We start from the raw sequence: 116210 nt of genomic DNA, 5'->3' as shown, positions 1-116210 counted from the left end.
CTGAGTTTGAAGGTAAGCCTTAAAATACATCCACATGTACATCTCCAATTCAGTACAACAATTGACTAATGGCTTGACAAAATATTCTGGAATTTTACAAGATGCTTAAATGCACAGTGTAGGAAATTTGGTTGATGTAGATGTACACGGTACAGATTAAAGTGCCTACGTACCTCCACCATTATATGTAGGAACAGTATGTGTAATAAGCAAGCATTTACATACTAAATATGACATTCTTTCATAAATATTATACATTTAAGTAACAAAACATGAAAATCCCTGGTTACAAATCATACTGGTCAATTCATTAGTTTTACAACATGGATAATACATTACACGTTATGAGAAACCTGATTGTCGGGGTATGATATCCAGTTGAACCGTGAAGTTACCATACAAGATTAAAGATTATAATAATTGATTTGTTAGTTAGAAGTGATTACAAATCACTACATATATTTTAAAAAGGTACATCAGGCTATAATCATTAATTTGTCAGTTATAAAATTGATCACAGGCCATATAGTCATTTTCAGAATAATCTAGCAAGGCTAGATATGGTATATATTCTGTGGGTCCATGTGGTCTCTGCTGAGCTAAAAGAGAATGTCCTTGGAATGTGCAGAGGGGGAGAAACATATGTCCTTGTTTTAGGTCCATGTTGATTTCGGGCTTTGGGTCTTTCTTCACTAGTCTCCGTTTCTTGATATGGCTGCAAATGTATGCATTTAAGGTCACAAAGTGTTCCTTGGCCATTCAGTCTTACTGAGGGTTTAAGTTTGTGGAACAAAGAAGGATCTACTTTATTGGTCAGCTCTGTCATTACAAACCCTAATTTAAAATTAAACAGGCATGGGAGAGACGGTCTCCTTCAGAAATTTAGGCATGGTAGATTTGTTTTTATGACTGTCTAATGGCTCGGTGGGGGACCCCTCTGATCTGTGGAATGTGATATTTTCCTTTGATGGCTTTGTTCATGGATAATCCTACAACAGTTAACTTAGTGTATGTAAACTTCTGACCCACTGGAATTGTGATATAGTCCATTAAAAGTGAAACAATCTGTCAGTAAACAATTGTTTGAAAAATGACTCATGTCATGCACAAAGTAGTTCTCCTAAATGACTTGGCAAAACTATAGTTTGCTAATATGAAATCGGTGGAGTGGTTAAAAAAATGAATTTGAAAGACTTCAACCCAAGTGTGTGTAAACTTCTGACTTCAACTGTATATCTGAACAGTAATGAGGTGAAGGACTAAACAGAAATAAATGTATTCAGATTGTATGTTTATCTCACTAATTCTCATCCAGCATGACATTTACATAACAAACAATGAACTATAATGAACGACAATGAACTTACCTTGAGGGTAAGTGATTTTGAGGGTGATTTTGAGGGTAAGAGGCAGATGGCTTGCAGTTATACCGAAACCGAATGTCTTCCACTGGTAAACTATTCTAAAAATGAGAGGACAATGACACAACTTGGCGAATAACACAAAAACTATTGCTAAATGTTATATAAAATGCCCTTATACTGTAGATAAATGAGTCTCAAATATCAGTATCAAAGTCACTGTCAATTTAGCAATAATCCTACTGAAAACAAATAACACAGTACAAGTTACTCATATGAAGTCATTCTTAACTGAATTCTTCTTGTCATCTTTGAGCCACCATAAAGCCACAGTTATAGCCAAGTCATAATGGGCCTATATGAATGTGCAAAGATGCATTTATAACATTGTAATCAAATACAAACTAATAACAATAATAATAGCAACAAATAACTATTAATGGTTCTTTCCATCTCAACAAGACAAATCTCACCCTCATCATTACACTGTCACTCTTCTAATGATCACTTACAAGATCATCTAACATTGTAGAGGGGCCTTTCCCCTTTGGAACAAAGAGTCTTTGTCAAATATATTCACCCCTTTAAACATATGATATATAAAAGATAGATTTTTATTTTACAGCAAAGTAAGATTTTACAAAGTTGTTCAAACCTCACAGATGAATAATTGATTTAATTGAATTATTATCTTTATACCAGATACTGCAAAAAAGAAACTTATATTGCATTTTGCAATTTATTCAACAGTGATTAATCGACCAATTCATTTAAAATGGTGACAATCATATAATCATGTAGGTAGACAGACTGTACAAAGCTTTTTGTCTACTCTATGATCTCACCTTTAACCTAATGCAGTTCAGAGAATTATATCACAGTGATTTAAAATCCCTCCTTACTTGCTCAGCCTCCATGTTTCAGGCACTCAGCTAAACAAGCCTTTATTCCAAAATTCTGAAAACATAGCTGAAATCCCATTAAAAGCAGCAATGTAGGAAAAATGAAATTAACACTACCAGTGAAAACAGCATGAGTTTAGCTTTTGGCAGTAGTTAATCCTCTAAACACAGGATGCAAATCATAAACCCCATATTTTCTTATCATGAACAGGAAAAGTGAGATGAACATTTGACATTGTAACTAACTGACAAGTGTTAGTTTACCAGAAGCATCTGATAAGATTAACACTTGCAAGAATTTACAATTTGGGATGCTCTACAAATAATACAAATTAAAACTTTAGTTAATGGCTATAAGTGAACATTAAATATCTGCCTATAGTGTTTGAATGTAATACAACGATTTCTGCTTCGATGCAAAAAGACTTGCCACTTTAACCAGAAAAGCAACCTTCCTCATAAAAATGCATACAAAATGCTGACAACAAAAATGATGCACTGAAACTTACCTAAACCTCTGACAGAAGCACTTAATGAACGATATTAACAATAGTAAATATCAGAAGTTCTGGTTCGCTTTCAGACTGCAGTATAAAGTGGTTGAACAGACAATCCTACAGCTGATCTTAGAATAGTAGTCATCTCTGGTGAACAGTATACTCTAAATGATTAATTCAGTCAGTCAATCACTTAAACATTGTTAGCTAGTGCCAAGTTATATAACAAACAGGTGCATCTTGCCATCTTAATCTTGATCAGAGAATAGCAGAGGTCATGAACATCGCTCTTACATGAGATCGCAGTAGAATAACTACAATATGGTTGGCAAGCAGAAGCAAATTTAAAACTAAATTACAAAAAGAGCAGTTTCTATTTATTAATCGTTGAAATAAATATAAACATCTAAAATTCAAAAAACAACATTTTCTCACACTAAGTGTATGAGATTGAAACTAAAATGTGCAGCCAAATAAAGTTAAAACGGTTTATCTTAAGACCAATCTATTAAGCATGTGTATTATATCAAAATAAATGACAAAACGTGAATAAAAGCAGACACAAAATTAATGCAAAATAAAAAAACTATTGTAAATGTAAATAAGTCATTGGGAGATCCCTCCTTTTCCTTGAGTTCGTTTCTTTTTCTTTTTGTCTTTGAACACAGGAGAATTCAAGAATTTTGTATCAGTGTATTTGTCCCCACGCCTCATTTTGCTGTCAAAAAAGAAACAAAATTGAAAAGTGTATAAAAAGGAGCAACATACACATACACACACTGGTGGCCAAAAGTTTGGAATTATGTACAGATTTTGCTCTTATGGAAAGAAATTGGTACTTTTATTCAACAAAGTATCATTCTTACTGATTACAGTGTATAGTCAGGATATTAATAACATGAAAAATTACTTTTTCAATTTGAAAAAACTACTTCAAAGAGTTTTCATCAATAAATTCTCCACGTGCAGCACTGACAGCTTTGCAGATCCTTGGCATTCTATCTGTCAGTTTGTTCAAATACTCAGGTGACATTTCACCCCACACTTCCTGTAGCACTTGCCATAGATGTGTCTGTCTTGTTGGGCAATTCTCAATTCTCAGCTACAGTCTAGCTGATCCCACAAATGCTCAATGGGGTTAAGATCCATCCATCCATTTCTTTTCTATACGTCTGTGTTTCTTTGCTCACTCTAAACTTTTCCTTTTGTTTTTCTGTTCCAAAATTGTATTTTTCTTTGCAATTCTTCCCATAAGGCCTGCACCCCTTCAGTAAATAGTCTTCTCTTTACTGTTGTACATGAATCTGGTGTTGAGCAGGTAGAATTCAATGAAACCGTCAGCTGAGGACATGTGAGGTGTCTATTTCTCAAACTAGAGGCTCTGATGTACTTATTCTCTTGTTTAGTTGTACATCTGGCCTTTAACATCTCTTTCTGTCCTTGTTAGAGCCAGTTTTCCTTTGTCTTTGAAGACTGTAGTGTACATCTTTGTAAAACCTTCAGTTTTTTGGCAATTTCAAGTATTGTATAGCCTTCATTCCTCAAAACAATGATTGATTGTTGAGTTTGTAGAGAAATGTTTCTTTTTTGCCATTTTTTACCTAATATTAACCTTAAGACATGCCAGTCTATTGCACACTGTGGCATCTCAAACACAATGACAATGTTAAGCTTCATTTAACGAACCAAGTATCTTTCAGCGGGGTTTGAAATAATGACAAGTGAATTTCTATTACCAAATTAGTAATTTAGCATGATTACTCAAAGATAAGGCGTTGGAGTGATTGCTGCTGGAAATGGGGGCTGTCTAGGTTTGATCAAATATTACTTTTTCAAATAGTGATGGTGCTGTTCAGTGTTCAGTAATATCCTGACTGTGCTTTGTGATCAGTTAAATGCCACTTTGGTGAATTAAAGTACCAATTCCATTGCAAAACAGCAAAATCTGTACTTATTCCATACATACATGCGAGTCACAAGTTACAGTAAGGTACTTTCAATGAAAGTAAATGGTGCCAATTTTTGGAGGGTTTAAAAGGCAGAAATGTAAAGCTTATACATTATACAAAAGCACTTAATTCATTAATTCTGTATTCTTAAGTTAATACATTCCTCTGGTATTCTTTGAGCTGTAAAGTTGGTTAAATCATAGTTTTTACAGTCGTTTTAGTGTTTATGACATTATGACGTCATGGCAACTAAGTTGTTAAATTGGATATAACTTTACACAGAAATGGTTTACAAGCAATTTTATGACACTAAAACCATGTTATTGTGCATATTGTTTACATCTTGTGGCTTTACTTTTGAAACAGGGAGTATTTTAACTTTTACGGTTTAGCCCCATTTACTTCATCCTCACTGTAACCCATATTTAAGCTTTTTTTTTTTTTTTTTTTTTAAGAAAAGGAGGAACAAAATTAAATACAATTTTGTGGTAATCAACTTTATGCCACAAATGCTGTCAATTAAGCTCAACTTGTATTGAACCAGTAAAATGACTTTAATTTACTATAAACAGTGCCACTCACCAGTTGAGTGTAGGTTCTTTGTAGGAGACTGGTGCTGCTCTTCTTCGCATTCTGCCAAAATCAGAGCCAACTTTCGAGTCTTTATTTGTTAGACTCTTCATAACCATGTCTTCTACTGTTTCAGAAACAATGTTTACAAGACATATAGTATATAAGACATCAAATACAAGTAAAATACATGGCAATAGCATAGTTTAAAAATGATATATCTGTAATAAAATTTATTTCTCCTTTACAGAATGCAATCATTTGTAAAGCTTTTTATATTCTACTGTATATTAGATGATTTATTTTCATTAATCACTCATTTCATTCTAAATTTCATATAGAAAGGCTACCTGGAGGTTGGTGCTTCAAGTTCAACTCCTGGTCTTGACAAATGTTCATGGTTTGAGAGTGGGCCTTTTGTTGAGGGCTGTGAGCAGAGCTCTCATCCGAGAGCATTTCAGGGTACCCACCAAGAGACTCCCAGGGAGGCCTCTCCTTTGTGAACTGAAGGCTGTGGTCCTTCATGTGCCCATTAAAACTATCTGAAGCCATTACAGGTAAAACTTCATATGATCCATTTGAGCGTAAATGATCTTCAGAAAAGCAGCTGGAAGCCCCACTGCCACTCGACTGTTTACCAGGTGAATTATGACAAGATGAAATTATAGATGTTCTCCTGCACCTTCTATCATGTCCCTGGTCAGTTTGATCCAGATACATGCAAAGATCATCCATGTTGATATGGTTAGCCTGATCAGCCTTTTCAACAGAGGATGGGGTGCTTGCACTCATGTCAATGTTTCTTTTATGGGTTTTAGAATTATGTTTATTCCTGAGGTCCTCCTCTGAGGCAGAACAATGAGACATCCCTGTTAGTTGCAAGGTATTAGAGAAATAACTGCATTCTCCTCTATTCTGAAGATCAACCACATCTTGCCTTTCAGTTGCTAAATTTCCATAACTACTTATTGTACAATTATTCCACTGTTTCTTTGTTCCTGTTTTAGATTTGGCTCTTCCTGCAGCATTCCTCTTTGTTATTTTATCTTTCACCTCTTTTCTGTGTTTTTTATCTTTACTGGACACTAATGATGGAAATTCAGATGATTCTTTTAAAAGGTTATGAACATACTGCGAACGTTCTGAACAGATGTTTTCACCTGATATCTTGTAAGGAACAGTCTCTGGCTCGATTTGCTGTTCTGCAATGTCATCTAAACAGATAATTTGAGGGATCATTTGGATTTCTGATGCTACTTCCTCTGAATCTCCTGGTCTGTTGGCATCCTCTAATATATTGTCGTTCAAAATGTCTGTTGAATTCCTGGTGACAAATGATTTACTGGCTTGTATAACAAATGTTCCTCTGCTTTTCCGTGTGTTGCATTCTTCATACTGAGGAAGTGGATGTGCTAGTGTTTTGTTTGCGTGTTTTTTAACTTTGACTGTGGTCTCATGGACATGCACATCTGTAGCAGCAGCCTCTGGGCACACAGTACTGGTGGATTCAACATCTTCCTGTGCATTCGATAAACCATGATTCATAGTAAAGGACGAGATTTGAGTCTTCTTTCTCTTCTGAGGTCTTAGTTCATCTTGAACTATATAAGTTCTCCTGATATTTTCATTTTGACTCTTGGGTTCCTGGGTAGCATGAGCTTCCTCTGCATTATTTGTAGCAGCTTTGCTTGAAAGATTTCCATCCCAAGGAATTGCCTTACTTCTTTGAGAATTCTGAACCTCAAGATCACTAAAACAATCACTTAAAATGTCATCTGGGGAATCTTGGGAGATTAGGTAAGTTGTCCTTGGATCTGGATTTGTCCGTTTAAATGTGTGCCGTCTACTTTTACTATGACGAGAGGTGACATGAGTTTTCCTGTGTGCCGTTACGGATTCATTATCTCCAATCCAACACTTTTCTCTTTCCTGACAATGCTCTTCCTCATTCTGGAAAGCAAGAGAGCAATGCGGTGTTGCATTGGTTATTGCTTGTGGAACAGCTGCAGAATTTGATCGACCAAATTCAACTGGTGCTTCTTCCTCTGCAGATCTACTCTCGCTACTCTTTTCCGATAGACACAAATCCTTCTTTTCCTGATGTTTTTCCATAACTCTAGAGTTTCTTCTCATGTTTGTTTCAGCTGTCACTATTTCAGCACCACTTTCAGTAATGGTCATCTCCATTTCATCATCATATAGGGTATTTTGCTGCATTGGATTGTCCCTCTCTGGGGTGAGAGGCCTCTCTTTACCTTTTTTAGAACAATGGAAAAGTAGATGTGCATTGACCACAGCTGTATTCACAGGTTCAGGTGCAAAATGGTCCTGTTGTGGACACAATGCTGGATTGTCTTTTTTAGGTACTTCTTGCAAACTTCCAACTTCTGCCTCAGTTTCACACATTTGTTCTAAAATGAAAAAGAAAAGAAAATAATAATAATTAAAAGAAAATAAATAAACAATAAATAATAAAAAAAATTATTAGGAAATCATTGTATCAAATACAAAAAACATTGCTGCAAGCAGCACTTATCGGGGTTCAAGTGACATAGGGCCTTTAAGTGCATGTGCTATAAGATATTAAGCATTATTCAGGTAGCACGTAAGCAACTAAAATGAAGATAAAGCAATACAATTTTCAGCACTATCTGGTAAATGACCGTAGAAATATTGTTTTTAACATTTATGACTAATAGCGCCACATACTGTCCGATCCCCTGCCAATTTTGCATGCTTCTTCAGAACCATGAGTTGAAATATAAATTACCAAGCCAAATAAAAAGTTATTTGTTTATATATAATTATTGATCTAGGCTGTCCACAGAATCTTCCTGTACATGTACTGTTGATGTCAAATGAAAAACTAAGGACTAGTTTGCAAAAGTTGGTGTTTTTAAATAATCTCACATATTTAACGAACAATTTAATTGACACCAATGGTTCTTGAGGGAAAATTGTTAAGAATAAGGAGAGCTATCATGTGATATGAATAATATGTCTCTATGAAACAAAGCAGAAAATACAAGGATTTACACACGTGTAAAACACAATAGTGCATCCCGGGGGCCAATTGTTTTCATATTTTGCACAGACATCTTTGTCCAAGAATAAAATAGGCCCACCAAGTTTTGTTCCAATCGGCCTTGTTAACCTTATTAAATAGCTGCTGAAAGTTGATTCGGCGATGGTGGCCATGTTTTTCAAAATATGCAAATATCCTCAAAGACCTTGATGGCACCTTGGACAAAGACACCGCATGCCAAATTTTAAGTTGATCGGACCAATGTTCCATAGTTATTGCTATTTTTTCATTTGTCATTGTGGTATCGTGCAAACAAGTGCCCGATGTGCACAATTTTTTTCAGGTATCCTCAGAAGGACCCGAGTTTTGTGAAAATATCTCATACCGGTCAAGAGTTGCGTAAAAGTGACCATGCGTACTTCTTGCGTTTTTGGGCGCTGTCATGAATTTATTCATAGTAAACAAAATTAAAGATGGCTTTACATTCTTAAAGGGATAGTTCGTCCAAAAAATGTAATTCTCTCATCATTTACTCACATTCATGCCATCCCAGATGCGTATGACTTTTTGTCTTCTGCAGAACACAAAGATTTTAAGAAGAATAGAACCCCAATTACCAAACAGTTGCCAACGTATAAAAAATGCTAATAAAAACAAAAAGAAGTGATTTGTAAATTATATTCACCCTTTGCTAGATTGAAAGCAGTACAACACATGATGTTTTACCTTGTGAATTTCATTTTAGTTTTTGTTTTTTTTAAATGTACAGTAATTTCAAATCAGATGATTGCAACACACTCCAAAAATGTTGGGATAGTCGAGTGTTTACCACTGTGAAACATCACCATTTCTTCTAATAACACTTATTAAGCATTTAGGAACAGAAGACACAAGTCTGTCAAGTTTAAAAAGTGGAATTTTCCCCCATTCATCCATTGTGCATGTCTTTAGCTGCACAATTGTACGGGGTCTTCACTGCCGTATTGTGCGCTTCATATTGCACCATTTAATCTCAATTGGAGATGTTCAGAACTGCAGGCAGGCCAATCTAGCATATACTCTCTGCTAATTCGGCCAGTATGTGTTTGAAGTTGTCCTTCTGAAATTCCGGGAGGTCCCTGAAAAAGACGGGGCTGGATGGCAGTATATGCTGCACCAAAATTATTACATATCTGTCTGCATTAATGGTGCCCTCACAGATAAGTGAGACTGCAAGTTACCCATGCCATGGGCACTGACACACCCCTGGCCCATACAGACACTGGCTTTTGGACCTGACGCTGATAAAAGCTTGAATGGTCCTTTTCCTCTTTGGCCCGGAGAATACAATGGCTGTGTTTTTCAAAAACTATTTGAAATGTGGACTCATCAGACCAAAAAACACAGACCAGAGAAGTCAGCAGCGCTTCTGAACAGTGTTGATGTAGGGCTTCTGCTTTGCAAAGTAAAGTCTTAACTTGCATCTGGGGATGAAGCAGTGAGTGGTGTTGACAAACAAAGGTTTACTAAATAAAACCAAGCCCATGTTCATGATCCATTACATATGATATAAGACAGTGATGTCTGAGGGATCAGAGCTCACGCGCATTCAGAAGTGGTTTTCGTCTTGCTCTTTACGCACCAGGATTTGACCGGATTCCTTGCATCTTTTAACTATATTGTGCACTGTAAAGGGTGAAATGCCCAGAATCCTTCCAATTTGTCTTTGGGGAACATTTTTCTCAACGTGCTTGATTATTTGCTGAAGCATCTGTAGGCAATGTGACAAGTCTTGAACAATCCTTGGTCTTGAAGGTCTAGGATGTTTTTGGAGGCACCTTATAAAGTATACAGTACTATGACACAATTGCCTTACCTGTTTAACATCTCATTTCACATCACCATGTCATTTTAATTTGTCAAATTGTTATTAGTCTTAAACTGCACGTCTCAACTTTAATTGAAATAACTGTACATTTAAAAAAAAAAAACACAAAGTAAAACCTCATATAATGTGTAGTTGTAGTAATTTAGCAAAGGATGAATATTCATTTACAAATCGCTACTTTTTGTTTTATTAGCATTTTTCAAACTGTCCCGACTTTTTAGTAATTGGGGTTGTATTTCAGCTCTGTAGGTCCATACAATGCAAGTGAATGGTCACCAGAAATTTGAAGCTCCAAAAAGATAAAGGCACCATAAAAGTAATCCATATGACTCATGATTAATTCCATGTTTTCCGTGTAAGAACAGACAACATGCAACTGCTTTTTCATTGTAAATCTTGCCATTGCAGTCCCTAGGCACCATCATAATTTCAAGCTTGATTACACTTCCATGTGCTTGATGCAAGTGCAAAGCGTTAGATGGTGCTTTGAAGTGTAATCGAGGTACATTTTGGTTTGTTCTCATCCAAAATGAGTGGACTGCATTCAGAAGACATGAATTAAAACACTGAAGTCGTATGGATTACTTTATGCTGCCATTACATGCTTCAAAGATTTGGATTCTGTTGACTTGCATTGTGAGGACCAGCAGAGCTGAAATATTCTTCTAAAAATCTTAAAGAGGCCCTATTATGCTTTTTGGGATTTTACCTTTCCTTTAGTGTGTAACATTTTTATTTGTATAGCGCATTTCACAACACACATCGTTTCAAAGCAGCTTTACAGAAGATCAGGCATTAACAGAAGATATAACTGTAATGTCTATAATGTCTATGAGTCATCATTGTGTAATTAGTTAAAATATGATTGTGAATTGTGTTTAAAAATAATTAAATAATAATTGTATTTATAACCCCAGTGAGCAAGCCGAAGGCGACTTTAACAAGGAACACAAAACTTCATAAGATGTTGGTTAATGGGAGAAAAATAACATTGGGAGAAACTAGACTCACTGTGGGGGCCAGTTCCCCTCTGGCTAACATCATGAATATAATGCCATTATTACTTATGTATAGTGCAAGTCATGGTTTAAAATTATTAAACTAAGTAAGTGTTAAGAGACAGTGTTTTAAACATAGATTATGTATGAACTGTAAGATTAATGACCAATTAGGGCTGGGCAATATGGCCAAAATTGTTATCACGATAATCTTTTGCATATTGTTCGATATCGATATTTATCATGATATACATTTCCACATTGCACTTTTTTTTAGGGATGTCCCGATACCACTTTTTCCACTTCCGATCCGATTCCGATAACGGAAATCTCAGTATTGGCCGATATCGATCCCGATCCGATACCAGTGTTGTTTTTTTGCATAATCAGTTTATAATATCTTTACATTATTGTGTGGAAATAATTGGGTGTACTCTTTAATATGTAAAGAAACACAAACCTTTAACTTCACATTATTTCAATATAAATGTATAGCTTATTAAGAAACACTTTATTATTAACTAGCATAGCCTACTGTATACTGGCACTCCCCGAGTTCTGATTACACGCACCTGCATATCATTAGTGGCTAATCAATGACTGCATAAATACCCCGCTTTCTCGCGCGCGCACGCACGCACGCACGCACGCTCTCTCGCTCTCTCTCTCTCTCTCACTTTCACACTCTGTGCCTGTTCTCATCGATAGTAGAAAGTTCTGGAGTCTCAGAAATATTATGTCAAACATGTGTCTTCATTATTGCCTGCAAGTATCATAAAATTGTTGTAAGTTATCTCTTTCATTGTGTCTATACACTGTCTGGATATTACTTACCTGCTGTTTGCCACTCTGCTTAACTGGATTTACTCACAATGTTTACATCACCGTTTCAATCCTCTGCTCAATAAACCCTGCAGAGTTCATATCTCTGTTGTGAGTCTCTCCATGACAGCTTTAACTTTTAAACCCTCACACTTTTTATTCACAGTTTAATTCGGTTCTTATTTAAATTCTGGTTAAATGCACCTCCAGTGCCGTTCTAAGTCCATATTATAAGTGAACCGAACTGCTGAGCATCTACATCCGAGATGTTCGTTTGTAGCGGTCAAATATTGTGCACGTGTGAAGGCTATAAATAGCCACACGTGTGTGTGTAAACCGAAGCACCATTCACTAACGGGCTGAAGCTGCGTGTGCATTTATATGTTTACTTATTAAACACAGCCTATTGCAATTCACTGAGCTATCACGTGTCTTCAAGTGGCTTTGAATAAAATGCACGAGTCATATGAACCGCTTTAATGGTGTTTTAACAGTTCTTTTATGTCATTTTTTAAGCTTGACAGTAACGAACATGACTAACACAGAGTATCGGATTTGGGTCGGGCTCGTCAGACCGATACCCGATCCGTCTAAAAACGTCAGTATCGAAGCCGATACCGATCTAGGTATCGGATCGGGACATCCCTACTTTTTTTTATTTCAAAAGTTGACTGCAGAAAAAATAAATTCTAAATAGTCAAAATAGACTCTACAAAACGGCACAGGGGGTCCAGAGACGGCCAAAGCAGTGGGGTCTGTGGGATCTTTTACCACAATATAAAAATATTTTAAAGTTTATCAATTGAAAATGAATTTTAAAAGATCATCTGTTTGTTCTGAAGTATAGTGACAGCAGTCTAGTATTTGTTGGAATATTTTTACATTAAAATTAAATATTTTTTATATTTCTTTAGATTCAGATACCCAAGTATGGGGCATAGAAGCCCCTGTGACTGTGCAATGATGCTGAATGTGGGTTCAGGGGGTGTCCTGAGAGAAAATTTAGAAAACTTTTTTTTATTTTTTATTTAATTTAATTAGCATTAATCACATGGTCTGACGTAATCTAATTGTTATCATGGCAGCTAGCATTAGCAAGTTCATCCAGTCTGACCCTACATTACCACTGGCGGGTTGTGAGCAAAGCTGAGAGCGTTTTCAATTCCTTGCAATGAAAGCTGAACGCCATGCTCGCAAGGTGGATCGTAGGATTGGCAGCGGTGTGGAGCAAGCTCTCTCCTAGTGCCTTTGAGTAGATTTCATCCACCCCAGTGGAAATGCAGCCTGAGAAAGCCGAACTGCTTGTGTTTTAGCGACACGCAGTAAATATCGAAAATTCCTCAAAAGCTTATCGTGGATTTTCTTTATCGCGGTAAATATCGATATCGTTTTATCGCCCAGCCCTATGACCAAAGTCTTTGAAGACCATCATGTATTAACTGCAGAAGTTCATATAGATGCAATTGTCCTTGTTAATTGGCTCATCAATTTTGTTGGCAATTGATAGTCTATGTATTCCATTTCAAGAATGTAGTCCATCAATATCACGTTCTGATTAACCAGTTTGTCTGCTTCCTGACCTGGTTCCCAGTTAGTCAAATACTATCATTATTAAGACTATGAGCCAAATTACATGTGAGGAGAGCGGCACCTTCCCTGGTCAGGTCAGGTCTACCCCAAAAACTCCAAGAACAATTATCTATAACTCCTATGCTATTCTCCAAACACCACTCAGACATCCAGCCATTCAGTGACACTAATCTACTATAAACCTCGTCACCATGACGAGCAGGGAGGGGACCAGAGCATATTTCAGTGTCTGACAGAGCATATTTCACCTCTTTAACATTATCTTTAGTGATCTCCGACTGGCGAAGCCAGACATCGTTAATGCCGTCACGAATAACAATTTTAGAAAATCTACGTTTAGCATTAGCCAGCACTTATAAATTTGATTTGATGTCAGACGATCTGGCAGTCGAAATGCAATTAACATTATTGGCTGGAGTCTCTATTTCCACATTCCTTACAATAGAATCGCCAACAACAACATGATTCTCAGTGGGTGCATCACTGAGTGGAGAGAATCGATTGGAAACCCTAACAGGAACGGGAGAGTGGTGTGTCTTTGCTGAGCAAGTATGCCGCCAAGACATCACCCAAACGCCCGGCTGCAGGGGCTCTACAGGCAGAACCAAAGTGTGTGTGTTTCTCTCTGTACTACTCGCATCTGAAACAGTATCTACCGGCTTCTCTTTCTCACTGACCTCCACTAGCGTTCGGATGCGTGTCTCTAACTCATTAACCTTCTCCATCAGCCTGACTAATTCCTTACATTTATCACATGTGAATCCCTCCCTGCTGACGGAGGAGGCTATTGTAAACATGTGACATGAAGTGCAGGAAGAAATAACATGAGCGGATGCCATGAATTACCTCAATTGTTTGTTGTTGTTGGTTGTTCCTGAGCAGTGAGGGTTTGAGATTGATGTGAATCCCTCACGCAATTGTTTGTTGTTGTTGGTCGTTCTTGATAAGCGGTGCTTCGAAATCGATGCAATAATCCATGTAATACAGAGGAGTAAAATGGGTGCACACAGTTTAATTGCGATAAATATAGAAAGCGGATGCACATGGAAAATGGGCGCAGTTGAATCACAATAAGAGAATATGCAGGGGGAAACCCGATGCGTGCTGAAAAATGGTAGATGTTAAGGATTAAAGGCTGAAAACAGATATACTGTATAAGCGATGCAAAAACACTAGCAGGCTACAAACACAGACTCGAGCAAGGCGCCGGCAGCCACAGGTAAAATACACGTAGATGAAACAGTAGAAAAGCGGAAAAACCTGAAACACGGTAAAATGACAAAGGATAAAACGATGAACGTATGAGATTAAGAATAAGCAGGCTTAGCAGCCTAAGCAGGCTACAAACACCGTCAAAACCTAATACCTGACGTCTTAGTTAGATGTCTTAGTTAGGGAGTGATTATAAATGTAATACATTTTGGAATAAGGCTGTAACATAACAAAATGTGGAAAAAGTGAAGCGCTGTGAATACTTTCCGGATGCATTGTAATGTTATTGTTTTGGTAAGGGTTTACTATTCAGCTGTGGGACGCCTTTACATAAAACTGTGTAACAAAATGGTCAATCTTAAGAATCTTATACAATTTCAAGCTGTAATGTTACAGCCACTATCGATAGTCCATGGCTAACTTGCTCACTAACAACAGTGTACTTGTAAGAAAGCTACAAAATAAATAAATATACCACTGCGAAACATCCTGCTCAAGTCGTGCTTGCAAAGGTGGTTCGGGTCGATCAGCTTGTTCTTCCAAACTTTCATTATTTCATTCATTTTCGGACTCTGGCTCAAACTGGTACGGCAAAAACCGACACCATGGTTACAGTGGTGTTTACAGGTGCTCACGAAGCCTCGGGAGCTGAAACTTGGTTATGCAAGGGGCGTTACATTTCCGACACACGGTCTACGCAGTTGACCAATAACAACAGACTAGGCCAGCTGACCAATCAGAGCAGACAAGGCTTTTCGGAAAGTGGAGCTTTTAAGAGACAGGAGGTTAATCAAAGCATTAAGGTCAGAGTATGAAGAGCGGGAAAAATTAATGTACATGTATGAAACATTAAAGCATGTAAAGCTATTCTAGTAGACCCCCAAAATAAAATTATGAATCTGTAAATTAGCATAATATGGCTCTTTAATTTGTGTTCAGCAGAAGAATGTCATCCATATATGGGATGGCCTGAGGGTGTGTAAATGATGAGAGAATTTTCCTTATTTCTGGGTAAACTATCCCTTTAAGGAATCACGTACAAGCACATTGACTTCTCATACCTTCAGTGCTGCCGTGTTCTGAATCCATACTTTCTGGAACCTTTCAAATTTAAAAAATAGCTAGAGTGAACATTCAACAAAGCTTGGCTAAGGTCCTAACAACACCACCAACAACAATAGCCATTAATGGCAGTAACATAAAACATTTGTCACTAAATCATGTCTAAAAGAAAAATGACAGCTTACCTCATCATTAGAAAAAATATCCACTGCCTTTGCCATCCAGTTAAGGGAAGAGTCATAAAATTCACGTATAATGGCAAACTAGAAAAAGCAAAAACACTTAATTAACAACAATTATTGGTCCAACGAAATATAAATTATGCATAGTGTTTCTTTTCACTTTTAAAATAGGCCTACAGCTAATCACCAGTGTGTAAAGCTGATTCAAATATTGTCAGTGTCTGTAAGTGAGTATGTTCAACCAAGGCTAAAATTCATTAGAAGAGCATTTGAACACTTTGCATATAGGTTAACAAGTTTCAGTTTATCATACTTCACAGACACATCAAATGTTTTCCTCAAGTGGCAGACAGTTATTTTACCAGAGAGTCTCACTTCACAGACTTACCAATTGTTTGTTTTTATGACGCTGAAAGGCAAGATCAAAATTAAGAGCCTGTACATCTTTCCTCAGCCGCACAACATCCATCTCCAGCTCTCTGCTTCTCTGCTTCTGAGCAACCAGAGCTAGGGCAAGAGCCTTGTTGTTGGTTTTCAAAGAGAGCTTGAAAAATGACGATGTGTCTGAGAAATCATGAAAGGTCTAGATATTATCAATGTTACTGGTGTCATGAATCAACTTATAACATAAGAGAGTCTATAAGAGCTATTGTTCACCCAAAAATGAAATTTCTCTAATCATTTACTCACCCTCATGCCATCCCAGATTTGTATGACTTTCTATCTTCTGCAAAACACAAACAAATATTTTTAAAATAATATTTTATCCTTGCTGGTCCTCACAATGCCAGTGAATGATGACCAGAATTGTAAGGTCCAAAAGACACATAAAGGCAGCATAAAAGTAATCCATAAGACTCCAGTGGTTAAGTCCATATCTTCTGAAGTGATATGATTGGTGTGGGTGAGAAACAGATCAATATTTTAAAAATAAATCTATGCTCTCACTTTCAATTCCACATCCTGGTGTGGAAGTGCTACTGGTTAAAAGTGGAGAGTAATAGTAAAAAAGGTCATAAATATTGATCTGTTTTTCACCCACACCTATCATATCCCTTCAGAAGATATGGATTTAACCACTGGAGTCTTATGGATTACTATTATGCTGCCTTTATGTGCTTCCTGGTCCTTCTTAGTTCTGGCAAGTTCTTCACTTGCATTGTGAGGACCTACAGACATGAAATATTCTTCTAAAAACCTTCATTTGTGTTCTGCAGAAGAAAGAAAAAGTTATGCACATCTGGGATGGCATGAGGCCGAGTAAATGATGAGAGAATTTTCATTTTAGGGTGAACTAACCCTTAAATGTTTTCTTTCACAAATAAAGTAGCCAACTGTATCTATGGGCATTTATCCGAGGTGAACAGTAAAACTGAAACGTCTTACTGTGAATTTTCGTCTTTATCTTGGCTGCGTAGACAGATGGCGCCTGTTTGCCCATTCTTGTATTTTCCTTCCTCTCTTTAGAAGACGTTGTTACTGTTTTATCATTGGGAGCTTTAGAAAATACTAATCTACTAATATTTAGTTTTTTTAAATCCACCGAGGATAAGTTTTGATTAAAGTAAAATATAGCTACAAATACAAAACTGTGTCTTGATTACTCACCACTAGTTAGTGCAGACGACAGAATTGTCTTTATACTTGCTATAAAACATTTTTATTTTAATAACAGGTAAGGAGAATACAAATTAACTGTCCATTTTGATACTCCGATTCGCTTTAAACCCAAACAATACTACCGCGGAATCTCAAAATTCTTCTCTTGGTGGTGGCCCAAGGCGACTGTCGAATCAGAAACTGTTGAATACAGCCACCTATCGGACTCAAACTAATATGTGACAAACAGACCAAACATTTGATTGTTTGAAACCCTTGATTCAAAGGGCTTTGTGACTGGTTGATAACAGTTTATTTCCTCAAAATGACCCATTCACAGAGATTCATGAAACTAAACATCATGAATGATGCCACATGAGCCGGAAAGAGAACTCTTCAGTAAAATAAGTAATTAGTGATGACTTTTATTTTGAAACTCAAGTCCCTTCATCCGTTTTCACATCGACACAGTCGCATGCACAGAGCTTCCTTCTCAGCTGTCAAAGTGTTTACACACTATTTCTCGGGGAAGCAGTATAATTTGTATTATTATTAAAGATAACAGTCTGGGCTTAGTCTGAGATGGAGGGCCAGCGCTGGTTACCACTGGAAGCCAACCCAGAGGTATGAATTTCGCCCTGCATTCACGATCCTTCCATGTTAATTAAGTGTTATAGTTCATCATTTGTATATCCAGCTTTTAGCAGGAACGGTAAGGTGCAGCTTACGTCTTTGTAATCGAATTAACGTGACACTGTTTGTGTTCTGTGTCTGCTTTTCAGGTTATGAACCAAGTGAGTAGATGTCTCGACTATCTGGGTGTGTCTAGGATTCAAACTTGTGCCAAATGAATGAATCAGGTTTATTTAAATACGTTTGTGATCACGCCAGTTGCATCCACTTTGATTTGTACGATATGTGCAATAAAGCGCTTAATACATAGTTTTTAACTTGATTTCATATGCTCTTAATTAAATATATGATGTTATTTTAATTTATTATTGAAACGTTTAAATAAAAAATAGGGTTGTGTAGGCCCATGCATTCTGTCCATGTCTCTGACAATACACGTCTAATCCATTTAATAGTCCTATGTATTATGAATTGTATTTAATATTTATGTGTTGTACCTTCAAGTTTTTAAAGCAGCTGGGCTTGGTACCCACCTGGCAGTTTGGGGATGTGTACGGTCTGGAATCTGAAGTTCTCAGTTTGGTGCCAAGGCCTGTGTGTGCTGTTCTGTTGCTCTTCCCCATAACAGAGAAGGTATGACTGCAATTCACACCCATATAAAATCCATATTAACAAAACAAGCTTTATATTTATAGATGCCTCTTCGTAGGTGTCCATTAAAGATAGATGGATGTGCAACTGGACATGGTTGGCACTGGCGGCATTATTATAATAACATATAATATTATAAAACTTTCATATTATATTACACAATAGTTTATTAATATTGATTTTTGAATGCAAGTCTCTTGCTCTGTTAGAGATCGAATGACAATTCCCCTATTGCTGTGTTGAAGGAATAGTTCACCCAAAATTGAAAATTCTCTCATAATTTACTCACTCTCAAGCCATCCCAGATGTGTATGCCTTTCTTTTTTTTATGCCTTTCACAAACGAAGATTTAGAAAAATATCTCCGCTCTATTGGTCCATTCAATGCAAGTGAATGGAGACCAAAACATTGAAGGTCCAAAACGCACATAAAAGCAGGATAAGAGTAATCCACTCCAGTTGTTTAAGCCCTGCCTTCTGAAGTGATCTAATTGATTTGGGGTGAGAACTGGCCAAAATGTAATTCCTTTTTCATTATATGTCTCCTTGGCTATAATGGTATCAAGCTAGATTACAGTTCCTAGCGTCATCTAGCACTCCGCACATGCATTAAGCACAAGGATGTGTAATTGAGCTTGAAATCATGACCATGGTTAGAGATTGCAATGGCAAAATATAAAGTTAAAAAGGAGTTACACTTTCATATGTGCTCACTCAAAACCTGCTTAGATCGTCAAGACGTTTTTATTTGTATAGCTTCTAAACACATTGCTCAAACCACTGAATTCATTTGGAATACTTTTATACTGCCTTTTATGTGCTTTTTGGAGCTTCAAAGTTTTGGTCTATTTATTTGCATTGAATGGACCTACAGAGCAGAGATATTCTTTGTGCTCTGCAGAGATAAAGTCATACACATCTGGAATGGAATGAATGTGAGTAAATTAAGAGAGAAAGGTGAATTTTTCCTTTATTAAAACATATCTAGCCCATAACATTGGTTTGATAAAGTACAACATTTTCTGGACTGAAAAATGTCTTTGTTACCTTAAGCAAAATTTGTTCCAGTCAATTGAATGGAGCATCATTGTCATTCTTGAAAATGACATTGATTTTTACAAAGCACGATATTTACTTACAGGGAATAAAAATATTCTCTATATAGTATGAAACCTTTAGACAGGAGGAGGAGGCAAAGATTCAAGCTCAAGGACAAGAGGTGTCCTCCGAGGTGTACTTCATGAAGCAAACCATTGGCAATGCTTGTGGTACGATAGGGTTGATTCATGCTGTGGCAAACAATCAAAGGCATCTGGAATTTGGTAAGTATCTGTTCATTTATTTTTTTAAATGGCTGTTTGTGGTATATTCATGAAGTTCTGCTTTTGTAGAGCCCAATTCACCACTAAGGTCATTTTTACGGCAATCTACAAAGATGAGTCCAGAGGAAAAGGCAACTTTCCTTGAAAAAGATGAGGTAATTAAATATTCTGTATTTTGACGTTTACATTACATTTCCTAACTTGGCAAAGACTTTTTTGGAAGTTGATCACTAACTACATCAGACTGTTTACAGGAAATCTCTACAGGCATTAACCGAACCAATTCTTTATTCATGCTACTGATATTTTTATGATTTCAGAGTATCCGTGTTACACATGAATCAAGTGCTCAGGAAGGACAAACAGAGGTTGGTATTTGCAAAATACAGAGTAGCTGTTAATACATTTTTACATTTACATTTTACATTTATTCATTTGGCAGACGCTTTTATCCAAAGCATCTTACAAAAGAGGAAAACAGGAGACAGTGGTACGAAAAGTGCCATACTGCAAAGTTTCACTATCATCAGAATAGTATACAAAACAGATTTAAGTGATTTAAGATTTAAGTGCAACAAGAATTGTAATCTTTTTTTTTTAAGTGACTGGTTAAGTGCTCTTGGAAAAGATCAAAGCTGTGTTTTGAAGATAGAGAGTGAGTCAGCTTCACGGATTGAGTTGGGAAGGTCATTCCACCAACGTGGTATGATGAAACTGAAAGTCTATGAAAGTGTTTTGGTGCCTCTTTGTTTTGGTACGACAAGGCGACGTTCCTTAGCCTACCGCAGGCTTCTGGTGGGAACGTATCTCTGCATAAATGTTTTTAGGTATGCTGGAGCAGACCCAGTGACTGTTTTGTATGCCAGCATCAGGGCCTTGAATTTAGTACGTGCATATGACAAAACATTCTAAAGTAAGATACAGTGTGTTCATTAGTATCATAAAATGCAAACTGGTTATTTACTCTGCTCACTCCTACAGGCTCCAGGTTTAGATGAAAAAGTGGATTTGCATTTTGTTGCCTTTGTAAACGTTGAGGGACATTTATATGAACTGGGTAGGTACATTTATAAGGACATCATTAATATTGTGCTTAAGCTATAAGTGTTTGCTACAACTGCAAAAAAGAAATATTGTTACTGTATAGTACAGGAGGATATTTGGTCTATTCATATTTTGTATGTGTGTTGCAGATGGATGCAAACCTTTTCCAATTGTTCATAGGAAAACCACAGAGGACACATTTCTTGAGGTGAATTTACTTCTTATACTGATGTGCAAACACAGCAATGTACTTTATATTTGCAGCTTGATTTATTTGTAGACATACTTTAATTTGTTAAAATGGCTTTAGGTTTTTAGGACTGTGATAGACTTGATATCCAGTTTTATTTGATCAATTTTTACCTTACTTACAGGATTGTGCAGAGGTCTGTAAGAAGTTTATGGCACGAGATCCTCAGGAGCTCCGTTTTACTGTTGTGGCACTTTCCAAAGCATAAATGTTCTTGATGTTTTTTACCTTGGAGAAAAACTGCCAATCTTTCTGAAGTGCTGAATACTTAAGATTATGAGTATTTATATATTATAGGTTTGATTTTGTCTTTAATGAAACAAAAGTTAAAAGTTTTGACAGTAAAAGATACAAGCCAACAACTTGAGATATCCAATATCTAAAAATAGTTCAAATAAAAGAAGCTCTACAATTTTGTACCTGAACCATGTTGCCACCTGTTCATTTTAACCACCACTCACTTTCTCTGAAATTATATAAAATACATTTCTGATGTTAATAACATTAATGCACCTAAAGGGGATGTTCCTTTTTTTCTCTTTTTGTTTTTTTTATTTTATTATTTTTTTGCTTTAGAAGAATATCTCTTTAAAATAAAAATCAATCTACTTATAAATATGAAGGCTTGTCATATTATTATTATTTTTTAATAATTATAGACAACAATAAAGAACAAATGTCTAATGATTTCATCTCATGGTGACCTCATATTGTTCTGTTAGGAGTGACAACAGTTCACTCAGAATATGTTGTTGCGTTATTATTATTATTATTTAAATAAGTATACTGCATTTCATGTTAAGCTATGCTAATAAAAGAAAAACATTCAGATATTTTTTTCTATGTATCTATCATAATGCGTGCGGTTGAGGGTTAATTGTGCAACCGGAACCTCATTTTGATGTGAACGTTTGATATTATTAGGTTACGTGTAGGCATATCTGGCGCACTTAAGAGCGAATAACGTTCACAAAGTTTCTCGGGAAAAGAGGAGACTTGCGTTTTTACACCGGGTCTTGTTGAATTTAATTCTTAAGAAAACTGACGAGTTTCCTCGCGACGAGACAGAACTAGATGGGTCGCACATTAATTAGACTTCATCCTTGCAGTGTAGACGCCTGTCCCCTGAAAAAACATTAATGAGAACGGTGATGGAGTGGAGACAGCAGTCTGCGGTGGGTTATGAGACTACTTACTCCGAAGCACAGAGATGGATAGAGGTAAGAACTTTGCTCAATTCCACACTTGATCTCATTTAAATGCAGATAGCTCAGGTAATGGAACATAACTGAGGCTATTTTCACTTGTCTAAAAATAACACAGATTAATTCTTTCTCAAAATATCTTCGCTATCTCACATGCAACCTCAAGATATTTAATCTTCTTTGTGTTACCTTCAGTGGTGTTTTTTTGCTTATTTGGTGCCCTGTAGGCGAGATCCATCGTGGTGCCCCCCAAACACGCAACACAAAGAAATTATGGATTTTTACGATGTTGACAACTTATTATTACAGAACTATGCTTGAACACAAAATATAACACAAGGACACAAGGGATAGCTCACCCAAAAATAAAAATTCAAATTCTCATCATTTACTCACTCTCGTGAAATATTAATGAATTTCTTCTTTCTGCTGAACACAAGCAACACATGTTAAAACAATATCTCAGCTTTGTAGGTCAATCCAATGCAAGTGATTGGTGGCTAAATCTTTGAAGCTCCAAAAAGCACAAAGGCAGCATAAAAGTAATCCATGCGACAACAGTGGTTAAGCAACATAATTGGTGTGGCTGAGGAACAGATAAATATTTAAGTCCTTTATTTTTACTCTCAATCTCCACTTTCACATCTGAAAGTCACATGTGATGCCTGTTTAGTTTAAATTTCACATCTGAAAGTCACATGTGATGCCTGTTTAGTTTAACTTTCACATCTGAAAGTCACATGTGATGCCTGTTTAGTTTAACTTTCACATCTGAATGTGAAAGTGGAGATTTGAAGTAAAAAGGGACTTGTATAGTAATATATGTTTCTCACCCACACCTATGGAGTCTAATGGATTACTGGAGTCCATTGGAGTCTAATGGATTACTTTTATACTGCCTTTTTGTGCTTCAAAGTTCTGGCCACCATTCACTTGCAGTTTATGGACTTAAAGAGCTGAGACATTTTTCTGAAAATATTCATTTGTATTTTGAAAAATAAAGAAAGCTGTGTTTCTGGAATGGCAAGAGGGTGAGTAAATGCAGTGTATATATATATATATATATATATATATATATTCAGCAAAATAATAGCTAAATCTGCTACTGGTTAACTTAATACTGAATCATCTAGACTTGTTGAATTGCTCTAACAATGATGAGAACTTACAAAAGCTGACTAAATAAGCTGGTAGCTATGTGTTTAATAGGTATTTATTGGTGTTTATTAGTGTCTGTGTTTATCTTCAGATTATTTTCTGTAAGCTACATGAGTTTGAAAATAGTATTTTACTAGCTTTTTTTTTTATCCTACTAACGGTCACACTTGGTGTTGTTTATTGTACTACATTACACCGTGTCATTCTTTACTTCCCATTAAAATATTCCATGATTTGAACATGTTAATTACTAGCCTCCTGTTCTCAATCAACACATGTTGGGTGTGTGATAATGTTCTATTTTAGTTGCTTTGATACTTTTTATCAGAATGATGTTGTGTTTTATTTTTCTAACTGTGTGTACACTGAATTAAACAATCAAAATACATATTTATTTGCTGTTTGCATCAACTTCAAAGTGGAAATTCAAGTATCACAAAATCAAGTACTCCTGAAACAAATTTCATATGCTTTACTGAGTTTATCCCGCCGCCTTTTGAGGGCATAAATAATTAGGACTTTTCTATCCTGGTGAATTCCCTTCTCAGCGGGAGATAGCAGGGTCGAAGCACTGGTTGTAACTGAACAAATATTGTTCTTGATTCATGAGGGGTGAATCTGAATGCTTTCACTGTGACATCAGTCTCTCACACATGCACACTGGTTCATTGTCACAGGCACTGGACCTTGGCAGTTAGGGTAGTTTCCCCCCGAGGTACCTGCTCCCCTGCAAAGGAAGGTGATGTGTCTTTTAGCATCGGATCTGAATGATTAACAGGTTGGCGTTATTTTTATCCCACCCATTTTCTGGCAGGTCCTGCCTCCTGCATTTAGATTGGCTATTAAGAGCTACTTACAACCGGTCTGCAATTGGGCAGTTGATAAGTCGTTAATTTAGTCTTAGTTACCATAAACAGAGGAAAATAAGTTGCAGAAAAACTGCTCAACACAGCTGAGGGAAACAACAGACTGATTAATTACACAATGCGTGCTGTTTAAAATGGCAGAGAACATTGCACTTTCTATAGTGATCGACTCTTGTGAACCGTCTACTGCAAAATAGGCAGAAATACCCCCGCTTGGACGCTATTTTTCCACTGAGAAAGCTGATCTTCAGAAAGCTGACAGAATCTCTGCTTGGGAGTGGCAACAGGTGATCGCACACGCTCCGTCTCTCTCACTCACACACACACATCCATTCTTGTTTATCCAATAATTTGTTAGAAACAGCACAAGCCGTGATACTATTTCTGAAGTGACATTTTTGAATTACTAATGAAGGCTTGTATGCATCATTTGGTTTGAAACAGGAATAGCAGATTATGATCCGTCATGTAAGAAAATAATTCCTTGCACAAATGCGTTCTTTGGGTTGTCAGGCATGAGGGTGCACTGAGCAGCACTGGGAGTCTGTGTGTCTAAGTGTGTATGTGAAAATGGTCAGGTGTTTTGGTCCGCTGAATGATCTGGAGTTTTTCACTGGTACTTTTTCTTGTACTAAGCACCATGACTGCGCACCGGAACATTCTTGTTTTTCCTTTGTTAAAGTCAAACCCACAATAAACATTTGACGTTGGTTGGCACAAGTGACTTTACAAATTTCAAGGTGTTGGAATTTTAATAAAGCTCCTATTCTGCACCAGGACAAATTGAATGCTATAATTAAAAGTAGGACTTGGTATTGATACAGATTTTTCAATCCTGATTCACAAGATTTCAATTCCGATTTTATATTGATTCTAATGGGTAGGCTATTTTTCAGTTATAATTTTTGTTTTGCTTACTAATAATTATTAATTTGAATAAATTATCCCAACTAATGTTGGTAATTTTACCAGAACCTTCTAAATAGGTACATTTCAAAAATCTAAATTTTTACTAATTACTCACTAAAATCAGTTGGGTTAAAAATGACCCAACACATAGCCCAATGGCAACCCAACCCATTGTTAGGTCATTTTAACCAAATGCTTTGGGTAGCAAGTTTTACCCAATAAATTATAATTTGTTGGGTTTTATTTATTTTGGGCCAACATGTTGCTTTAACCATCCTAGTATTATTGGTACTATTATTATTATTGACTCTTATTATTGCTGGGTAAATGCATTATAATGCATAAGTTACAAAAATCTTAAAATTGCTTTATTTCCATTACATTTGCAAACATTTTCATTAAATTAAGTAAATGTTTGCAATTGTGTTAACAGTTTACTTAATATTTATCATTAAGTTACTTACAATCATGAGGCAGGGAATTGCCTCCTCTTCCTCCAAATACTGAATGATGTTCGTTCAGACCTTTAAACAGAATTTTTAAATGGTAAATATGCACACATATGCAGGACCAAATAATACCCAAAAAATGTATTGTCATAAATTATGTACTTACAGGCTCCAAATCAACAAATGCTTGTTTTGCTACCTGGTAAGAAGGCCAAAGCATCTTGCTACCAATTTTGTATGTCGATGGAGGAAGAATAGCTGGCAGAGTTTTTAATGCAACATCTCCGAGTGTCTTTACATTCAAAGGAAAGAACAATGGATTAATCTCCAAAAAAGGAAAGAAAATCTGCAAGGCACTTTAAGCCATGGTAGCAGTCTTCCATTTGGCTTCTTGCTGTTATACCAATGGATTGATGTATGTAATATAAACATTGCTTATTCAACAGTAAGTTCCATTCATCGAATTTTATTGGGCTACTCTTGATTGTGAGATATAGCTTAAGTGTGTCCGTATGTGTCTGTCTGTGTTCTTGTCATTATTTAAAACATTAAAACTTGGCATAAAAAACAGCTGTTATGCAGGATTTTCTCACCAGAAGAAATGTTACTATGAATTGGAAGATCCAAGGCTCTTACAATAAGCAAGTATTTGTTGAGATACATGCCCACAGAGCTCAAAAACTTTATCTTTGGCATGTGGATATAATATACTGAAGTCCTGAGCAATCTAGCAATTAATAAAGAAAAAAAATCAGTTAATACATTAATGCCATAAAACCACCAACACATGCACAACATGCCCAAACACACAAATCCAGAATATCTGCATCAACAGTAAAGGAAGGTTCAGATACATTTTCTCTTACCAATAATGCAGAACCTAATTTTCTATAACAGATTTAATAGTTCCTTACCATTCCAGGGGTGTCCATAAGACTTGGATACTCCTGGGTGATCTCCATTAAAGACATGGATCAATTTTGTCTTATCCACTGTGCTCAGTAGATGGTTGTTCCTTTCATATACTCTTCACCTTGACTGATAGGTTGCTTATTCTTCTTCAGCCACTCCGTAATTGTGTTAATGTCTGCCTCACTCACATCTGAATCTGCATGAATCATAGAGAATCAGAGTGATTAATATCACATCAACGTAAGTCAGGGTTATCAAAGAAGAAGCTGAACTATTCAGAACAAACACAATATGGGATCCAGCAACTTTGTGATTTTTTTTCTCACCTGGCAATAAGTGATGCGATCAATCATGGTAGCTTGGCGCTCATATATGGTCCGTGACCTCTGTCCTAATGTTGATCTGTGGAAGTGCTTTCTGATATTACAGAGTTGTTCCTCCAAAAAGCCTGTGGCAGGATGGCGGAACCGCCATGGTGTATACCATACCCCCTAAAACATCAACTTAATTAAGTTAAAAGGATAGTTTACCCAAAAATGTATGTGTTCTTTAAAATAAATAAATTCCTACGATTTTGGAACGACATAATGGTGAATAAATGATGAAAGTTGTTTGATCTGTAATATATTCAACTAGTTTACTTCTTGGCTATGTTCACACAGTCAGAGTTTGGGATTGACAACCATATTTAATAACAGGTGTGACTAACTGCCCCATTAACACAACAGTTCACACAGTAAAGTTACTGCATGAACAAGTAACCAATGTCAATTCTCTTTTTTTTGTTCTTACAATAGCTGTGAACATCACTTGTGACCAGTGACAGTGACTAATGTAAATATCAAACACAGCTATGTCCTTAATACTGGAAATTCTTATTCATCCTCCTGAGTTCATCAATCAAATCTTAATCACCTGACAGCAACTTTTATATCCAAGTGTATAGCACAGCATTTCAGTTGCACAAAACTGATGGGAGCAGCTCTGGTGGAAGACAATGACTGGACCTAAAACCTTCAGATGACATACATATCTCTCTCTGTGAGTTACCAGAACCCCACATGTACACATGCAACTCACAAAGACATGGGTGTGCAGCGCAGAGTGTCACTCATTGTTTGACGTAATAGACAACTAGTTGTATAGTGCGGCTCCGTTCATACAGCACGGTTTCACCAAACATGCAGATTTGAGTGTTTAAAATGTACAGGTGCCAATGACTCTACATGCCGAAGTGTCCTTGGGCAAGACACTGAACCCCAAATTGCTCCCAATGGCTGGCTAGCACCTTGCATAGCATATTTTATATATATATATATATATATATATATTTTTTTTTTTATTATTTATTTATTTTTTTTTTTTAATGCCTGGTGAAGATCTCTTAATGATTTATCTTTGTAAGCATTACATCTTTGTAAGCACTAGCATTGTTTTCACAGGATTCTTCAGTCTATATGTGGAGAGAAGTCATTTGGTTTTTAGTTTCAGTTACAGTATATATCCTTTACATAACCAATTGAATTCATAAATCAATTAGTTATTGGACGATACAGTATGTGGAGATTACTTACCTAAGATATTCCTTGCAATTGGTATTGATCACCTTATACCAAGAATTGGCATTGTTTAAAATTATAATAACAAGCCTTTATTTTATGAAAATTGTTGCACATAACCTGTGGAAAATTGTGTTTGTCTATATATACACAAGACGTTTCTATTTATAACATGTATTTAATGGAGACGTACTGATGAGGAAAAAAAGTTTAAATATTATATAACTCATTTCATTTTAAATGAAAAAAATACTAATGCAAGGCTATGTAGTACAAGTCATCATCTACATTATATGATTTCACTGCATACAAGTGCTGAGTTTACAGAGACAGCCTAATGAGCTTCATCAGGCTTCATCAGGTAATACGGCATATGAGAATTAATGGCAGTCAAAACCCAAGAGTGCCATTTTTTTACAACAAGTTTCACATCAACATCAAGGCCAATAGTTACAACAGCTTTTATCAATCCAAACTGAGGTACTCCATCCTCTGTGCATCCCAATGAAATTGTCATGCCTGGTCTGTACTCTGTCCCATTAACTACTACCCAATCAGGTACATAAATCTCAGCAAAAGAGGGTAGTCCTTCAAGACCCTTCATAAATTCTCCCTGTTTAGCAGCAAGAAATGAGCCGTATGCTGGTCCAAACTTCCTGTCAGTAAGTGGTATCACAACATCATCTGATTCCTGAATGCCATAGTTTTGCAAATGTTTTTAAAATTACACACTACATGGCTCAATTGTTTTAAGAAATTAGGTCTTGACGCAAATCACATTGTCCAAAATTATTTCAATGGACCAATCTTCCGAATAGCTTTTGGGTAATGGAGGAGAATGTGGTTTTCCTCAGTTAGATATTTCAGGTATACGATATCTGGTGTGATAGAGGGGGAGAAAGTTAACTCCATGCATGACAGAAGAAGCAGCAACAGTTGCCAATGTTTGTTCCCTTCTGGTATCTTGTCCCCAGTGATGTCCACATTTGAGCTGCGGTCTGTCTCATTGCCCCGTTAGGGTTCTCAAGTCCAAGTCCCAATACAGTAGGTTTATTGCAACTATCAGGGAATCCATAAGCAAAACTTGTCAATCTGTAGTTTAGAGTTTCTAAACTCACAAGTCCAATAAGGATGCCAAGACCACATTTACTTCAAAGGGTCCAATTCCCTCAAGAATGTCATGCATGATGTCCGGTATTACATTGTCCACAACACTGTAGAATTTCAACTCATCCACATGACACATTTTCACTTGAGTCCCATTTCTGGATGTTTGTTGGATGACAAAGATGTCCTCTGCGTAATTCTGAGTTTATGCGACATCACTGGGATTCCATAGTCTGAGTCCACATTTGCTCTTTGGGAACCTTACACCAGCGACAGAAGCGGTTAGCACTGAAACTTTTCGAGTAACCAAGGAGTGAATTCAGTCCTAATTTGTCAACGATAACCTGTGCCACACTGATATTAACAGTACCACTAAATTCTGGAGTGTCAATAAAGAGGCCACTTACCTCCAAGTCCGTAATATCGTCAGTGATATGCTGCAGAACAGAATCAATGCCAAATGTTTTAGCACTGTCTGATTTATACTCAGGTACTGGCATTTGTTTAACCATGTCAGATGCAGCGTAATGCCTTTGACAATAGGATACTCCTGGAAAATATGCTCAATGAAACACCCTGTTTTTGTGAAGTACTTAATTTGCTTATATTCAGATTCAATGTCTCTTAATGGCTCTGCAGCCCTCTCAAATTGAGAATGCAAGTTTGTCACTGCTTGCTCATCTTGGTGTCCAAATCGTTGAAACAAGGACATTGTCTTCTCCTGTAGACCTACAACTCTTCTGTAATTAAACATGCAGTTATTTTTTAAACAATAAAGTTGATGGCAGAATAAGTTTGTGAAGATTTAGCTCTCAACTTCGAAAGAAACAAAGCTAAATGGTTAGTTATTTTCTCCCTATCAACGTTATCCAACTCTTCTTCTGTCCCCACATCCTCAGTGTCTGATATGTGGATGGAGCAGTATGCTGATGTGAAAATTCAGAAGAGGTAGATGGTAAGATTTATTTTGTTTGCCTGTCATCCGTTTGCATGCGATCTCTCAACAGATGTCTTTTGAAAGACCACATGTATGAAAATGTTCTACCACAGTTGCTCTCAAATTTTGAGGAATAATTTGAAGAACTGTTAATACCATGAATGGCATTAAGATGTAAGAAATATTCTTTGGGGTTTGGAGCTGATTTTTTACATTTGAAACATGTGAAAGGCATTGTGTGTTTAGTTAAGTTGGCTTGTGAGAGCCAACTTACTGAAATCCTATTTAAACTTATTATTATTCTTCTTCTTGCTGAAAAATTTTACAACTCTAACTCCTCCTAGAGCTTTAACTCCACAAACTCCAAACTCGGCTCAGACACTCAAACTGTTCTGACTCGGTATGCTACATCTTTTCTAACTGATCGGACTTACGGTTTTCCTAAAAATGATGATCAAACTCGGAAAAAACTCCCATTGACTTAACATTGCGGAATGTTCAGAAATTTATATCCCAACTGACATTTTCACACACACAGACAAAAAGGGCCTATCAGCCCTGCATCTCTCCCTCTCTCTCTCCCTCAGAGGATTTATTTATCAAGCAGCCAAAAAGTAATGACCTAAAATCTTCATAGCCACATGCTAAAAACGTGCTAGCATCATGCTAACACATGCTAGCATCACCTAGCGAAGTGCTAAAAAATGCTAAAAACGTGTTAGCATCATGTTAACACATGCTAGCATCGCCTAGCGAAGTGCTAAAACATGCTAAAAACGTGCTAGCATCATGCTAACACATGCTAGCATCGCCTAGCTGAAGTGCTTAAAACATGCTTAAAACGTCGTTAGCATCATGTTAACACATGCTAGCATACGCCTAGCGAAGTGCTAAAACATGCTAAAAACGTGCTAGCATCATGCTAACACATGCTAGCATCGCCTAGCGAAGTGCTAAAAAATGCTAAAAACGTGCTAGCATCATGTTAACACATGCTAGCATCGGCTAGCAAAGTGCTAAAAAATGCTAAAAACGTGTTAGCATCATGTTAACACATGCTAGCATCGCCTAGCGAAGTGCTAAAACATGCTAAAAACGTGTTAGCATCATGCTAACACATGCTAGCATCGCCTAGCGAAGTGCTAAAACATGCTAAAAACGTGCTAGCATCATGCTAACACATGCTAGCATCGCCTAGCGAAGTGCTAAAAAATGCTAAAAACGTGTTAGCATCTATCTGTCTATCTATCTATCTATCTATCTATCTATTTGAGGGTCAATATCTATCTATCTGAGGGTGAATATCTATCTCTCTCTATCTATCTATCTATCTATCTATCTGAGGGTAATTTAAATTATAAACTACTTTAAACTTCAAACTACTTTAAACTATAAACTACTTTAAACTAATTTAAACTAATTTAAACTTCAAACTACTTTAAACTTCTTCAAACTTTCTGGTCCAAACTTTCACAAGCCAACTTAAAGTTTGTCTCGACGAACTTTTTCTAGTTACAGTATGCAATTGCTTGAAATAATTTATCTTCACTCGTTTGCCAATTCTTGGTTTAAGTGCTGTTATGGTGTTTTCGTCAAGAAGTAGAAAGATTTGCTGGTCAATTTCTTCCTCTGGAAAAGAGAAAACAATAATATGAAGAAGAATAAATGACCAACACACACTGCTTTGTTTGACTATACTAGTGAGGACCTCTCATTTCTTCCATTGTATTCATATCAGGCTAATCACACAAAATTAAATCTAACCATCTTACAAAGCTGTGCACATCACTGTATTTAAAGATAAGCATCATTTGACCAATTTATGAGCCATTTTCTAGTAGGTTCCTGCTCACGTCACTGTTCGACAGGTTTCACTGTATTAGTGAGGACATTTTTGAATAGTGAGGACCTTGTGACCTTACCACTAGTATTGCCAAACCAGCAAACAAAACCTCCAACAAGACTCATTTTGATTAATATGCAACTAAGACAGGGATATCTTCTTTCTTGGCTACGTTATCTCTCACCTGCAAATTTGTCAATTAATGTTTCAAGATTCCACATCACATATGAATCACATCCTCTTTAAAAAAATATAGTTCATATAAAGTGAATTAACAACTTGTAATATAGGTTTCCAGCAATGGGCTTCATTAACGAGAGATCACAAAATGAGCAAGGCACCTTCTTGCAATGGTCAAAGAACACCATCAAAATGTTGCTGCTTTTTGGCATTAAAAATTCACAATAAAAGTGATAAATGTCACAACGTGTAAAAAGTCATACCCATCGTGAATTCAGGGGCATAGGATGATCTGAAAAGTGGCTTTTGATTAGGCTATCACCCAATGCCTTGTAGATACTGGCTATTGTGTAATAATATTTTTAATATATTTGTTGAGTCCAATTTGTGTATTATATAATTTAGTGCCTTTCAGATATAACTTTCTTTATAAAAAGTTTCATAAATCCACTTTGAAGTATTTTAATGTTACACTGTAAAAATGACAATATACTTTCCTCAGTTGATGAAAAACTGTGCCGTGGCCGTGACACTGGATATTGAGTCTTACAATTTCTTTGTGCAATGGCCAGATAGATTAAATATTATGTATGATTTAAAAAAAAAAGTGTCGGGACCAGCATAGAAAGTAAGGGGGCATCCCAATTTATAGTTTATAAGAAACAGTTTAAAATAGGCTGGCTTTATAGCAAGAGTTGGTGTCAGTAGCCAAGTGAGCAGCAATTCAGCATACCCAAAATTACTCAGAAGGGGAAATTATTTAATTATTTTATTTACGTTTTATTTAATTTGATTTAAAATCAGCTATTATTGTATGTTGATAAAAAAACAATAAGCTTTCAAATATAATGTAATATTATTTACTTACCTCTGTATCTTCTGTTGGAAGTGGCACTGGTCAACCAATTTTAACCCAACTGGGTGGGTTATTATAGAAACAACCCAATAAACATTGGGAATAACCCAACAGAATGAATGTTTAACCAAGCTATTGGGTAAAATAAATAGCCCAACATTTTTGGAGTGTATATTTGATTTGTTTTTCATCATTTTGGTCACATTTTAGTTTTAAAAATGAACAAATCCACGTATTCCATCAATAAATATAATATTGCATATATTATATATTTTGTTACATGTTTATTGTTTACGTGCATAATTTGTTCTATTTAAGTATTTACATTGATTTGTTGAACATGTGCTAAAAAGCAGTACTGTCTCTCTAAGAAAAGCAGTTCTGTAAAGCATAGAGCATATACAGCTGTTCCCTATCAAAAAGCTACACTTTGATGCTGTGCTGATTTATCGCTTTGGGAACGTCTTTAGGAGTAACCAACTGTGAATATGTGTGCAACACATCAATGAAATTGACTAGAATGTATAGCCTCTGCTGGTGACATCATCAGGATGCACCTGTAGCAGGGCTATAAATAGATGCGTCACAGGTGCATCGTCAGGTCTTTTGTCTTCAGACCACTCTGTGTGTGCTGTGCTTCTCAAGCTGTCAGAACTTTCTTTTCCTCTGTTAAGAGTTAGAATTTGTTAGGCAGTGCGCAGAAAACCTTTTCTCCTTTCCAAGAATGTGTGTGAAGCAAAGCAAGCAGTGTGTGTTCCCGTGTTTACACTATATGGCTGAAACGGACACACCAGTTTTGTTTTGGTGCTGCCCTGCACACTATGGCAGTGTTGCAGGCGTACCAGGCTGACCTGCTGAAGGACTTGAGTGTGGGCAGTACGGTCGACGAAGAGGCTTTCGCCCAGCTTCATCATGCCACAGATCCTTCTCTCTGGGCGACCAAACAGAAGGCTCACACCATTGGCTGGTCTATGGCTGCTTTGGTCAGCACAGAAAGACATTTATGGCTAAACCTTTCGGGCATCAAAGACAGGGACAAAGTGTTCCTCCTCGATGCCCCGGTTTCACCTTCTGGCCTATTTGGTGACGCCATGAACACTGTTCTCACCAGGTTCCAGGAGGCGAAAAGTCATGAGGAAGCCTTTGGACAATTCCTCCCTCATCGCACTCAGGGGGAGGGGCCGCCAGCCACCCAACCCCACCCCGGTCCTTCTAGAAGGGAGGCTCAAAAACAGAGCGTGGCAAAGCGTGTTCCCCCTCATCGCCCTCAGCAGCCCCCAAAGCAAGACCTCAGGATCGTCATCTCTAAGAAGAGAAAGCCCTGACGGTCTTGTGCCCAGCCGCGGGGGTAGCCCCCCTTGGTAGGGGTCGTGTGAAACATCCACCTATACCCCCCCCGATACCTCCACAAAACCGCTCCATTCCCGACACCTCTGGCGTTTCGGGAGTTTGCGGTTTGCAGCAAAATGTTGGGTGTTCCGTTGCTTCCTGCCGTAGCCCAGGATGCAGGACACTCGACATCCCCTCAACAGGAAGTGTCAGAATTGTAAAAGAAATCTCAGAGAACCTGTCAGCATGGAAACTACTGGCAGGTGTTTCTATGAGGGCCCTAAGAACAGTAGAAAAAGGGCTACAGAATTAAATTAGTTCGCAGTCCTCCGCGTTTCAACGGCGTGGTTCCCACTACCGTGAAACCGGAACAAGCATGTCTACTGTGGGAACAACTGCAAATCTCTTTGTCAAAGGGGCCATAGAACATGTTCCCCTTCCAGAGAGAGAGTCCGGTTACTACAGTGATACTTCCTGGTCCCCAAGAAAGATGGAGGGTTGCGTCCAATTTTAGACCTTCGAGGCTTGAATTGCTCAGAGGGCGTTCAAGTTCAAGATGCTAACCGTCAAGACGGTCATGTCTCAAATCCAACAACGCGATTGGTTGGTCACGATCAATCTCATGGACACGCACTTCCATACAGAAAGTCTGCCACAACACAGGAAGTTCCTGAGGTTCGCTTTCGGGGGCGAAGCATGCCAGTATCGGGTTCTTCCATTCGGTCTAGACTTATCACCCTGCACATTCACAAAATGCATGGATACAGCACTGGCTGCTTTGCGACTCCGGGGCATCCACATTCTGAATTACATAGACGACTGGCTGATACTTGCACAGTCACAAGAACTGGCATTTCAGCACAGGGATATTGTCTTAGCTCATCAGGTTTCTCTGGGATTGAGGCTCAACGCCAAGAAAAGCTTCCTCTCTCCCACTCAGAAAATGATCTATCTGGGGATCGTATGGAATTCGATCACAATGCGGGCACAAATGTCTCCCACTCAAATCGAGTCCATTCAGAACACCTGAATCCTGCCTCTTACTGATAGTGCCGTGTTGGCTGAACAGGGTGTGGTTCTCGGAGATAATGTCTCTCCTCGACAGCTCGCCTTGTTGCGATTCTGGACAGGAGGGACCTTCTGTCTCTGACACCAACAGTGCAGCGGCATGGGTATTCTCGTTCCCAAAGTGCTAAATCAGCGCAGCATCAAAGTGTAGCTTTTTGATAGGGAACATCTCGGGTTACTTAACTGTAACCCCTGTTCCCTGATAAAAGCGGAACGAGATGCTGCGCTTCATTGCCGCACTGAGGATGCCCCAGGACTGCTCTTCAGACAAAATACCTGACAATGCACCTGTGAAGCATCTATTTATATAAATTCTAGTCAATTTAATTGACGTGTTGCACACACATTCACAGCTAGTCACTCCTAAAGACGTTCCCAAAGCGCTAAATCAGCGCAGCATCTCGTTCCACTTTTATCAGGGAACAGGGGTTACAGTTAAGTAACCTGAGACATTCAGCCCTGACATCACTTTGTAGGCGAGCCTTTTCCTATGGGTTTTTATTATGGGGTGTTTAAATTTATGAGTAAAATAAGGTCTGTGGTAAAAATTACTTAACGATACATGGATGTTTTTTTTCTACAACATAAATTGCTCAGTCATAACTCAAACTTGAATTTTGAAGCCGCTGTGTGTTTTTTTACAAAAGTATTTATAATTCAGTATAATTACAATAATTCAATACAGCTTCAAAATTCACGTTTGATATGATTGTGTGTAAGTTATGTTGAGAACAAATTACCCTGAACACTATACTCTTTACGTTGAGATAGTGTTACATGGTCACACTGATGTTCATTGTATCCTATGTCTTCAACTCCAAATAGTGGTCATTGTTATTTAGTTAAATCTGATTTAGAACTCAGATTTTTAACAGTAAATAAACTATTTGATTTAGTACTTGCAATTGTAAGCAATATAAATCTTTGATTTTGTTAAATTGTTTGCATACCTATAAGTTCTAAACTCTTAGCTTATGTAGCATCCATTAGTGACTGTATACCTGTCTGTTCTTTTAACCCTAAATCGACCACAGAAATGGTTTGTTGATCATTTTCTCACAATATTCATTCATGTTCAGTGGACCCTGCTTGCAAGGATTAAAGCACTTTAGCACAATTAACAATGTGCAGCATTCTGTGTGTCCAAACAACATAGAATGCCTCATTGCTCCTTCATGAAGGAACAGTATCTTTGTGCAAATGTGCAGATTGGAATTACATCATCGAAACCTTTGGTTTGATACATGAGGATGCATTAAGATAAACAAGCATAAATAATATTTTCTTATAAGCTAGAACATTAAGTTTTGCATGTTTGAATTGAGTACAAATATAGAATTTACTTATTCCATGTAGAAAACCCTTAATCTTTTCTACCACGTTTACTTCAACACAAAATGTTTTTTTTTTAGTAATTATTATTTCTTTAAAATTTTTGAAATGTCTATTTAAGTGATTCATTTTCTTAAGTTCTCAAATTATTCGTTTTTTTGCTGCAGAGATCTGCTTCAAAACAATAAGCCATCATTGGCATTACAGTGACAGGAACAGCAGGGGTCAGGGTTTCATATGCCATTGAACTCTGATGTTTGCTGCACCAAACTGTATAATATGTGATCAACTTCTCTCTTCAAAGTCCATAGTAGAGAGTGTTTGAAATGTTTTCACAAACATGCATCAAGGCGATAAGAAGCTATTTGCCCCTTTATGCCAAACATTATTTGGCAAATATAAAAGTTTTGAAAGGCTTTGATAAGTGTGATAATGAATACAATTTACTGATAGTTTACATGGATGTTAAACTGAAATGTAAGCAGTAATTTTGAGCTTTAAAATTATTTTTGGTCACAAGGTCACACTGTTTGGAATTCCAAAAGTCTTGATCAGAATTCAGAAAGTATCTAGTTTGTAACTTGATCTGGTGAGAGAACCATAGTGCTTGTCCACACATTAGTAATACCAAAATGTTCCTGTTATTTTTGGTCTTCTTTTGTTCAGCAGGCATAGAAAGTGTCCTTTTGAAGCCCTGAGTCGGACATAAAGAGAACAATATAGGAGAGACATTGCAGTTCAGATCTTGCAGTCAATAGTGTTCTCAACCAGTGTCCTTTTACATGTAAGGCTCTCCACGCCCTCTGAATAAATGCCATTCTCCTGAGGGGTTTGACCATGTAAGTAGCTTAAAAGTGTCCTTTTTAAAAAAGAAAAACAGAAATTATATTTTCGATAAATGGTGATACCTCATAACTTGGTTGTTTTTGTGTAACAGATTAGATTTTGTAGGCCTTATATTATTTTTCATGACATTATTGTCTACAGTTGGCTGAAAATTTCCTTGGCAAAATGACATATTCCTGTACCAGTGGCTTATTTTATAACTCATTTAGGTTATTACTTTACATAGTCTCATGGAAGCTAAATAAAAACTATGTTGCCTGTTTTTATGTGGACGTTTAAACTTGTAAATTGAAAACATTTGCCTTCGGTAAAAGGGCTTTAATCCTAGCCATTATATGAGGTGTGGACCAACAGGGCTCGCATTGTAACGGCCTACTCTGAGGGTATAAATGCAACATAAATGCTTCCCTGTGTGTGAGCAACAACAATGGGCTGCCTGCCTTCTGTATCCTGCAGGAGTTGCTTGAGATCATTGAAAAGGCATGAAGCTTGTGTGTAGAACTGTGACATTCCTCCAGATGCTCTCGTTCTCTGTGGTTTGGCCGCTGGGCTCCCATCCTGATTACTGAATAACCCAAGATTCTCCAAAAGAGACTGGTGTTGTGCTAGTCGTTTGGACTTGCAGCTTGGAAGAACAACTTTACTTACTTTCCGTCTCCTCTCACTGGTTTCTGGTGCTTCCTGTGTTTGTCTTGTTCTTGCAGGCAGTTAGTAAGAAGTTTGGAAGCAGTACTTTCCGGATTTCTCTAGAGAATGGAGTTCAGTTGTGTGAGTAAGTAAAGCTGTTTGTACTTCTTATTTTTCTAGATATGGTCTGTTTTTTTTAGAGCATTTTTTAAAATATATTAAGGAAGTATTGCCAGCTCAGTCCCTAATTTCTTACAAGGTAGAAATTGTTCCATGTGTTTTTGCCCTAGCTTTTTGGATTTTTTAGCAAATGTCATTCAGTAATTTAACCTAGGCTTAAATGCTTTGTTATTGTGGGCTGAAACAATATTCAACCCTCCTGAAATTACATGCTAGTCCACACAGGGTTATGTTGGTTAAGCCTGGTTTGGTGCTGGTCTTGCTGGTGGATCAGCAGGCATTACCATGCTGTTCATCAAGAGAACTTGCTGGTCATCCAGCAAAGGCTTTCCGCTGAAGCTGGCTGACAAAGCTGTGCTGTTAGTTAAGAAATCTGGTTGGAACACCATTATACCAAATATTCATGCTGAGTACCAGCATCCAAAACACAATGTGCTGATGACTAGCAATGCAGTGCGTGTGTTGCAGCACCACCATTTGCCTGACACACTGGTGTAATTACCAGTACACTAATTAATTACCAAAGTCCAGTGCAGAATCTCACTGTCTTTCTCTTGTTTTCCCATGCTGCTTACTTGCAGTCAGAGCTGAGCCATTAGCTTTGTTTCCACATGAGCGAGCAAAGGCACACATTACCTGAGGATGCTGTCACTCTGGATCTCCCATTTTAACAAATACTGCTGTGAAAATTCCGCCAGGGCCAAAATGGGAAAGTTTAGCAAAAATTGTGTACAAATAATTAAAGTGTGAACAGATCTCTCTGTATTGTTGTGCAGGATTCAGATTTGTCTTTTACACTATCTTCAAACACTTGATTGATAAACAAGATGGCCAGAACTGTATATTGTTTAGACTTCCTAGAATTCTAGAAATGTTGTATTGTTATTTAAAGTGTGAAATCATGAGCTCTCACATGAGCTCTCACATGAGATGAAGACTCCAGTCATATCAGCGACCTTATAAAGCCATTTTATTCTACATAGAGAGAGTGTACTCAGGGGGGCTGCCATGTCTAGATCACATGACCACTCGAATTCTACTCACTTAATCTGTGCAACTGCCCTGATATTGGACACATTCACTAATGGTTTAAATTAATCATGGCTGACTGAATAGTGAATTTCTACAATGGCATCGGTAACTGAAAACTACTGCATTTGAATGATGCTGCATCCACATCACTAGGTGTCAGTATTAGTCCATGATGACTGCAATAGACCAGCACTACATAAACAAAAAATTACTGCGTGCACCTTTAACACAGAAATGTCTCATGTCGTGTTTCTGAAATGCTTTAATTTGTTTCATAAAACAGCATCTATGTGAAACCACTGATTGTTTGTTTTATTGATTGTGATACCTGCCTAGATCTGGAACAAAGATGGTAGCTATATTATTTCCATTTCAGTAATTAAAGAGTACTAAATGTCAGATCATTGAAATGTTATTGTCTGCCTCTCCCTTTATTACATATAATGAAGTCAGTCAGAAATCAAATTTAGCAAATGTTTTTATTTCACACTCATCAGTCTCACCCATTTTCACATCAGCTTCTCACCTTTGACTTGGCACTTCACTGTTGTCAGTGTGGGTATTTCTCCAAACCAGTCTTTTTCAGGAAACTAGACTTAGATTCAAAGAGGCAATCGTCCGTGTATGTTTCCACAGTAAACAGTTTTTTTCCCTTTATAATGGCATTAGATGACTTTGTAAACTCAAGCCAGATGGCCAAATTAAAGGAAGTCATAAACTGAAAACCAGAGGCACACTATGATAGTTTGTGTTGATTTTTTATTTTTATTTTAAGTTTGATCAACAAGATCAAGCCTGGCATCAATAAGAATACTAAACAGACTATCCACACCTCTTGCTGGCCTGGTAAGCCATTTCTTTTATTTCACTTGGATGTGCATTAATGAACACTTCTGCAGAACTGAGCGGTAGTATTCCACCTTGACTAAGACCATGTGTCTTCTGCAACCTAAACTCTTTAAGTTCAGAAGTTTGAGTGATTTACTAAATGGCTTACCTGTATTTGGGTATTTGGAGTGCGTTGCACAGAGTTGATCATTTGCTTTGTCCTGGTATTCAATAGGAGTTGTAATAAGTGAAACGCTCAACATGTGTCCATCTTTTCATACAAAAAATATTGTGATGCATGCATTATGAGTGATGCATGCACATGCAAGAAGAGAAGGGTTGCTGGAGCATGTGGGTTGTCATAATTTACTCAAAGGAGATGTTTCTGTAGGCACAGGGCTCCAGACTAACAATTGAGTGTGTTGGCACCAGTACCACCAAGCTCTACAGTTGGCACCTCCTTTGGTAGCACCAGTGGGGTGTTGGAGGTCTGTGGCCAATAAAATGAAACAATTTAAAGACAGAAACAAATAATATATTTTTCTAATATTTTCAGAATAACTGCATTTACCAATAATATTGCATATTTTGCCCTAGTGAAATGCTCATTCAAAAGTAAGGCATTGATTTTGAGTTGGTATGCAGATGTAAATGAACAGGTATCAAAAACAGGAAGGTTATCTATATAAAGTCAAATGTAACCAGTTACCACCATAAAGGGCTAAATAAGAAGTGCCCAAACTTTTTCCTAGCAAGGACCAAAACTCAAACTTGATTGATGGTGGTGGGCCAAAAGTAGATGTTGCATTATATCAAACCATAATAGATCAAAATATAAAAGTTGCCCTGGTTGCCCTCCTTACAATATATATACAAATATATACACGGACTCCCAAAAGTTTGGAATAATTGACAGATTATTTAGGATTTTAGTACTTTAATTGTGTTCTATTGTGTACTTGTGTACTTTAATCTGATCATAAAGTATAGTTGGGACATTACTGATGTAAAAAAACAGCACCATCACTATTTGAAGTCATTTTTGATCAAATCTAGATGCCCCATTTCCAGCAGCCATCACTCCAACACTTTATCCTTGCTAAATTGCTAATTTGGTCCTAGAAAATCACTTGCCATTATATCGCACACAGTTGAAATCTGTTTGGTTCTTTAAATGAAACTGAACATTGTCTTTGTGTTTGTTTTTGAGTTGCCACAGTATGCAATAGACTGGCATGTCTTAAGGTCAATATTAAGTCAAAAATGGCAAAAAAATAAACAGCTTTCTCTAGAAACTCAACAGTCAATCATTGTTTTAAGGAATGAAGACTATACAATGCTTGAAATTGCCAAAATACTAAAGACTTCATACAAAAGTGTAAACTACAGCCTTCAAAGACAAAGGACAACTGGCTCTAACAAGGACAGAAAGAGATGTTAAAGGCCAGATGTACAACTAAACAAGAGAATAAGTACATCAGAGACTCTAGTTTGAGAAATAGATGCTCACATGTCCTCAGCTGACAGCTTCATTGAATTCTACCTGCTCAACACCAGATTCATGTACAACAGAAAAGAGAAGACTCAGGGGTACAGGCCTTATGGGAAGAATTGCAAAGAAAAAGCCACTTTTGATACCGAAAAACAAAAAGAAAAGGTTAGAGTGGGCAAAGAAACACAGACATTGGACAACAGATAATTGGAAACGAGTGTTATGGATCTTAACCCCATTGAGCTTTTGTGGGATCAGCTAGACTGTAAGGTGCATGAGAAGTGCCTGACAAGACAGCCACATCAATTGCAAGTGCTACAGGAAGTGTGGGGTGAAATGTCACCTGAGTTTCTGGACAAATTGACAGATAGAATGCCAAGGATCTGCAAAGCTGTCATTATTGCACATGGAGAATTTTTGGGAAGTTCTGAACATTTATTTCAAATTGTAATAGTAATTTTTCATGTTATTATTGTCCTGATTATACACTGTGATTAGTTGATTGCCACTTTGGTGAATAAAAGTATAATTATTTTCCATAAGAGCTGTGTATATATATATATATATATATATATATATATATATATATATATATATATATATATATATATATATATATATATATAAGATCCAAAAGAACATTATAGCCTCAATCCAACTTTTTATGTCTTATGAAATCTATTTTTCCATTAACGAAATACCATTATTGGTATGTTAGCATTGTTGTTCCTTATGCTGCGTAGCTTTGTTAAATAATTTTAATTATTATTTACTCACTCTCATGCCATTTTAACCAGTGAAACTTTCTTTCTTATGTGGAACGTGAAAGGAGATTTCAGTATCTCGGCCCATCTTCAATACAGTGGCATTTGATAGTGACTCACTTTAAGTCTAAAAAGCACCCAAAAATTCACACTTGAACACGCAAGCCAACTTGAGCTAGCTAACGAACCATGAGATTTTCACTGCAAAATGACTTTAATTTTGGTTTGTTTCTCACTATAACCTATTGCTCAGAAGAGTTGCATTATGACACACAAGCCACATCGATTACTTTTAGATTACTTTTATTTATTTTTTTAAGCTTTAAAAAGAGCTGCCATTGTGTTAAGACAGACCAGGATATACATTCGATTTTTGGGTGAACTGTCCTTCTAAACCTAATTTCATTCTTATACAGATGTTTTAAATTTTGTTAAATCAAGGCTCATTAGAGCAATGGTGGATGTCTTTGGTTTTGTGGATAATGTAGCTACTCTGGATTTGGATTGCAAAGTTCTACTCAGGGTTTGGCTTGATATCTGGATCAGTTTTCCATAGATTTGCACTCCATTCTCAATCAAACCCGGAGCCGTAGTTTACCCTTGTGTTTCCCCTGATTGACGATCCTCTTTTTAACAATCTTTCTCTTTCTTAAGAGAAAGCCTACTCTTGTGTGGCATACTGGTTGACCACACTAGAACATTCTGGCTGGGCTTTGCCCTGAGGTTTAGCAGAGACATGACTCGCAGCCCTTCATAAACCCCCTATAATTGAGTTGGATGGATATATTTGAAACAATCTCACCACAATGAATGGAGAATTGGCAGAACAGATTATTTGAATACATTTTTCCACAGACCACCAGGCTTGCTTGCTCTTAAAAGTGTGTATTTAAACGTTTCAATTTTATTATTTTTGCTTTATTATGCCCATAATGTGAAAGTTTTACATTTTAGAATAAATAAATTGGTACAACATTCCCTATTCTCTTTAATTATTTATTGAAAAAGCAATGCCTATGTTTGAAATAAGAACTTGACCTATGTCAATACAATTCATCATAATACTTTGAGAATAGTTGTATAGGCTGTGAATACTTATGTACATGTTATTTTTTTTCTATTTTTATTTTTTTTTAAATCTGCAAAACTTATTTCACGTTGTCATTATGGGGTATTGTTTGTAGAATTTTGAGGAAAATAATGAATTTAATCCATTTTGGAATAAGGTTGTAACATCAAAATGTGGAAAAAGTGATGCACTGTGAATTCTTTCCGGATGCACTGTACATTTAACATGAATAACATTCCACAGATGACATGAAATCATATCACCATTGATGCCTATGCAGAACTTTTATGCCATTTATCCAAACTCCTAAATCATAACTTATCAACCAGCAACATGCAAAAATTTCCTTTTTATTGTTTTACCATCTGACAGGAAGATTGATAGTGTTTTTAGAGGATTTTAACCCAGCATTTATGATACGATGTATGTGAACTTGACTGTAAAGTTAGAGATTTTTTCAGCATCATAATCTCTACATGTTTTGGTCTAAAGAAGGAATTCTAAAATTACTCAGCTGTTCTTGCTAATAATAAAGTGTGTCCCATTATGGGACTGGGCTGACCTAAAGAAGAGGTTCAGCTATAAAAATGTTTACATATACTCTTTAATTACTAACTGTCTTATCCAATCCATGTTTACTCGATTACACTTCTTTGCACTTGACGCATGTGCAGAGCATGTGCACAGCGCGCGTACATGAGCAAGGCTCTGTGCATGCGTCAAGCACAAGGAAGTTTAATGGAGCTTCAAATCGTGATCACACCAAAGAGACCGCAGATGTCAAGATTTTGTGAAAAAGGAGTTACGTTTTGATCTGCTTCCCACCCAAAATTGCGAAAAAGACATGGATAAACCCCGGGCTGCATGAAGGTGCTCCGGGGCTAACTGTTTTGCTAGGCCCCTGCCAGTCATCAGAGTGGGGGTGTGGAGGGGCATTGCGTTATCACTCGATGACCATGCGCTTCACGGACAGGTTTAGTCCTTGCACACCCCAGAGGGGTTACCAGGATATCATGTTTGGGGGGCATTTGGCTTGTTTGGGGGGGCAACATAAACAATTGAAAAAATCGGCGCAAAATTAAGCTATACTACACACAATCTGTTTTAGTGCATATATTTTTCTAAGCCAGAAACCCAGAGATAGGCACAGGGCACCTATTAGACTATAGGGCTATCACATAAAAGTTAGATAAACCAGGTCAACATTAATAATATGATGATGATATTATTATTATTTATTATTATTATTATTGACAGATTCATATATCAGATCACGTTGATTGCCTGGTGATGAGTGACAGGTGTTTGCTTGTGAGAAGATGTGCTACACGAGTAGGCAACCGAGACGAGAGAGTTTTTTAAACGAATCTGAAGTCACGTTTGTATAGACAAGAGGTAATGGCTCTGACGTGCGCAGTGCCGGAGGCATGTTTCTGAAAACCACTGTTTTTTATCAGCGCTTTTTTCCAATTGTTGTAGCCTACTTTTGTGAATGCATCATCTCTTTCCGAATTGGAGGCACTAAATTTACGGCAGGGAAAGCAAAAGCTGGCATCACGTAAGACAGAATATTCGAGCCATGGTCGAGACTGATACCAGCCTGCATTGAAACACCTGAGAGCCTGTCCAAATAGGCGCTTAGGATAGCTACTTAGCTTGGGCTGGGATGGGCTATACAAATCTAAGTCAGGGGGAACAGACACACTAGAGCTGGAGGAGGATTGTCTGTTTTGGGGAGGGCAGAATGTTGCTGGCTCCGACACAGATGCAGAGCTGGAGGATGGTGCATGTGGATTTTGTGGAGGACATGCGTTTGGAGGATTTGCCGTTGTGGATGCAACAAGGCTCTGCTCAGTGTTGGGAGCAGAGGTACTGGGCTTGTCAGAGGCAGCATGTTCACTGTTACTAGCAGGTGTGCTGAGCTCGACAGAGGCAGCTTGCATGGAGGGTGAATGACAAGGTGCCTGTTTTTTAATGAGCCACTTATGCATTTTTTTATGTTTAATAAAAACTGGTCTAATTATTACATCCAAAAGTCTACTTCATTGACTTCAGTGCCAACTTCATTGACTAGAGACTAGCAATTTAAGTGACTAGCAGGTAGCTAAGCAGCCTGAGCTAGGGTATGTTACCCAACAAATGAATAGCCTGCAAAAATGACAAAAAAAAACAAACAAAACTTAACTGTTCAAATACAAAACTTTCATGAAAAGCTTATAAGTACACACTAGCATTAAATGAGAAAATAACAAAGTTGTGAGCAGTGAGCCTTGTAACACGAGCTGCCAACAGATTCAAAATATATATCGTCTGTGTGCATAGTGACTGTCTGACTGTGACTACTGCGCACTCTGGTTGTTAAGGTGATCCGGCAGCAGACTGACACACACCCAATAACGGCCAATAGAAAAGAAATAGGCTACATTTTTTTTAATGAACGTTCTAGTTAGGACTGTTTGTTTTTTATTTAAGGGGCTACTGGAGGAGTTTTGAGATCTATAGTCAAAATAGACTTAGATAAATGTATTTAATTAAATACTACTGTTTTTCACAGTCTGATTTTTACTTTAAGACCGGGGTAAAGCAAGGAAAACTAAAATTTACCTCAACAAGGCGGGATAATGAACGACTCTAGTCTCATTCGTGGAGGTGGAAAAACAAGTTCTTTGTGAAATGCAAGATTTATTGTATTAAAATTTAAATGCAAAAGAAAAGGTATGAGTCTGCTGTTTTTGTCAATTTTAAGTTTTAATTTAAAATGATTGTGATTTTAATATAAATACATGGTTAAATATTTTTCCACTTAATTGCTCGAGCAAATTAATATATACATCTGTATAGAATAATGCATTGAATACGTTGATTAAATTGGGTTTTAACGTGAATACGTCTATTAAAGAGTGTATGTGTACAAAGAGAATCGTAATGCTGACAAAACTTTTTTTTTTTAAATAAAAGTTGCTGATAACTTCTGGATCTGAAATAAAAAAAATAGTGAGTATGCCTATGTGTTTCTGGTACAGTACAGCCGCGGATCAGTTAGTCTACAAAGTAACGCAGCATATGTGAAAGCATCTCTACTCAGCAGTCATTGAGTCTGTCCTCTGCACTTCAATAACTGTCTGGTTTGGTGCAGCTACGAAATCAGACATCAGAAGACTACAAAGGACAGTTCGGTCTGCTGAGAGGATTATTGGTTGCCCCTGCCCCCCCCCCCCCTTCAAGAACTGTACACTTCCAGAGTGAGGAAAAAGGCTGGTAAAATCACTCTGGACACCACTCACCCAGCCCACTACCTTTTTGAACTGTTGCCTTCTGGCCGGCACTTCAGAGCTCTGAACACCAGAACCGTCAGGCACAGGAACAGTTTTTTTCCCTCAGGCCATCCATCTAATGAACAATTAAATTGCCCCATTGAGCAATAATGATGTGCAATACACAGTTTAATTTTAATTTATATTATCCAACATATCCACTTCTGCCATTACTTACATTGCTCTGTACATAATATACAGGTTTTTGTTCTTTATATAACAGATTGTATTAGATTTTGCACTACGTGTGTATGTGGGTATGTATGAAGGTGAGTGTATGTACGTATATGTATAATTATTTATTTTGTGTTCTTTTTGTTTTTAATTACCTATGTCTTGCTGCTGTTTTTGGTATTGTTTGTATTGTTGTAGACTGGAAGCTCCTGTCACCAAGACAAATTCCTTGTATGTGTAAGCATACTTGGCAATAAAGCATACAGTGCACTGCACACTGCTTTCTCATCGCCACACATTCTATCAGCTGCAGTTCTGGCGCCTCGGTCAGTCCCCGAAAACTCGACGTACATTCACATCATGTGTTAATGCAGCGGTAGAGTTACACTCACAGGACACTGCACTTATTCGCAATCACAAAAGTTCATTGTTTGCTCGTGCTTTAAAGCTCTGCCAGGTAAACATTTCATTGGCGTTCTGTTCTGACATAATCCACTTTTTCTGAGCGCGTACGCCGAGCTCGCGCGCACTGTGAAACAGCGCCAAAACTGGATTTTTGTTGTGTCAGACCTCACTCATCTGCTAGCGATGGAAAAATATGCACAAAACAATCCACTTTTAAATTGTAATTTATCATCAGATGGACAGATTATTTCTCAGATTCTCAGGGGAGGCAGAGCTTATCCTAGGGGAGGCACTGCCTCCCCCAGCCTCCCCCTAGACACGCCCCTGGCACACCCTCTCTGTGTTTACATCAGTTTCCCTTGCTGAATGCGTTTACATACTGTAACATTGTTCAATAGAAAGGAGGAGGTTAGAACCAGCTTGGCAATATAAATAATAGTTTTAATGACAAACACACATGATTGACATGTCCGTAAACGATCTCTCTCTCTCCCGCACTATCGTCCGCAGTCAGCCTTTATCCCTCTTGAAGGCTTGATTAGCCTTATAAGGGACCGGATGTGTATAATCACAACCCAGCCCCGTCCTCCGCCCTGCCATACATACGCACTCTCCCGAGAATGTTGATGGGGGAAAATGCCTATAACAGTTTAGCTTAAGAGCCTGTTTGTTTCCAGTCAGTAAATCTTAGCAATGTTACATTGTCACCTGTTCTAAGACATTCAGCAGCAATTTGCAAGAAAGCAAGTGACCTTTGCTTAAAGGGACATTTTAATTTCTTGGATATTTCACATACATGTATGTTAAAGTTTGAGGACACTGATCAAGCACTGTTTGAGTGCTTGGTTGAGGAATGAGCCAACATGAGACATTTTTGCATGAATTTAATTCAGTTCAATTCTCTGTACTCCCATGTTCACTGGATTTCAGATATCAGTTTGTGTTTTCCATTAGAGACTCATTTGCAGTGGCAGGCCGTGCATTTGAAGTCTAGGCCTTCAGTGTGATTGATGCCATTAAGAAACCTCTAGGTTACTAGTGTAACCCCCGTTCTCTGATGGAGGGAACGAGATGTTGTGTCAAGGAGCTTCTTTCGTAAGCCTCGGATACCTCTGAATATGAAAAAGGCCAATGCCAAATTGGCAAACAAAATTAGCATCTCCCGCCCCTGGACATGCTGGTATAAAAGGCGGGGATCATGCATCTGTTCAGTCAGGTTCTGCACTGAGGAGCCGAGAATAAGGTTCAACCATTACAGTGGCTTGGTACAGTGTTGTGGCAAGGGGGACACAACGTCACGTTCCCCTTCTGTCCCCCACAGGGGGGTCTGCCCAAAGGGAGACGCAGCTCCGCCTGACCATAGGCACCGTACTGCGGAAAATGCATCACAAGGGGATTAATCCGTGATGGCCAAACCCCGTGGAGCACCTATTCCAGTACAGAGTATTTAGTACTGTAGTGGGTCTGGTCGGGAATTGCCGAGCCAGAGGGCTGGGGAGGAAAGACATCCAGGGAGCGCAAGTTTACTGGACTCCCCTGGGAGAAAGTGCACACGTGATCACCTCAGTTGAGGGGAAAGGCGCTGCGCAAGCGGTACACCCAGTCAATCGTCCAGTGTTACCAAGATGTACATGCTCGGGCCTGACAAAACACGAGATGAAACCGACTCAACCCGGAGATTGTAGAATCTCGCAAAAGCATTGGGTATCGCCCAGCCTGCTTGTTGGCCAGTGCCACGAGGATGCCGCACTTCTTGTAGAGAGTGATTGAACCCGCTAGGGGGTGGGCACAGACTGGATCTTATAGGTCAATGCGATGCTTTTGACTACCCAGTTGGTAAGCCTCTGATTGGAGACAGCGTTCCCTTTCCGCTGTCCGCCAAAGCAAGCAAAGAGCTTCTCAGAGTCTAAAGCTCTGTGTGCGGTCCAAATAGGTGTGCAAAGCATGTACCGGACACAGCAACGGCAAGGCTGGGTCTGCATTCTCCCGGGACAGCGCTTGCAGGTTCACTACCTGGTCCCTGAAAGGAGTCATAGGAACCTTGGGCACATAGCCAAGTCAAGGTCTTAGGATGACATGAGTATTTGCCGGACCAAACTCCCGGCAAGTGTCGCTGACAGAGAACGCTTGCAGGTCTCCAACCCTCTTGATGGAAGCAAGCGCAATCAGGAGGGCCGTCTTCTGGGAGGGGCACTTAGCTCGACTGATTTTAGAGGCTCGAAGGGGGTTCTCTTGAGGCCCGCAAGGACCACGGAGAGATCCCATGAGGGGAACAGGCATGGCCTGGGAGGATTCAACCTCTGGGCGCCTCTTAGAAACCTGATAATCAGATCGTGCTTTCCTGGGGACTTACTGTCCACCGCGTCATGGTGGGCCGTTATAGCAGGGGACAGACGCCCTCCAGCTTTCCCTGTAGGAATGAAAGCACTGACCCGACTGCGCACCTCTGCGGGTCTTCAGATCGGGAAGGGCGTAAAGCAGCCTGGTGGAGGGAGCTCTGGCTTGGTTGATGGTGTCTACGACAACTGGGGTAGACCACTCAGATCTTCCGCATCCCATCCAAGGGCCAGACGTGGAGGTTCCAGAGGTCTGGGCGCAGATGCCAGAGGTTGCCCCATCCCTGAGAATGAAGTTCTTTACTCAGGGGGATCTGCCAGGGAGGTGCTGTCGCGTGGAGCATGAGATCCGAGAACCAAGTCCAGGTGGGCCAGTAAGGGGCCACTAGAGTGACTTCTTCCCCATCCTCCCTGACCTTGCACAGCAGCTGTGCAAGTAGGCTCACTGGGGGAAATGCGTAGTTGCGTGGCCCCCAGGGCCAGCTGTGTGCCAAGGGGACTTGCCTCCGATCTGAGGGAGTACCAGTGTGGGCAATGAGATTTCTCTTGGGAAGCGAACAAGTCTACCTGTGCTTCGCTATAATGGTCCCAGATCAGCTGAACCACCTGGGGATGGAGCCTCCAATCTCCAGAGATCTTTGCAGGGGTTGAACAACTGATGCGTGCTGTGGCGCCATGCCCATCTCGCGACTCGAGTCTGAAGCCAGTGCTGGAGGGGTCTCATATGCATCAACCCTAGCGGCGCAACCGCGGCTGAGGATGCCATATGCCTCAGGAGCCTCTGGAACTGTTTTAGAGGGACCGCAGTACCTCTTTTGAACGACGAGAGGCAATACAGCACCCACTGGGCCCGAAGGGGGTGCGGCAGATAAAAAAAAAGGAAACCAAGGATTCTCCTCCTGGCCCTCCACTGGGGGAAGGAGTGGTCTGGCTACCAGCTCCTGCGCGAACATCTCGTCCCCTGGATGGTCCGTCTCGGGTACCCTTGGGAGCCTTTCCGGGTATTTGAAGAGGTTTGTGAGATGGTGGGCATCCACTTCCTGTGGGTAGCTATCAGATGGGGCTCGGCTGGGTGTAGTCCGGTGCTGAAGTAAGATGTGTTGGATGGCCTCCGTCTGCTTTTTCACAGCTGTAAACTGCTGGACAAGATCTTCAGCGGTGTCACCGAATAGACAGAGCTGAGAGATGGGGGCGTTGTGAAAGCGGGCTTTGTCAGTTTCCCACATCTCGACCAAGTTCAGCCATTGATGACATTCCTGGACCACAAGGGTGGCCATCGCCTGTCCGAGTGCACGTGCTATGACCTTTGTAGCCCGTGGGGCGAGGTCGGTCGCTGAGTGCAGTTCCTGCAGCATATCAGGATCAGGACTACCCAAGAGCAGTGCCTTGGCCTGGTTGGTTTGCAGGAGGGCCATGGCATGCAGAGCGTAAGCGGCCTGTCCGGTGGCGCTGTAGGCTTTGGATGCCAGGTACAACGTCGTCCTACAGGCCTCGGAGGGGAGTACAGGGCGATCCCGCCAGGTGGCCGTGTTTTGCGGGCGCAGGTGCACCGCAACCGCTTTGTCCACTTGGGGGACCTCCATGTACCCATGGGCTGCCCCACCGTCGAGGGTAGTGAGAGCGGACGAGCGAGGAGGTCTGTTTCGGGCAGTAAAAGGTGCCCTCCAAGACTTCATCAGCTCATCATGCTCTTCCGGGAAGAAAAGAACCGAGGGGGGGTGTGGCTGTGAGAGGCGCCCTGATCCGAGGAACCAGTCGTCTAACCATGAGGGCTGAGGGGGGGTGGGAAGTTCCGGTCCAGCCCAATGTTCTCGGTGGCCCGGGCAAGCATGTCGGACATCTGCGTGTCGGTCTCAGAGTGGGCGAGCAGACCCAAGGGGGCAGCCCAGACGAGTCCTCAGCATCAGACACAGCGACGCTCTCTGATGTAGTGGTGATATTCTCATCCAGCTCGAGGGGTCTGAAGGAGAACTGGCCGTGGGGCAAACTGGTCTCACATCGAGGCCGGACGGAAGTAAACAAGCATGCTGGGGGGCGGGTGTTCCGCTGGGATTTACCTGGCGAAACCACGCCCGCCAAACTCCCCAAATCACCTTCATTGCCAGCCGAGTCGGCCTCAATCCCGTGGGAAGAAGGCGCGACGAGGGGGAGAGGTGTTTCCTTTAAGAAAGGGAAGCCGTGACCGCAACGTTGCCATGGTCACACTCTCGCAATGAGAATGTGAACCATTTATAAATGCTGCCTCAGTGTGATTGCAGCCCATACACGTGAGGCAGCATATATGACCGTCAGAAGCGGAGAGATATCTACCGCATCCAGGAACTACACAAAGGCGGAAAGGCATCTTGAAAAAGACGCGTCTTTAAAAAGACGTTCAACTCCAATGTGTAAACTCTTTTAGAGGAAACGCTGTCGAAGTGCCCAGGGGAAGGGAGAAAGTTGCTGGTAAGGTTCCAACAGCAATGCTTTTAGAGGTGAATGTAACAGTAGTGAGTGTCTCAGCTCACTGATCACACAACTAAGAAATAATCTGACTGAACAGATGCACTATCCCCGCCTTTTATACCCGTATGTTCAGGGGCGGAACATGCAAATTCTGTTTTCCTTTTTCATATTCAGAGGGATCCGAGGCTCCCGAAAGAAGCCACTTGTGTCCTCTTGTGTCACTACAATCGACACAACATTGAGAACACAGTTTTACAATTAATTTGACACCCTATGCCTTTTAGCATCATATATTATGTCGCAGCTAACTAGTAATACCAATTTACATTTTAAATACACATCCACGTACGAAAGCCAGAACTTGAAACGACACTTAATGCTCAAGAAAGCCTAATTTTAACTGCAGCATGACTGTTTGTGAAATGAATGTCTATAATACTTGGAAAAAATCTATCTATTAATATTTGCAGTTTAAATGTTGCTTTTAATAAATTTTGTTTCGTCAGGGTATACGGTTATGCTGCGTTCTATTCATGTTGGAAGTGGGATATTCCTGCTGGATATCTCCGACAATAAACGCATTCCATTCCCCAATATTCAGAAGATGACATTTAAGAAAACAAAACTGCAAAGCTCCCATTAGCTTAGCAGGGTTTGACTCTCATTATCAGTTGCGTTGCTAGGAGACATCTCTAAACAATACTGCAGTGCTAGCATTTGTGCTTCAGGTGAACGATTATCAAAAGAGATTATAACACGTTTTATAAATGTAATGTGGAAACAAACACATTTATTGATATTACTTGATAAAGTCAATGTTTATCACTTACTTTGTATATCTCCCTGAGTGTTGACATGTTTGTTTGACATCATACCCCTGCATCTTGGTGAGATGAGAATTTATGCATGAGCCTACAAGTTGTAATTCTGACTTCAAGATGCATTCCATTGCACTTTTCCTAGTAGGAAGTTGTAAAATCAGACTTTCCGAGTTGAATGGAATGCAGCACTACTTCTCAAAACTTGATCCGACACCGAATGCTCAAGCAGCCTAACTTACACTTTGCTTTAACTATGCAAAAAACACTTACCAATTTACTTGAAGTGAAAATCAGTCCTCCTTTCCTGTTTAATAAATTAAGCAGTCACACGGTCATATAAAACATCTCCTGTTTTTAAATCCATAAGGATCTCTTTCTCAATGCCGACTCGTCAGCAAGATCTGGTACTCTTCGCTTTCAAATTACATACATCACTTAAAGCGTGATTGTGTCACTCAAGGCCAGCTAGAAGGCCTCGACTTGGACATATCCTAAAGACCACACTCACCAAGAACAAATAAATCAATCTGAATAACTGATGAATCTGACAATCTGACTTTAGGCCTGACGGGGTGGAGCTCAAACTCACATACTGCTTTTGCTAACAAGCTCTGCTTCGGGCATGCAATTTGTGAAACAGATGTCACACTTCACTTGTAAGCTTCATTGAATAAATTCTGACCGGATAAACTTTTAGTGTTTCTCTATTTGTATGTAGATTAATTAAGAGTGGAAAGCGATTAAAAATACATAGGCAAAAAGGTAATTGAGAACAAAAAACGCAAAAAAGCCGTAACACAACGGAAACAAGCCACAACACAACGGAATAGCCACAACACAACGGAAATGCTCCCGACCACTAGGGGGACAGGTGGTCTCCGGAAACGGTAAATTGCTCTCAATCTCCCATGCGTTATCGCTGGCGGTCTGGATTAGTGATGGGCAATCCGGCTCTTTTCCGTGAGTTTGACTCAGCTCACTGAAAAGAGCCGGCTCTTTTGGCTCACAAACGGCTCTTTAAAAAAAAAATTTTTTGTCTATGATAGGTGTGAAAACAATTCTAATTCAATTATTAAATGAAATCATACTCGCAATGTCTCACAATTTCTTTAAAAATGCATTGATTTGTTATGAAAAAATAATACTATTAAGCATTTGCATTAGAACTTTTTAATGTATAGAAACAACATTCAAAACAAATACAATCTGAACATAATAGAACCCATATTAAAGAAAAAGCTGTTTCTCGAAGCTCCGCTAGTTTCACAGTTAGGTGCACAGTTCGCATATGCGGTGTATGTTGTGCGTAGAACCGGCTTTATCGCGATATTTTTTGGGCAAATTCTACACTGTGCTTTAACATTGTCCACATCATTAAAGTGGTTCCAAATGCTGCTGTGCTTCCGACTCATTTTCCTGCTTTTGCTTTGTTTTCACATGTGTTTTCCTCTCCTCTCCTCCGAGTTTGACGCTGTGTGTGTGTGTGTGTGTGTGTGTGTGTGTGTGTGTGTGTGTGTGTGTGTGATGGCTCGGCCCCTCCCTCATGCCGTATAATTGGTTGACACCTTGTGTATGATTGACAGGAACAGAACGTGAGGCTGATCAGACAGTCAAAATGAATGTGTAGCCTTTAGGCCTATATAATAATTTTAAAATAAAATTAATTCATTATTTCATTATTACATAATGATTTAATTTCTATAGGCTATATATTTAAAAATAGATTCGGCTCTTCAGATATGTGAGGTATTTTTGTGTAAAAATAAATTACACAGATTAATATCCCATCACTTACACAGATAATCTCTTGTCGTGTCCCGATCATAGACAGTAAAAGAAAGTTCCCGATTCGACTCCTGAGGAAATATCGGCTTTTTAGTGCCGACGCTGCCCCCTAGTGGTCGGGATCATTTCCGTTGTGTTGTGGCTATTCCGTTGTGTTGCGGCTTTTTTGCGTTGTGTTGTGGCTTGTTTCCGTTGTGTTGTGAACTTATGTTTGCTTTTTGAATTTCGTTGTGTTGTGCACTACTGGGCCACCGTAGAGAAGGCTTTGCTGGCCCTGAGAATTCGTCACTGCTCATTTGTCACCTGTTAATACAGATTAAACAAATGTTTTATGTAAAACTCAAACACATTGACCACCACCCGCAGTGTCGGGGCGCAACCTTTGACCCTGCACCTCAGGAAAGGATTTAATAGTTGCTTAAGAGAGGAGGTGATTGAGATGTGAAGTCAAACTTAAGTGGTTAGCTCTTCATTGCTATCTGCTAATAAGCATGTTTGCTGTTTAAATATAGGCCAAAGCACCCAGTGATTATTTCAGAGCAAACCATAAGCAGGGGGTAAAGTGGGAAAGGGTGGGCTGTGCACTCTGTGCATGAAATCCAGATGGTCAATCAGAAATAATTTAACTTTGTCATAACACTACTTCAGTGACATGATAGTTTGCATTCAATACAAAGTTTTTTAAAGGGGTACTTCACTCAAACATTCTGTCAACGTTTACCTCATGTTGTTCCAAATTGCCCCAAGGGCAAAATCCTGCTCTCAAAGGTAGTGGCACAGGTCATTCACTGACGGCTGCCTGCCTTCTTGGCTTCCAGTCTGTTGTATCACTCTTCATTTGCCACCTGCCCTCTCTGGTCTCCTCCCACCACTTGTGAGCTCACAGGACTCTCTGAACTTTGGATGCAATGATTTATGGACTGTGTGTGCCAAAGAGTTCTCATATGATTACTGTCTAACTCATTTGGTGGACACATATCCTTTGCCGGCTGGACAACCTCACCCTCTTCCTAAAAGCCTGTGTCAGGTTTGGACAAAAAGAAGCCTAGCTTTTCCACCCAGGAGACTTGCAAGACTTATCCACACATGTAACTGTCAAGTATGTTTTCATTTTCTCAGCTTACAATGCAACAGCAAGTTCTTTAATTTGTTTGACCTTTTGTGGAAATAGCTGTGGCTTAGCTGTAAGAGACATGTGTCTGACCACTGTTTACGACTCACTGCATGGTCATTTTGGCAGATCTCATTGTCCACTGTTCTCATATCCACATACTTTCATAAAACAGACTTGTATTGCCAAGCCCTCTATTTAAATTTAACCGAACCAGTATTAAAATAGAAGAACTGCATTATGTTAACCATGTATTGAAAATTACCGTTTTAAAATAGATTCATGGGAAGTCGTGTGGCTCTTGAAAATCACGGTGTAAAAATTGACAATGTGCAGTTGTAACCTTAAAAATGGGTTTTTGTGTGTGTAATCTAATGCAGTCAGGTTGATTGAGACATTAGGTTGATTTTTTTTCTTGAATCAAACCAGGTATTTAGAAGCATGTTTAGGTTACCTGAAAAAACATTTTGATATTGCATGCCCAATTTGTTTACCTTGTTTTGTTCTGTTAACATGGATTAGAGAAAATATAAATTCAGCTATTAGCTTTTTGTCAGTGAAAAGTGAAAGTTAAGGAAGAAAAATTTAACAGCTAGTAATTGAAGCAGAGCAGAGGTGAGGAGGTGAGTGGCTTTGAAACAATAATGTGATCATAGTAAAACATAAACCCTCACTGAAACTGAAGCTGAGAAGCATGTGTGTTTATGTCTAAATGTGAGATGAGCAGAGATTAAATATTTGTTTCAAGTGTGGTGTGGGTGTTTGATATACAGCATACAGGTGTGTGTGTGTGTGTGTGTGTGTGTGTGTGTGTGTGTGTGTGTGTGTGCCGCGTGTGCGCGCGCAACATAATGCTATATTGTTGTAGTTTCAGTGTTTTGAATTAGCCCATACATGTGACTTGGGTGGGAAAATATGGCATGTTGAACAACCTGTTTAGTATTTTCACAGGTGTGTCTTTGGGAGGCAGTGACATTGAGATTTGTCAGTCCAGCTCTGAAAACGTTCATCACCGCAAAAGCACTTTTTGATATTTGGGAACAAAGGCACAAACAGTGCTAGGTCACTCAAGAGACCTAGAACGTTCATATTTCACAAATTGTGTTTATAAAATTCTAAACAGTGTTTTAAAGGGATAGATCTTCCAAATATGACATTTATGTCATCATTAACTTGACCTCATGTTATTCCAAACCTGACCTTCTTTCATGGAACATAAAAGGAGATGTGAGGCAGAATGTTAGTCTCAGTCACCATTCATTTTCAATGTATGGAAAAAGATGCAATGGATATGAATGGTGACTTTTGTTCAGAATACAGAAAGCCATGCAGGTTTGGAATGACATGAGGGTGAGTAAATACATTTGAATTTTTAGCTATTTCTTGAAGTGTAATTGACAAAATTTTGTTTTCTTATAGTTGATCCCTTTGTTAACCACCTCATTTAAGTGTGTTTAACTCTGGAAGTCCAGTGCAATATCTCTGTATGTTTTTGAGCATTGTGAAAGATCAATGCAGTAATTATTCAAATATGTGACATCAACCTGCCTATACTGATAAGACTCTTTGAATATGGAGAGGGAGGGATTGATAATCATGCAAACCATCCATTTCCTGTCTTTGTTACTTCAGCAGAATTGGCAGGGCCATCAGACACTTAATATTGGGCTGAGATTAAACAAAGCTAGCTTTGCTGCATGACTGTAACCACGCCACACCCTCTGTGCCATAGCAACCGTACTGAGACTCTGATTAAACAGTGTTCATCCTCTCCTTGTGGGCTATAATCACTCACTTACTGCCTTTGCTGTTATATGAGCATTGTGTGTGTATTTGATTGTGAAAGTGATTATTCGTATGTGCGAGCCCTACTGCATGTGTTGGTTTATCAAAGTCCACTGTCAGGCATTTGTTGAAAGTGTTCCAGGGTTCCTAATTTTAGAATGGAAAGGTCACTTTTTGACACTAGATTAAGTGTAGCAGTGATACAATTCTTGGTTTCTTTTAATAGCATGTTTTATCCTCTGTACTCTTCTGGTGTAGCATTACATCCCTCAGGAATGCATGCTTGTGTTTACAACAAGAACATTACTGTTTCAGTGTGTATTTACTGTTGCGGGTTCCTGTTGGCTGTGCATTTTACATATGCTAACTGTAATGTGGCAAAGAAATATACTGCACATCATCTCCATCAGCTTCAAGTCCCTGTCCAACACTGTTATGTGGTAGAGCCATTTTTTACAATTTGTTAACATAACCCAGGGTCAGAAATTAACAGGGGACCAGGGCAAATGTATTTTAATAATGCCACTGGAAGTGACCAAAATGTCGCTAAAATTAAAAAATTGGGAGCAAAATCTGCCACCTAATGAATTCCTCTCTTATTTGTCAAATCTGATATATTTCTTAATATTTTATTCTAGGCCTAATTATACACATTATTGAATTACATAATTTTATATTTATTTAATTTTATAAGTAACAGCTTATCTGAATATTCAGTTTGAAAATGTATTTAATTAATTGATTAAATTGAAATATTTTACATAAACAATGGTTCCATTGTCATATTATTATGAATGTTGCAAAAAAAGTCCTAAAAATGCCCTCTTAATGATAAAAATGCCCTTGAAAAACAACTACGGGGGGAAATAATATTGCCTGAAAACTTTCAATTCTCACACTGCCATAACCACATGCATGAACCTTGCCTAATAATTCTAGCAAAATGCCATGTATTTTTCTGAAGAGATCATCCTGCCACACTGGCAAAATGGTGAATGAATTGAGAAAATATACTGGCCATAAATATTTCTTACAGTGAAACTATATTTTGGATTATTTTATTAAAAGTATATTTTTGTTGCTATTACAATGTTAATTTGTAGCATTTTTTTTTTTAGCCCTGAATGGTTTATATTAGTTACAAACCATGCAGGGCTAAGAACAATGACCTTGAGCTACGTCTTATAACATTTTCGTGAGCGCTACTTCTAAGAGCAATTTTCTTGCTAATGCAAGTTGTTGAGAGTGGGATTGTTTTGCACAAACTTTGGGTGTATTGAATGTTAATGAAGTAGCGCAAAGCGCAATGAGCTATTTTCCTGAGAAATTGGTGATTGCGCTAAGTCTGAGAACCACATCTAATCTCAGAGCAAAGTGTAAAATCAGTACCAAGTGACAAGCATGACAGGAGACAACAGTCACAGAGAGTCACAGAGCAGGGGATGCATTGCATTACATTTACACTACCGAATTCTTATGAACGGCTCTCTTCATTTATTTCGAAGTTACTTGACAGGGAATGAAATATACTGTATAATAGGGTGCAGACGGTGCAATAACCAGAGGAGAACCTCAGAATTAATATGCACCTGACCCATTAAGTGCATATCATGAGCCAACCCATTGGTGCCTAGAAATAGAGCATGCTTGCATGAAAATATTAAAACTTCAGTGCCTGAAGACTGTAATATTGTTGCCTATATTTTTGCTATGGTGGCTTAGCAAATATTCCACATAATGTATGTGTTGCCAGCTATGGAGTTTTGGAGAAAGAAAAAAAAAACTTTGAGTCCTAGATAAATAAAGTGGAATTGTTGAAATCAAAACATAATTTTCCACTGATGTTAAAGATTTTAGAAAATATGCAAGTTGCAACATACAATATTTTGTAGACTGTTTGTGTGTCTTTTAATTTGATTTGCTTGAGTTGCTTACTAAGGATGGATAAGCATTTTCAAGTAATTTTGTAGTTGAGTACTCTAACACACACACACACACACACACAAAAGCATTATCAAGAATGGTTTCAAAATAAGATAACTTCAACAGACTATGCTTTTCTTTTGGGGAAAAAATGTAATCAGTAATATGCATTAGTAAAAATTAAATAACTGTAAAAAAAACTGTAACACTTAATAAGTCTCCATTTGTTAATATTAGTTAACACATTAGGTATCATAAACTAACAATTAACAATATATTTGTTACACAATTAATTAATTGTTAATGTTAGTCAATAAAAATACAATTGTTCATTGTTAGTTTATGTTAGTTCATGGTGCATTAACTAATGTTAACAAATACAACTTTTGATTTAATAAACTTATTTTAGTATAGGTTGACATTAACATGAACTAAGATTAATAAATTATTAATAAGTATTGTTCATTATTAGTTCATCTTAACTAATGTTGTTTACTAATGTTAACAAATGGAACCTTGTTGTTAGTGTTACCAAAATAATTTTACACTTACCTGGAGCTTACATAGAAACCAATACCGACTACTTTAGGGTAATGCAATTTAAACTCTTTAGTCCACATAACACTACCCTTTTTTTTATAATTTCACATGTTATTATTCAGAAAAATAGGTGGTCAAAGTTGGATTTTTATCAAATGTGCTCTGTCTGTGTTCAGAGCTTTCAATCACATTCACACAAACAGTACAAGGTCTCATAAGCTTCAGAGTTTCTCATGTCACTTGGCATTTTCTTTCCACCATAAAAGCAGACCCTCATCTGTTGGTAACAAAAACCAAATACAAGAGATTAGAAATAATCAACTTTTTAAAGAAAAAATACGCAAGAATCAAAATATTAGAAGTATTACCTCAATCTCATGTTATGCGAGGAGTAAAGGAATGCTTCTTTCTCCAAGAAACATGTCCCCTTCTTGTTCTTCTTGCGAATTCGACAAGAGAGAAACGTGATCGATTCAAGGAATGCAAAAAACTCTTACATCAACAGAAGGTCACTTTTGCACTTATGTTTCCAGCCAAATTGAGAATAGATACTTAGGATGGCTGCAAAATATTGACATGCCCACAGCAAGCATTGCCCTAAATAGAGACAAATTGGGAGAGTAAGCCATTTGGTGATTTTTATGTTGATGCCTAGTGGCTAACTCACTGAACATTCACTTGACTGTCTGAGGAATTTAGGCACCTTTCTGTTTCTTTTTGTGCTGGTTCCACCTAGCGGCTGGAGTCTGTTTTGTGCAATAACACTCCTTCAAGAAACTTTAGGATCAACGGTGGGTCGCTTTGCACTGAAGTTCCTGGCCAGGTTAAGAGTGGATGCTAAGGATGGCCGTAGAGTGTTTACTTGTCCCCAACATGCGATATCCTTCATAGGGTGTATGGAATGATTTAGTCATTGTGTGGCGCTTGCTTTGCAGCCTAGTGGACCTGACTCACTGAATATTCACTTGACCGTCTGAGGAAACTGGGCACCTCTTTTTTTTGTGCTGGTTCCACCTAGTGGTTGGAGTTTGTTTTGTGGAATAACACTCCTTCAGGACAGTTGTGGATGAATCTGCACATTCCTTGTGTTTATGCCTCCTATTGGTTGGAGTTTGTTTTGTGGAGTATTGTTTGAAGGACATTGGAAGAATTAGGTCATCTGCTGCACTCGTAATCAGCCGGCTCACTGAGCACTCGTTTGACTGTCCGAGGAAACTGAACACCTTTTTTTTGTTTTGTTTTTTTGCTGGTTCCGTGGGTGGCTGGAGCTTGTTTTGTGGAGGAACACACCTTCGGTACAGTCTTGTAAATGAATCTATATATTCTTTGATTGTGTTTATTTTGCCTATTGGCTGGATTTTGTTTTATAGATTATCTTCTGTTATGTAATTCTGTCTCACAAAATTTGTATAAAAACAAATTGACTTGATCAATCTGACAGCAAGTTGTCGCGGGGGCTCTCGTAGGAATACATGGACTGTTTGAGTTTAGAGGGATTGACGCCGGTTGGCGCTGTCATGCGCGGGATTAATGCATTTTCTTTTCTGTTTGTTTGGTTTGGGGGGAAGTTTGGGGGTTTGACTGTTTGGCTAATGTGGAATGGGGTCTTTATAAAACATTTTTGACACACAATCTAAATTTTCTCATATGAAAATGTCAAATGTTAATACAGTATGAGTGGATTGTCTCTCTCCATGTGGAATGTGAATGGGTTGGGGCACCCCATAAAAAGATGGAAGGTTATTTATTTTCTTAAATGAAAGAAATTTGATATAGTGTTTCTTCAAGAAAATAGTATTTCCCTGCAGGGAGCAGAAGATATGATGTGGACATGTTTTCTTCAGTGCTAACTCAAGTAAGAGCAGGGGATTCATTACATTGATAAGTAAAAATCAACAATTCAAATGCCTCAAACTGATTAAAGATAAATTAGAAAGAGTCATTATTGTTTTAGCAGAAATTCAATATTGACGTACCTAACACTGATGATCAGGGCTTTTTTTATGAAGGGATGTTGCAAGCTGTTGGCACCCCTCATTATATAATATTGGGAGGAGACTTTAATCTATTGATGGATATAGTCCTTGATCATAGTGAAGCAAAGGTGTGTAAGCCCCCTAGAGCAACATGGACACTTCACAGAAGGGGTGGGAATATTTTTTTTTTTTATACTCAAACGATTTTGAACCAATTCTCAAAAGAATCAGAATCAATTCTGAGTTCAGTTTAAATCACAGCAGAGCAGTGGCGCATGCCAAAGAATGATGCAGAAACAAAGACGAGTGTTAAGTGCATACACTAAATTCAAGTGCACAAACATGACTGTTTGCAGACCAGCATCAAACACATGACCATTTGTGCCTGAATGAAACTACAATCCCAAATGTTTTTCACAAACTCACCCACATAGCAACAGGAAAGTTTATTTGAGGTAAGCCAACGAACATGAAAGACAAGCTCGCCCCCATAATTGCACCGATTTGCACACAACGGGGGAAAACACTGTAGAAAATAATGATGAGGCAGCGTTTCTGGAGATGTTGTTGCCTTTCTCTACTCTTGCACACTCACCATTTCATTGGCTTTTGCTTTATTGACAGTCATTGCTGGTCACTTGCTTGTCTGGACAGAGCACATACCTAATGATAAAGGTTTATCCTCTACTCAGAGAGCAAACAGATGGAACAGTGCATACGAGATGCTTGATCAATTTCTGAAGCAACAACTGCGCTAACTGCATCACCTGTGCAGGTAAGGAGAGGAGAAGATGACAGCTGCACTCTCATGGAAGCAGATGTATCTCTCATCCTGGACCAGCAACTTCCAGTTGTTGTTAAAATTTAAAATGAATAGCATGGCATATATTAATTTTAAATAATAATTAAATACTATTAAATTATATGCAATGCTTAAACAAAAATAAAACAAAATATATAATCAGTTGAAGTAATAGTATTCAGTGTGTTTTGATGGGGAACCAACACATTTTTTCTTGTGCTTTTAAGAGATTTTTTTAGGTTCTAAAGAAAGAAACTGAAAAACTGAGACTCTCTTTTAAACTATAGAACCATTTATTTAATCTTGTGGATGTTCCATGTTTTGTTCACAGCTCATACAAGACAGTTTATGTAATGTGACTCGTTCTGATTTTTTAAAACAGCTGATAAATAAAAAGCTATGGAAAAAATAGAAAGTAGAAAAATACATTTTGAAGAAACTGGAAAAAAAAAAAAAGAAATTGAAGGACAAGATGTATTGCGATGCATCGAGAATCGTTTTAAAATCATATCGTTACCCTTTGAATCGTAAACTAATTGTAAGACCATTGAAGATTCACACTTCTACTTCACAGTATGAGTAAAAATCTTGGTCTTACAGATATTTAGAGAATTTTTAACCAATCTGGTAGGGACTATACTTTTTTTTTTAATCAGTCCATAAGATTTATCTAGAATAGATTTTTTTTATATATATATCCAAGTCCCACATTTCATCTGTTGTTGATTGCTCAATTGGGAACATCTTAGTCTCAGATCACACCCTGGTGAGTTTAGAGGTGTTGCCACATTTGGAGAAAAAGAAATCATATAGTTGGCGCTTTAATGTATCCCTTTTGCAAAATCCTGATTTCCAACAAATGATAAGGCTGAAATCAATGTTTATATGGAGACCAACTGGTCCTCAGTATCCTCTGTAGGTGTGGCTTGGGAGGTACTTAAGGCAGTTCTTAGGGGTTGGATCATACAGTATACCTCATTCATCAAAAAATTGGAAGAGAATATTAAAAGTACAGAGGTAGAGCGGAAGTGCCGTATGTCATCTGATGGCCTCAGAGAACTTACCCGATTGAAGTACAGATATAATACTCTTTTGTCGCAGAAGGTGGAGTTTTGGCTTTTCAGGGCAAGACAGTCACACGAGTTGGTGGACAAAGCAGGGAAGCTTTTGGCTAGATATATAAAGGAGAGAGAGGTTTTTCTACCATTCTCTCTGTGAATTCTGCTGGTGGGGAAATTTTTACATTGGCCATAGATATTAATAATGCTTTTAAAGAATTCTATCTTGATCTCTATAGTTCCACGTCTTCGTCTACTCATGAAGATGTTATACATTTTGTAGAACCATTAGAACTCACTAAACTGACGACTGAGCAAAAACATTATCTTGATTCTGAGATAACCAACTGGCTCCGGGGCCAGTTGGCTTTGCCCCTGAGTTTTTTAGATCTTATGCTCCAGAACCAGCTCCACTTTTGTTTGAAGTTTATACAGAATCATTAAAGAATGAAGAGCTTCCACCAACCATGACACAAGCCCAGATTAGTCTGATTCTTAAAAAGGACAAATATACTCAAAGTGAGTATTAGTCCAATTTCCCTGATCCAGCTAGATGTTAAAATATTGTCAAAACTTTTGGCTAACTGATTAAGTAAAGTTATGACATTTTTTAAACATATAGATCAAGTGGGGTTTATTCAGGGCACATTAGGCGTCTCATCAATATTATGTGGCCAGTGGCGAATAATCAGACTCCGGTCGCTGCCATCTAACTTGACGCTGAAAAGGCTTTCTTTTTAGATTTTGGAAATATATGGGTTTGGGAATACTTTTATTCGATGGATTAAGTTATTTTATCGGTGGGATTAAGTTATTTAGCGGTGGTACAAACAAATTGATTAATTTCAGATTATTTTACTCTGGATAGGGGCACCCGACATGCTTGCCCTCTTTCCCCATTATTCTGTCTTGCCCTGGAACCATTAGCAGCTGTGATGAGAATGGAAGATGATTTTCCAGTGGTGGTGGCGGGAGATATGGCACATAAGCTTCTGCTTTACCCATATTATATTTTATTATTCGTCTCCGACCCCACTAGATCTATGCCTTTCCTCCACGGAATTATTAATTCCTTTTCTAAGTTCTCAGGATACAGATTTAATTGGTCTAAATCTGAAGCTTTGGCTCTGACAGCATACTGCCCAGTTACGGCTTTCCTGCTGAAAGTTTCGAGAGATGTGGGCAGGTGGGCTTCATTACATTTATACATGATTGGGAAGGTTAATATCATTAACATGAATTGTATTCCAAAATTTAAATACCTGTTACAATCTCTCCCTGTAGATGTCCCCCTCTCTTATTTCAAGCAATTTGATAGCATAGTGAAAAGTCCTTTATTTGGAATGGTGAATGTCCCAGATTACATTTCAGTATACTGCATAGGCCAATTGACAAAGGTAGACTAGGCCCACATCAAGATTTTTTTTTTATTAATATGATTCGGTCTCAGACATTTGGCTCATTGGTCACTTCCACCTGAAAGAGCCCCTCCCTGGTTTTGTATTGAACAGGAATTTCTTGCCCATATTTCGCCACTACATAGGCTTTCTATCAAACTAATTGGTGAAGTTAAGTTACCTTACATTTGCAATTGGTATGGACAAAAGTGTCCAGAGTGTTTAATTCATACTTTTATTTAAATGTTGCCTTAAGCGTATGGCTGAACCCTAAATTGTGTTTTAATAGGTTCCCTTTCTGCTGGTCAGAGTGGATTGTGAGGGGGGGTTACTACACTCGGTGACCTATATGAGAGTGGAGTGTTGAGATCTTTGGAAGATGTGGTTAAACTTTTGGGGATTCCCAGATCTCAGTTCAATAAGTGTTTACAGCTGTGCCACCTGCCCTGTATTGTTTTTGGGAGTAAACACACACCCCTAAAGCTGCAAATACTCTGGGAGAGGGGATTACTGCTTTTGGAAACTGTCATGAGACATCAGCGTATTACTTCCTGTTAATTCAGAGTCTGGGGGACGGAGCTTTAACTTCTATCAAAAGATTACAGGAGAAAGATTTAAACTTGGTATTGGAGGAGGGAGTGTTGGCTAGGATTCTAAATGATGCCAATTAGAATATAGAGACACAACCCATGCTTTTTGGGGGTGTGGTAAGATCCAAGATCCGAGTTTTGTGTGTGAAGGGTTGGATTTCATTTTGCCCCAGACTGTATTTTAGGATATGGGGTGGTCATAAATTTGGAGGATAAATACATAAAACATTGGGTTTTCCCAGTGTTATGATTGGTAGGCAGGTTATTTTAAGGCAATGGAAGTCGGATAGAGTGCCCTCATTTCCAGAGTGGTGTGCAGAGATGGGGAGGGTGGCTACTTTCGAGGAGGGGTCAAGCAGAATGATGGGAGTTAAGAATTTATTTGATAGGAAATGGGGCAAATATTTCGTCTTTTTGTGGACTCTCGAGTAGGGGGGTGGAGAATGTAGTTTTAATTATACACGATTCTTTTTTTTTTTCTTTTTTTTTCTGCTCTTTCTTTTTGTGTGTGTGTGTGTTTGTGTGTGTGTGTGTGTGTGTGTGTGTGTGTGTGTATTCCTATAGGCCTTCATAGGTGCTCGCTAACAGCACTTGTACTTGCCCCTACGGTCTGTTAAGGCTAAATGTGATTCAGTGTGTGTATATATATATATATATATATATATATATATATATATATATATATATATATATATATATATATATGTGTGTGATTTGTTGTGTATGTTGTGTTTTTTTTCTCTGTATTAAGTCTATGAATCAATAAAAAATGTTAATTAAAAAAAATTAGTATTGCCTCTTTTGGACGGCATCATAGCCCCTTCTCTTATCCAACACCTCGATGACACACAAATCCACAGGTTCGTTTTGGAACCTAAGAACTTTACTTGTGCCACATTCCTGATGCAGATTTCTCTCGCCAGCTATTAATACAGATGGCACGAAATCTTCTGCATTGCTAGGGCACAGTTTGTATGCCACATCAAAGTTCTTAGATCTCTCACACTGATGGGAGAGGTTTACAACCCTTGTGGACTTTGATGCCAAATGTCCACAGTCACACAGAATGCAGTGTGAGGAGATTTTGCAGTCTGTTGCCAGAAGGCTTGAGATAAGCAGAGTCTCCATTTATTATTACTCAAGTCCATGAAAAGCAAATGTCGCAGAGAGAGAGAGGCAACTCCAGGTCATCTGCCCATTGGCTCCTTCTTCTTTCAGCATGACAGCTGCTCAGTTACTGAACATGGCTTTTTTTTTCATTGTCCATAAAAACCCATCAGCATCAGATCATCTAGCCATCTCAAAATAAAAAAAAAACCAGATCTCTCAGATTGAGTAACCTTGTCCACAGTATCTACATCTTGAGCCTATAGTATCACTACTTTTCTATAGTATCACTACAAAATAATTTTCTTTGTCTGAAAATGTATTTATTATATATTTTGTTTAATTCATTTTCTACATTTTAAGTTGTTATTTTTTATCATCTCATTGGTAAATAGTTTTTTCACATAAATTCGACAAATTTTTATATTTTATTAGGATTATAAGAATACATTTACCAATGGGGTAAGAAAAATAAACAATTCAAGATATATTTTCAGAAAATAAGTATTATCTCACACAATTTTACTTCTCAAGAAAATCTTGTTTTAAGAATATTTAGATATTTTAATGGAAAACTGACAATTTCATGACAGAAATTCTGATTAAAAAATATTTTCCTGTGTACTGTGCTTGTAAGTTTTTTTGTTATGTTTTGTTTTTCTTCTTTTCTGTGACTCTAAATAAAAAAAAAATAATGGAGATTATAATAGAGATTTATTGGTGTAGGTTGTGTAAGTGAAGGTTGAGTTGAAACACTGACGTCAAACTGGAGTCATATTTTGGTAGAGTGACAGTTATTACAAGGGTTAAGTTATAGTTCAGATGGTTTCATTACTTGTCATCATAGCGATGGTGAAACATAGGTAGAGCTGTGTCTAAACTGTGTGCTTGACTTTGTGTTTTGTTATAGTCTCTCCCAATGAACATATTGTCATGTTACTAGCGATTGCATAATAATGTTAATGATAAATAACTGTATCGCTTTCTGCATTCCAGATATTCATAGAGTTATGCATTTCAACTGCTCTGGAGTCTTGCTTGAAAATCACCCTTTGAACTTTATAGTGATTATAAAATGTTCTACCTATGCTCGACTCTAAATTATTTCAACAGTTAGATACTGCTCATATGAAGTAAATGTTGCTCACAAACACAAAGTAATTTTCAGATTTGTGAGCAAATACTTTTTTGGTTTCATTAAATCAGTTGAACAGGTTCACTAATTGGTCTGAATAATTAATTGCTGTATAGGTCTGAATTTGATTGATTTTCAAAAATCCTTATCCACTAATCATGAATGACAGGGAATGTGTAGTTTTTCAATAAAAATACCTAAACATTCTTGAAACCAGATACATTTACTTGAAAAGCAAGATGACATAAGATGTCTTGTGTTGTTTTCAGAGCAATCAAACTAAATTTAATAACATTTATGCTTATAACAAAAACATTTGCCATAAGGTAAGAAAAAAAACTTGATTTAAAGGGAAAACATGTGTATTTTTCTTACTCCATTGGCCAATTTGTTTATCTTGTTTTAAGCTTAAACCACACCAAATTGTGTTGGATTTCTCTTAAATGTGGTCTTAATATCTTCTGACCTTCTGCTCAAGTATTCTTTTTCTTGTTTTATGGATGTTTGGGTAATTTGAATGACAGTAAGACAAAAATAAGTTAAAGTGATAATTTTTTTCAGTGTTTATATATGTGTACATTGTAACAGATTCTCTTTAAGGCTGTAGTGTTTTTAAGTTGTGAAGGGCAGAGAATGATGGTGTTTACTCAATTGTGTGTAGCACTGTATGGCATTAGTGTTGTCTCTAACAGTGGGCACTGGTACATTGTGAATCATTCAGTTGTAAAGGACATTATTGTGATGTTCAGCCTGCCAATAAAAACTATTCCATGAAGCCAATTTATGCCATAAATGGGCACATAATGGCTGCATTTGTGCTCGACTCACTCATAAAGGTGCTGAAAATTGTATTCTAACAATGTTTTCTTTTGGATTGTAGTTAAAGGGTTCAACTGAATGCCTCCCAAAGGCTTGTTACATTCTTATCTACAGCTGATGCCTACTTTGAAATATGAATTTGATGCATGACAGAGAGTTAAGATTTAGTTTCTTTTACTGTGTATAAAGAATGATTGATGCAGTCTGACATGACTCATTAGTAGCATTGATTCATGAAACCACCAGAGCATTCTTTACCAGCTGAATGTTACTGAACAGGGCTGTAAGGTTTTAATATCCCAGCTATACACACAAGCCCACTATTAGATTTTGTAAATGAGTGGTGTTGATGTTTCATGTACCTGCCCATCTATTGTCAGTGTGTCATTTATTGCATTGCCCAAAAGGGATTGCCAAGCCTTTGTCGGCCTTTTATGGGCTTGAATTGTTTGCACATTTTTACATCTATCCTCAATGTCTAGTAGATATTGTGTAACTTAGGGCTGGGCTTTGTTCAAGTTTAATATTATATAGTATGTGTGGGTGAAATTCTTTCTCTATTATAGACTGTCAAAACATCTGCATGGGCCTCTGTGGTTTGGATATCCCCTCACTGTATGGATGACTGTATTGAAACAGAAAAGTACCATTTAGAAAATTCTATTGTGTTCTACTTATAAATGTTCCAACATAATAATTATACTTACAGAATTTGAAATGTAGGATGTCTCACTCTTCTTAAAACAGTTTAATTATACCATGTAATGGTACAGTACGGTTGTGACATTGACTGTATCTTCAGGGCCTAAAATTATAAAAAGAATGGAGATTTTTGTTTTGAAGAGTTAATTGCACAAGAATATTTAAGAAAGCAGCTGGCTGATGTAATCTTTTGTGAGAATGTAACAGTACAAACATTGCATTCTCACAAACCGTTAATAGCACTGTCAGGGATCAATCAGGTTCATTCACACCCACTGCACAAGGATCACAATCACCTGAGTATTAACCACCTGCACCTGTCATCTAATCCAGCACCACTGAGCACTACAAAAGAGCACACTTCTCATCCAGTCTCCGTCGAACCTTGAACTAGGAACCGACCTGCTAACTCGCTCTCTGTGATTCCCAGATTCGTGTACTCATCAGTTCCAGTGTGACTCCACAGTATTCCAGCAAAAGGACTTACCTACTGCTTCTTTCCCTAGACCCCACGTTTCCTCCTGGATTCTCCCCGATTCTCCTGTGATCCTTCCCCGTGTTTCCCGGTTGGCACATCCTTGCTATATCCAAGCAGGTCTCTACAACATTTCATCCCACGATCATTCCTCTGCAAATCACATCCTGCATCTGTCCGTTTCATCTGATGCTCACCTGCCATTCAACTATTAAAGCTTTCTGAATCCTATTTACCTTGTTGTCCTCGTGTATATCCTGACAAGCACAAACAAACATTCTTTATTTTTTTGCCTTTGGAACAGTTACAATTTGACACAGTCTTGTACTTTAACACATTAGTTCAAAGTCATTTAAAGCCTGTTGGCTGAACAGTCAGAGACCCTATTGATAGGAATTTGTGCTGATTTTGTCTGACAGTGTTATGGGTAGAAAAATGAGCTGTTGGAATTGTAATGTTCCAGTCACAATTCTCATATTAATGGACTGAGAATAAATTTAGTTTTGGCTGTTTAACACTAATGCACTTTTTTGACATAGTGTTAACAAATAAGAGAGATTTTTCTTCACATTAGACCTCCTTGGTTCTGGCTTTCATGCGTGTACATGTTTTTAAAATGCAATTGGTATGAAATTGTTTTCTTAATGGCATAAATCGCACTGAAGGCCTAGACTTAAAATGCACATCCTGCGGCTGCTTTTAGCTAATCTTGTGGTACTATTATAAGAGTCACCAATTAAAAAAAAATCATGTGATAAATGCATTAAAGGTGTCCATGTTTTGTGTTTGTTTTGTTTTTGTGTTGTTTTGGTTTGTGTTTTGGTTGTTGTTTTGTAATTAAACTGAGACTTTTTACTATGAAAATATACTAAGAATATTTAAGACCATACTTTACATTTTAGATTATTCTTGTTATAAAATTATCCTCTTTCGTGCTTTCAAAGAGAATTTGTAGGCTAGAGAATAAGTGCCTCAAATTCATGCGAGTGAACAGCTGAGGCATTGGTACCATGATGCAGCTCATCAACTCTCTCTGTCAACTCTGCAAATGAATGACTGACGTTTGCTGTGCACAACTGTGCACAAGATTTTTTTTTTAAAATATAAATAAAACATTTATGCATTTACACTGCTCAAGAGTCATGAAGACTTAAAACACATGATTTGCACAATACATGGGAAAACTGTAAAATTATGAAGCAAATAAAGACATTCACACAACAAGTAGAAACAGCGGCTGCTACAAGAGCTCAAGGGGACTGCTGCAAACTCATTTTTAATGTGATTAAAAATAATAATAATAAATAAATAAATAACAGCTGGTATGTCAATGTGCTCAAATTCATATAGACCCAAAACAAGAACACACAGGCTTATTAATTTTAAAAGCTTAAATGTATTTAAAATATAAAAGCTTTTATATTTATTTGATTTGCAAAATGTATATATCATTCAAAACTATTACAAATAAATATAAGCTACTATTGATTACAAAATGAATAGAGATTATAAAGATGAATATTCATCATCAGTTTATTTCCCTTTTCAAAATCTACCAGTTTGTATGTCAAAAAGTGTTTTAGACAGTGAAATAAACTACTTTGTAAATATATATGGGATAATAGGAAACATTAGTCTTAAAATTGTCAAAGTTGTCAAAAACGCTTGGAGGACTAGAATTCCCAAGTTTAATAAATTATTTTAATGCTGCCTAAATTCAATCTGTATTGATTTGGATGAATGAAGAATCTAAAGTGAAATGGAGGAAGATGGAAATATATCAAATGGGGTAACCAATTAGGACATCCCTGTTCCTACCCCAAAAAAGCAATACTTTTAAATCAATAGATAATATTTGTATCAATAATACTTTGGTTAGAATTTGGTTAGAAATATAGTAAAATTAAGAAAAAAATGTTTAAAAAAGTTAATTTAAAAGATACTGCTAAAGATCCTGATTACATAAGTTGATAAAAGTTTGGGGCAGATAGAGGTCTGAAAAGATATCCCCAACTGTTCACTGATAAAGGAATGGATACCTTTTAAATCCTAGCAAAAATGGGAAGAAATATTATATAATACATTCCATACTACTCAATCCAGTGTTTGGGGGGAATATGCTTGGAAGATACAAATTAGATTTTTACTTAATTATTCAAAGTGAATATAATAGTATGGCAAAAGGGGATTGTTGGAGAAATTGTGGAGGGAAAAAAGGCTAATTGCAGTCATAATTGACAACTTATTGGAATGAAGTGATTAGACAGGTTAATTTAATATATTACTGCACAATAGAAATTCTTTCTAAAACTCATTTCCTTCAGATTCTTGATTTTTGAACACAATTAGTTAAAATATGAGGTATAATGTCATATCTCATTTAATATTTAAAATGAGAGGTGGTGCCTTAACTTTCCACTTTATTTGAAATAAAATAAACATGTAAATTAATTACTTACATGTTATTTATATAATATGTTGTGAATGGTTATTTGATATGGTTATTCAAAATAACATTGTGTTTTTGACGTATAATTTGTACATTGTCTTGCAAAAATAAAAATAAAAACCTACTATTGATTTATTAAAAAGTGAGCACTTGGAATACTGTATACAAAAAACAGTATGCAATAAGGCATATTTTGTGTACTGTTTCTATTGATTATATTATTATATATAGTCCATGAAAGAAAGAAGGGGTTTGGTTGGCATTCACACCTTTCAATAGCTATCTTGAGCTTTTAAATGGTCTGCAATTATATAGTGCCTTTTTAACCTTAGCGGTATTCAAAGCGCTGTACACTGTGTCTTGTTCACCCATTCACAGACACCAATGAAGGCAGAGCTGCCATGCAAGGCGCTAGCTTGCCATTGGGATCAACTTGTCTTGCCCAAGGACACTTCAGCATGTGGAGTCGTGCGGGCCAGGAATCGAACCACCAACCCTGCGATTAGTGGATAACCCGCCTGAGCCACAGCCGCCCCATTTTAATAATCTTACTAATATCTTACTTTTAGCAGGGGGAGTGACTTGATTGTGTCAGATGTCATTTTACTCACAGCTGACTGGTTCAGTGTCTGTTAGTGATCTGTATTCCAGAATGAAACCTGCTACGGAGCAGGTTAGCCATGTAGCGTAAGTTGCTATGGTGATCAACACCACTAAAAGGCACACAACTTTCATGGTATACATAAAACCTGGGGTTGAGGCAAACTAAACTAAAATTTACCTGGCTAGCCACCGAAACTATCTTCATGGTACAGGCCTCAGATCACTTAAGCCCAAAATACATCCATGAGGTTTCACAAATAAAATGGTTCCCTTCCAACTTTTCTAACCCCAACAATGAGTCCTTTTAATTTTGCAGGGCTCATAACTTTTGATTACATAACTATTAGGTAACCAGCATTTGAGGCAGAATGTTCCTGGAAAAAAAAATGCTGTGTAAATGTGGACTTTGATCCTATGGTAGACATAGAAGGTTTTTTCCTTTCACCACTTTTATTGGAGCGATAAATTGTTGTTATCGGGAGTGGTGAACGCCTTTTGCTTAATTCAGCTAGTTGCACATGCTCTATGGGTTCACTTGCTTGGAAAAGCTCAGGTCACTGACTAAACTGCATAATCGCTTTCTAACATCTCTGATTGTTCTCACCTGTTGAACTCGGTAGCTTCTGTCATAAATCTTGTATCATGACTGTAACAGCTAAAATGTATTGGTATGCATTCTTAAACAGTATTGTAAGTACTGTGGGAATGTCACATAGAGAAAGTACACTACAGGCTTCAAAGACATTGGTGTCAGGATGGAATGTACACAGTGCAGGTGCTCCCAGTTGTACCAATGTCATTATGACATGCTCTAGGCATTCCAGATACTAAAATAACCTGCAGCTCAGGCATGTTCAACTATAGTATTTAGAACTCCAGGGAAATGGGACATGCTGTATGTAGATGAGAGCTACTATATTTTGTGCTGTCATGGTTTAACGTGTGTGGCTCATTGTAAAGCATTAAATTATGTAATGTGATAACATCGCTGTTGAAAAGACTTGGTTTGCTGGTCACATGCATATGTTGTGTTTTGGTAACTGGTCCCAAGCAAGGGAGGCTGGTATGCTGATGTGCTTACCTGGCTTCTTAATTAGCTTAACCGGCAGGCCTGCCTCAGCCGACTATCTTCATTAGAAAGACCATGCTGGTTTAGAAGCATTTAGTACTGTAAACAACATGCTATGTTTGTATAACCCAGCTTGGACCATCATGAAAATTCATATTGGTCTAAGCTGGTCTTTTCAGTAGGGTAAAAGAGCAAGAAGAAAGAGTTATCATTTCATGAAACAATCATGCCAGGAAACAATCATGCCAGGTACATACACTCACCAGTTATAACTGTAATTGTATTTTATTTTCAGGTGTAGGTGAACTGTAGGTTGTGTGTCAAAATATCATAGAGTATATATTTTCTTTACACACAACAACAGGTTGTAAAGTATCTCATGTTCCAAATGCCATAGAAGTTTTAAATGGAAGAATATAGTATTTATATGGTTCTTTCATTTGGTCCTAACCTTACTGTAGGTGACCGCTCTCATAAATAACCATTGGAGCACAAGTAGGTCACATAACAGTATAACTGGCCTTTGTACTGTGTCTTATGATTACCAGTGCACTTTATGGCCACAAGTCTGTGGACACCCAAAACACCACACTCATACTGCATGTTCCTGTTCAACATTTAATTTCAAAACCACTGGACTTCCCTTTGCTGCTAAAACAATTTCCACTGCTCTGCTGAGGCTTTCAGCTAGATATTGGAACATGCAGAATTTGCTCCAATTTAGACTTATGAGCATCTGTAAGGGCCTGGCTCACAGTTGGCAGTACAATTCACATGAAAAGTGTTCAGTGGGATTCAAAACAGGAGTTTGAGCAGACCGTTCAAGTTCTTCCACACCAGACTCTGTAAACCATTTCTATATGGACCTCAATTTGTTCAAAGGGTACTGTCTAGCTGGAACACACTAAAATGTTTGTCTAAGGAGATTTCATGGCCCTAGTATGCTTGGATTTTATACACCTGTTAGTAATAGGTGCAGCTAGAATAGCCAAACCCATCAATCAGAACATGTCATCCAATTTTGTCCTGGTATCTGTTGTTTTAAGTCCTCCCTCCCGCCAGGATGATGTTGCAGACTTACAGCAGGACAGTCGCTCTCACAGGACAGAGAGCTTTTTTCTGGGTGTGTGGGGTTAAGTATGGGTGCATGTATGTCAGTGTGTTTGAGTGAACATTTGTATGCAGAGCTTATGTACAGAGCCGCTGGAAGCCAGGCTGATGGAATTGTGCTCTCGCTTTCTAGCTCTTTCACTGGGGAACACAGAGGTCCAAATCAAGCCCATTATTTTTCACCTTGTCTCCTCTACAGGTGTGAAGAGTGCACCCGGAGACTTAAAAATGTAAGCGCTAATGCTGAACTGTTTTTGTGGAATTTGTTTGTTTATCTCAATAAGCAGTTCTTTGGCAGAATCATGTCAATGTTACATATCCTATCAGTAGCAGTACCATTTCTAAAGGATTCATCCTGAACAAACACTACATATCTATTGGTTTAATATCTTACAGTGCAATTAATGTTTTTCCTGCAGCCCTGGATCATTATTGGATCACTAAATTATATACAGTAATAATGTTCTAATACTTATGTTAATGTTTGTCCTAGGTTTTGATCACCATATATTGGTTGGGCAGAAAGGCACATGCTGATCCTTTTTGTAATGGGCCTTACCTAAAACGAAAGGCTTTTGAGTGATTGATTGGAACAGCACTATACAAGGTAGGATGTCTGCAGACTTTTGCAGGATTTTACTTGAGTCTTTTACTTTACTCTTATGTGTAATTTTGAAGTGCTTCAATATGGTGTATTTTTGTAGGCTTGTAAACTACCTGTGCCTTTCCATCCATTGTGGTATTTAAAATATCTAGCTAAGAATGAGGCTTACTTTTTGTCTTTTGTACATAATAAAAACAGCTTTTAAATTAAATTATTTTTAATTATTATTGTTTCTTATATTTTTATTTACACTTTATAGTTTCATTGATATTCTTCACATATTTCATGCAAAACTGCCATTTAAAGGAATTATTCATCCAAAAATTAACATTCTGAAAACTCATTCCCATGTTGTTCCAAACCCATATGACTTTCCTTCTGCTATGGAACACAAAATGCAGAAATTATCCTTGGTAGTCACAGTTCACCTGGAAAAAAGATGCCATGAATGTATATGGTGACCGAGGCTGTCATTCTGTCTAACATCTCTGTACTCCACAGAAGAAAAAGTCATTCTTGTTTGGAACAACCTCGGGGTGAGTAAATGATGACAGAATTTTCATTTTTGGGTGAAAATCTTTTAGATTTTTGCACATCTTGATTCAGAATCAATTGTACACTTCATGTTGTGTACACACCCATAATAACACACGAGTGTAAACATTTCTGTGTACTTGATTGGCTTCTGTGTACTTGAATGACTCACAATAGAAAAGACAGCAGATTATCATGAGCAAGATATTTTCTATGTACTTATGGAGGCTATATGGTGATGTGTGGTTTCTATGTTTGTTTGTTTTTAGTGTGTGTGTGTGTGTGTGTGTGTGTGTGTGTGTGTGTGTGTGTGTGTGTGTGTGTGTGTGTGTGTGTGCATGGCGGCCTGTTTCCCCTCACACTCACCCTTGTGCTCAACAGGCACTCGAGGACTGCTCATCACTGCAGGGCAGTGTGCAAAACAGCTCTTGTAGTTATAGCTGGTACTCGGAGAGCTCTTCCCATTACGGGCCGGACACAAGAGAGAAGACTCCCTAGACAGCCTCGACTCACTAGACTCCAGAAGCCATAGTGCATCCTCTGACGCTACGCTCAAAGGCAGCAGAGAGGGTAAGACTCTTAGCTTGAGGAAAACTCCTACATTAAATGTCTTAAAGAGATAGTTCACCCACCATGTACTCACCAACATGTCATTCCAAACCCGTATGATGTTAGTTCTTTAGTGTAACACAAAAGGAGATTCACTTTTATTGTATGGGGAAAAGAGCAGCATCAACATTCTTCAAAATTTCTCCTCTAGTGTTCCATGAAAACAAAAACAAAGCGATACTGGTTTGGAACATCATGAGGGTGAGTAAATGAAGACTGAATATTTATTTTTGGGTGAACTATCCCTTTAAGTCTATTTTGTGTGTTCTGAGTAGTTATATAAAAATGGAGGTGGGATATGGTATTGAGTGTTTTTTATATAACACTCTCTTCACTTTGAATTTATGGATATGTCTATCATATCTGACAGGTACCAAGTAAAATTAAAAAAAATTTAAAAACCTGACCATAGACAAAAAATAAATGCACATGTTCTTGCTTCAGCTGAAGTGTAGTTTATCAAATTACTATTGTCACTTTAAACAATTGTATGGTGCCCTCTAGTGGTAAGTGAATAATACTGTTACATCTCTTTATACAAATTAAAAAAGGCTTCTGAGAACCCTCATTTTGTCATTAGCTATTTTTTGCTGTCTTTATTACATTCAGCAGATACTGTTTTGATGGAAAGATTAAACTCCCCTCCACTTATACTCTTCCACATGGTTCTGTTTTATTGACATTAGAATATTTCTAGTCAGTCATGATCCCTGGTGTGCTGGTGTAATTATCTGCTGATGTAATTAGTCTTCTGGTCTCTCCTCATTCACCCCAGTGAGACATTTTTTCATATTCCCCACAGACTTGCCAATGACTCACTCTCCATTCCCACTGCCATGTTTACTAGTGCGTGTGCGTACAGGACCAAATGTCCCAGCAAGGATAGTAAAACCTGAAATCACCTATTTTGTGGAAACATCCAATTGTCCCAACAAGGGAAATGGCTTAAAAAACATGTTAAATAATGTCTTAAAGGGAAAGTTCACCCAAAAATGAAAACTGTCTTAATTTACTCACCATCATGTTGTTCCAAGCCCTTGTGACTTTCTTGGAACACAATAGGAGATGTTAGGGTTAACAGAAGGGACTGACAGCCTCAGTCACCATTCACTTGGATAAAAAGATGTAATGAAAGTGAAGGGTGAATGAGGCTGTCAGTATATAAGGTCTTAATCCTTTCTCTCTGTGTTTTGTTTCACCAGGTTTTGGAAGTGACCCTGAAGCAGAGCTAAGCTTCATGATGTCAGTGAATAAAGAATACCGCCGCTCGCTGGTCTTAACTCCCAAGACCACTACTTCGTTCAACCAATTCCTGCCCACCAAGGACAAGCAGTCAGGCTATGTTCCAGCACCCTTGCGCAAGAAACGCGCAGAGCGAAATGACGACAACAGACGAAGCTTGGGAAGTCCTCTGTACACAGATGAGGATGGCACTTTCACAAGGTAATGCAAGTCTATTATTGAAATTCACTTGAGAGATTCTAGGATTTAATTGTTCTCATTGAATCTTATTGGATGACTTTTGTAGGATCAGCCTTTCTTTAAGAAGAAAAACAATCACTTTGCTGTCTAGTAAAACACAGGTTGTGTATATGTTCATCATTACTGTATATTCCCCTGCTGAAAACACAGCAAAGTTTGCTTCAAATGAAGCTACGCTGGTTACCAGCTTCCAAAAAAAATACAAAATATGCTGGTGACCAGCTATGCAGGTATTTTCAAAAGGGTCCTCATTTGATGAGTGAGATGTTATGGTAGCCATTAGATGTTTTCAATGTTTGAATGCCAGTGCTTATTTCTCCCACTATGTCTTGCCGTTGTGCTCTTTTAACGACCGTTGGTGGTTTGTCAAAGTCATGAGAGGGCAGGTCCAGATCCCTCCTCTATCACAAAGATGAAATCCCAGACCTCCATACCAGCTGCCCAACTGTCTTGGGCTTTTGAGTATGATGGCAGTGATTCAGATGCTGATCGGCCAGACCCTGATGTGGTTCTTGATGACCTCGCTATCCATAGATTTCACAGCCCCTCCCCGGTCACGCTGACCGACTTTGCCTTACCCATGAACCCAATGGAAGCAGCTTCTATCCCACAGTGCACCTTGTCCCAGGTGGCTGTCACTAATGTGCCGAGGCAGACACTGACCGACCTCAGGTTAGAAACTGGTACCATTGACACGCTTCTATTTGGCATGTTGTCAGTGCTAACTTCAGGTCATATACAATAAACTCTAATTGGTTTGGATTTTCAGTTGCTGTGATTGTTTGGATTGTTTTGCTGGTTTTTCACACCATTGCGTGGACTTTTCTGTGTTTAATTTTCTTTGGTTTGCTGGATGGTTTGATGTGCCTTGTTCATTGGAAGTATGTAACAAAAATGGCTGTCTTTTGAGCAGCAGTCAGTTACAGCCTCTTCAGAGGTCTTATAGGAGGCCCGTGTCTGCTGGCGTCTGCATTTACGATGACTCCGACGAAGAGGGTGATGAGCTTGGCGATGCTGACCCTGTTCAAGATGACCTTTATGCCCGAAAATTTGGCCTGATTCCACAACACTCTGCGATGGTGCCTTATAATAAATGTCTGCCCAAGTTCTGGACACCTGAGGATGATATACATGTGAAGAAGATCAAACTTGGATCCCAGCACCACCCTTGGTATAGAAAGATCCAAGGATTCAGGTCTGTCTGGTACTGAGGCAAAAAGAAAAAAAAAAAAGAAAGAAAACGTAAAGAAAAAAAATTTCAAATAAAAAAGCTGTGCTTTATGTACACAGGGTTCACAAAGGACAACCTATGAAGTAGGGAAAAGTCATGGAACTTTCTATAATTAAAATACATGTTTTCACACATGCTCTGAAATACAATATTTCATAGGCTAAATAATGTTTTTGATTAAAACTTGTTTTCGATCTTGATTTGTGAGCAAATCTTTACTTTAGTTTTTTTTTATCTCAAGGAATTGGTTTTTATATTGGTCTGAATGATTCATTCATGAATATGTCTGAATTTTAATGGTTCTTAAAAGTCCCTATCCAATAATCTCAAACAACTGGAAAGGTCATGGAAATTCAGTGTTCAGAAAGTGTGGGAACCCTGCATTTAAATACTTTTAAAATAGCTTTTAAAAGGTCCATGTAATTTTGTTTCTTAAGACGTACATGATAAACCTATCCATCAGATGCTCAGATATTAGTTTCAGTCCCTGTAAAAAAGCAAGTTTGTACATATAGCTGCAGGTTTCATTTTATTGCTAAGACTCTCTTTCTCTCACTCTTCTTTCTGGTGATGGTTGCTAACTTTTCTCCCTTGTTATTCTCTGTGCTCTTTCACCTCCCATTTTCCAGCCGCAAGAAGTCAGGTTCATCCTCAGAAGACTCAGACTGTGACGTCCGTCCCAGGCTCTCTGTACCCTCTTTCTCTCACACTCAGTCTGAGCCCCCTCCCTCTCACCCCCATGCACCTGAAGGCCCCATCTACTGCAGCCTCACTTTCACTGCCAGGTCCTTCTCACAGCCACATATGCAGCAGGACTGGACTCAGTACCCCTGATCAGATTCTTATTATGTTCTATTAAATATATCAACTAATACTTACAACAACAAAATATTTTTCATGCTCATTATTTTTCTCTTGTGTTCCAGTAAAAATATCTTAAATTCCTTGAAAAAAGATACATTTACTTTGCAAAACTGCACAATGCTATTTTAGTCCTCTAGTAAATGTCTCTTGTTTTAATGTTAAGATGTTGTACATTTTACTGGAAAACAACGCAAACATACAAGTAAGACAATTTGTTTTAGTGAATTACATTTTTAGGTGTGACTAGTGTATCTGAACACCACCTTTTATTATATTCCACATGGTTAGTTGCATTCTCCTGCCATGCACTGCTATTGTAAGCTTGCTTACACATTTGTGCACTTGCATTCTCCTACTGTCCCCTGGCATGAGACCTTTCTTTACTCTTTTCTCCTTTCTTTCACCTGCAGTTCTCAAACACAACCCCCTGTGGTTGCTCAGCAGAGTGCTGGGCTTCCTAAGATAAGGCCCCCTAATTTTTGGCCCAGGCCGGATCCCACCTCTGGCCCCAGACTCGTAAAATGTGAAAAGCATCCACTCCTTGGGCGTGAACACCCTAACGACCCTTACAATGTTTCTGCAGACATCCTGCCAGACTTTGTAAATGATGATATGTTTACACGGCGTACAAACACCTTCCACTTCAGTAATGACCTGGCAAAGTTGAAGTACGGTAAATTCCTAGCCCCTCGTTGCAGATCAGAGGCTGATGTTAATGTGGTAATTCAGCCCCGCCATGAGGCTGAACCTGTTTACCCTGACTTGGAAAAAGATGATGTGGTTTTTCGAAGGGTTCAACAGCAAAACAATCAGCGCCCTCTGTCTGGGGCCCCTGATAACTATCACCCTGTGCCCATTCCAGAGCCATGGACTTTGCCACAAAAACTGCAGGCCAAGCTGCTGTGTACCCCATATGAAACCAGACAGAAAAAACCCAAGCCAAAGACTAAACAGGAAGTAGAAGAGCACCTGAAAACAGATGATATGCTTCTTAGGAAGCTAAGAGCATTTAATACTCAAGGAACAGCAAACCTTTCCCTTGCAAGACACAGTTTAGCTCTTACTCAAGGAGGTCCCAGTGTTCCCTTCTCTTGCAATGAGGAAGACATGCAGAAATGGCAAACCATAAGAGAGGCCAGTCATCTGAGATACAGGAAGAGGCTGTTGGTGGAGAGGTTAGGTTTCTTAGCCTGCAGAAATGGCTGTCTGCTTGTCATGGTGGTTTTGGCTGAGGTGTATTTTTCTCATTCTCATGTTAACTATGATCTTTGAAGTGGCAAATGTTTGCTGGAGTCTGACTTGGGTTTGCCTTTGATTGCACGAGACATGCCACTTGAAGAATGATGGTGACAGATAGATATTTGGTTTCCTCTGTGTTTTTCGCTGAACGTTTTAGACCAGGTTCAAAATTGGCACTCACTTATGATTAATATGTACACCTAGTGTTAATGCCAAGTGGTTCTTAGCATTGTAATTTGACAGGGTAAAAGATTCATGCAATGTTTTATAAATGGTTAATTTATTTGGTCAGTTATACATATTTTGAATTCTTAAAGTGATATAATAATTAACCGATTTTACTGAATTTATCATTTATTTCAAAAATAACAATTTATTAAGGATGCATAAGCCTCGCTTTTACAACAACACCAAAGAATGTACAGTTACAACTGTTTTGTTTTTTACTGCAGAGAGACTGACTATTTGCCTGTCTAATGCATTTTGTGCATAGTTAATAAAAAGAAAAGCCTGAAAGATTTGGTGATGAAAGCATGTAAGATTCTACATGAATTGCACAATCTAGTTCAGTAGACTGACTCTCTGTTAAGTGAGAGGCTTCTCACCAATGTTATAAGGTGAAAGTGTATCCATCTTAAATTTGGTGGAATGTTAAAACCTGAGTAATGTCTATAAATAATCCAGTTAGACATCCGTTCTTTACGAAGTAGCTAACAGTCCACTCTAGCTCCAAATTCCCCACAGACTTGTGATCCTTTGAAAGCTGGAACTTACACTTTTGTGTGTCCATGGAAACATTTAAACACACCTAGCCTTCAAATCCCAAGGAAAACATTTCATTTGATGAGGGTCCATCGAATGCAACACCATTTAAAAGAGTAACCGCACTAGGATTGTGTGGAATTCTGCAAGTTTTCTGTGATGTCATTCTTCCTTTCACTTTACATAAATAAAGTAAGGTAATAGTAAGTGACAGCTAATATTATTTGTTCACAAATGATAAAAGTCAGCCAGTTGCAGGGTTGTTTTACCTGCTTTAAAAAAATAAATAATAATAATATATAAAAAAATTATCGGAGAATGGACATTGACACTTGGAATGAACCCTTAAAGCATGATTGTGTAAAATGAATAACCATTATGCACTATTGGACCAGTGCACTAAAAAACAATTGTCTTATTTATTTTATCTTGTTTTCTAAATAAATATCTAAACAACCTTAAAAGTAGATAAATTTACTTGAGAAACAAAATCGTTTAAAATACGATTTATTTTCAGACGAAAACGTTATTTTCTTCACTCAGTTGGCAAACTGTATTTTCTTATTTTCAGAATAAAATGTATAAGATTGCCACCAAAAAAAACATGAAAAAAATGTTCATGTTTTTTTGTTTGGTTTTTTGCAATTTGCAAGAGGGGTGAAAAAAAAGAAACTGTCAAGAAACATTCTCTGAAAACGTAATCTTTTAGTTTTTACTTTTTCAAGTAATTTTATCGTGTTTTAAGAATGTTTAGATATTTTTTTTATTGGAAAACAAGCCAAAAATACTGCTTATGAGAAGTTTTTATTTTTTGTGTGCGGTGTGTGATTACGCTCTTGATTGTGGACATGTGTGTTATTTTGTTAGTCAGTAAACAAAAGTGTCAATCCTCACACATATATGAATGTGTTATGTGGTTCTCTTTGGTTCTCAGACTGCATCAGAACATCTCTGGTAGTGATGGGTAAGTTGTGGCCTTGTGCAGGAATGGCATATTTTTTCTCATTTGTGGGGTCATGCTGCCTGAGCCTTTTTGTTCTGCTCTTCTCTATATTAAGCGCTGACACCCACAATGCTTTGCGTCCCATGGGCTGCTTTCCTGCTCTTTTCACTATAAAATAGTGGAGACAACAAAGGCACACCCACTGCTGACTAATTTAATCCAAATCTCTATTAAATGTGATGTTCTGGAAAGATCCAGAACACAAGAAGCCCTGTTGTTTCTGTAATGCAGAGATATTGTGATCTCACAGGTAAATCACTTGAGTGGAAGTGATTGAATACTCATGGAATTTGAACCCATTGAGTTGTTACTGTACATGCCAATGTGGGACAACTCATTAGTTTTCACACATGACACCTACCTTTGGCTTGAAGAATATTTGGGACATGCCTGCTGTTTACTAACACTAAATACTTTTTCTTGTACATTTCCAATATTTATGTATTCTTCACATGAACTGTAGCACTTTTTAAAAACCGAATGGCTGAAAAGCATTAAACCTTTCCTTCATCTTAATGCATGCAAGTTTTTCATCATGGGATTGTTTTTCAGTTAATCTGACAATTGACTAAAAAAATCTGTTCTCAGGAGCAAATCAGTGAGTGACATCACAGAGGATCAGATAAACTCGAACTTGAGCAACTTGAGCAAGGAAGTCCGTTTTGAAGAACTGCGAAAATTGCACATTCAGTTGAAGGAGAGTGAGGATAAGTGGCAGGATGTAAGTATCGAAACACATGGTTTTGCTGTTGATGAAGTTTGTGGTGCAGTGTTTGGCACACGTTAATGCTTATTAACGTGTGATTTCTAAGATTAAGCTTAATCTTATTAAGATGCTTATTAAGATGCTTATTTAGATGTGATTTCCCCATTGTCAGTGGGTGGACATTTTATAATAGTAATAATAATAATGATAATGATAAAAACAATATAAAAAATTACTTATTTTAGAGCACCTTTCATGTAAGGTAGTTTAAAAATACAAAGTTTTAATTGGATCATTATTGGTTCTAATTTATAATTACTGTATGTTATAATAAAAAAGAAATTCCAGTGAAAGTTATAAAAAATATATATATAATTGTATAAAATTGTAAAAAAAATTATAATAAATACAAAAATTGCTAATTATGAACTTGTAAATTTTATTATGAGATGGATAATTCTGATTCAAAATTCTGATTGGATGAGCCACAGTAAAAGCCATAAAAACTCAATAAACACACTCTTGTGACTGCACATTCTATATTAACAGAATTATTTTATATATTTTACTTGGGTTAAGTGAACAGGCATTATGTCCCTTAGTTCACCTGTGCTGAGTGTTCAGATATGAATATCAGCAATAAGCCACTGGCAGCAATGCATTACATTGATATTTAAAATTGGTATTTTTGAAATGTTTTTTTTTTTTTTTTTGAATTGCAAAAGGAATTAATTTGTAATAAAAGTTCCAAAAGTTTGTACCATAAAGCCAAAATTATAAATTATACCAATATTATAACAACAATATCGATGTTAAATATATCCATCAATGTGGGTGTGCACTCACCTAATGCTTATCAAGATCCTTTTGTCTTTACTCTGCTGCAAAGTTTGGCACAGAAGCTGTATCTGCAGCTGGGAAGGAAGTGGAAACAATGTATCATGTGCTCAAATGTAATATTTGTGTAAGAATGTTGCAGACTGGGATGATTCTGGTGCACAGTGGACAGTGTGCTTGCTTATTGTTAAGACAACAGCATACCGTTGCGGTTGCCAGATATTAAATCCCGGAAACGTTATACATGAATAAGATGTTGTCTTTGCATTATCTATAGTCTACCATCAAACAGTGGTCCATGCTTAAAATATCCCTAAAACTACAACCTTAAATTGTATAATGTTAGCCCACAAATGTGTTTTCAAATTTCATCACCAATTTGGTGTGAAAGCTCGACCTTGGCAACACTGTACACGCGCTACAGCTGCTCTGAGGAAGAGAGAGAGAGGACAAGTGTGCTGCGCTTCTGCACTGTTAAAAAAATAATCAAGTTTCTGACTTGAACATGAATAAGGCAAGGGTCTATTTGATTGGATAGATTGCTGATGATGAAAACGTTTCATTTTAACAGGCGTCACAGCAGTCTTTTTTTAAAATAGGAAACCCTAATGATTTATCTGTAAAGTTTTCTCCCCCAGTAAAAGGGGTCCAACCACCCTCCTGCCACGAAGTGCAACTGTTTCCAGCCACACAACAATGTTAATAATAAATAGTTTCTAACTGTTTGATGATATATATATATATATATATAAGTAGTAAATGTGGAAGTGGTTGGGCTGATATTCAGTACAGCATTTAGGTCACATACGGCCCCTAATTCACAAGGGGAAAGGAGTCGGGTGGAGCCAAAGACACAAAATAGGACACCAGAAAAATCTAGTCCTCCCTCACTCCTATATCTGTCCTCCAGTCTCTCCACCCTTCCTCTGCACTGTCCCTCTTACCATTAGTGCTTATGAAAAAGCACCTGTGCTCCAGTTATGGAGGCTGAGTGTCTTTCTCCTTACCCCTGCAGGATCTTACAAGGTGGAAGAACAAACGCAGGAGTGTGAATTCTGATATTGTGAAGAAAAAAGAGGATAGAGAGCAGATTGAGCAGATCACTTCTAGCAGCGGCCCCACGAAATCAAAAACCTTCAAGGAGATGCAGGATAAGAGGTGAACATACATTCCCTCACAGCATTTTATTTTATTTTAAAGAAATGTGTAAGACATGTTATGACTCCTGAGCAATAAACAAGGAGGGATTTTATCTCAACAACAGCTTTAACCTTGCAAGGTGAAAGCCAATCAATTTTAATATATTAAATGTTGTTTACTAGGATCAAATTTGACCTAAAATATTTTAGAAGCTGTTAATTTCACTTATGTTATTTTTTTGTTATTCAGTATCATCAGTAACACCATGTGTTGTTTGGATGGATAATCTAGTCTGTGCTACTTTCTCTGATCACTCTTGAGCTCAATTTAAAAGTGTAATCTAATCGCATCTCTTGTCTTGCCTCCCTGACCTCTGCCCCTTTCAGAGAGAACCGAGGGAAAGACAACTACAATAACAGCTTTAACACAAGCGTTGATGATGTATTTGAAGAACCTGTGCCCAGAACCAGAACTCTGCCACCACGTAGCTATACCATTGACGTCCCTTACGCCCCAATGGACAAACCTTCAGTACCCTCTGTGCCATCTCTGATGAAAGAGGAACCTGTCGCTGGCACCCTGGCATCAGAACAGATCGATTTTCCAGCCAAATGTGATCGCTCCAGCCCAGAGATCCCTCTTCATGTGACAAACAACATTCAACACAGCCAAACAACTACCCGAAGCCTTCTGGATGATCCCATTCCAGCCATTTCCAACAGCAACACCAGCCTCAAGCCCACCAGTATAAGTAAACCAAACACCAGCAGCACCATTCTGAACAGCTCTCAACAGTTGGAGCCAATTAGCACCACTAAGCCAGTTGAGAACTCCAGTGGCCCCATAAGCTCTTTGTTTAAGTCCAGTTCAATGGAGACAAAGCAGCCTGGGCTGGATCGAGTTTCTGCCTCCCTCCCCAGGAGCTACCAGAGATCAGATAGCGCAAGGCTCACCTCTGTAATCACTCCCAGACCATTCGGCACACAGTCCAACCGAATCATCTCCTTTCCCAGAGCATTCACGGTGAGTTCCCTGTTCAGTCTCAAACATCATGACATGTTTAAATGACATTTTCTTTTTTGTTTGTTACAGAGTAGGATTTACATTCTAGTACTTATCTATTTACAGCTGCTCATATGAATTCTAAAGCGCGCTAATTGAGTTTAACCACTACTGAAACAATATGAAAGTCTGACGTTTTGAGAAAGTGTACCATGTAACTAATCAATTCATCAAATTATTTTTTAACCCATACTTGTACCATGGTAAATCAGCAGTCATGATCTGTTCTGATTTATTAAAAATATGAGGACTTTGTAACACTAGAGAAAGTAATGAATACATCTTAAGTAGTGAATATTACGTTTGCGATGAGTTCAAAAATCTTTTTAGATGGATGACTCTCATAAGCGCATGAATGGAGGGACTGACAGCATCAAGAAATCTATGGTTCCCAACCGCTATGCTCAGTATGTGATGGAGGATGATGATTTCTCCCAGGGAACCCCTCTGCAGAGCAATAATGCAGATGAGGAGGAGGAGACCCCTTCTCCTGTCCCTCCAGTCAACAGGGCGTCTCCCCTGCCCAAAGCTTCATCTGTGATCAACCCTGCTAATGAGGTAAGACAGGTTCTAACTGTCCTGATAAGGAGGGATTTCATCCCAGCCACAGCTTTTAATGGAATATTTGAAACCAAAAATGTTTATTAGTCATTATTTATTCCCTACAAACCCACATGCTTCTTTTTCTGTCAAACACAAAAGAAGAATTTTGTAGAATATTCATGCAGCTCTGTTCCATACAACGTTCAATCTACAAAAATACAAAATACTATAAAAATGCCATTATAGTAGTCAATACGACTTGTGCGATATATAGAGTACATAGTCTTCAGAAGCCTTTCAATAGCTTTGAACCTTTGACCCAAAATGTTACTCCTTAGTCATTTATTAATTATTACTTGGCCATTATTTATCAAATCAAATGTCTCATGCAAATCATTATGCAGTTCTCAAATGAAGTATGCCACCTAAAGTGCTGGTTCGATGCTACAAAGTTTGGTATGATCCATCCATCCATCCATATTACTTTATAGAATGTATCTTATTCCTATATTGAAAAACGTTTTGAATATCTCTGCATCATCTTTGTCACACAGTGATGTTCTCATGCTTCTTGTACTGTCCTGACTGTGTCTTGCAGGTGAGCTACAGTGACATGAGAATCAGCCTGAACCAGAAACCCAACAGCAGCCAAGACTTTGGCTTTCAGACTGACTGGGACTCTACAGGAGTCAGTGTCAAATCTGTAGTGCCAGGTAAAATAAAGTGTTGCAAAATCCTTTAATATGATCAAGGAGATTTTTCTGAAACATGCTGTCTCATAGGATGCCCATAAGATGTGTCAGCATGTAGTTAAGGCATGGTTGGGTCCATGGACACGTCGACATCAAGATTGTAGCCAAAAATGTATTTGAATCTGTAGAAAGGTTTGTAGGGAAAGAGTCAATCTTAGGTCATGTGATTGGTCATAATTTTAGGTACTTTTTTGCCTTCACTAGTTCCTATTAAATGAATCTGTGATGTGACAAATGAACTTTTAGAAGTGAAAATATTACATGTATGACTAATATGAGGTCATAAAAGCTGCATGCATAATAATTATAAAGAATTATCTAAATGTTAAAAATATTTTCAGATGGAATATAGCATGTCACATTGAAGAACATGTTAACTTCCTTAAGTGTTGCATGTCAACTAACAATGTGCTGCCCAATGAAATAATGAAACATCCAGTACAGGCTCTGTGTGCCGCTTAAAACACATATGTTGTGCCATTGCTAGAGCTATACAGGGCAGATTGCTTTTTTAGGTTGATTCTAATGAGCCTCTAGTTCAAACACTCTCTATGTCCAGACAGAAATGGAGCAAAATGTCATATTATTTAAGGAGCTAAACTGAATGTTGTTTAGTTGACTAAATCAAGAATCATTGCTGCTTTCCAGTTTCTAGCTTCTAAAATTAAATCAAAAAGTAAATTAAATCCAGATGAAAAGTTAATTGAAGATTGAGGTAATTATCAGTCTTGTCTGTCTTTTTTCTTCGTGCACATGTTTGGTGCGTGCATGTGTGTGTGTGTGAAGGTAGTCCAGCGGAGCTCGGTCAGGTGAAGTTTGGAGATGAAATCCTTACAGTGAACGGACACAGTGTGGCAGACATGAGCTATATTGAGTGGAAGACTAGTATGGAGGAGTCTTTGCAACAGGGTAGTCTGCTCATGGACATACGCAGACATGGCAGGAATAGTAAGTCTTATCGATTGCAACACTCTTAAGCAGCGTTGATTTGCCAGAGACTGTTTTAACCTTACTTGACCACAACAGGCCTTGTAAAAACGAATTAAATAAAATCATTTCACACTTGAAGTATGTTGTTACAGACTTTTCATTTAAACTGACAGTACAGTTAAGGACAAGTTGCTCTGCTTTTGATTGAATATCATCTGTTTCTTCTTATCTTGTGTAAGTCAGTTGTGTAACTGGCTTTCTGGGTGCTGATTTCTTTCATTTTACTAAGCCAACAATAAAAATTGTATCATCATTTACTCAACCTCATGTCATTCCAAATGAGTATACTGTAATTTTAGTAATTTCTTTAAACATGTTTTGGTACTTTTTTTAAGAATTCAAATAGATATTTTCTAATGACAGCTCATAGTCACCACAGACTGTCAAATTACAAATTTGAGAAATTTGAGATCATGCCATTTGGTTACTAGACATTGGAGAATCATTTAATGTTAGCAATGTCCATTTTGTTATATGAAAATATGTGAAGACTCATTAAAATCGTGAGCATATGTGTGTGTGTTTGGTGTTTGGAATAACATTGGGAATGAGAAAGTAATGGTAATTTTCTTTTTGGATGTACTATCCATTTAATGTCTACCTGTCCCTAGCCTTTTGGCAACATGTGCTATATTTATATGTTTTCCTAAGCAATGTGCATTGAAGTGTCTAAAATACACTTCGTTATAGCAACTGATGTGAAAATCTTAAGTGTTTACTAACAGGCTTATGGTTTGTGACTAAAGGCAGAGCTAGCAGGGGTCATCTGTATACTTATTGATTAATCTGGTGTGAGGAGCTCATTCTGTTGACTGCATGGCAGGGGAAGGCGGTCTGTCTGTCATCCCCACTAATTAGAAATATTAACCAGAACCATTTTTGTTTTAGTATTTGTCTGTATTCGTACTTCGGTTTTCGTAGCTTGCTAATTCTTTCTTTAAACTAAACAATTTTGTTGGCATGCCACAATTAGACTGGGGCAGAGACCTACCTTCCCTTCAATACACAAGCCTTTAGACCATCAATCTGACCGGTCTGCATCCTCTAGGTTCCCCTGAGTCATACCTCAGCACCATCCTGGATAAGGACACCGCTGTGAAAGCCGTAAACGTCAGCTCTCATCCTGGCAATGTGAGAAAACAACAATTAATCACCTAATTATGATGCTTGTGCTTTTCCAACTGGTATTTGGGGATATTTTAATGCTTCATTCACTAAACTGATGGCCTACTTTTGTGTTTTGTTTTTTCTTTTTCTCAGAATTTTGGCTCGAATGGGATAAATGGTGGTTTTGGCAATGAATCTGGGACCATGAATAATAAAGGTAAATTACATTTTCAGCTCAAATGCAAGAAAACATTCTGTATAGTTTTTTCTAGTCTGCCCTATGATTGTATGCCCGTTTTATTAAATCAGCATTCCCACTCGTCCAGGAAAACCTGAAATATTGCAATGCAGTTTTCCAGTCATGGTAAAAACATGGTAAAGATAGTGACTCGGAATAGGTGTCAAATACCGAATTTTTTATAGTTTTGTCAATGCCGGCAGCAATACATTGTGAAACAACAACAACGGTTGATTGTCATGGACGTAGCCCTTTCACATACTTATCTGCTGTTATCTCTGCTTTGCTCCAAGGAAATTGTTTTTGTATTGATAGTGTAAATTATTCTTTTTTCGTTTCAACATTGCTGGAGTGTTAACTACAAAAATATCAGAATTTTAAGGATGATATTCAGACTGCAATATTTTTTTTTAAATGAATTCTCACCCTGATGTTGTTGTGTGGTGATACAGCCTTTACACCTTGGAATGTGAATACATTTTTAACAATTCAATGACCAGAGTCCACTTATACCATGGTTGACACGTGTAGGCCCTATTATTTCCACGATGTGAAAAATCATGGACTGAATCACAGAATCCTGTCATAAAAATGGCATTACCTAGACTGGAAACCCTAATGTTGTTATTACTTGAAAAAAAGTGTCTTTATTAAACATGACTAGAAATGTCATGTTTTGGACTCATAACTCAGATTTAAGTTCCTTGAACTTTTTTTTTTTTTTAGAAATCCATAGACTTGAAATTTTAAGTGTTTATAACTCAAATTTTTGAGGATAAAATTGAGGCTATGGGGAATACCCACAATGCCTAGTGCTTATTAATTATTGTTCCTCTGTCAAAGGGAACATATGAGGACATTTTAATAGTTGTTATTAAGAATTCATAGATGTTTATGCTTTGTAGTATTATCGTCTAGGTTACGTATGTAACCTCTGTTCCCCGATGGAGGGAACGAGACGTTGTGTCAGAGAAGCGACACTAGGGGTCTCTCTTGAGCGCCGATATCCCCCTCTGATCTATGAAAAAAGGCCAATGAGAGTTGGCAGCCGGTATTTGCATGTCCCGCCCCCGGACATACGGGTATTTAAGCGGCGCAACTACGGGAGTTCATTCTGGATTTTTCTGAGGAGCCGGAAATGGTCCGGCCACAACAGTGGCTCGGCTCAGCAACGTGGCGGGGAAGACACAACGTCTCGTTCCCTCCATCGGGGAACGGAGGTTACATACGTAACTAGACGTTCCCCTTCTGTCGCTCTCCACGTTGTGTCAGAGAAGCGACACTAGGGGTCCACTTATAAAAGTGCCATGCGCTGAGCCGTGTACGTGAACTGCTGATACAGGAGCGAGCAGGTATTCTTACGTGCAGGACGACCAACTGTATCAGACTGCATGTACCCTTATCAGAGTCCTTATCGTTGCCCTGGAGGGGGGAACAAGGTGATGGCCGCCAACCTGGGAACAGGCCAGCCTGGCTGGGCCTCTTTTCTCTCTATGTTTCTCGCATAGAGCAACTACGACCGGGGCCCTTACACGCATTGAGGGAAGGGGGTCTTAGCCCTTCTTTCAGGGGGAGAAGACCCTGCGGAGGCCACACCTACCCAGCAGGGGAGGCAAAGAGTGGCACGTGCATCACATGGCCTAACAGGACCTATGTGGAAAAGTTGGTGCGGTGGTAGATCCAGCCTCGTAGAGGGGGGAAGCATACAGCACGGCAACCAAGGCAGCTGTAACTGCCTAAGGGAGACACGGGAGTCAGCTCGTGAGGGGACAGTACCGTGGAATTACACACAGGGGGAGTCCGAGCAGGAGGCCTTACCTGTGGAGCAGCTATTGCAGTACAGGGTAGCTTTGGGTACCCGTAGTGGCTTGGGTTGGCGAGTTGCTCCACTTTGGAGGCGAGCGCGATCAGCAGGGCAGTCTTGAGAGAGGGGCCCTGAGTTCAGCTGAATCTAGCGGCTCGAGAGGGTAGGCGGACTGGCTGTAAGGCGAGTCGCCGTCACCTCGGGGATGGACGGGAGTCAACGAGCGTGCCGGGGTGCGGGTGATCCGAGGGGGCGTACCTGGCGGAGCTGCAACCGCTGCCATCCCCAAATCGCCTCCATCGCCAACCGCATCGTCCTCAATCCCGTGGGAAGAAGGAGCAACGTGGGGGGGCGGCTGGAGTGGACCGCAACGTTGTCATGGTCATGTTCTCGCAGTGAGAACATGAACCATCCACAAACGCAGCCTCGGTGTGATCGCTACCCAGACACACGAGACAACGCCTGTGGCCGTCTGAAGTGGAGAGCACTCTACCGCATCCAGGAACAACACAGGGGCGGAAAGGCATCTTTATAAAGACGCGTCCTTAAAAGGACGTTCAACGCCGCTGTGTTTTGCTCTTTTAGAGGAAATTACTCTTTTAAATAAAATTAATCTTTTATGAAAAAAACTCTTGAGAGTTTTTAATCTGCAACTGTTGATGCGCCCAGGGGCAGGAATGCACAGCCATGCAAACAGGAGAAAGCCGCTGTTGTGCGCCGTAGAATCCAACAGCATGCAGCAGAGGCATGTCAGGAACTCGGTGTGTAACACGCAGCAACTGCAGACACGACCATCGGCTCCGAAGAAATTTTCTGAATGAACTCCCGTATTTGCGCCGCTTAAATACCCGTATGTCCGGGGGCGGGACATGCAAATACCGGCTGCCAACTCTCATTGGCCTTTTTTCATAGATCAGAGGTGGATATCGGCGCTCAAGAGAGACCCCTAGTGTCGCTTCTCTGACACAACGTGGAGAGAGCGACAGAAGGGGAACTATGTTTGTTGCAAAAAGTTGTTTCATGTGATGACATCGCTTCGGTCAAGTTGAACCCTGTTCACACAATATCTCAGTACTCCAACTGAAATACAGGTGTCTATGCATTTCTGTGGAGAAATACATTTAATGATTCACCTATAGATTTATAATCTTAATTTTTTTTAAGCTGTGTTATTGTATGACCTTTTGTGTTATTGTAGGTCCATTCAATTCAAATTGAAACAACTACATTTAAATAGCAAATCTGAGTTAAGCCTACTTGCATCTTGTTGCCTTAACCTAAATAGTTAAGTTAATTCTATATGAACACCAATTATTTGTAATTACACAAGTTTTGTAGATGCCATTACTCATTAATTTTGGGTTGAGTTGAATAGAGTTAACTTATTAGGGTTTTCAGTGTATAAAATATGGAATGTAACAGAATTTTACGGATTTCGGTCTAAAACATATTTTCTAGTGTGATTATTAAACCACAGAATGCTGCGATTTAATGAATTAAATATGTAGTCCGCATGTGCAGCGTCCTTCAAATTTAATATGTGAAGAAGTCCGCTTATTCACTGACCACTCCTCATGCTGTGTGTGTGTGTGTAGTAGATGACAGGTAGCAGAGCACTCTGAAATGCATACCACATACAGATAATATGGCAATTATGTTGTGACTAAAAAAAATAAAAAATAAATCAAAACTAATACTAACATAGTTTTGCCTAGATTTTGCAGAAATGTACTCTTGGAGATATTACTATCTATATTACTGCTTTTTAAACAGCATTGAAGGAGTTCTGGGCACTTAGTGGCTGCTTTTCTTAATTATTTGGTCCAAGTCATCCATTATGATTATATATATATATATATATATATATATATATATATATATATATATATATATATATATATATTAAATCACAGTTAATAATCAAACTGGGCAATGTTGCAAACCGCTTGTCCAGAGGTGAAAAACAACATTCAAAACTTATTATAAGAGCTTAAATAAAACTTTACCATAATGTAATATTTACTGTTATTAATAATAATAATTATAATAGCAATGGTTTAAAGCAATACTTCACATCTGTGATGTTCTGTTGTGCAGCATTTCATTTGACAAAAATATATCTTGTGCTGTTTTGATTGTGCTTTACGCTTTTGTATAAATCACTTCATTTGATAAAAATAATACTGTTATGTTTAAAAATGTCATTTATTAAAATATTTTATCATTTAATTTAATTAGACATAATTTTGATAATAGAATTTAATTAATCTGTCAAATATGGAATTCAGAAAATAATAACCATCCAGTAACCACAATATGCATCATGACCTTGTGTGTTTTTGTGTACCTAAATACTACACCTGTTGGGCACATAATGTGTCCTGGAAAATTGTGCCTTGAAAAGAGTGGGAACTCAGGTTATCTGCAATTGTTCCATTTTTACAATTTCACCTTCTTCTAACCTTTTTTTCCCCATGTAGAATCTGAATCCATTTCTTTGAAAAACTTAAAAAGGAGATCAGAGTTTTTTGAACAAGGTAACATAATATATAGAACGGCATCACTTCAGTTCTGGTTCATTCAGGCTTTGTGTTTCTGGGGATGGGTACAGCTAGCTCTTCATCCTGCCATCCTCTTCATCCCTTTAGCTGAAGCCCCTCATAACCTCTGTGCTCTTCCCTCAGGCTCTGCAGGGCTCACAGTCAGTTCTCTGGTCTACCTCTGTGGTAAAGGGGGGTTGAGTGTGCATTGTCCACCTCCTTCTCGAGCGCTAGCATGCTGTCTACAGTAGCCCTGAATACTTTAAATAGTACAGCAAATGAATGAGGAAATAGTTCTCTCTATTATTGTGCTGTGCAGCCAATTAAAAGTGTGTTCACACTGACAGCGATTCAATCACTGAAGGTCACCAAGTTAGCTGGTGGTTGCTACTAGGCGTTCCTAGTCAACTACAGTATGCAATATTAATTTCATGTCTCTCTGCAGCATTTGATACTAATTCGCACTAATTGCGCCATGTTTTCGTAAAGTGACCACTAAACTTTATTTGACCATTGGCCATGGTCTCTTTCTTTACACGTAATAAAATTATTTTAACTGAAATCAATAAATCATGACAATTTAGTTGCGTAATGGTAAGATGCATAGGGTAAGCAGGATACATCCCTTTAGGATGCAACAAGAATTCTTTGCTTCATAATGGGGCCCTTATTACATGAGCTCCACTTTCAACACTTCTGTTGGTAGTCACTGCAATGCATAATTTATGTCTATACATCTATTAAGTTAAACTCTGCTCAACTTTGACGTATCACCAATGGTCATTGTCAAAATCATGTTGCAATAAGTGAAAACAATTAACTTCTGGTGGATTTGTCAGTGTGAACGCCCCTTAAAGAGTCCAGATGATTTGAGCATAATTTTTTATTACATGCTCTGTGGAACCATAACAACATGCAAAGCACTCTTACATAAAAAATAGGGAACTACAATGTTATGTAATGATTTCCCCTACATGTATCAATTAAACATTGCAGACATAGACAGGAATATGAGGCTGTTTTACCTTCTGATCTCACACTCAATCTTGTTGTGCTTCCTTGAATATAGGAGCAGGTCAGGGAAATTAATCAATACCAGTGTGGAGTGTGTTGGTATTGTGTTCTGAATGTGAAAAGTGCATGTTGTGCTGGGCATGGACTGTGGGGTTTGGTTTTACTAATAGCCAGCGCTTTAGCATGTGACATTGCATTGCATTTGTGTACTGGTGAAAGTTAATTATCTTTGGGATTTGTTTTAGCATTGTTAAATTGATTTGTTTGTGTATTATTTAAGTTTAAGTGTTTGCTTGTGTTTAATTATCCAAGTCATTGCATGCATCACTGACTTAACATTTATTTGTGATACTGTTGGGTTATATGTTTCATATTTGATGTTACCGGATAGTCAGATAAAATGCTGTTCAGGCTCTGATAATCCAAAGGGTTTCATTGTAAATAAACATGGTTTCAAATGCATCTAAGTAAAATCATAACATTTTCCTTTTTTCTTTTTTTACAGGTGGCTCTGATACAGCAATATCAGATGTAAGTTGAGTTGCTCCTAACACAGTAACTTTCACACGTGTCGTAGATATTTTGGATTGAGCTGGTATTTGCACATGTAAAATGAGACTAAGAAGACTGATTTTGTAGTTCAGTTCATAGTATTGCCTTGAACAAAAAACCCAGTTCAGTGTCAAGACAATATGATCAAGATCCCATGATCTTTCAAATAATCTATAGCATATTTTGTTTGTCCAGTGGCTGTTCTCTGGTGTTATTATGATGATTTAATATGTTCTATCTGTTTGTAGCTGCCCATGCCCTCCATATCTGCAACCTCAACCCGCTGGTCCTGGGACCCAGAGGAAGAGCACAGACGACAAGAGAAATGGCAGAAAGAACAGGAGCGTTTGCTTCAGGTGAATATTCTACATGCTGATGCATTTGGCTTTATAGAGTTAAATATAAACTTTATTAATTTAAGCTAGAGTGTCTAGTTTTTAGGGAAGATATTTTTATATTCATCCAACCAAGGAATGCGACCTCAGAGATTTATTGTTGCATTTCCTAAAATCAAGGCTAGGCATACATCATGTAGATTGTTATGAAGCGTGAGGAAACAGGACAAGACAGACGAGAGGTGCGGAACCAAATGCGTTTTTTTTTAATGACTTTAACACATAAGAAATAAAAGGTAAACACAAAGGAAAGTCCACGATGGGAAAACTGGAAACTTAAAACACAATGAAACAGATTAAACACGCTGAAACAAAACACAAACAAAACTAAGAACTCGGGTAGGGACCACGGACCAGGCTAGGAAACATGGTGGATTCTGGTGGGAAGAAACGAACGACAATCGACAGAGACTAAACAAAGAAACAGGGTTTAAATACACAGACAAAGTGGAGACAGAACGAGACACAGGTGGAAACAATGATGAGTGCAGGCAGTGAGGGAGGCCGGGAATTGTGGGAAATGTAGTTTTAGACCAGGACAGTGAAACACGGGGCGGACAACAAAGAAAACGTGACATGGAGCGTGAACGGTGACGGGTGAAAAGGAAAACACGGAGCAGACAAGGAAACATGACAAGAATGTGAATAGAGAAACATAAAACACAAGACAACAGTGAACATGACAGAATAAAAGAAACTACAAAAAGACTACAAAACCAAAACAGGAATTAAACTAAACTTCACAGTGACAGTACGAAAAACAAAAGACAACAGGAAACATAACATAGATACTGTATCTTTATTTAAAAAAGGCATTCTTATTCTTTGTTTAAGTGCATGTTAAAAATGTATTACTTGTCCAGCAAATTTTTTATGGTGATGGATGTTTGTAATGTTGAAATCTCTATGACTGCTATGATGGAGAAACATATTCATCACATTTTATAATTAAATGGCGAAGTTACACTATAACTTTGCCTTAGAAAATGATTATAGTTACAACCATTGCTCTCTCTCTCTCTCTCTCACTCTCTCTCTTTCGCTCTCTCTCACTCTCTCTTCTTTTTTTCTGACCTGCAGGAGAAGTACAAGAAGGACCAAGAAAAACTTGATGAGGAGTGGAGAAAGGCCCAGCAGGACATTTTGAAGGAGAGCTCTAGAAACCATGAGGATGTATGCATAACATTACACTGTAAAATTATAATTATATATTTATATTATTCTATTATACAACATTATAATTGTTGAATCCAGGTCACTGAGGTAAGGATGCCTTAGTAACTATTATACAGGGCTCAAATGAAAATATTCTTCGTAATTCTGAAATACGTGCCGTATATATTAAAACAAAATTAAAAAAAACATATTTCATACAATGCCTATTCAACAGGAGTTCAGGTCTCTGGACAGACACAGACCCTACAGACAGTCTACTCCTCCTTGGGAAGAACTTGAGACCTCCAGATTAGCCCAGCAAGAGGAAGAGAGGAAGAAAAGACAGGATGAAATGCAGCATTTAGAGAAAGAGAGGCGAAAAAGACAGGAACAAGAACACCTTGAGAAAGAGAGGAAGAAGAGAGAAGAGGAAGAGTGCCTCCGTCAGGAAAACGAGAGGAGAAGAACAGATGAGGAGGAGAGGAAGCGACTGGAAGAGCAGAAGAGGCTTCAGGAGGAGAGAGAGTGAGTTTCAACATTGCATCTGTCATTACCTTATTTTATTTATTTTATCCACAGTTTTTCTGAATAAACACTGGATGGCAACATGATTTTTCAAATTGCCACTGGACTGTTTTCTGGTTTCAGGCTACAATACCAATACTTCCAAATAACACCTTTTTTTTTTTACCAATTCAAGTGCTCCAGACAGAAAGCAACATCTATTTTAGTTGGAGTAAAAATTAGTTCAGGCTCAACTTGTGCAGTTGTTGGCTGTCATATCTCACAGTAGATCAACATAACTAACCTCGTTTCGTAGCTTTTCGTGGCACTGTCTAAAGATGCTCATAGAGACTTCAGTATCAGCACTATGGAGCTATATGCTTTTTCTTTACAAATGTAACATGATAAACATCACATTATCCACTTTTAACATACACCAATGCAATGTGAAAACACTGGAGACCGGAAAACTAAAACAGGCATTCACTATGAATCGTGGAACACTTCCATGTTCAGAAAAAAGGTGGATACAACAGTTAGTTCCAGTCCTGTAATCTGATTGGACAAACGGTGTTCCAAGTGTGTTGATATTATTTGTCTGGGTGTTGCTCTGTGAGACGCAACATAGGCTTCATATAGAACTATTAATGTTTGATAATCAAGAAACAAAAACAGAATAACTGGTCATATTGTGTCTAAAATATAAGTCGATAATAACTTCTTGTTTACAGAACCATTGTATAAAAGTACTATCACTCAATCATGCTGTTGTACTAAATTTCAGCATTCTTCCTCGTATGATATTTGCATTAAATGTCCCATATTTCAGTTCTGTGTCAGATTAAAATGAATTTTTACAAGCATGTTTGTCACTTTTGCTTTTCATAGCATGCTTCATAAATATTAGTCCTGCTTTAAATGCCAAAGTAACCTAATTCAATTAACATGCTTGTTTGCTTGTGTTTGTACCAATGCATTAATCATAGCGCTAATTTGTTTTCTATTAATGTCTTTCTATAATAAATGTCTGCTATGAACATCTGCCTGCCTGTGCTGATCCTGCTGTGTGGGCACAGTAAGGTGGATGCCTATGGCCATACCAGTGTTTACCATGACTTATCCTACACACACAGGTAAATAGGACTGTTTGCACTTGCATTTAAGGTTGTACAGGTGAAACTCTAAAATTTTAGAATATTGTGCAAAAGTTCATTAATTTCAGTAATTCAACTTAAAAGGTGAAACTAATATATTATATAGACTCATTACAAGCAAAGTAATATATTTCAAGCCTTTATTTGATATAATTTTTATGATTATGGCTTACAGCTTATGAAAACCCCAAATTCAGAATCTCAGAAAATTAGAATATTGTGAAAAGGTTCAGTATTGTAGGCTCAAAGTGTCACACTCTAATCAGCTAATACCAAACACCTGCAAAGGGTTCCTGAGCCTTTAAATGGTCTCTCAGTCTGGTTCAGTTGAATTCACAATCATGGGGAAGACTGCTGACCTGACAGTTGTGTAGAAAACCATCATTGACACCCTCCACAAGGAGGGAAAGCCTCAAAAGGTAATTGCAAAAGAAGTTGGATGTTCTCAAAGTGCTGTATCAAAGCACATTAATAGAAAGTTAAGTGGAAGGGAAAAGTGTGGAAGAAAAAGGTGCACAAGCAGCAGGGATGACCGTAGCCTGGACAGGATTGTCAGGAAAAGGCCATTCAAATGTGTGGGGAGCTTCACAAGGAGTGGACTGAGGCTTCAAATGTCGTATTCCTCTTGTCAAGCCGCTCCTGAACAACAAACAACGTCAGAAGCGTCTTACCTGGGCTAAAGAAAAAAAGAACTGGTCTGTTGCTCAGTGGTCCAAAGTCCTCTTTTCTGATGAGAGCAAATTTTGCATCTCATTTGGAAACCAAGGTCCCAGAGTCTGGAGGAAGAATGGAGAGGCACACAATCCAAGATGCTTGAAGTCCAGTGTGAAGTTTCCACAGTCTGTGTTGGTTTGAGGAGCCATGTCATCGGCTGGTGTTGGTCCACTGTGCTTTATTAAGTCCAGAGTCAACGCAGCCGTCTACCGGGACATTTTAGAGCACTTCATGCTTCCTTCAGCAGACAAGCTTTATGGAGATGCTGACTTCATTTTCCAGCAGGACTTGGCACCTGCCCACACTGCCAAAAGTACCAAAACCTGGTTCAATGACCATGGTATTACTGTGCTTGATTGGCCAGCAAACTCGCCTGACCTGAACCCCATAGAGAATCTATGGGGCATTGCCAAGAGAAAGATGAGAGACATGAGACCAAACAATGCAGAAGAGCTGAAGGGCGCTATTGAAGCATCTTGGTCTTCCATAACACCTCAGCAGTGCCACAGGCTGATAGCATCCATGCCACGCCGCATTGAGGCAGTAATTAATGCAAAAGGGGCCCAAACCAAGTACTGAGTACATATGCATGATTATACTTTTCAGAGGGCCGACATTTCTGTATTTAAAATCCTTTTTTTTTATTGATTTCATGTAATATTCTAATTTTCTGAGATTCTGAATTTGGGGTTTTCATAAGCTGTAAGCCATAATCATAAAAATTATATCAAATAAAGGCTTGAAATATCTTACTTTGCTTGTAATGAGTCTATATAATATATTAGTTTCACCTTTTAAGTTGAATTACTGAAATTAATGAACTTTTGCACGATATTCTAATTTTTCGAGTTTCACCTGTATATCAATAGAATGCAATTCTCTCAGGCTATGCACCCCAGGGGCATATATTCCCCCAATAATCAAAATAAGCAATATTTATACAATGGAAGCATGTAAATTATTCACACTGTAACCCCCCAACCTACACCCTTGATGCACCCATCCAAGAGTTATTTCTGCAAAACAAATTGATAAGATCTTTTTTCTGTATATTTGTCTGTGTAATTGTATGATCTCTTTTGGTTTATTTTGCAGGGCCATATCCAAATCCACTCCAGAGCTTGATGAGGTTACAAAACCAGATATTAAAGGTCATTGCAGCTTTTATCTATTTATCTAACCATTTTGTGTGTCTATGTTCATTGACCAATAAAGAACCACTGAGATCACTATGTTAGGGATCGTGTCAGATTTCTCAAGAGCATATTGTCTATGTGCCAGCACTTACACATTTCAAAGGTGTATTGGAGTTAGATGACACATAGTACAGTGCTGTAGAGTGTGCGGCTTTGTGCAGGTGTGTATGGCAGGCACAGGGGTTTGGCTGGATGGCTGTTGGAGGAGGAAATGAGGCGAAAGAAAAATCCTCAGATTCAGAGGCAGCTGGCTGCAAGTGAGCTAGAGCTCGAGAGGAGGAGCATCCTCAATGCCATGAAATACAGAGACCCGGATAGAGGTGGGCCACAAGTGGGCCTCTTGAAACCATGTCAATCAATCAGCCCAACCAATCAGCTTGACCTGAATTTACTCAAATTTGATCAATGCAATATCATGCAAAATCATATACAATCGGGCCTGTCATTTTTGTGTGATCAGTTTGCATTTGATTAAAATAATCTCATGTTCTGCATATATGTATGAATATCATTATTGAATGTCATTACATTAGATACAAAATATCAATGCAATTGGCATTTGCAACTAAATAAACCTAGAACTTCATGTTCCTAACTTTGAGCCATTTTGCAAAGACTTTTAAGCAACTGGTTTCAAGGTGATTTTTATATGAACTATGGACATATTCCACTAATGTTTGATTCTCAAAAAGTAAAAAAATACCTGTTTTTTGGGTATATTTTATTAACAAGCTAAACAAACCTGCTTGAAGTGTTTAAGTTTTTTAGGGTCACTCTATATATACACATTTATAATCTAAGAAAGATGATCTGAAATCAGTTGCTCTAGATGTGAAATTACATCATGATGTTTGTTCCTCAAACTTTCTTTGGTTAGCTCCAGCAGCAAGCGGTGGTCTGGGTGAAGTTGGTAAGAAAGAGCCGCTCTCTCAGTCTGAGGTGGATAGGCAGCAGATCCTTCATGAAATGAAGAAGAAGACTCCCTTGCACACAGACAACAGCTGGATTCGTCAGCAGAGCACTTCAAACAACACTGACAAAGAAACTTTCAGCCTGACAATCAGGAGGTCAGTATATGAAGACATTTCAAAATCATATGTAAACAATGGCAGAATAAGTGTGCTGTGAGCAGCATTTAAAATAAGCTGTATGGATGTTTGCACCCGTTTTGAAGCACCTGGAAATATCAGGGAATTTGAAAATTGTGATTTCCAGGCCTGGGGAAAACATGAAAATTAATCAAATGTTATGAAATCATGGAAAATAGATGGGAATTTCCATAGTGAATATATTTTTGTTATAGTTATGCTCAGCCCTAAAATATTTCATCGGCAAGACATTTCTCTTTGTCAGTGAAATATCTATATATTTATTTTTTTTATTTTTATTCAACAATCATGAAATGGAAAAATCATGAAAATGAATTGATCAATAGGCATCAACCATGTAACTGGTTTCTAAAGACTTGCTAATAATGCTTAAGCTTAATTGAAAAAGTAGCTAATAATACATTTGAGCTTCAAAGGGGTAATGACATGAGGAATGCATTTTTCCTTGATCTGTTGACATATAAGAGGTAATTTTACTATAAAAACATACTGTAAGTTTCAGAACTCAAAACTTCTTATTTACTGCAAAAAGAGCATTTGTTGAAACCAAGCTGCCAAAACAACGCATTCTCCTCTTCCTCCACATTGTGATGTCACACTGTGGTAGACATTTGCATCTGACCACCTCCACAACAACACATCAACACCTACTGTACCTTATCACTTCTGTAGCCCGCCCAGTAGTGGTAAGCAGTGCAGTCAAGAGCAGAGAGCCAATCATAACAGTGGGCGTTTATTGTCTTAGAGAAGCAGCACCAAAACCAAGCGTTTCTGACAGATGGTCAGAATGAGGGTGAAAAATCATGTTTTACAAATATATGACTGTTTTTTGGGCAAAAAGCTTAACTAATATTATAAGTGAACATCATGACCCCTTTAAGCAGTAACATTGATAAACTCACTTCACTTGCAGGGGTGAGTCTCTTGACAACCTTGATATGCCTCGTTCTTCCTGGAGGTCATCTGACAGCACCTCGTCTATACCAGACTACAGCCGACCTCACTCTGCCCTCTCTGGCTCCTCGTCCTACCATAGTTGGCGTCCAGGGTCTGCCACTCTGCAGGCATCTCAGTCCATGAGCTTCCTGAGACAGTCCTGGTCCCAATCCTCCCCCACCTCAACAACTTCTCCAGAGCCACAGCCTCAAGCTCCACCTCAGAATAGGTATTCCTCACTTACTGAAATTTTTAATTTGTTCTGTTAACGCAGTTGATGCAAGTACAATGACATTCGTCCATCCTGTAGCCATCATGCGTCAAACATCATCTCTGTTTTTGCTCTCCACTTGAGCCATGGGCTGATGAGCTGTGTTACTGGGCCCTCAGATCATGTTTTTTGTAATTTAGGTCAGTGAGTGGCAGCAAAATCTGTTCGTTCTGTAATACACAACTGGGCAAGGGAGCGGCCATGATCATCGAGTCCCTGGGACTCTGTTATCATTTGAGTTGTTTCAAGGTGAGACTTCAGAGCTACTCGGAGGTCAGGTCCAGCCTGGCTTCATCAAAGACTAACCCACTGTCCTCTGCCTGGTTTTATCTTTATTTTAAATAGATTTTGTGTGCAACAACGAATCTAAATGCAGATTCTACTAACCTTTTATCTGCTTCATGGATGACTTCACTGACAGCACCACCCTGTGACATCATTTGTTTCTCCCAAATGAGAGCAAACCATCTTTTGCCATTTAAAGGCAGGACTACGCAAATATATTTCTGCCAAGATGGAATGTGATTTTCTTGTAATACAATTGTACTTTTGATTGCATCTGTGCCAAAAAAAAATACAAATTCCCATCCCTGTAGTACTCCGAATTTGTTCCAGTGGCTCTACTCAGTACATTCAGAGCTTAATCTAGAGCTTAATCATGCTTCGCACAGCCCCCTCAGTCTCCAAATGCCAATCATTTGTGTCTACACATTCTCTCATTTACACCACATTGTCCTCCTCCTAATCTTGTTGTCTGGTTATTTCTGGTCCTTTTGGCTGGTGTTTACTACAACAATTTAATTTTCCTCTAATGGTACTGTCATACCTCAAGCTAGAAGTCTATCAGGCACCCTTTCACTCTTCTCATGTAGGTGAACGCACAATACTGCATTACACAGAGTATCCTGTCATTCTTACTGTGTTTGTCATGTTTCAGTGCATTGACTGCAAGTCGGATTTGGGAGGCTCAGAATATGGAGCAGAAGTCAGAATACGAAACCAACAGCTTTACTGTAACTCCTGCTATATGCGACTCAAAAGTAGGCCAAAGATCTCTCTGCATTACAAGCTGTTAATTTAGTGATCTCAATTCTGTATGATGATATATTTTGCCTTTCTTCAGCTGGGCAGCCCACTACCATGTGACCTTGCTGTATTGCAGCAGATTGAGGAGGAACCAATCACAGACAAAGGACCTGTAAACACTAAGGGTTTGCTGGAGAAGTGATGAACATTGAGTGGTTTAGCCAGCCTTGATTATTCAGTGAGCTTCTATTCTTCGATTCCAAAGGCTCTGTTTATCTGAAAGTATTAGTAATTATTTGTACAAAAGGGATGTGCATGTACCTGAAAATTAACTATGCTAACACTGTCTTTTTCATCATTGAAAGATTCTGATGATTTCTGGTTGGCTTAACTGACATCTGTGTGATCCTAAAAGTATTTATATTAAAATGATAGATATTTGCTATTTTATTTTCATTGCTTATCTAGGTTTCTCCTGCTGTCTTTGCTTTATAAGATTTTGCTGACTAAAATATCCTGTTATATCACCTCATCTGTGTGCCTTTTTTGTTTTAAAGGGGAAAGATGATTTAGGAGAAATCCATTACAAATGTATTTAAAAGTGGCATGGCTAGTAAGAAGCACTCATGACATGAGTTATATACCCTTTCATATGTGGTTGAATCTATTTTATGTATCTGCAAGTTCTCTGCGGAGTAAAAAGAGACGAATGTGGACCTGAAGCAACTTGGCAATAATTGTAAATAAAATTACTAAGCAATAAATCCCTCCAGGTTGTGAATTACTTCACTCATTTCTCATTAATGTTATTTATTTCTCAAATTTAAATGCCTGAATTCATCACATTTGTTTGTCCTCTGTAGTGTTCATAACTTGAATTTCAATCATAGTCACAGAGAAATTTCATAATTTATTTTGCAGCACAATAGTTTGTGTATTTTTTTATCATAACATCCAATGTACTTTATAATATTCCATGATGCTGAGTTTTCAATGAGTGTGCTGTTATGGTGAAGTTTGCTCACAAGTAATGCCAATATATATGCACTCTGAAAACATCTGTTGGGGATTCATAATGATCCTCTGAGAGTAAATCAGATGTACCAGTCTCATGAGCCTCGTGAGCCTCATTATTGTTCAGATTAAAATAGCTGTAGTTTATATATCTGTGGGTTGTTGAAAGATGGGACTTAAAAAGAGGACCCTGACGTTTATGCTGCTGAAACAGTTAATTGAAAGCATCAGTTGTTAATTATCACATAAAATCTACCACTGCCACATAACTGATAAGTAAATATGGCAAGGTAATGAGAACCCGATCTTTAGAAAGTTTAGATTAGACATCCCCAATCTCTAATTAGATATTTTTTAATTTGTATCTCTCCATTTCTGTTCTCTTTCCACTCCCATATACAAATCCACCATTATGACATCATAAATACTGCATTGCAACATCATAGGTCCACCATTATGACACCATAGAGGTCTAATTCAACTCCTCTAACAGATTGAACAAAAAACACAAGTAATAACTAGTTTCTATTTAAAAAATATATAATTAAAGAAAGCCAAGGGGTTAAAAATTTGTTAAAATATACAAAAATAATAACGAAAGATTTTTATAAACCACAGAGATTAAAAGGGTTGTCACAGCTTTTTGTTTAAAGGACCAGAGTGCGTTTTTGAGCGATTCTGTTTGGAACGACCCTACAGTGGGCTGCCGTGATTGTTTTCCCTTTGAAGTGCCCTACATTCATAGGTGGGATTTCTCAGAACACATATTTTAGTAGTGCTTATATTATTTTTTTTTCTTTTGTTTTTTCTTATAGCATTTGCCCATCTTGTTCCTCAATACGTTCAAAATATATGTTCAGCACAAGGGGGCGCTGTTGGGCTTAATGGACAGTTAATTAAACTGTGGCACATGCGCACAGAGATCTGATTCAGAGGCTGGATCTCATTGTCTGATTATCTTTTGTTTGGTGGACTTCCTCCACCCCTCAAGATATTTTACCTGCAGTCTGGACTGATGCTAATTTTAGTCCTTATTACTGATGTCCAATGTCTAGTTGCCATGGTTGTCAGTGTCACTATAGAGAACACCACAGTTCTCTTCTCTTTTGACCTGAAATAAATAACATTTACAAAGTGACATGGAAAAAATTATCCATTCCACTCTGAAGGCATGGCCACATTTTGGATCTAAAAAATTTTTTTTTGTATTATGATTCATTGAATAAAATAAAAAATAAAATAAATGGACTTCATGTTTGGTACTGTTGATCTGCTCAAAGGGGTGGTTCACCCAAAAACGAAAACTCTCTCATCACTTTCATGATCTCCAAGGTGTGAATTACTTTCTTTCTTCATCAGAACACATTTGAAGAAAAATGGAAAAATATCTTCACTCATTAGGTCCTTTTAATGCAAGTGAATGGCAATTTCTCTTTTGAAGCTCCAAAAATCACAGACAATGTCTTCTAAAGCAATACGATCACTTTTGGTGTGAAAAAAGATCAATATTTAAGTACTTTTTTACCTATAATCCAACGCTCAGGGTAAGCTTCAGGAGAGGGTGGAGTCCAAGTGTTCTCTCATGTGAAGTATTTGAGTTGCCATGATACAGACGTAATCTGTATCATGTTAAAAAAAAGTACTTAAATATTTCTCTTTTTCGCACCAAAAGCGATTGTGTCACTTTAGAAAACATTAATTTAACAGCTGGTGTCATGTGGATGACGTTTATTCTAAATGTGATTTTTGGAGCTTCAAAAGAGTAATCCACTTGCATTTTATGGACCTACAGAGCTAAGATGTTTTCTGTTTTTCTTCAAATATTTTTTTGCTGAAGAAAGCAAGTCACACATCTGGTATAGTGAGGGTGATAGTAATTAATGAGAGAATTTTCAATTTCGGGTGAACTATCTTTTTAAGATGCAACACTGGCATAATCAGGGCCGGTTCTAGACATTTGGAGACCCTAGGCAAAATGTATGTTGGAGGCCCCCCGCCATGCCCTCCTCCCCTCCACCTTTCAGAATTCATGAGTTCACACTTACATCAAATTAAATAGAGTAAAGATTATGCGTATTTGGCATGCTGTCCAGGGGAGGGCTCCAGGCTCTGAATTTTGGCCAGATGTACACAGTATTACATTGGATTGCATTGTATTTTGGATTGTGTTGTTTACATCCAATAAGAGATTATTAAAAATCAAAGTGAGGAGATGGGGGTGGTGGAGGGATGCTGATAAACTGTCAATGAACAGAGGTAAGTCTGCAGTATATATACCTCTTATCTCGCTGATTATCTGAATGTGCTCCTCCCGAACTTTGTTAATAAAACATAATTTAATAAAAAAGACTTGAAAACAAATATGATTCCTAACCATTTTATTTATACAAAACCTGTAATCAGTATTTTTATATTTTTACTTAAATGTGCATATTAATGTAACTTTAATTAAGGTAAACAAAAAAAAAATCATCTGAAAAGTCATCTTTTTTTTTAGCAGTCAGGAAGTTTTTTGCAGTAATTTGTTCAGTAATTTATTTATGGTAACACACTAACCTACTATTTGGGATAATGAACAGTTTTGTTTTTGATAGACTAAATATAGTCATATTAGGTATGTATTGTAGAGAAATACCTCATGATACACAAATCAGCTTAGTGGAAGTGAAAAGACAAGTTAATTTCGTCAACTGTAATTGTGTGCTTATTCATATGCTTAAGATTGCATACTTATTTTCAATAAATATTGCAACAGTATTTATGATTGGAAAACGAAAAAAATGAAGTCTATTATGGTCTATAGTCTATTATGATAGACTAGAGCAGTTAATGTAGGCTAAACATTTGCGTTTTAGAAGATATACAGACTGTTTTAAAACATAATAAACAATGCTTTAGTATAGTGCGTTTGCTCTTTGACTGACAAACTTGAACTACGTCAAAATGACGCTGATCGTTAGAATCAGTTTATTTTTTACAGTACATTACAATCACTCAAAAATAGATGATACCTGAATCACGAGCTGCACTTTCTTTGCGTGCCTGCTTAGCTTTACGCTTAGCAGCCCCTGAAAGATGAGTTCGCTTCGGCGCCATCAGATAAATTTGCAGAAAAGTTGGATTTTATTCATCTACAATCTCTTCATTCATAAATTCAGAGGTTGGGAGTGACTCGCATGTAAACGGTGATATTAGTTGGTTTAACTACAGGTGAATGACAATTGTTATATCCAATGGACAAACAGCATAGTATTTTGCTGCTCTTGATTGGTGGATAAGCATGTGAATGTTTTGGAGGCCCTGCCTCCAAGGCCGAGGCCCTAGGCAACAGCCTAGTTCGCCTATAGATAGCGCCGGCCCTGGGCATAATGAAGAGGTGTGTGGAGATCTTGACATCTTTTTTAACACACTGTAGCGTTGAACGCTTTGGCTATCTCCTCATTGCTTTTTTCAAATTTAATATGTTTTTTCTGCACACCTAAGCTTTGTGCCTTACTGTTCATATTAGTGACATTTTCCTCTGCAAGCTGATCTTTTGTCATGATAAGCAGATGCTTCTTTCGATGCTTTGAAAAAGATTGTTCTGTGACCTTTCGCTGAGTGATTGGAAATCAAGCTAGATCCTGATGTGTCCTGGATTGATTAGTAGCTCGCAGCAAAACCTCGGATCAATTAAGGGAAATGAATGGCGCCGCTTTATTCTTATGCTGTGCAGAAAAGTGTGTACATACAGAAATATACCCCATATGTCTTGAAACTCACATTTTGAGTCACAATACTATGAGTTTTACAAAACACCTAAATTAATGCAGTGTTTCTTTCAAAGATTATAGTGTTCATGTGTTGGTAAAATGCATAGTCAAGTGGGTTTAATCCCCCTTTTCTAATGTTTTCTACCTGTCATGGCTTGTTATGAGCCTCTCTGTGCTGGAGGCTTCTGTTGCTTTGTGGAGGTGGGTAAAATGCTTGTTGAGTAAAGTGGCCATTAAACCAGCACTTAGTAACCTGCCAGTGACATGCTGCACAACCCTCAATCAAAGTTCAGGCGCAACATTGTGCTCTCTCTGCACTCAAGAGCAAAACACACACACGAGAATGTGTGTGGAGACCTAACTGGATGAGGGAACATTCATCCAGGTTTGAGAATCAAAGTGATTCCTTACAGAGGGCCAGAGCATCTGCTCTTCAGTCAAAATGAAGGTTTGGTGGGGAAAGAACTTAATTTCTTATGTCATAACCTAAGCAGAATGCTATCACTGCAAGCACTGATTTCTAATTTCCCTTCATGGCATACTTCAAAGATCCAATCTATACGTGTCTTCTATCATACTGTACAGCTCTGTCTAACGCATCACATTCAAAGCAATGTGCTGGCCCTTCATTTTCAGTGACATGGAAAATTTTTCATTTCTCATGAATGCTAAGGCGGCCGCAGCTGGAAGGCACAGAATTGCTTGAAGTTATTATGCCTGGAGGATGTTCTCTAACCAACTGTGAATTCAGCTTCCATTGTACTGAGCTGAGCATGGAGGAGAATATTAAATCTTAAATTAATGTTCTCGATCTGTTTTCATGCTAAATTATTTTGATGATCTTTTAGGGCATATTGGGTGGGTATGTTAGAGCAGCAAGCATGCATTTATAGAAACTCATACATTTAAAATACTAAAAGAGCACTTTAGAACTTGAATCCTATCATGATTTAAAATCAGATGTGGTTTGATTCCTTAAAATGTGTATAGCAGACTCGTTTCCATAACACAGAATAACTAACTTTTAAATCAACCATACTTTATACAAGGCGAATATAATGAAGAATGTGTGCTCATTTGTTCGATTATAATTGTAAATCATTTTAAATTTAAAATAGCACTTTAAAGCTAATGACTCTAAATAGGCAGATGTTAATAGCTTTGTGAGCAGGGTAAACAGTGGTGTGTGTGACCTCGAATCAGATGTTTTTGGCATTTTGACTGAATGACATCTAATATGGAGCAGGGATGAGCAAGGACAAAGCTAAGCAAGGGATAGCCTTATTTCATGAATTAACATGTCAGTCTGAGCTGAAACAGCACCACAACTCTGTTGGAGCGACAGTGAAAGGCAAACACTCGCAGATGTGTTCTGTAATACAAGGCCAAAGCTCAATTTTTTGACTAGAATTAAACATATGGCCTCTAATCTGAATGGGATGCCAAATACAAGGTTGAGAGTTATGATTTTGATTATATTTGTTGAAAATAAATGAATGTGCCACAATGACAAGCCAAGGTTCATTTTAAGAAATATATCCAAAAAAAAAAATACAAAATTCATGTCTTTAGTATTACTTAATCATATGTGTGAGAGATTCCATTTACTCTCATCGATATACAGTATGTTAAAGCAGTACAATGCTATAATATCAGTAACATAGTTTAGTGACTGCCATAACCGACCAACCACTGCGCTGTGTTCACATGATCGATTTGGCAACTTCTATGACTCAATTACTGCTAACTGAATAATTTTTAATTGCATTTGAGAAACTAGATACATACATTTCAAGGTTTATTATTATCGAAGAATTAATTTGTGACCTCAGATCTTCTAATGATTGCAGTTTGGTTGATCAGGGGTTCTCTGGGGTTTGTGACACATCTGCTGTCATGGAAACAAATGTCCAGGCTTAGAATGGAGGTAAGCCAAATTTGTAACTGGAAAGAAAGACATGAGGCTTCATTTGCTTCACGACTACCATTGTGGAATTATAGAGACAATAATTTCCCTTAATGGAAACTCAAAGTGCAGATTGAGGCAGAATATTTATGTACAGTTTGTAAAGATTAGGACTTCACAGTTTTTTTTTTTTTCAACTTTTGAAAACTCGATCGTGTTTTTACACCTATGATTAGAACTTGAATCCACTAAAATGGATTTGACCATGGAGTTTAAATTTATGAATTTTACATGGTCTCCTTTTATTTGAACAATGCTGCAGCTGCAAGCTGGGCAACAGAGCGGAACAAATAAATCCTTCTCAGGTGGTTCATCCTTATTCACTGCTGTGAATATGCCAAGTTACTTCTAATCACCTGAAACCCCATCTAGTGAGAAGTGTGCTAAATACCATTCGAGACACAAGAACCGAGTCTTACAGTAAATGGTCACTGTAAAAAGTGATCCATGTGTCAAGTAATTTTGATAAAAAAATTACCATGACATATATAGGCCTAAATATTAGGCCTACGGATATTTTATATTTGAAATTATGACTTTGCATTGTATAAAAAATATTGGGTACATTTAACTACTACATTTAAGAGAGAAGACAACTACTTTATATTGGAAAACAAATAGCAATTTTGTGGTTTAATTTACGGACACCAATTCATATGAAATTGAACAACTGCCGATTTGACGACATTTTGGCAGACTGGTCGACATGTGTACACGCTAAAAGGTAGGCCTTATAATTTGTAATTTCCTTTTATTTCTTAATTGTCTTTTTAAATTTTGACCAGGTGTGTTCAATCCAGTTCTGGAGCACCACTAACATCACATATACCCTTTAGATACCCTTATTTTATATTCCCAGTTTATGTCGAGTGGTGTTCTGTCGAGAAAATACGACAGTTTGATGAAAAAAGGGCGATGATCGTTTAATAATAACCTCCTTTATTCACCCATTTGCAAGTAGACGGCACATAAACGGATGAAAAAAAAATGACAATTCAAGATGTGCTTCATAAACGGTATGAAAACCAGTGTGATCAGACTCAACAAATGGTCACTGTTTGCTTTATCTCAGTTTTTGTACATTGAAAACTTTGTTCAAGTTATACTAGGGTGACCAGATGTCCCGATAAAACCAGACCAGTCCCGATTTTACGGGCCATGTCCTGTCCCGGTGGAGTTACAGAACTTCATTTGCAGTGCTTTTTTTATCATAATCTCTCATAATCAGTGGTGCTGATCTTTCCCCCTCAATGCTCCTTCCCACTTCTGCTGTCTTTCCCCCAAGCTTTTAATGGCCATGCGTTCCCGCACCGATAAAGAGTCTTATTTTCTATAATATACCCTGAGGAAAAAAACGGGTAAAGGTAGTCTGTAAACCTTAAACCAGTGGTTTCCAGTGGTACCAGTGGTATAGTATGGTATTTATTTGTTTATTTTAATTAAACTTTGTATTTCTTTTCCTTTTTTTATCAAAAAAATTTATTACGCTGCCTTGAGTTTGATGGAATAAATTCAGCACTTAACCGTAAGGTTGTGTGTGTGTGTGTGTGTGTGTGTTTGGGTTTTATATCTTGTTGGGTGTTTGTACAAGTTATTTATTTGCATATATATATATATATATATATATATATATATATATATATATATACATTCATATGTAAATGCTTTGAGTGGGAATAATATTTCAAATATAACAGTGTTAGCGAGCGGAAGTGCTGTCGTTGTTGCTCTGGGCAGCAGTTGACTCTGCAAGATGGCTTTCTTTAAGTCCTCATCCACCAGGAGGTTCACTGCAGGCAGATGTTGGGCCACAAGCTGGGCTTCCCCAGACAAAAGCAGAATGAGATGGGCCGCCCACTGTGACTTCGACCATTTCCACAGCTCCGCCGTTCGCTCAGACAAATCGATAAATGCCTCTGGTTCATTTCGGGCCCATTTTCATAAGGGTGAGCGGGGGCATGGAAGCTGTTGGGTCAAGGGTCGCGGCTGAGCCTTGCTCCAGTTGCAAGCTCCACAGCACCTGCCGGTCCTCTGCTTGAGCCTGGAGAATCACCTGGAAACACTGGTCTTGGTCTTGACGTAGTTCAAGCTGGGTTTGGTCTTGAACCTAGTGTATGCTTGCAAGAGACTTGATGACTTCGGCCAGCGTTGTATTGTCTTCCTCAAGGTTCCTGGGTTTTGGTACTACTGTAACAGAACGTGGTTCAGGTATCTTCACACACACTTTATTTGTAATGAATAAACACTCATTAATGTAGGTAAACATTCTGTAACTAAACACTCATGCATCGCACTCCTGTGCATCACTTTCTCCCCTGACTCTGGCGTGGGCTCCTCTTATCGCTGTCCCCGGATTACTGCCACAAGAAACAGCTGTTAGACCTAATTGTCACCCATTGATGTATCCTTCCCGCTTCCCCTCTCTCTGGACGGACACTCAACCACACCCTCGCCACAATATATAATTCTCTTTTTCTATACGTCCCCATTGACTGCAGTTTTCCTCTTTTTTTAACAGCTGTCAGATAACCCCCCCACCCCCCAGCTAATAAAAATACATTTCAAGGAAACTTACTGAGAGTAAAAAATGAAAGACTAGATTTCCATCCTCAGGGAATGATAAGTCAGCTGTTGTCTTCCTCGTTCCTCCTTGACTGAAGGGCATGAGGGAATCGAGCATTATCTGCAGCAGAGGAAGACCCCCAGGGTGGAATGACGCTAATTCCCACTCTTTGCACAGCTTTACTTGCTGTTTGTTTAAGAAGAATACTCATTACCTCTTCAAAATGAGAGTCAGAGAGACAGTCAGATTGTTGTTAACCTTTTTACTTTTGGTTTGTAAGGGATATGAGGACTACATTGTGTGCACACACTGCTCAGAATGATAAATCAGTTAGGCCTACAACAGAATTTGCTGTTCAACAGAATTTGCTGCACAATAATGCCAATGCAGTATAACGGGATAGTTGCAAGTGGTAATTAGGGGGTCCTGGGTAGCTCAGCGAGTATTGACGATGACTACCACCCCTGGAATCGCAAGTTCGAATGAATCGCAAGTTCGAATGTTGAGTGACTCCAGCCAGGTCTCCTAAGCAACCAAATTGGCCCAGTTGCTAGGGAGGGTAGAGTCACAAGGGGTAACCTTCTCCTGGTCGCTATAATGTGGTTCTCGCTCTCGGTGGGGCACATGGTGAGTTGTGCGTGGATGCCGCGTAGAATAGCGTGAAGTCTCCACACGCGCTATGTCTCCATGGTAACGCGCTCAACAAGTCATGCGATAAGATGCTTGGATTGACGTCTCAGACGTGGAGGCAACTGAGATTCGTCCTCTGCCACCTGGATTGAAGCGTGTCACTATGCCACCACGAGGACTTGGAGCACATTGGGAATT

The 116210-nt window shown here is 38.2% G+C and overlaps 3 protein-coding genes across 4 annotated transcripts; 2 read left to right on the top strand and 1 right to left on the bottom strand.

Annotated features, from left to right (window-relative positions):
- Positions 1–3366: 3366 nt before the first annotated feature.
- On the bottom strand, positions 3367–17740 carry LOC127658796 (uncharacterized). The gene is made up of 8 exons (XM_052148345.1): positions 17734–17740; positions 17424–17612; positions 16426–16601; positions 16041–16118; positions 15834–15894; positions 5630–7534; positions 5292–5406; positions 3367–3478 (listed from the first exon to the last, which is right to left on the bottom strand). Exons 1-8 carry the CDS (start codon positions 17738–17740, stop codon positions 3367–3369), a joined length of 2643 nt encoding a protein of 880 aa, XP_052004305.1.
- A 351-nt stretch (positions 17741–18091) lies between these two features.
- On the top strand, positions 18092–22155 carry LOC127659064 (ubiquitin carboxyl-terminal hydrolase isozyme L3-like). Of its 2 annotated transcripts, XM_052148695.1 has the most exons (9): positions 18092–18260; positions 18419–18430; positions 18774–18902; positions 20085–20241; positions 20311–20396; positions 20562–20609; positions 21223–21298; positions 21435–21493; positions 21660–22155. In XM_052148695.1, exons 1-9 carry the CDS (start codon positions 18219–18221, stop codon positions 21741–21743), a joined length of 693 nt encoding a protein of 230 aa, XP_052004655.1. In that variant the 5' UTR covers positions 18092–18218; the 3' UTR covers positions 21744–22155. The 2 variants fall into 2 exon arrangements, with proteins under 2 accessions (XP_052004655.1, XP_052004656.1); XM_052148696.1 differs by lacking the exons at positions 18092–18260; positions 18419–18430 and adding an exon at positions 18452–18496.
- A 531-nt stretch (positions 22156–22686) lies between these two features.
- On the top strand, positions 22687–106870 carry LOC127658781 (LIM domain only protein 7-like). The gene is given in 37 exon segments (XM_052148286.1): positions 22687–22755; positions 38796–38863; positions 40706–40733; positions 40735–40771; positions 56351–56462; positions 76214–76244; positions 76508–76621; positions 77534–77600; positions 77603–77722; positions 78964–79204; positions 79616–79915; positions 80157–80438; positions 81104–81259; positions 81749–82513; positions 84274–84303; positions 84931–85063; positions 86901–87043; positions 87412–88048; positions 88418–88645; positions 89229–89343; positions 90169–90330; positions 91421–91503; positions 91633–91696; positions 96002–96058; positions 96206–96247; positions 97581–97606; positions 97876–97983; positions 99103–99195; positions 99413–99702; positions 100758–100814; positions 102645–102700; positions 102907–103065; positions 103623–103812; positions 104768–105019; positions 105202–105310; positions 105999–106101; positions 106185–106870. Coding segments are annotated over 37 exon segments (5550 nt in total). The 3' UTR covers positions 106208–106870.
- The last annotated feature ends 9340 nt before the right edge of the window (positions 106871–116210 follow it).

This window comes from Xyrauchen texanus, chromosome 18, assembly GCF_025860055.1.
Source record: "Xyrauchen texanus isolate HMW12.3.18 chromosome 18, RBS_HiC_50CHRs, whole genome shotgun sequence".
NCBI lineage: Eukaryota > Metazoa > Chordata > Actinopteri > Cypriniformes > Catostomidae > Xyrauchen > Xyrauchen texanus.
The sequence above is the reverse complement of the archived record's forward strand: the minus strand, read 5'-3'. Positions and strand labels throughout refer to the sequence as shown.

Coding starts and splice junctions, on each gene's coding strand:
- LOC127658796 (XM_052148345.1), bottom strand. Junction 16,602..17,423: donor GATAAAGACGAAAATTCACA/GTAAGACGTTTC, acceptor ATGATTTCTCAG/ACACATCGTCATTTTTCAAG. Junction 3,479..5,291: donor AAAGAACCTACACTCAACTG/GTGAGTGGCACT, acceptor CTTTTTTGACAG/CAAAATGAGGCGTGGGGACA.
- LOC127659064 (XM_052148695.1), top strand. CDS start 18,219: ATGGAGGGCCAGCGCTGGTTACCACTGGAAGCCAACCCAGAG. Junction 20,610..21,222: donor CTCAGGAAGGACAAACAGAG/GTTGGTATTTGC, acceptor TCACTCCTACAG/GCTCCAGGTTTAGATGAAAA. Junction 21,299..21,434: donor GGGACATTTATATGAACTGG/GTAGGTACATTT, acceptor TGTGTGTTGCAG/ATGGATGCAAACCTTTTCCA.